The 144179-nt window shown below is 34.6% G+C and overlaps 3 protein-coding genes and 1 pseudogene across 25 annotated transcripts; 3 read left to right on the top strand and 1 right to left on the bottom strand.

The window, feature by feature from the left end:
* Window positions 1-36762: 36762 nt before the first annotated feature.
* Window positions 36763-54430, top strand: LOC18434470 (uncharacterized). 14 transcript variants are annotated; one of them, XR_016058197.1, is made up of 11 exons: window positions 36763-37014; window positions 39241-39413; window positions 40224-40382; window positions 40933-41082; window positions 42274-42431; window positions 43406-43539; window positions 47982-48138; window positions 49493-49665; window positions 51375-51430; window positions 53645-53747; window positions 53872-54430. XR_016058197.1 is itself a non-coding variant. In XM_088870397.1 (11 exons), the coding sequence occupies exons 5-11, from the start codon at window positions 42393-42395 to the stop codon at window positions 53959-53961; spliced, it is 762 nt and encodes a 253-aa protein (XP_088726523.1). In that variant the 5' UTR covers window positions 36763-37014; window positions 40224-40382; window positions 40933-41082; window positions 41760-41907; window positions 42274-42392; the 3' UTR covers window positions 53962-54430. The 14 variants fall into 14 exon arrangements, 9 of the variants coding, with proteins under 9 accessions (XP_088726523.1, XP_088726522.1, XP_088726524.1 ...); XR_016058199.1 differs by lacking the exon at window positions 42274-42431 and adding an exon at window positions 41760-41863; XR_016058196.1 differs by having other exon boundaries at window positions 43396-43539; window positions 47982-49158; window positions 53872-54090.
* Window positions 54431-82171: 27741 nt separating this feature from the next.
* On the top strand, window positions 82172-84419 carry LOC18434471 (uncharacterized). Its single transcript, XM_006844541.4, has one exon. It carries the CDS (start codon window positions 82647-82649, stop codon window positions 84075-84077), a length of 1431 nt encoding a protein of 476 aa, XP_006844604.1. The 5' UTR covers window positions 82172-82646; the 3' UTR covers window positions 84078-84419.
* A 17947-nt stretch (window positions 84420-102366) lies between these two features.
* On the bottom strand, window positions 102367-134394 carry ARP2 (actin related protein 2). Of its 9 annotated transcripts, none has more exons than XR_016058193.1 (16): window positions 134107-134394; window positions 133199-133309; window positions 132601-132735; window positions 132070-132141; window positions 131861-131939; window positions 131614-131663; window positions 130637-130740; window positions 130477-130545; window positions 130322-130385; window positions 129598-129666; window positions 126775-126858; window positions 104585-104643; window positions 104003-104069; window positions 103821-103904; window positions 103448-103514; window positions 102367-102757 (listed from the first exon to the last, which is right to left on the bottom strand). XR_016058193.1 is itself a non-coding variant. In XM_088870389.1 (16 exons), exons 7-16 carry the CDS (start codon window positions 130693-130695, stop codon window positions 102677-102679), a joined length of 666 nt encoding a protein of 221 aa, XP_088726515.1. In that variant the 5' UTR covers window positions 130696-130740; window positions 131614-131663; window positions 131826-131939; window positions 132070-132141; window positions 132601-132735; window positions 133199-133309; window positions 134107-134394; the 3' UTR covers window positions 102367-102676. The 9 variants fall into 9 exon arrangements, 7 of the variants coding, with proteins under 7 accessions (XP_088726515.1, XP_020523039.1, XP_088726516.1 ...); XM_088870389.1 differs by having other exon boundaries at window positions 103448-103477; window positions 131826-131939; XM_020667380.2 differs by having other exon boundaries at window positions 103448-103477.
* Window positions 134395-141566: 7172 nt separating this feature from the next.
* On the top strand, window positions 141567-143650 carry LOC105420683 (pentatricopeptide repeat-containing protein At3g62890 pseudogene; annotated as a pseudogene). The gene has a single exon (XR_016058192.1). The product of XR_016058192.1 is annotated as a pentatricopeptide repeat-containing protein At3g62890 pseudogene (transcript).
* Window positions 143651-144179: the final 529 nt, after the last annotated feature.

Raw genomic sequence — 144179 nt, 5'->3', positions numbered from 1 at the left:
AAGGAAGAGAAGAAAATAGGATTTGGCTCCCATTAGAGAAGAAAGGAGAAGCTTCACAAACCCTGCCATTAGGGTTTACAGATAGAAGAGGAAGAAGCTTTACAAACCTTGCCATTAGGGTTTATAGAGAGAGAAGGAATAAAAAGGAAGAAGCTTCGCAAACCCTGCTTTTAAGGTTTACAGAGAGAAGAACGAAGAAGCTTCCCAAACCCTGCAATTAGGGTTTATAGAGAGAAGAAGGAAGCAGCTTCACAAACCCTAATGGAAGACGCCTTAACTAATTTTTAGAGAGTCAAAAGGAAAATGGTATACTGATTGGGATAGTTTGAAGAGGGTTTTTCTCTTTGATTTTGGATGTTATTTGAGAAAAAGCCCCAAATTTGTGAAGAGTTTGTGAAGAGGCCCTAACTGATTTTTAGAGCGAGAAAAGGAAGAGGGTTTTTCATTTTCTTAGGGAAACAAAAAGAAGAGCTGACGGATTAGGTTTGGGGAACTAATCATGTATGTACATTTGCTTGCTCCTGTAAGTTTACAGTTCAAAATATTGATTACTTGGTCTTTAGTCACACTCTCTGCTTCTCGTTCATCAGTAAAAGACTATCTTTTGAGCTCTAATTTCTGTCATCAGTAAAAGACTACGTTTTGAGCTCTAATTTCTGTCATCAGTAAAGACTATGTTTTGAGCTCTAATTTCTGTCATCAGTAAAAGACTATGTTTTGAGCTCTAATTTGTGCCATAAATAGTGTTTTCATAAAAACAATTGTCACACATAATCACATAAATCTGCATGTAAATGATTTTCTTTACACAATGATTTACTTTAAAAAATGATTTGCTATAAACAGTATTTCATTTACACAATGATTTTCCATAATAACAACTGAAATCTACATCTAGTTTTTTAAGTTTTTTTAAAAAAAGGAAAAAAAAAATCATACTTTCAATCTACAACTGGCTTTTAAGAACAAGGGATAAAAATTTATATTTTAGGTTTTTTTTTTAAATAATATTTTTTTTCAAAAGCATGACAGTAGCAATGGTTGTAATACAGAAAATAGGAAACATATATATATATATATATATATATATATATATATATATATATATTTAAAAAAAAATTTATTGGTAAGGTAAAAAACGATACGATTTTTTCATCTGATATAAATCGTATTATGAAAAAACGTGTTTTAAACGTTTTTATGAAAACTACAAGATTTTTTCCTGACTTTTTCAAAAAATCACCGTTTAAAACGTTTTACATAAAAATGCCAATTCTTTGAAAAAATCGCCGAATAACCGGCGATTTGCTAACTATGATTTGGACGTCCTCATATTTTGGGATAAGGATAAGACTCCTTTAAAGCAGACTAGAAATGAAGGAGGTTCCCAATGGGTACAACTCTATTCGCGGGTGTTTGTTAAGGAATTAAATATTGTTTATAAGCAAATTCTAGCAATAGTGGGGTTTTTAGGCGGTTAAGATGTCGGACCATGACGTCTTGAGTTTGGATCCTACTACAGTTGAAGGACCCATACCCTACTTAACTACTTTAAATAATTTATTTTGTTAATACAATATAAAGGACCCATACCCTGCTTAACTACCTTAAATAATTTATTTTGCTAATACAATATAAAATAAAGATATTGTCAATGACGTTTATATGAAATGTAGGGTTACACTTTTTAAGGATAACAAATGATAAAGCTTGGACGTAGTATCGGTACATACAAATAGGCCAAATGTTTAGGGGCCAGTTTGCTTACTAGAAGCACGGGAATCACTAGAACTTGGAAGTTCCAACTTTTTGGAAGTTGGAACTGTTGCCATTAGGAAGTCCTAAATTTTTTTATTTTTTTTTGTTGTTGAATTTTAACTTGTGACCTTTGGAATATTTGTAAATAAAACTATTTTGAAGTTCTAAAATACAAGGATCTCACTTCATATGATCTAACAAAGCTTCACAAATATTAATCTTCACTGCTTCACAGAGAGAGAAACAAAGAGACTGAGAGAGACACAACGGCATCGTTCAAGAGAAATAGGACATGAAGAGAGTTAGAGAGAGAATACATAGTTAGAGATGCAGGGTTGTTAGAGAAAAAAGAATAAGAGAGAGAAAAGACTTTGTTAGAGGGAGAAAGGGATTAGAGAGTTGGAAAGAGAGAAGTGACGCGTGAAGCGTAAAAGATGGCAATAAGCAAAGTTCCTGAAAAACGAGGTATGTGAACTTACATAACGGCGTTAGAAGCTGCATATTCTCATTTTTTGGAGAACCCAGAACTTCTTAAAGCTAGTTTCTTGCTACAGTTCTAGTCAATTGACTAAAAAAAAATGCTATAAGAAACCAAAACTTCCATTGTCGAAAATTTCTTGTTATCAAATGCACCCAACGGGATCTTGTTTCATTTTAAAGGGGAAAAAGAAAATAAAAGAACAAAAACAAACGACTTTGTTTTTTACTTAAAATTCCACACTTTGTTAGATGCTGCTATGGAAAATTCAAGGAGTTACTTTGGAAAGTATATTTTTTCTTTGTAGAGAAAATTTATGGGTTATTTATCCCATATTAGAGAATAGGATAAGAAAAATGATGCTTAAATATGAGTTTATTCTCCTCATTTGTGTTATGAAACTTACGGGAAAAAAAACTTATTCAGAGCACGCACATTGTACTCTGACTTTCTTCCTCTTGCATGTTGGTTGCAACATGCAAGAAATGAACTCTCTTTCAATGTTGGTTGCAACATGCAATAGATGAACTGTTTTCAACGGCAGTGATTGAAAATCAAAGGGTTACAATTCTTCACCTTACATGTACATTAAATAGTCATATTCGGTAAAGATGTTAAGACAGTCTTTCAATGTTGGTTGCAACATGCAATAGATGAACTGTTTTCAACGGCAGTGATTGAAAATCAAAGGGTTACAATTCTTCATCTTACATGTACATTAAATAGTCATATTACGTAAAGATGTTAAGACAAACGAGCCGTTTCACGGCATTGATTGAAAATCAAAGGGTTACAATCCTTCATCTTACATGTACATTAAATAGTCATATTAGGTACAGATGTTAAGACAAACGAGTCGTTTCACGGCAGTGATTGAAAATCAATGGGTTACAATTCTTCATCTTACATGTACATTAAATAGTCATATTGGGTAAAGATGTTAAGACAAAAGGGTCGTTTGAATAATATATTACTGGCGTAATACATTAACATAATACATTACTGGCGTAATACATTAGCATAATACATTACTGGATAACCTGGGACTGTTGGGTAGTATTTAGATGCAACTTGGGAAACATTTGTGATACATTACCATATATTATTGGCGTGATACATTAGCGTAATACATTACTGGATAACCTAGGACTGTTGGGTAGTATTTAGATGCAACCTGAGAAATACATTTGTTATACATTACCATATATTACTGGCGTAATACATTAGCGTAATACATTACTGGATTGTCAATATTGATATTAGCGTAATACATTACTGGATTGTCACTATTGGGTAGTATTTAGATGCAACCTGTGAAATACATTTGTTATACATTACCTGTAATACATTAGCGTTACATTAGCGTAATACATTACTGGATTGTCACTGTTGGATAGTATTTAGATGCAACCTGGGAAATACATTTGTTATACATTACCTACAAATGGATTGTCACTGTTGGGTGGTATAAGCAACATTTGTTATACATTACCTACAAATGGATTGTCACTATTGGGTAGTATATGCAACCTGGGAAATACATTTGTTACACATTACCTACAAATGGATTGTCACTATTGGGTAGTATATGCAACATTTGTTATACATTACCTACAAATGGATTGTCACTGTTGGGTAGTATATGCAACTTGGGAAATACATTTGTTATACATTACCTATAAATGGATTCCTAAGAAATACATTTGTTATACATTACCTACAAATGGATTGTCGTTGTTGGGTAGTATATGCAACCTAGGAAATACATTTGTTGTACATTACCTACAAATGGATTGTCACAACCTGGGAAATACATTTGTTATACATTACTTACAAATGGATTGTCACTATTGGGTAGTATTTAGATGCAACCTGGGAAATACATTGGTTATACATTACCTGCAAAAGGATTGTCATTGTTGGGTAGTATTTAGATGCAACCTGAGAAATATATTAGGTAGTATTTAGATGCAACCTGGGAAATACATTTGTTATGTAATACATTACTTGCAAATGGATTGTTACTGCTTGATATGTAATACATTACCTTCAAATGGATTGTCACTGTTTGAGTAGTATTTAGATGCAACCTAGGATTGTCACTCCTGCAAATGGATTGTCACTGTTTGGGTAGTATTTAGATGCAATATGGGATTGTCACTGTTTGGATAGTATTTAGATACAACCTGGGAAATACATTTGTTTGGATAGTATTTAGATGCAACCTGAAAAATACATTGTTACTGTTTGGGTATGTCTAGAAGAAATATGGGAAATGCATTGCCAACATTTTTTTTTCCTTTTTTGGCTTTATACCAAAACATGAGCATACAATCCCTATTAGTATGTAGCCTAAACTTTATAATTGCATCAGGCATAGGAATTAGCCACACCTTTTGTATGCCTTTGCATCTTGACTTGAAATATTCAAGGTGTTAACACTTTGGAATAACATACTTTTATTATGATAAGCCATCATATTTTTTATGTTTTTTTTTTTGTCCAAAAACTTCCACAGGCAAATTCAAAAGAAAAAAAATAGTTTCGAGAAATTTGGCTAGTAATCTAGAAGGTTATAAATGAGATGTATTGGAGGAGAAATTATGTTGGGGCATTGGAGGAGATTGGATAGGTAAATTAATTTTAAAAAGTTTTGAAAAAAAAAATTCAAGCATATTGATTTGACAATTCTCTATGAGTGAACCCAAGTATTTCAAATTTATCAGCAAACAATAACAACAAGAAAAGAAAAAATAAAGCCAAAAAAATAAATAGACTAATCGTAGAAGAGAACCCAAATCCATTTATTTTTTTTGAATAATATTTACAACTGTGGTTGCAGAACCCAAAAAATGAATCTTGGATATCTGTAATCTTGGATATCTGTAACTTAAAATGAATCTTGGATATCTATAAAATTTATATAAGGTTGCAACCTTCCAATGTAGAATTACAGATGCACCTCAAAAATCCATCCAAAAAGATTATTTTAATGTTCAAAAACCCTCTAATTGATCATATCGATATCAAGATATATGAATTTGAAAAAAAAAAAAAAAGATTTTGTATCTCAGAAATAGTGTATCTTGCAACATATTATCTAGACCGTCCATTTTCAAGATTTTCATATGTTTATAGATCTACGTGATTTTAACCATTTTTAGATTTGAAATTTTATAATAAGATATAAAAATAGATTTTGAGATAATTCTAATAATTTTTTACACCAAAATTACATGTTATGATAGATTAGCTGTTGTGTGATTTTTGAGGTTTGAAGATGTTATGATAGATTAGCTGCTGTGTGATTTTTGAGGTTTGAAGATGTTATGATAGATAAGCTGCTATGTGATTTTTGAGGTTTGAAGATAAGGATATTGATTATTGAGGTTTAAATCGGTTTGCAAACAAAGATAGCTTTGGTTGAAGAAGAAGGGCTATCGTGTTTTAGTGAAGAAAACCCGTTTATTTTTTTCTAGGGGTTTATTAGGAGATGAATAACGGTATTTTTTAAAAACATACCTAAAGATTTCCCCCGGAAGTGTACCCAATAGAAATACCATAGTTCCGTATAATCTATTTTCATGTAATAGATTTTCAGGTTATCAAAAGGTGCCTTTGTCTCTCTATAAATTGGGAATTATTTTCCTTTAAATTTGCCTGATAGAACTTAGATGCATACTAATTCATATCAGTAAGGAACGATTTTTCTTGTGATTGCACTCTCTGCATGTCAGGAGACAAAAAGATTTAAAGTTCCTATTTGATTTTCTACAAAAACAAAAACAAAAACAAAAAAAACAAAAAAAAAAAAAAAAACAAAAAACAAAAAAAGAAGAGAAAATTTCATACATAATCTTAATTCCTCGTTCTATTTCATGGTAGACCCTCATTCCATTTTGAATTTCTTTCAAACGGTATGAAAAAAATCCCTAAGGACTTCATTGTACCCCCTCATCTCTATCTACCTCATTTATTCACTTTTGACCATAAAAATGAGCCCCAACAAATCTTTTTATACCATTTCAATCCAAAAAAATTTCAAAAACTTTTTTAACTCAAAATTTTTTTGACCCACCCCATTATATCTTTTAACCCAAAAATGTTTTAAAAATATTTTTTTATTATATTTTTTACCTTCTCAGCCCCTCAATGCCACGTTGAGGGCTCCCTATCTCTCTCTCATATTGGGTTGAAATAGTATAAAAATGTTTCTTGGGGTTAATTATATGGTCAAAAGTGAATAAATGAGGAAGATAAAAGATGATGGGTACTGTGAAATCTTTAGAGATTTTTTTATGCTGCTTGAAAAAAAAAAGAAGGAGGGTCTACCATGAAATAAGATGAAAATTAGGGTTATGTACGAAATTTTTTCAAAAAAAATCCCCTTCATCATCTTGTTAACCTGTTCTGTTTTGTTTTTGTTTTGGTTTATTTTTTATTTTTTGTTGTTTTCACCAAGTCATCTTGTCACCCTTATTATCCCTCCATTTCCAACACACCCAAGGCTCCCAAAATGCTAACAATGCAACCAAGCACATGGTCCTCTCATCCTCCAAACCATAAAATACAGTGACTAACTTCTTCCCCACACCCTCCTCTTACTCACTCTAGTAAGGGTCGCATTGGACCAGGACCAACTCGGGACCTGAGGGGTAGACCTGATTTGGATCTGGGTATGGGATCTAAAAATTGTATCCAGCGGGTCGGGTCCGGGTTCAAATCATAGACCCAAATATTATTCGGGTCGTGATCCGGGTCTCGGTCCAATAATAGGTTTCGCATTTCGCATTTTAATATATAAAATATATTTAAATATAATTAAATACATAAATATTTTAATTTTTTAATCGGGTCTGATCAAGTCTGAGTCCCACACTATATTTTTAGTCCAGGTCCGTGAATTCGGGTCCAAGTCTTGGTCCAGCCGGACCTGGACCTGACCCGACCCGTTGCCACCAATATTCTAGGCACCAGCCAAGTTCTTATGTTTCTTACACTAGACAAATATACGCACAAACCAACTTGAAAGAACGACCATAAGTGTAAAAGCAAAGGGTTGGAGAAAGGTACCCACACGGCCGAACAAAACCGCAAAACCCGGAAGGTGTTAAAAGTTTTCAACTTTTTCATTTAGAGCATGATCATTATTCCAAAGAATGCGATCAGCTTTTCATATTGCTTCCGATGGTTATGGTTTTTTAGGAATGCAAAAGATTATATGCTCTCGCAGTGGAAAATAGCATCTAGTCACTCCCTATGGTAAAACATAGGGATGTATCTTTCTCAACTTAGTGCAACCTCCAAAAAAATTTTAGAGAAAATAAAAAATAAAACACTTTATATGTGGCTAAGTACATAACATCCTAGGATTCAATGGAACTCTTCCTGGAATTGGATTGTTAATCTAAGTGCTTAGGAACTCATATTTTATTGGCTGTGGTTTGCATAAGCTCAAGCCCTAAACAATCAAGGTACGACGCACATTAAAATAGTGTTTAAAGATGTTATTTAAGAACTAGAAATCTTTGAAATGGCTTGAAAATTGGTTTTTATCTCTAATTATAAAATTGAAAGCTTAAAAAATAGTGAAGATCGAACAGATCTATAAGCACTTTATAATCTTGAAAATTGACTTTCCAAGCAATGCATTACAACATGCATTGTGTTCAAGACTTGAAGTCTATCTTTTCTCACGGGTTGAGATGATTGATTTGAAGATTTTTAATTTAAAGACAACCTCTTCTAGTGAATTTTAGAGATACGCCTTAATTCGATTGTTTAAGGCCTCACCCTTATATAAACTTTTTCCTATTTTATTTCATTTTTTTAAAATATGCCCATTTGGTGATTATAAAGTAAACTCCAAAATTTCAATAAGCAAGAATACAGTATGCTCCCTCGAAGTAGAAGGCACGCACTCCTTAATAGCTTGTCAAGGGTTTGGTAGACCCCTTTTGTATCAAAATATAAAACTCCTAGAGGACAAATCATCACAGCAGAGTACCTAGAGAGAGAGAGAGAGAGGGAGAGATCCTAGACCCCATCCTTCGAAATTCATAGATAGAGAAAGTGGGGGTCGAGAGAGAGATCATTTGAATGAGAGAGAGAGAGAGAGATCCTTTGAAATCCATATATAGAGGGAGAGGAAAGAGAGACTAGAGAGAGATCGATCCTTTGAAATTCATTTATAGAGAGAGAGAGAGGATAGAGAGTCTAGAGAGAGAGAGAGAGAGGTGGCGGTCATGGGACGCCTTCACCACCCACATGCTCCTCCTCGACTCCCCATACATGAGAGCCCACTATAAATTCTTGTCTGAACTCTGAACCCCCCCATAACTTGTATCTGGTTTTCCCCTTATCCCGTTGAATTCTCCCCCTTATCCCACTCACTTTTGGTGACCCATGAGGTAAAAAGGGAGAAGTAGCAAGGAGAAATGGGTTTGGGTGCAAACCACTCTTCACCTTCTCATTTTCTCTTTCCCTTTGCTCTCTTCTCTCTCCTCTTTCTCCTCAATTTCCTCACTCTCTCTCTCCTCGTTTCCATCCTCCTTTCCACTGTTCTCATACCCTATGTTTGTGCAACAAGGCTCAAATCAAGGAGCAAAACATCTGCTCAAAGAGAGATTAAGGAGCTAAAGCTCTCTAGTCGAAATGAAAATCAAAGGTTAGTAGAGACAACCACTGTGAAGGAAGAGACAGCATGTGAAGATGAGGGAGAGATTTTAAGCCCTCAAAGGAGCTCTCATAGCTTATGTGAAGATGGGGTGAAGATTTTGAGCTCCCAAGAGAATCTTGAGTCCTTGACGGATCTCTCATCGGATTTGTCCGATCAAACTTCTGACAGAGTCTTCGATTCTAAGCTCGAAGACATGTCTTGGAACTACTCCATGTGCGGAGATGATGATGTTGGTGACAATGGCAATTGTAATGATGATGATATTGGCGATGGCCATGACCATAGCAATGGTCGTCATGGTCAAGGGCTCGGTGGTAGTGATGATGGTGTTAATAATGGTGCTGGTCATGATGATGATGATTATGGTTGTGTCGACGATGGTGATATGATAGAGATTTCTCTCATGAATAACGTTTGTGGCATGAAGCCTAGTGTGAATGGAGAATTTGAAACCCTAGAGGAAGAGAACTTGATTGAGATAGATATCTTTAGAGGATCAATAAAGGTTTTACCAGAGCCTCTATGCAGAGGAAGTCGAGCTCCTACTCTGAAAAAGAGAAGCATCTCATTTGAAAGCTCCATCTTCCATGAGACTCATGTTAGGAGAGGCTTCATAGGTGTTTCTAGTAACTAAGGTTCAGATGGGGCTTTGATTTTTCTTTCCTCTCTTTTGTAAATACCCTATAGAGATATCTCTTTTGCCTTTTTTTGAGAAAAAAGGAGAAGCAAATATTTCTATCTGAAAATGCAATTACTTTGGGTCAATTCAATGGAGCAGTGTGTACGTTTCAAGTTTGATTGTAATGAAATAATAAATGCATTTTGAACTTAATGCTACTCTCTCTCTCTCTCTCCCCTACAGTTTTTAAGGTTAAAAACCTCCATTATAGGTGATTTGCAGTTTTTACCTTAGGCATGAATCTGCCCCACCTATGCCTATCCAAAAGGACAGAATATTATAAGCAAAAGGTAATGGCCATGGCATTAATTTGAAAGGACTTTTTTCAGTGCGGCATTTGAGCAATAATCAAGGAAATATAGGGAACTAAGAGTACATATTTAAATGCTACCTACTTTAGCCTAGTTTTAAAAGTATTGGAAGAATGTTCTCAAAATCCTGATATGTGATTCTTAAATGCTCCTTTTAACCCGAAGGAAGGAAAAGTGTTCGGTGAGTCGGCCAAATCACACTATTTTTGTCCGGTCCCCCTACAAAATATATATCAAAGATGAATTTTCGATTCAAACCTTTAGAGTTTGATAATCTTAACTATGACAATGATCTAAATTTGAAATTTTTTTAAAAAATACATAAATATTATTTTTTGAATTCTTTTTTACATCGTCTATCGGTAAATGTAACATTTTTTGACATCCATCTTAAAAATAGGTAGACAGTGTACAGTAACACGTGAGTCAGCTGACTTACCAAAATCGTATCGTAACCTGACAATAATAAAGTGAAGCTGCATTTTGGGGAAAGCGTTTCTTTAGAGCAGTTGTATCCCTGATGAGTAGATTGGAACTCTCTCCAAGGGTACAAAAATGGGAAACATGCTTCAAGAAAACGCTAAAAATTTAAATATAACGTAACATAGCATACTAAAGATTCAAAAAACGGATACATAGTTGAAAAAGTGTTAAAAGAAAATCTGATCTAACAACCGATATTAACGGGTCAGCTCTTGGCCGCTCCAAAATACGCCCGTTATGGGACATTACGTTGTAGAGACAAAATCGCCCGTTACGGTTAGATATCTATGATTTTAGGATTTTAGACGAGGAAAATTTTTTGATAGGGCAGCCCTATTAAAATAAGAGAATCCTCACCTCTTATCTCAGCAAAAATTGCAAGTCAAGTATTGGAAAACATTTACATCGATGATCTCCACTTGAACATTGTCGTTATGAAAACAAATTAGAATCTCCACTTGAACATTATCGTTATGAAACAAATTAGACTTTCAAGCACTGAAAATTGTGTATATTATAACAATATTATCTAGACCATCTATTTTTCCTTAAGAATATTTGTTCACATATCCGTAAGATCTGTATCATTTTTTTAATTTTAAATTTTATTGCCAATGTTAGGAATTGATTTTATAGCCATCATAGAGGCTTCAGTCGTCAAAAATACTTTCTAGACATGGATTTGAGGCGAGGCTTTATTTTGTTTTCATAAAGCCTAGGCCTCATAGAATCCTCATCCTTTAACCCAAAGGTATCCATATTTTTCCCCGAAAGAATCCTCATCATTTCGAGAACATGATATTAAATATAAAATGGCACCACTACTCTATACACGTCATGAAGCCAATTATATCTGATGCCTTTTTTAATTACTGCCCAGTAAATTGTTGCAGTATATTATATAAATATTATTTTGTTTCCCTGCTAATATATTATTAGTATTTTTAATTTAAAACTTTGAAAGGTATTTCATGGTAATGGTATTTTTCTACTTATTTGGTCATTTTTCAATGTTAAGGCAAAATATGGCTAAGAGGAATTTTTTAGTTCCAGATTGCCAAGAGACAAGATCCTCCATTACTACCACGAGATTGAGATTTGAGTTTGTGTTTTTCTTCTTTTTTGCCCTTTTTGTTTTGTGCTTTTTTTGGTATGGTGTTTAGGCTACTTCTCACTGAGGTCAAAGTTTTCTCTCTCCTCCATACTGTCCAAATGCTTTGCCAAAATCTCACATATTTTAGCCATCTATTGGGATGACAATTTCAACAGCCAATGGTTTCTCACTATGATTAATCAAAACCTCTTTGAACACAGGGCTCAAAGGTGCTTGGGCCACACTAGAGAAGAAATATCTTTAATATATTTAATTTGGCTAATTCTCAATGCAATTCTAAAGATAAAGCCACAAATTGGATTCACCTGGATAATGGCCGGCTACAACTGTACTTTAATAGAAGTTCAAGGGTAGAAGAAGGGTCAGCTTGTGTGTGTGTGGACAAGTGATTTAATACAACAGTTTTAGAGTAATAAAATGAAACAATTTTCAAAAATTATGTTTGAGTCATTTGTTTGATTTTAATTTTTAAATATATACTCTTTTGATTCTTATTAGTAACAACAACAAAATAAATTTTGAAAACTCATCTTAAAAAGTGTTTTTTTAGCCCATTTAACATATGTTATCTCTTTTGGTGAGACGCTTAGACCTAGGTCTTCAAGGATTTTTTTTTCCTTTCCAAATTTTTTAGATGGTCTAATGATAGAATAGTGCTGATTTTGAGTTCGTAAATACCTAAATCTGACAATTTATCAAATGGATGGTCTAGATTTATTACTAAAGGGAACTCATTTTGACTATAGAGTGTGAAAATTGAATACTATTTTTCTGGAGATTGATTACTGCTATGAAAAGATGGTGTGTGCAAATTTTCAACTCATACAAATACAACAAACATTATTTTCTAAAAGTATGGTCTTATTATATTACAATGACTTTGTGACATGAAGTCATTTCTCTCTCTCTCTCTCGTTCTCTCTCTCTCTCTCTCTCTCTCTATATATATATATATATATATATATATATATATATATATATATATATATATATATATATATATATATATATATATATATATATATAAAAGTTTGAAAATCTGCTGGAACCTCTTTCTTAGGCCTTTTAAGTGCAAACTAAAAACTATGACTTCTCAAATAGTGACTAACTAAAAGCCTGCATTTTGTACCAAGCTCCATCAAGTTTGTTTTCTGATCCTAACCAAACCTAATCTAAGTCAGTATTTAATCGAAATCAGGTGAAGATTTTGTTCTTGACAAGTTTTCCTTAATGATGCAACTCAAAGAAGATTTTGTAGTGATTTAGTTGCATCTTTGAGCTGTACTTATCAAGACGCAAATGCATATTGTAATTTCTAAAGTTTAGAAATTTGATACCTTAAAGACAGCTAGAGCAACTCATGCCTCTTTCCCATATTATTAAAGCAAAGGGCTGATTTAGTTTTGGATAAGCTTTGGGTCTCGTCCCATTTGTAACCCTAAGTTCGCTTTCGAGATCTTGAGCTTTTAGCTCTATTTTGAACACCTGTTTACTCTTAGGGGTCGTTTGGTTCGTATGAAAACTTGCATCATGAAATAGTTTTCATATGAAACATACAATTATACACATTTGGTTCACGCATAAAGTCGATGAAAACTTGTCCCATAGGGAAAGGTTTTACTATCACAAGGAACAAATCGTGTGAAAAGAAATCTGAACTTCACTGTCTGTACTTCTTGGATCATTTTGATCGTGGTTAAGAATTGATTATTGTTTTCATCATGGCTTAACCATTTACATTTGGTGCATGGTTACAATCAACCTTAACTATCATATGTAAAATTGGGTAGCAGAGGGTGTCCTACTAGTAGGGGTGCAAAGTCTAAAAAAAGGTTTGAAGAATACAATAAAACCAATTACTTTTTGTTGTAATTTAACTATCATATGTAAAATTGGGTAGCAGAGGGTGTCCTGCTAGTAGGGGTGCAAAGTCTAAAAAAGGGTTTGAAGAATACAATAAAACCAATTACTTTTTGTTGTAATTTAACTATCATGTGTAAAATTGGGTAGCAGAGGGTGTCCTGCTAGTAGGGGTGCAAAGTCTAAAAAAAGGTTTGAAGAATACAATAAAACCAATTACTTTTTGTTGCAAAATTACAATCAATATTGACAGTTGTATGTAAAATTGGGTGGCTAAGGTGGCCCTGCTAATTGGGTTCAACGTCCAAAAAGGTTATTTTAAATTTTGTGACACATTCCAATGTTACATGTGCATGCTAGGGTATCCCTTACAAGAGATGTGTTGTACTGGCTAGAATAAATATATCCAATGGAATATAGGAGTAGCTATAATACGGAATAAGATAAAACAAAAAGTAGACTCAGGTGGATTAGCCGTGTGTGGTGTCGACCTAGATATTGCTGGTTAGAGGGGATGATTTGGTTAAAGTGAAAAGCTCAAAAGGAAGTAATGAGAAGAGATACGGTAACCTATATAGTTTTACCAAGAATGTTGGATTTGGTGTTATCCAAAATTACTCATTTAAAGATATTCTCATATTATGTAGGATTGATATATTCCCATATTATGTGAGATTGAGATATTTCCATATCATGTGGGATTGATATTGATATTTGATAAGTTTCCTATTTGAAATAGAAATCCAAAAAGATTAGGACTCTTGGATATATCTCTTGGTTTTTTACATATAAATGATATCTATAGGAAGTTTTCTATTTAATATGGAATCATAATCTTATATATATGGGATGAAAGTGCAGAGAATTTGTGAGAGAGAAAAACTGTGATGGTGCCTCTTTTAGACTCTCGAATATTGAAAGGTTTGTTTCTCATAGAGAAGCAGTTCCCATAGAGATTTTAGGTGGTTTCTCCTTTTAGTGAGATAATGTCTCATTTGCTCTCAAAGTTCTCTTCTAGACAGTGATCTAGTTATGGAATAGAGATGAGAGATCGGTGGAGATTTTGGGTGATTTCCCCTTTAATGAGATAAAGTCTTGTTTGCTCTCAAAGTTCTCTTCTAGATAATGATCGAATAGATATGAGAGATCGGCAATAGTATCGTGATCGGCAGTTGTCTCGTTTGGGATAGCAAGTTTAAAAAGGTTTGCTCGACTGTGTTTTTGTCGACTCTTATTCCAAAATCTTTTATGTAACTTTTATTGATACAATAGATTTCAGTTTGTCATACCCATGGATGTAGCCTTTATAGGGGTGAACCACGTAAAACTTGTATTCTTGTGATTATATATTTGGTGTGTGTTCTTGTGGTTATGTATTTGGTATGTGTTTATGTTTTATTTATCATACTTTATTTGCCAAAAATCAATTCATCGAGTTTAGAGCTTCCGCACACAACAAATGATATATGGAAAGTTGACAAAACAGGATTCATGTAGCCAAGCCAACCCCAAATAGCTGAGACAATGATGATGATGAAGAATAGAGACCAACTAATTCTTAAAAGTTGAGATCTAATTGTTGAAGAACAAACTAATCACCTAGTGATTCTCAAATGAATACCAAAATTTAAGATGGAAAAAATCCATAAGTATGCAATATGGTCCTGAGAGAGACACCATATAGCTCTTTCGCCCGATGGCCTAGAGAGAGAGATCAATCAGCTCATGGTTTGAGACTCCTTTGACCTCGTAGTATAGGATCATAGAGGACCATGTCTTAAACCTTGAATTTCGAGTAGAAGTCATAGGGAGGGGAGAGATAAAAGATCTTCAAACATTCTCCACAGTGGTCCCCCCATTGCTTGCGCTCGCACCCCGTGTCATTCTCAGGCCCATTTCCCATTTTAGGGGACACGAACCCTAAAACTAGGGCCCCTTCCCTCCATCGTTATTTGTTTCATCTCGCTAAACAAACCCTATTTCTAGTACGGACATATCACCCTCCAGCTTTGCCATGAAACCCTAAAAATGCTTTCAATTTTCATTCGCCAATACAAAGGGAAACCAGCCTCAAACTCTACAAAAGCATAAATCCCCAAATTTATCAATGAAATTGCAATGATGACACGTGCAACTTGGCCTGCAGGCACGTGACGGGTGTCAATCCATGAGAATGGATGGATGAGATTGGACGATGACATTTTGCTTTTGAATAATATATGCAATTTAGAGGGGCTCCAAAACACAAGAAACTAATTAATAGAGGGAAAAAGACAATGTAGAAGATTAAGGTAAAGGGACATTCAAGAAAAGAAAGAAGAGAGTTTGTTCCCTCGATGTGCTCCCTAGTAAAGAAAGCTACAAAGTGCTTCATTCTTAGGGCTGGCATCGGGTCGGGCCTTGGCATGGGCTTACCAGCCTGGCCTTAACTCGGCTCTATTCCCTTGAGGGCGGGCCCAAGCCCAGCCCTGGTAGAATTAAAAGGAAATCACAGTAAAAAAGAGAGGGAAAACCTGCCTGGGCAGAGCCTGTCTTGACCTGGCCCAGGCCCTGCCCTCAGGCCACATTTTGGGGTCTAGGGCCACCCTTATTCATTCTATCACAAGGGAAGTCGATGCACTTTCCAAATGAGATTTCATTCAAGAATTAATTTTTGAGACGGATTTTGCACTTAAAATTTTATAGGTCGATAATTTTATTCAGTATCATCACGAATTTGCAAAAATAAAAATAAAAAGATATTTTTAACTCTGAGAAAAGATTATTTTAAATTTTACTTATAGATCATTCACCACCGTTCATTTTAATTTTCCTATGATCAAATCTGTACTAGTTTGTGAAAACTGCACAATCATAATTCATAAATATAAAGTGGAAATGCATATAGAGTGACTTAGGGTATGTTTCATATATCCAGATATGTTTTTCTTTTATACACTAGCCATGACTTTGGTTTCAATTAGTTCAATAGCACCCCTACAGGTTCCTGATGCCCAATTACAGACTTTCTCAGCACAATAAGGACTTTGAGTGGAGGAGCAACACAATCCAACCATTTCTTCTTAACATGGCAGATGACGCTCTTAAAAACAAGTAATTCTTCGGAACTTTATATGAGGATTTGTGAGCTCGGTTATACCTTCATACTTGAACCAAAGGTAGGGGTGGCTACAGAGCGGGTGCAGGTCGGGTCCTGTTGGACCCGGATCCAAACCCAAATAGTATTGGGGTTCAGGTTTTGGACCCGGACCCGACCTGTCGGGTCTAAAAGTTGGACCCATACCCACATCCGTCGGGTCCTGGGTGTCTCGAGTCTCGTCAGGTCTATTGTCATGCTCAACATGAGCTTCTTTTTTTTTTTTTTTGCCCTTTTTTTTACGATCATATTTCTATATTATTGGTAACAAGATCACAATCAATCGTCATTAGATTTTTAAGTTATTTGATTTATTGTTTAATAACTAAAGATGTCTACGAGGTCTTATTGTAGACAATCTTTAATACATCCAAATGAATAGGCCTTGAAGGATTATATATCCAACAGTTTACGGGTACGGGTTGGGTCCAACCGCACCCGGACCCAGACCCGAATAGTGTTTAGGTCCGGGTCCATTGCCACCCCAAATCAAAGGTTTAAAAAAATGGCGATTCGGATTAGAACATGCTAATCTAGAAGAGGAACCGGTCAAAATAGTAAATAACTTAAATCCAATTTATTCAATTTCCAACATTATTTCAAAAAGAAAAGTAGGCAGAATACTTGAATATGAGATACAAAATGTTTTAAAAAAGGAAAAGTTTATATAAGGTGTCAGCTTATACTATAGAAGTAAGGTCAACATCAAAAACCCATTGGAATCATTTGTTCTAATCTGCCTTCAATAGATCATCTCAACCTTGAGAAGTATGAATATGAAGAAGGAAAAAGAAATTTTTTAAATCCTAAAAATAGTGTACCTTTTATGACATTACCTTGATCGTCTATTTTCAAAGTTTTCAAATGTTTATAGATCTTCTAGATCTGCACTATTTATAGAGCTTTAAATTTTATTATTGCAAATCAAAATAGATTTTCAGGCTATTACAAGGGTTCTCATTACCAAAAGTACATTTTCTGTAAAGTTTTATTAAATTTGTAAAAATAATAACAGACATTTAAGTTTCGACCCAGTTTCTATGCGGCCAACCCACATATGTAGAAATGCGGGCTTCTTAATAAATCTATTTTGAGATGGATTTTAAGACTTAATTTTTAAGAACATGTAATCTCTAACATGGAGATCATTAATATGAAAAAATAAATAAATTTTAAAAACTAAAAATATTAATTCTAACAAGAAAACATTTGGACTGTTAGTTTCCATTGTTTTTAGATGAAATACTAACTTGCATCCATCTTTAAGATAAATGCTTTATACTTTCTCTAGAGCACATGTAGAAATGCAGTCCAGCCCACATGAAACAATTCTCTTTTAAGTTTTATATAAACTACAACTTCGGTAAATTTGTAAAAATCACAATTTGACGTAACCGCACTGGCTTAGATATTTAAGTTTTTAAAATTTATAAAAAAAATATTTTGACTTGTGTAAGCACTTGCTTAGACTTTCAAAGATTTAAGGTGTACTATGCAAGTGTTTGATGCACAAATGGGTCATTGCACCAAAGGAAAATAGTTTGGTGCAGCCGTGGGTACATCGTAAAACCATGGAGGAGGGCCTCATAAACCCATTATTTTGAATGGGTGATGACCTAAAGAGTTCCAAAGCTATTCTCGTGCAACCGCACCTCAAGAATCCTCTGTTTTGAACGGATGATCACCCGAAAATATGCAAAACCATTATTGTGGCCCCACGATAAGTATTTGGGGCTGTGCACATTGTCCTTCTCTGCTGGGACCTCAAATCACATTCGAATCATCCATAAAATAAAATAAAAAATTGAATTACTTGCCATGATCGCCCGTCTAGAAAATCTGTTTGAATTGGAGAATCGGTAGTGAACTGACCAATACAAAATAAAAATATTTGAGAAGAAAATTTGAAAAAATAAAAAATTAAAAGTTGGAAGCCACAATTCTGTCACAGAACTGGCGGGTGGTTCTAGATATATTACGGAACCTGATTGGCCAAATCGACCGGTTTCAATCCAAATTGCCCGTTTTCCAAACATTGATCCATTTCAATGTAGGGAAATTTATCAAATTACATCTCACTTTTCAACTATTTAATATCTCACCATTTTATATTATTCCAACTCATAGCGTGTGTATTTTGATGGCATTTCAAAATTAAATCAAAACGTATCGATAAAATGTTAAATAGTTAATAAACTTAATATCGTAAGTACATTTTGACTAAATTCCCATGAGTATACTCGCTCGATTTTGAAGTTTTCTACATGAATAAAATTGATCTATAGACCCTTTATGTCATGTTTTAGCCCTCAATCTTGAGAGAGAAAAAAATGGAGTTTAAGGATTGGCTCACAGGTTTATGGTGCCGCCACAGTTGCACCATAAACATAAAAAGCCCTATAGATGAATTATTTTGCTCAAGTCATTCAAGGCTTATAGTCTGCAACTCGATGGACTAGATGTATTTCCACTTAATCAATATCGCTTATTACATTCATGACTTGAGGAAGGGCAATTCAGTTATTTAGCTCAAGCTACTTAATTGGGCCACATTAACAAAATTAGGGTTGTTAATGGGTCGTGTTAGCCCTTGCCCAAGCCCTGCTTGAAAAATGCTTGAAAATTAAATACCAGGACGAACCCAGTCCATACTCATGAGTATGTTGCCAGGCCCGACCCTAGCTTGAACTTAAAATTTAATATTTGGTTGAGCCCTAACTCTGATGACCACGCCTGAACCGGCCTAGGCCCAAAAACCAGGGTGACTAGGGCCTACCCTACATAAATATGGAAAAATTATTTAATAAATGAGAAATATATGCTTAAAAAGATTCTAGCCAAGCTAGTTCTTGCCCAAGCCATTCACGAAAATATTTTGGGCCGACCAGGCTCATTTTAGGGCATTGGCTCTAACCTGGCATAAAAGCCCATGGGCTGGTCCAGTCCCATTATCAGCCTTAACTGAAAAGCTCTTACATGTATAAAGTTTTCAACCGTGAACGAGAACTATTTTGTTATTTTTTAACATAGAGGTACCTAAGTGAAATAAAAATTTAAAAATAAATATAAGATGCTTTGACACATTAATAATTTTGTAACAATCTGACCATTTAATGATATTTTTCTTTACACTTTGGTTGTGCTATATGACACAAAAAAAAAAAAAAAAAAAAAAGGGAAAAGATATATCCTCCTCCCTCGATTTTTCGTCTCATATATGCCCTCCGGTCTGTGGGAAGCTTTCTTACTCCTTCCAAAGTACCAAAAAAGTAAAAAACAAGGATCCAGTTTTTATGAGTCGCCCGGCTCATACCATTTTCATGTGGGCTTCCTTGGACATCCATTATTTGTATTGATCTTCGATCCAAATTTGTAGTGATCTATGATCTACAATATGATGATCATGAAATATAAAAAATAAAAATAATAAAAAAATTTAAAACATTTTTATTAGAATTTTTTCCTATCCATTGGAGAGGAATCTTTAGTTGTGGATGTTTGTTCATCTTAAAGACGAATAATTGTGATTGTGCGGGCTAGTGAGTCCGCTGACTCGCAAAACACTTTTTCAAAAGAAATGAGCATTTTGAAAAGGGTGCGGTTTGTATAGATCCTAGGCTCTAAACAATCAAATTAGAGCCTATCTTCAAATAATGTAGAGAAATGTAGTTTCAATATTGGAAATTTTTGTGATAGCCTTAAAGTATATTTTCATATTTACTTAAAAAGTTTAAAGTTTCAAAAATAGTGTAGATCGACAGATCTATGAAAACTTGAAAAACTTAAAAATCTTGAAAATTGACAGTCTAAAAATGTGCTACAAAATACACTATTTCTAAAACTTGAAATCTATTTTTCTCTCATGTCCATGCATCTTGATGTTGAGATGGTCGATTTGAAGATACTTGGGAATCAAACAACCTCTTCTAGTGTAAGTTTATATAGAGCCACGGCTCTATATAAACTTTTTCCTTTTGAAAAAGAAAAGGCGAATTGTTATGCAAAGGATAGTTCCTTGTCTTATACTTTAGGACCCCCATGTTGAATATGAGATAAAAACATAAGGGAAAGGTGTCTATACTTCCTCGACAGCATAGAAGTTCTATCCTCCTCTTACCATCCAGCCATCTAATTTTGATCAAGAGAGCCACTTATTGTTTGATCTTAGATCTGCCGTCTCAAAGTATTTTAATTTTAATTTTTTTTATACAAATTGTATCAATATGAAATTTGGTACGTGCTATTTTCTCATTGGGTTACACCTATAAAAATATTAAAAATAATTTTTTTATAAAATATAATGATCAAAATACCCCTTAAAATTTTCAGGGGTATTTTAGTCATTTTATTTTATCTAAAATATTTTTTGTATATTTTTTTCTAGTGCAATTTAATAGAGGAATTGAGATCCAAAATTTGGTGTCCAAATATTTTATATAAAAAATATTAAAAATAAAATAGTGTAGAGACGTGACATTGTGATTGGGGCAATCTTAGCCCTCCATTTAGAATGGACGGTTGGATACAGGGGAGGATAAAACTTCTATATTGTAGGGGAAGCATAGAAAGCTTGTCCAAAATATAATACATCCTTTTCCCCAAAACTTGGTTTAGCATTGTTTGGTTTATAAATGGTAGCTCACCTGTTCTCCATATTTGAGATTCTGTGTTCTCAAAAATGAGATTTTACATAGAAAAAGTTTATATAAGGCTGACACTTTAAATTGTAGAATTAAGTTGCATCTTAAAAATCTATTGGAAACGGTTATTTTGATTTTGGAAAACCATCTACTTGATCATCTCGATAACGAGAATTATGGATATGTAAAAAAAAGGCCTCTTAAGTCCCAAAAATAGCATATCTTACGACACATTATCTTTATAGTCAATTTTTAAGATTTTCATACATTTATAGATCTGTTTGATTTAAACTATTTTTTTGAAGTTTAAAATTTTATAATTAGATATGAAAATTGATTCTCAGGCCATCCTAAAATTTGCTTGCTCCAAAATTGTATCTCATGACAAAGTTTACAAATGCACATTACTTTGATTATTTAAAGTTGCAACTTTATGCAAACTTCACCTATTTCATATTCACGCAAAAAAAAGAGATTCGCATGTTCTTTGCACTTCAAAAAATATTTCATGTTTTGACATTTGAAAACTTATCCTTTGGTTGCCGGTACCTCATTTTCCCTTCATTTGGCAAAAGACCTTATGCTCCCTGGAAAACATATCATCATATCAAGTAGTATTTTTACAAATGCACATTACTTTGATTATTTAAAGTTGCAACTTTATGCAAACTTCACCTATTTCATATTCACGCAAAAAAAAGAGATTCGCATGTTCTTTGCACTTCAAAAAATATTTCATGTTTTGACATTTGAAAACTTATCCTTTGGTTGCCGGTACCTCATTTTCCCTTCATTTGGCAAAAGACCTTATGCTCCCCTGGAAAACATATCATCATATCAAGTAGTATTTAAGATATCAAATTTTTAGGATGTAATCTTCTCAACTTAAAGTTATTTTATTAGGACTCTTTTTCGATTTTTTTTTTTTTTGGGTAATTCAATAGAGAAGACATGCCCCTACCCATTTTTTTCTAATGGATTAGGGAGTTAATTTTTTTTAATGTGCCAGTGGTGTAAGCAAAATTGGATACCACAATGTGTGCTTGTCATCCTTGTGCCGGATCATGGGAATCTCTTTTGTATAGTTCCAACTTTATTGGATGTCGAATAGCCACATTTAAGTGTTTAGAAACCAAATTTTATTTTATTTTATTTTATTTTATTTTATTTTATTTTATTTTACCAAGAGGAGTAAATATATACTGTGCTCCCAAAGGGAGCACATTTTTCTTCTTTTAAAACAATATATACTATGCTCCCGATGGAGCATGCTTTTTTTCTTTTAAAACAGATTATGTGTTTCAGGTTTTGTCTCTAATATTGTTCGCAAAATCGCCCGATCTAGCCACGAACCGCTCGGTTAGATCGGAACCAACTCGTGGTCAGTTGTTTTAGACGGTTAGGTTGATCAACCGGTATTTTTTAAAAAAAAATACAAATGTATATAAATTCTCAAAAATAAAGAATTTGATTTGTAATGAAATTTTAAATATTCTTTACATTATGGTAAAGATTAAAAATTGTTTTGGTCATTAATACTCACTTTTATATCTTCCCATTTTTTTTAGAAAATTTTAAAAATAGCCATTGGAAAATATAAAATGGGTTAAAATCCATTTTTTTTCATTAATTTTCAACTTCATTTGAATATGTTTTGTTTTAATCATTCGTTATATGCTTCTCATATTTTAGTAGTTTTTTAAAAAAAAAAATTCAACATTTTTTTGATTGTTCAGGACTTGCCTGGTTAAAGCAGTTGAATCGGCCAGTTTACCGGTTAGGCCGATTAAACCGCTTCCAAACCAATGTCAGGTTAACCGTTTCGGAATGATTTTGCAAACACTAGTCTCTAACGAGACATCCAATTTTCTTTATTTTTAGACCCTGATATTAAAACTCAATCACCTCACAGAGATTGTTAAGGCATATGTAAGTAAGGGCACGTTTGGTACCCGTCAAAGTATTTTCACCCAATAAAAAAATTCTCTCATGTGATTAGGTGTGGGATTTTTTCATACCCATTGGTCCACCTAATTTTTTCATACCAATTGACAACTAATTGAGGTGAAAAACTCTCACACTTAATTATATGAGGGATTTTTTTCATATGAAGATACTTTTTCATAAATATTTTCACGTGTACCATAAAATTTAAATTGAGAATGGAGTTGGGTCGTGATGGTAGTACCGCCTAAACCTCAGTTAAAGGTCATGACCTCCATTCTCATTAACAATTTCAAAAAATTGGCTCTTTTCAAAAATGGGCAGGGGCTGTAATTCCCATTAATCTACCACAAAATAACAAAAATTAAACAATAATGTTGAATTAAATCATAGATCAATTCAATAATATTATGGACAAATAATCACAATGATTTACATAAGCACTTTCCATGCCTCTCTCAAAAAGGCCACCAGAAGATCTAAGGAGTGCTCTTTTGGCCTCGTGATAACCCATTGTTTGGATCGGTCTCGCACTACTCGGCTTTGGTGCAACCGTGGTTGTGAGGTTTCGGTGGCTTCCCATGCCTGCAATTCCCCTATGCATCTGCCTCTTATCACTGGGACCCGATCGCCAAGTATGGGGTGGTAATGGAGGCATATGTCCAATTCGATTACACCGACGTCCACATGAGTGTTGCGGTCCGTGGCTTCCTCGACGAGAAGGCCATGGCCACCACGATGTGAGCGAGACAGACAAGCCTCATGTGAGTGAGTCTTGGTAGTGGATGCCATCTTCGAACTCTGGGAAGTTTCTCTTGGGTTAGCAGTGTTTTCTTTGTTTCCCCTTCACTTGCGAGTCGGGATGCTTCAGAAGAGAATTGAGCTTATAAACAGTTTCATGGCAGTTAGTTAACAGTAGGGAAAGGAAGTTGCCGTCAGCAGTTTAGCAATATAATCAGTTTCCCTCTATTTATGGGTGACTATCCCCAGGGAGTATTTTTTTATTTATCTATTTCTTCCTCTTTTATATTACATTTTTGGGTGTGGTTTGCAAACCGTTGCAACCTTGAACAATCCGATTTCACCTTTAAAGTTTATCATAAACGTAAGTTTGACATAAAAAATTACTAGGATGGCTTGGAAACCTATTCTCATCTTTAATTATAAATTTTAAATTTTAAAACTAGTTCAAATCAAATAGATCTATAACCGCATGAAAATCTTGAAAATTGACGGTCTAGATAATGTGTTTAAAATGGACGGTCTTGATGTCGAGATGATCTATTTGAGGGCTTTAGAACATCCAAACAACATTCTATGATTGATTTTTGAGGTGCACAATTAACTCTACATGTTAAGGTTGCAACCTTATATAAATTTTTCCTTATAAAACTTTTATACCTCCCGTATCCAACCGTCTATTCTAAATGGACGGCTTAGATAGCCCCAATCATGTCACGAATTTAAACTATTTTATTTTAAATTTTTTGTATACAAAACATTTTGACACTAAAATGTGGGCAACCAATCCACTCTTGAACTCGAACCTATAAAAAATATAAAAAAATGTTCCTAATAAAATAAAATGACTAAAATACCCTTGAAATTTTCAGGGGTATTTTGATCATTTTATTTTATAAAAAATATATATTTTTTATTTAGGTGAGCCCCATTGAGCTAATGGCACGTATCAAATTTCATATTGATATAACTAGTAGAACAAAATTAAAAATAAAATACTCCAAAACGAATCTAGATTAAATAGTTAGTAATCTAAAATGGACAGCTGGATACATCTTTTATGTTCTAGGGAAGCATAGAAACATTTCCCTCAATACGCCCTCCTCACTCACATTCAAAATAAAATTTCTCGAATTTCATGATACACCTCAAGCCATCCAATTCGATATCTAATAGGTAGGAGTAATTATGACCTCCTTGTAACAAAGATAAACAGTCTCATAATATACAATCCTTTTAAAATGCTCATCAAAAGGCAATACACTTTTGAACACCAATATCTCCATAACAAGTTCACCATGGTATTTGTATTTCCAAGCATAAATATCGTACTGGACTACTAGATCTCATCGGTGTTAGGAATTGGGGCTTGGGCTTGAGTGGTTAGTGGTTGATATCAAGTAATGCTACATTTCAAGTTTGGTTCCAATCACTGAACTACCAAAAAAAAAAAAACAAAATTTATATGTGAAGCTATCACAAGATAAAAGTATTATTAAAGGAAAATTATTAAAAATGACATAGGGTGAAATTGCGGTTTCCCATGTTTTCATATGCAAATTGCACCGAACATGCGGTCGATTTATCCATGCCGTCTATAAAAAATTTTCACCCATAAACGGGCTTCCATTATTAAATATCAATGCTTTAGCTTGGTTCGGTTGTTGCAGGTTGAAACCCTTCTATGTTCCTTTACATTGAAGTTTGTCTCCATGAGCAAAAAAATGCCCCAATCGATATGAATTGTAAATTGGAAGGTTAACCACGATCCAATTTTTATAGAAAATAATATTAAAAGCTCAATCACTTCATATAGAAATGGTTAAAGTACATATATTAAGGATCAAATTACGTGGAATTGAATCATTGAATAAATGAAATATTTTTTTTGGACAAATAATCAACTGTCTACGCCTCTCTCAAGCAGACCACTTTTTGTCTGGTGATAAACCGTCGCGTGGGTCGGTCCCGCAATGCTTGGCTTTGGTGCAACCACGGTTGTAATGATTCGACCGCTTCGACCGCCTGCAGTTCACGCCGTTTGCATGCTTCTTGTCACAGGGGATCGGATCACCACCGATTATAGGGTCGTAATGGATGGATGTGACTGCTCTGCTAGCACCAAAGGCCATGCCAATGTCTCGGGCAGCAGCTTCCTCGACCAAGACGGCGATAGACACCATGAACAGAGCAAGGGAGAGAAGCCTCAAGTGAGTCTTGGTGGTCGATGCTATCTTTTGGAACTCAAAAGTTAAAGGGATTTTTCCTTGAATTAGTAGAGTTGCTTTGTATCCCTTTTCTTTTTGAGTTGAGGTGCCTGAGAGGGGGTGGATGGGCTTGTAAAGAGCTGCATTTTTTTTTTTTTGAAATGGTGCCATTATTTCATTGAGATAATAATGGGAGTTACACGGTTGTAAAGAGTAGCATTGGCGGTGAAAAATAGTTTTCTAGAGAGATTGTAGCCATAGCTTTTTAGAAGTAGAACCTCTCTTAACCTCTTTGATAGTAATTTGTTGGAGAGATAGCCAGCTGAGAAATATAGCCTCTCCCTCTCTCTCTATCTCTCAATTGTGATATCCAATTTAAAAATATAATTACCCCTATCTCTCTCTCTCTAAACTATAATTAGCAAGAGATTTTTTGAAATCTGTTAAGAACTCTAAGTTTTTCAAAAGATCTTCAAAGACTCACTTTTTTTTAATAGAACCGATATAGATATGTATTTTATCTTTTTTCAAAAATGAAACTTCTCCCTATAACTTTATTTCTTCATTAACTTAATATCATTGAATTGTGATTTAAAGATGAGTACATTAACATTGGAGTAAATTAAGAATCTTGATTTAACAAAAAAAAAATGTCAAATTTTTCACCAATGAGTTCCCCTTAAAAAAATTTGTATGAAAAAATACAAGCAATATATTCCCCAAAAAAAGTAATCAAAACAATCATATATCTCAAAATAATAGGTAGAACTAGACGAAGAGTAACCCAATGAATAAAAAACAATGTTCTTTAAACCCTAGCATCCTTATAAAGAGCAAAAGAGGAATTCAATGATACTTTGATTTAGGTAGCTAAGAATTCAGTGCGAGATTCGAATTTGCCCAAGCATTTTGTTGCTTCTTAATGCATTGAGAACTTTGATTAATTTCACTTTGTATTTTTATTTTTTATTTCATTGGAGTATACAACGTAGCATTTTGGATGGACCACTATTTTACATCTTTGGTCTTTGCATTTTCTTTTAATTAATATCAATACTATATTGAGGGTGGATTTTGTTTTTTTTTTTGAAAGATAAGATAATCATATTCCTTAGTTCACAATTCTCACTATTTGCTAATTAGTTATTGTGTGTAATACTAATGTTGTTTCATTTTATGCTTCCAGTAAATCTAAAATATATTTTATGTTTTGACAATATACTAAGCATTGTTGATGGATTTATTGAAAATTTAAACAAAAAATTATCAAAGTATCACTCTAATGACACTAGCTGCAAATCATAATCTTATGTTGTGTCTATACAATAGCTACAAATCATAATCCTATGTTGTGTCATCTTTACATTTCTGTTTTGTTCACCACGTTTTTTTTAACCAAATCCAAAATATTCACGATTCTGTAACTTACCTTATTTTTTGGCAATCCGTATTTTTTACCCGATTTTTTTTCCAACTTTTTGAAATAAAATCGATTTATTAATGATGTTTTGGTCTTCTAATATTTTAATATTCCCCGACTTGCTAACTATGCTCTAAACTAGTATAAGGAAGAGATTGTTGCGATGGTCAGCTTAGTAGTACACACTCCTCTCCCCTCTCTCAATGTAGTTTGTGGACAAGAGCTTCTTGTGATGGCTATTGGAGAGACTGTCTTTTTTTTCTTGGGTAATCCAGCGGGGATGACGAGTCCCAACCCGGTTTTGAAATCGTTAGTTGTTTTTTAATACGTTATGTGAGAATGGAAACCTACACCTTAGCTAGGGCACAAGTGGTGCTACACTTTCTAATCGTTGCTCCAGTTTTTTAACACTGGACGTAAGTGCCAGCTTAGTACAACACCTCTCTCTCCTCTCATATTTTATGGGAGAGAATGTCCAGTAAGCTTAGAAATACAATGCTTCTATCTCCCCGTTTCTCTCACTCTGTGGGGCTCCAAAACACAAAAAAATATAGAATGGTCCATGTGGTCATGATAACATTTATGACTATATGATCTTGTCATCATGACCTTGTGACCTATCACCGTCTAAATCAAATGGATAGGATGGCATTGGAGGTAGTACAGTGGGACATGCATGTGAACTAATGACATTCAGGTTGGACCCACTCCTTCCATCACCATCTTGATGGGATAGTGATAACCTCTAGGCCATTTTGTTTTTTTTAGAAACTGCGAGCTTCATTAATATAATGAAAGTTACAAGGAGAAAGAGAACAAAAGAGAAGCAGAAGAGGGGAAGAAGAAAAGAGAAAAGAGGAGGGGGAGAAGGAAAAAAAGGAAAAAAATAAAAGAAACAGGAGAAACCCTGGTATCAATCAAGAGATGGCCTCATTACCCAAGGAGTTGGCCGCATAATTAAATCCACGAACAACATGGGAGAAGGAGACATCGATCCCAGAAAGCAATAGCAGGATTTCGTCCATGAGACCACTCAATCTCCATGGAGTGGAATCCGGGCAAGAACACCAAGATATGACATAGGTCGAATCACCCTCAATGATAAACCTATGGAGAGAGGGATCGAAAAGGGCCACATCCTTCGAACCGCCAATAGCTCAGCTTTGTTCGCCTCACATTGATGCACTCTTCCTGAGTAAGTTCAGAGAACTGAGCCCAAATGATATCAAAGGAGACCCCCAACGCCTGCAATAGGACCCTTTACACTGTCATCAAAATTTAATTTAACCCAACCCTCTGGTGGCGCTACCCGGACAAAATGTTTGGTGGGAAGACTGAGTTTAGCAGTTAGAGAATATCAAGTCCCTAGATACAGCTTTTAGGGGAAGAAAAGTATAGACCCAGAGAGTGATCGATTGCTTTATTGCTTCAATAAAATAGGGCAACTCTCTGTTGCACCATCCGAAGGTTCTCAAGTTCCACTCTCTCCTCTCTCCAAAGGTTCTAGGTAACTACAGTAATTGAGATCCTCCAAAGCTGAATTCCCAAAAAGGAGAAAGGAGGGATCCACAGTTGTTGTAGCCAAGCATGTGTCTCGACATGTTTGGGACCAATCCAATTTGCAGAGCTCAGCAACCAATCCCATAAGGTTGTGGCAAAAGGGCAGTGGATGAAGAGATGGTCAATAAACTCTTCATGGCTTTTACAGAGCAAACAAACATTAGTGAGGATGAACCCCAATCTCCTCAGTCGAACAATAGTCAGAAGCCTCTTATAACCAAGAAGCCATAAAAAGGTCTTGACTCAACGAGGGGCTTTGCAGTTCCAAAGCTTGGCAAGGATAGGCCTGACATCAATATAGCGGTCTCTAAAGATCACATGGTACAAAGAAGAAACAGAAAACTGATCATTAGGTTCCAGGGACCAGATAATCCTATCTGGTTTCTAGATATAATAACATAAAGCATACAATGATGCCAACAAGACCTGAAACTGTTCGTCAATAGAAACATCAACCCTCCGGGCACTAATCCTGATATCCCAAACCAGATGATCTTCAGAAACAGTTACCAAATCTGCAAGCATCTAATGTTTCTACGTAGATCTATTATAGCGGTCTGAATAGAGGAGTTTAAGTGGATAGTCACCCATCCATTTAGCATGCCAAAATCTACTTTGTGCTCCATCTCCTACTAATATTTTTGAATAGACCAGAAACAATTGTCTAACCTGATAAATCCCTTTCCAAATTGGTGAAAGTCTGGACAGTCTTTGATACATTTTAGCAATAAAGTAATCTGGGTCCCTCCCATATTTACCAAGGATGACTTTTGCCCATACTTAATCCCTATTATTGGCAAGTCTCCATCACCATTTAGTAAGCATGGACTCGTTAATTGCCTTTATTCTCTTAATTCTAAGACCTCCTTCCTTTTTAGGGAGACAAATTGAGGCTCAACTTACCAAATGAATCTTTTTACTTAATTCAAAGCCACTCCACAAAAAGTTTCTCATAAGTAACTCAATCTTGTGAATTAATGAAGCAAGAGCCACAAAGAGAGACAAATAATAAATAGGCAAGTTGGATAAGGTGGCTTTAATGAGAATCAATCTGCCAGCAAAGGATATGAATCAAGTTTTCCATCCATCCAGCTTAACTAAGGCTCTTTGAATGAGAGGATCCCACATGGATCTATGGGCCGACCCATTAAGAAAAGGCAGGCCAAGGTACTTGGTAGGGAATGTTTCAATCTCACATTCCATCCACAAAACCCAATCTGACAATTCAGTAGAGAAGCAATTAACACCAATGATTTTGGACTTGTCCATGTTAATCCAAGCCCCTGCATGTAGTTTAAGGAAAAGCCAAACCTTCTGAATATTCTCGTTACTACCTTTCATCAAGAGAATGGTGTCAACAGCGTACTGCAGGTGGCTTAGAACAATCTCATTTGGCTAAGCCGGTAAGCCCTAGATAAGCTCACCATCCACCGCACCCTACAACATTTTACTAAAGGCTTCAGTTACTAGGGGTGAAGATTAAGGGTGACAGGGGATCTCCTTGACGTAATCCTCTACAAGCCTGGAAGTAGCCGCTAGATTTGCCGTTAACCAGCACCTAAAATGGGCCGAAGACAAACACCCTTGAATCCATTTCCTCCAGATAACCCCAAATCCCAAAAGCTCTATGATTTTAAGGAGGAGATCCCATTCCAGCCTATCATAGGCCTTTTCAAAATCCAATTTCAAGAGAATCCCCTTGGAGCCTGAGGTTTATGTCAAGTGGATAGTCTCTTGTGCCAAGAGGATTCCATCCATGCTAAATCTATCTTTAATAAAGGTCATTTAAGGACATTCAACAACTTCGTTAAGAACCAGCCAAAGCCGGATGGCTAGTAATTTGGCCAGTATTTATATAAGGTTGAAACAAGTTGATTGGCTTATATCTCTAAAGATCTAGATTGTGGTCTTCTTGGGGATCAGGGCTATAAATGTAGAATTGATAGCACTACTGACAAAGCCATCCAATAGAACTAATACATCCAAGACATAATATCTTTTTTTATAACCTTCCAAAATTCCTTAAAGAAGGCAAGGGGAAAACCATCAGGGCATGGCGCCTTGTCCCTTGGTAACTCAAAGATAACCTTTCGAACTTCTTCACTTGTAAAAGGAACTTCAAGGTTGGCCGTCGAGGAAGAGGATAGTATCTTGAGAGGCACACTGTCAATATCAAAAGGAAGCAGCGGTTGAGATGAGAAAGCCAAACAAAAATGTTCAACTATGGCAATCTCCACAGTATCATGGTTATCCATATTAACCCCAGGGATCGACAAACCACTGATGCAGTTTGACCGATGTCCGGAGTTAGCAATGGCATGGAAATATTTTGTGCTCATATCTCTGGCTTTAACCCATCTGGATCTGGATCTTTGGAACCAAAATATCTCCTCCATTTTCAATGAGTGGTCCATGTCAAGCTTCTTTGCCCTCCTTTCTAAGATTTGGTCTGGAGAAAGTACAGCCTTTGACTGCTCCAATGCATTCAATTGCATGATCCCTTGCTCCAAAACCTGAATTTTACTTGCAAGGTCATCAAAATTCCTTCTCCCCCAATCTTTAAGCTTAAAATTAAGTCCCTTAAGCTTATTGGTGAGAACATACCTAGGCTATCTAGAGATACATATATAGTCTCAAGTACTTCTAACCAAGGGGTAAAGGGATTTATCTTCTAACCACATAAGCTCAAATCGAAAGGGTGAGGGTCCAAAAGACACCCCACGAGAGTCTATAATAATACGGACATGATCCGAAGCCATCTGGGGGGCAGCCTTAACCACAGTCTTGGGATACTGAATATCCCAACCCTCAGTTACCAAAAACCTATCCAACTTGGACATTTTAGGATCAACTGAAGAGTTATTCGATCAAGTAAAATTGGTCCCCACCATTTCATAATCAAACAAACAATGAGAGTTAATAAAAGAGTCAAACATAAGCATCTGGGGGTTGAAGGCATAATGAGTAGACACTTCCTGGGGTCCCCTAACCAGATTGAAATCCCCGGCACCGCACCAAGGGGACCTACAAGAGTTAATAATACTTGAGATGGAGGCCAGAAATTCCTCCTTTCTCCCCACAACATTGGGACCATATACATTCGATAAGCACCAAACAAAACCATCACAGTTTGTAAAGGAAAGAAAGATGTCACGAAAAGAAGAGTGAAACACAATCCCCGAAACCACAGTGGGGTCCCAAATAGTCAAAAGGCCTTTGGAGAAGCCACAAGAAGAAACAAAAATAAATTCTACTTAGTGAAAGCCCCAAAAAGTTCTAAGAAAAGAGAGATCAAAGTTCGAGAGCTTTGTCGCCTGCAAAACCACAATGTCAGGTCTACATCTACAGATGAGTTGAGGTAGAACCCTCCTTTTCTTGCTCCCAAGCCCACGAACATTCCACTAGAGGATGATCATTAAGGACGAAAGTCCTTACCTCTCCTAGTGATGCTCGAAGCACCGAAAGAGAGGGGGTTGTACTTTAGCCCCGCAGCCAGCTCTGCGGCCTCCTTTTGAAGAAGGCTTCTCCGCCTCCTTAGTCTGGGTGCCGGGATATCCACCAGGGCAATCGTCTCCTCAATTAGTCTGATCTCTCCTTTGAAAGACACCTTCATGCGCTCCAGAAGTTTCGCAACACGCTTCTTGACCAGTCCCCCCTTTGTACTTTTATTGGATTAATTTTTGTCTTCCGAGGCCAAGTCTTCTACATAGGAGTCTGATGATTCCATGACAATGAGAGGAGGGGCCATAGGGATGTCCAAGATCGTAGCTAGCAGAAGGCCCTTCTCTCTTTGCTTCTAGGTTGCCTTCATGGACGGGTTCTTGAAGGACAGACTCCCCAAGTGTCTGCTAAACTCCCATTTAGAGATGGTCATAACCATTGCATCTTCAGGAGAATTCCCTTATTCCGAGAGTATGATCTCTCTTTCCTTCACAACATTGAGAATAATCACCAAGAGTGCCATTGTCAAGGACAAAAGGAACGTAATACTCCTCCTAAACATAAATAACACCAAGTAGGCCGAGAAGAGAGCCCACAACAACAAAAGAGCTCCAAAACCAGGCAAAGGGAAGGTTAGATAAGATTTGAAAACCATTAGTTGCAGGTTTTGGTTTAAAGGAAGAGAGCAATCAAATGGTACATCCTTTCCAGAGCGCCACTTCTTTTCGAAGGGAGCAACATTCAATGTCAGATCTTCGGTCGATGGAGAGCTCCTCAACATCCAACCGTTGGATAGGATTCAGGTCTAGGTCAGTATCCCACCCCATACCTTTCTCATTATGACGTTTCGATTTGATTCTCGAATGCGAAGAGACAGTCGCCCAACCACCACTTTCATATAGTTGTTGAATCTTGTCCTCCAGAAGTAGGGTAGATCACAATCACCCGATGTCCTCTTGTCAACGCAAGGTGACGCCTTTTCAAAAACAGGACATGTGGGTACGATTATAGAGGACACATGGGATGAGGGCACCAAAGGAGGTGTTCCCAAAGGTGCCAAGACTTTCCTCTTTGATGATTCACCTATTGCAAAGGTATAACATTTTAATAGTGATCAATCATGCATGGACCCAGTTGGACCACCACTTTTAACCATTTGAGAGAATCTCGAGTTTGAATTTGAATTCTGCATTAAATACCACTGGTCTTTCTCATCGTCTATGGTCCCCGGAGCATAACCAGCTCCTTTCTTTCATCATTCTTTCCAAAAAAGCTGGGGGGGGGGGGGGGGGGGGGTCTTTAGGCTGTCCAGCCCTCTTCTTCTAGAAACCACCTTCCATTTGTTTTCTTCCATCTTGGAAACTGCCTTCCAGTCGCCGAAAGGTTGACTCCAACCCAACTTCTGATCGACATTATCAGATGAGGTTGAGACAGAAGAGTTAGAACAATGCACATGAGCAACTGGGTTGCCTTGTTCAACATGGAAAGAGACATTGAAATAATTGTTTCTAACTATTAGCAATATGCAGTCAGAGATCTTCCTACCAGGAACTAGCCCCATTTTCATCCTGAAGGATCCCAAGGAGGTGCCTGCTGAGGTGAACCAGACTATCTCCACCAGGTTGCTACAAGCTTGAGCCACCGGAGCAAAGACTTCCTTTGTCTAAGCATGAATAAGAATACCTAAAACTTTCACCCAGACTGAAGAAGGTCTGATAAGAGACAAATTTGCCTCAATGGACCATCACTTTACCATCATGAGAACTCTTTTAAATCTCTAGAAATGCTACTTCAAAACCTGTCCCATATCATATGGGTTATCAAAGATAAGTAGACCTCTATGATTAGGGATGATCCTGCAAGTTAAAGAACAATTCCAAGTACGAACCGCCCAATCTTACAGCATACTCAAATCGTCCACAGGAGGACTGAACGAACAAACTAGGGCCTTGAGAAGCTGGGAATGCTACTGGACAGTGATGCCCTTTCTAATCTCCAGCACAGGAATCCCTCCCACGGAGCTAGGAGTGGCCAAGAGAGGGGGGGGGGGAGAGAGAGAGTTTGGGTGAAGGGCCGAAGCAGACTTCTTTCCAGTTAGTGGAGGTGGAAGAAGATGAACTAGAACCGCCAAGTCCACGAGCTCTTTTAAGGACAGTTCGACCTCCATCAGGGATACGCAAGGCCTTCAAAGAGCCAGAGCTCATGGATCCATTCAACCCGTTGACCTTAGGGTGCTCAGTAGATCCTTTAGCACCACCTCCTGAGGCTCTAGATGATCTTGAGAAGTTGTTGGAGCGGTTCCAGACAAGGAGGGATCGCCAGCCCAATTTGCCCATACTGGCAAGATAAGAGAAAGGGAGCAGATAAAGAAGGTCACTAGTTACAAGGAAAACAACATGCAAAGAGACAGAAAATGAAAGGAGTTAGCAAGGGGAGAAAGAAGACAGAGAAGATGGCAGAGAGGGGGAGAAGGGAGAGCTTCATTGCTTAAAATGGACAATAGATAACCACCACACTAATTGAGTGTTTTTTATCGTGACTATATAGATCAATAAGGTGTAGAGTATAGCGAACTCTAAAACATGCAGACTCTCTTTCTTGCAACACTCTCAATCGTCATACTGATCCATTTATGGCAATTTTATAGGAAAATTATAAAATGAGACTATTTAATTTAGTATAAGATAGTCATAATTAATTATAATCATCCAATGTGAAATCTGATAGTTTAGGTGTGTTACATAGTTCAAGAAAATCTCTTTTGAAGTTTGAGCTTGGTCAATGGAATAAATGCAGCCATCTAATTTCGCATCTAATGGTCAAGATTAATTGTGATCACCTTGTACTAAAAATAAATTGTCTCATTGTTTCCTTTTCTATTATTTAAAAGGTATAGTTTGTATACGGTTGCAATAAAAATAATCAAATTAAGGGGTACCTCCTAACTTTATCATGAGATGTAATTTTGGTGTTGAAAATTCTTAAGATGGTGTATTTATAGTTTAAGGATTTAAGCAGATCAACAAATACATAAAAATCTTGAAATGGATGGTCTAGATAATATGTTGCAAGATATACTATTTTTAGGACTTAGATCTCTTTTTTTCTTCATATCTATACATTGTGATGTTGAGATTATCAGTTAAATATTTTTTAACATCAAAACAACCTTTTTGGAAAGATTTTAGAGCTGCACCTTGACTTTCTATTTACATAAATCATCTTTGAAAGGTGTAGTTCAACTACAGAGTTTTAAATTTTATGATTAGAGGATACAGTTTTTAGAGGGCCTAGGTTTTATGGAATCCAAATAAAGCCTCACCTAGATGATCAATTAAATGTTTTTTAATAACAAAACAACTTTTTTGGAAAGATTTTAGACCTGCACCTCGATTTTATATTACATAAATCATCTTCGATATGTGTAGTTCAACTGCAGAGTTTTAAATTTTATAATTATATGATGAAGTTTTTTTTAGAGGGCCTAGGTTTTATGAAAACAAAATAAAATCTCACCTCAAATCCTCATCTGGAAAGCACATTCGGCAACAATTGCAATCTCTATGATGGATATAAATCAGTTTCCAATACCGACAATAAAATTTGAAACTAAAAAAAAAGTACATATCTTGTGGATCTATGAAAACTTAATTTTAGGGTGAACCTTACACTAATTTGATTGTTTAGAGCCTCACATCTTTAAATAGTGTCGAGAAGGATGGTTTCAATATTGAAAATATCTGTGATAGCCTTAAAATACATTTTCATCACTAATTATAAAATTTAAAGCTTAAAAAATAATATAGATCGAGCGGATCTATGAAAATTTGAAAATCTTGAAAATTGACGATCCAAAAATGAATTACAAGATGCACTATTTTCAAAACTTAAAATATATTTTTTTCTCATGTCCATGCATCTTGAGGTCGAGATGATCAATCTAAGGATATTTGATCATCGTAACAACCTCATTTTGAGCTTCACACTAATTTGATTGTTTTTGTCTCACACTTATATAAACTTTTTCCTTAATGAAGATACTTTGTATAAAAAAATTTCTTTTGTATAAGCCTCACCCCTATTATTATTATTATTATTATTATTATTATTATTATTATTATTATTATTATTATTATTCAGTTTGAGTATTTTTTAGTAATTAAGCCAAAGTCACGGGTTCCTGAAATTCTCTTACACGTGAGAATCATAAATCGATGTGATTTTGCGCAGCTTACAGTTTTTCACCTGCAGAGGTACAGAGTTTACGATTTTTCCTTTCTAGCAAGAGAAAGCCTAAGGTTTCTCATTTACAGAGAGAGAAATAGGGACATTTACAGGGCTTGATAGTCGAGGAGGCGTTGGCGATGGAGAAAGTTCCGGTGATTCTGCTTCATAATGCCTTGGTGATAACCATGGATTCTGATTCGAGAGTTTATAAGAGTGGAGGATTGGTTGTTGAGGGTGACAAGATCAAGGCCATTGCTTCTTCTGCCGAAATACTCGAGCAATTTTCCTCCCTATCAGACGAGGTTATTGATCTTAATGGCCGAATTGTACTCCCAGGTTTTACTCTCTCTCTCTCTAAATCCATGCTTCTTCTCCATGTTTGTTAAATTTAGGTTTGGTTGCTCTTTATTTCAGTGTATTGCATCAAATACTTGTACATTGCCTATGGATAATCCATTTGTTTGTGGAGAATTCATGAAATGAATAAAGTTTGTGTGGAATTGGGGAAGGGTTGAAACTATTTTTATTTCTCTTATGCTAAAAAAGAATCCATTGAATAGAGGTCATTTACCGGAATCTCCATTTCAATGTTCTTAAATTTGGCTCGTGCCTCCTGCCCTCGCCCGAGCGAAGCAACTCGGCTGAGTCTGAGTCTAGTGTGAGTCCAGCGTATTGTAGAAGACAAAAAAGGTTAGAGAACAATAAAGGGTTATGTTAGGGTATTCATATATATGAGTATTTCCTTCAGTTACTTTGTTATTTTTGGACACTTGATACTCTTACCTGATGATGTAGTAAATTTTTTGTCTAGAGGTATTTTATGTAAGGGTGCGGTTTCCATAAGGTTGCAACCTTGAACAATCCAATTAAGATGCACCTTCAAATTTGATCATAACATATATTTTTGATGTAAAATATTCTTAGGATTATCTCAAAATTTATTTTCATATCTAATTATAAAATTTTAAACTCCAAAAATGGTTAAAATCAAGTAGATCTATAAACATATAAAATTTTTGAAAATGGACTGTCTAGATAATGTGTTGTAAGATACACTATTTTTGGGACTCAAAATCCTTTTTTCTTTCATAATCATGCATCTCGATGTCGAGATGCTCAATTAGAGGATTTTTCAACATCAAAACAACATTTTTCTATGAATTTTTGAGATGCATCCGTAGTTCTACATTTTAAGGTTGCAATCGTATATAAACTTTTTCCTTTATGTAATTAATCAGAGGTAAAGTATAAATTCTTTATAGAAAGACAATCATGTATTAACCATGGTAGTCATATGTGGCAATGATGGCTACTTAACCACTAATAATATGTCACTAGTTTCTTGCAAAAATATGTATCCTACCCCTCCTAATGACCAAAAACAAGCTTACTCATAAAAGTTTATACTACAAAACAAGGGGCAATGAGTGATCCATAAATGTTGAGTACTAAGGAAATACTCATCTGTATGAGTACCCTAACGTAACCCAATAAATAAAATATAAAAAATTGATTAAAAATAATTAGAAATAAGCAAAAGTGAAATAAGTAAAGAATTCATTAGAAGTCAATAAAATCCAAGAAAGTGAATAAACGATGCATTATTGAAAACTTTGATTTATACCTCAAATTAGTGTTTTAAACCAAATCAACAAGGGGAATAGGTCGTCCCGGAAACGGTCCGGATCGGCAAATCGGCAATCCGGTGGATCGGCCTTTGGGGCCGATCTGGCCTCAACGAAATTTTAAAAAATTGCTCAAATTTATTTTAAAAATGGGGGTATTGCATACTACTTTTTGATGGGGACTAGGTAATGTCCCCAAATATTAGGGTCCTAAAGATACTGCAAGGATGGGCCCTATAAATACTCCAAGCTTGGACTGTGAGAGATTAGGTCTCTTTCAACTAGCTTGTTTGGGTCCTAAAAGAGTAAGGAGCTGTCTTTTTTTGGTTTAGGTGGGTTCACAAAGTTTGATGACGTTATCTAATCCCCATTAAAAATAATAATAATGCACATGCAATATGCCCTTTTTTTTACCTAATCCCCATCGAAAAGTAATACTATTCTTACTTTTTAGAATTTACATATTTTAAATAAAATAATAGAAATCCATAATGCAATTTCCCTTTTCTGGAAACCAAAAAAACTAGATTTTTTTAAGAAATTTTAGCAAATTTTGTAAATTTTTTAAGGTGGGATCAGCCCGAACAGCTGATATGCCGATTCGTCAATCTAGATTAGTTTCTTGGATGACATTTCCCGGCTGGTCCGGCTTTCCCAACACTGTTTTAAACAAGGGCCGAGTTGGCCCTTAGAACTTGCCTTGGCCACATGCTAAGTCCGAGTTACTCAGCCGAGTCTGAATACTGCCACTGATAACGGTGAAAGTATGACAAATATGGGGAGTTCAGCATGTCCGAGTGGCCTCGGCTGAGTCCTGAAATACTTCTCCTGATAATGGTGAAAGTATGACGAATCAATGGAGTTCAGCATGAATTGTCACAGAATAATATCTAATTTGTTTTTAGAGAACTACACAAGGTTTCAAATTTTCTCTCAGGATTTATTAACACTCATGTCCACACATCTCAACAACTCGGAAGAGGGATAGCTGATGATGTCGATTTGATGACGTGGTTGCACGATCGTATATGGCCTTATGAGTCAAACATGACAGAGGAGGACTCTTATATTTCAACTTTACTCTGTGGTATCGAGCTCATACACTCTGGAGTAAGCGATGCCCACTATCTCAATATTTTGCATTTTTTTCTTTTTTATTAGTAACTAACTCAATGTTGTGCTACTTGATTTTTTCTTTGGCTGATCAAATAATCTTTCCATTTGTGCAGTTTACCTTTTTCTAGGCTAACTAGTTAACTTGGTATAATGATCTTTAGGTTTTTCTTTGAATCCATCAGTTTATTTTTCTTAAATGCATCAGCGATGTTCTTCTTCCTAAGATATATTTCGATTGTTCGATGGATTGGTTGATTTGGTGATTCTTGAGGAATGTATAGGTGCCACGGGAGCACACCATACTAAGCCTGCATATGTTATGTGGTAGGGCCAGGTCATCCAACTGTTTATTCTTAATCATGGACAATGGACATTCTTCATACCCTATGCTATGTCTTTTGTGCACTAATGAGAATGGAGGGTGGATTCCTGACTGTGAACCATTTACCATTCATCTTGTACTTTCCCATTTGCCATAGGTAATGTTTTTATTTCATAAGCCTGGTGTCTTACATAGATTCAGAAACCACCAAGCTTTAAAATGTGAATATTGGACCCACAATACATGTGTTGTAGATTTGAGGTTGGTTATACATATCATATTGACATGGGAAATTTAGTATTATCCATTCTGTCCTTTCATGGAGAGCCTGTCTGTATATACTGTTGCATGTTGTGATTAAGTCATTTGGAATACATATGAATTTTTGGTTGTCTCGAATTTGTCCATAACATAATAAATGTGTATCTTTTATACCATTTCATTTAGTTCATTTTTATTCTTTTTGTGACTTCTTGGATTAGGTAACATGCTTTGCAGAGGCAGGTGGGCAGCATGTCACAGGAATGGCGCGGGCAGTAGAATCACTGGGTATACGTGCCTGCCTAGCACAATCCACCATGGATTGTGGGCAGGGTCTACCGGCAAATTGGGCTAACCATACTACAGAGTACTGTCTCCAGGTGAAGTATTTTGAGCACTATGAGCATCTAATGTTGGTTCGTCAATGAATCATCACTGCCATTTTTTCGTCATGGATATCAAACCTGCTATTTATCATGCCATGCCTATTAGCAATATTAGTTATTTTGGACTCCTTGTAGGCTGCTGCAGTTTGCTTCGTTGTTGTCTTTTCTTGAGTTCTTTTTTGTTTGCTCGTGTCAGTTGGTTCTGGAGACTTATGTTCTTCTCGACTTTGATTCATTTGAATTATTTTGTTGCTTGTCATTCTTTTCTTTTTTTTTTTTTAATTTATGTTTTATTTATTACTATTATTATTGTTGTTGTCATTGTTTTTCTGCTGTTGCTGTTACTATTTTTGTTGTTGTTGTTGTTGTTATTATTGTTACTAATTATTATTATTATTGTTATTGTTATCTCTATTGTTACTACACCCACCACCACCAGCACGACTACATCATCATCATCATCATTATTATGGTTATTCATTGGTATTTTAAGGATCGTTTGCGTCCTTTTGATGATTTTGCGCTCTTCTTCTCAAGGATACAGTCTCAAAAGGAGCTTTACAATAAGCACCAAGATACAGCAGAAGGACGCATAAGGATATGGTTTGGTTTGAGACAGATTATGAATGCAAGTGACAACTTACTACTTGGAACAAGGGACATTGCAAAAGAATTAGGAACTGGCATTCATATGGTGAGTGTGTATTTCGTAGTATTACATCACAAATGCTACGTATATTGCAAAGCTATCTTGCTGATAGGGAGTTTGAATGAAGCTGAATTTCACATAATTGAACAGCTCATTGTAAGTTTTGCTGATAGAAATTTAACAGTGGCTTACATATGTTGAATATGAATTCTTTTTAAAATGATTAGAATAGGGTGGACTGTGTGAGTATTTTATGAAGTAAGCATCATCACTATTATCATCCGAGCCTTGTCCCAACTCTTTGGGGTTGGTTACATGAATCATGTTCAGCCATTTTTCTCTATCAAGGGCCATGCCATCTCTTAAAGAAGTAACCACACATGCTGCTATTTTATATATATATATATATATATATATTGTTAGTTTTTTGCTTAAATGGTGTTTCAAAACAACTCTTTTCGCAACAATGTTGATGGACCATTTTTACAGGATGGACCGTTGGTCCACCATCTTTTGCAAAAGTTTTACTTTAAAGGTGATTTGTTACCACCTTGCGTGACTATTTTGTACCCACCCTTTATGAAATCTTAACACCTAATTTTGAGGTGTTGGGTATTGCCTCTCTCACTCGCGTTTAAGAAGACTCTCTCTCTAGGGGTTAAAAAAATAGAGGGCTTCCTGTTAACAGGAAGCCTCACAGTGATCTTTCTCTTGGTTCGTAGGCTCTTTCTCTCACTAATTTTGACAGAAGCGTGGACGGTTTTATTTCAATGAACTGGATGACTATCTCGTGGCATCAAGAAGTGAACGATGGATTTTGCTTAATGTACGGTTTTCTCGCTCTCTGATGCATGAATTTCTTATCATCCGGTAAGTTTGTAAACTTAATATATTTTTATAAAATATTTTTCCATGTGTTCTGTACCCAATCGATGTTTGTATTTTATCGATTGGAAGACTAATTTTTAGTGAGAGAGAAGATGTTCCCAATCAATTTTATTGTAGTATAGCGATTGGATGATATATTTTGTAGTGAGAGAGAAGTTTGCCATCCTAATCAATGTTTTTATTGTACCGATTGTATGATGATTTTTATAGTATATTTCCAATTAATGTTTGTAGAACCATGCCAATTGGAAAGACATATAGTATTTTTGTGATTGTGGTTTTGTACGGGTCTCATGAGTATGCAACTTAAGGACTCAGGAATAATTTTCTGATCTGGTTGTATCGTAGGAGTGTACTCGCCGGGACCCGTTTGCACATCGGATTTTACCGAGACGGGGGCGTTTGACACTTAAAAGAAAGCGAGCTGCTCTCGTGCCTCCAGATCCCATGTTTTTAGTCCCTATAAAATGGGAGTTTATGTCTACCATGATGTTTTGTCAGCCATGGTGAGACCCCATACAAACCAACATCTATATATATATATATGGAAGATGCTAGGGTGATCCCACTAGCTCACATAATAGTATAAGTCCAATGGCCCAGATTGAATTTGGACCGATCTGACGGCTGAGAGTATTTGAATTTTTATTTATTTTTCTACAAATCCAAATCACTTGAAATTTTAGGTGAATATTCTCCTCATCAAGCCGTACCTAATAAAAATATAAAAAAAATAATCCGCAAAATTGAAAATGACCAAAATACCACCAAAAATTTACGGAGATACTTTGGTCATTGTTTTTCATGTAAAATATTTTTTGAATATTCACTTATTTTTTATCAACACACGTCTAAAATTTCAAGTGATTTGGATTTGTAGAAAAAAAATTAAAATTCAAACACTATTGGGCATCTGTGATAGTTAGATCGGCCCAAATTCAATCTGGGCCATTGGGCCCATTTTTTCTTGTGAGCCAAAAATGAGCCCAATGGCTCACAGAAGCCTTTTCCTATATATATATTGACAAGGTTGCATAGGAATGGATCTTGAGACGTATTGCTACGAAAACCCAACTGCTACCATTTACCAAAACAATTTCATTAATGAAATTTATTGTTCTATTTTTTAAGCTAACATTACTTGGAAATGCTGCTTGGTTTTATCTTAACCTTATGGGAAGTATCAATAGCAACATATTTTGGGCTTGACATATCAATTTTTGAGTCATTATGAAATATGCATATGTGAAAAAATTTAAAATATGTGTAGCACACAATATGGAAGCTCACATTTTGTGGGCTTGACTACGTAGAAAATGGGCAATATGCATTTAATATATGTTTCCATGTATCTTGTATATGTATGAAACAATATGGAAAACCATCAAAATTCCATAATCCGTACAATTCTCATTTTTGTTAGGCTTTCTCTTTAATGCAATACTTCATAACAAATTTAGGTGTGTTTAGCATGTTGCAGAGATTCCTTATGAGAATCAGGTGGTGACGAATACAAGGGGAGTTGATCACGGAACGGTTACTTATTTAGAGAAAATAGGGCTTCTACATTCCAATTTGTTGGCAGCGCATGTTGTTTGGACAAATGATAACGAGGTATCTTCTAAACTTTCTTTCAATGTATTTCTTTGCGTTTTTGTACAGAGAAAATTTCACTGCTTGTGTATGTATTATTTGGTTGTGGAGCAATTTGTTTACTAAATGATTTTCTACTTGAGAAATACATCATGTCCCCAAGCAGCTGTTTGAAAATTAAATTCCCTTAGAAAACAAGGGCAGATTGTATAGGTTTTTTTTTTCTTACCAAGATCTCCTAACATAGGTAGAGAGCGGGATCTTCGAACACAATCCCACTCTCCTGTAGCGGTATCGCAGTCTGGCTCGACAGCCCATGTTGGGGGAACATGATCCCATGCCAATAGGAGTCATTCAACAAGTCAACACATCCATATTCTTTATATTTCCAAAGGAAAAGAAGCAATAAATGCATATCCATTAAAACAGAAAGCAATAATTGTATATCAATAAAGACAGAAAGCGGTAATTATTCGAATCCATGTTTAAAAGGAAAGGAGATTATTAAATTTTCATCAATAACAAAGAGAGTCTTAAATCATGTGCTTCCAATATTGCATCTGATGTAGGGAATAAGGGGGCCAACATTTGCCACAAATAGTTTTGGGATCATGACCTATCATCTTTTTAAAATGTGTAGAAGAGAGAGAATGATCTCTCGCACCACCTCTTTATATCTACATTTGTTTACTTGGTTTACCTCATGCTTCTTTTTTCTTTTTAAAATGAAGGGAATATATGAAGAAAATGACTTTGTGCATGTACGTGTGTATGTATATATGTATGCATATATGTATGTATCTATGTATGTATGTATGTATTTATATGTGTATGTATGTATGCATACTTGTTGACATATTACCAGGGTAGAATGGAAACCTTGACATCACATTGTGGGTCCTCCAATGGCGACTTGTATATGGTTAATGGAAATAATGTCCTTCATTATTGTGAAGTGCTTATATAGGAGAACACTCAAGTAAATATAAGCTAGTACTCTCTATTTTTATTTGCGTAAATTAATTGTAAGTGCAATTAAATATATTTCTAGAAATTATTCCATCTTAATATTTTTCAAAATAATTGCGATTAATATTCTATTTTTTCTATTTTTCTTGTTTTGTATATTTATCGTATAAGCACCCTCATGGCACTCCCAAACTAGGGAACTCCTAATAAGCAATGTCCTTGCTTCAACAACTGCAACTGCCTCAAACAACGATTTTTTTTTCATCTCTACAATGTTTGTGAACAATTGCAATATGTTCGCCAACTAGTATTGAGCTTGTACACTTTCACAATATAGAAAGGAAAGTCAAAAAAAAGTTAATTGTTTCTCTTCTTTATAATATTTAGAAATGATTGTCTCAACAAATTCCATTTAATATTGAGCATTGTGAACGTATTTAGGTTAAAGAATCATGGTATAAAAAATTGGAAAACTATACAATAAGATTGTTTACTTTAGTACAAAGAGGTCACAAATTGACAAGTACCTTAGCCATTAGATATGGAATTAGGTGGCTGGAGGTGTGCTATTGACCGAGCTCAATGTCCGAAGATGATTTTCTTGAACATTATGACACAACCCAACCTTTAAGATTCCAAATCTGACATCTAGGGATGATTGTTACCTTGTACCAAATGAAAACAGTCTTATAATATACAGTCCCATTAAAATTAGGTCTTCATGCAATGTATGGCAATACCTATTTGCTAGAATTTTGGCAACTCCTCGCACATGTATTCCTTACAAGCTCCAAGGATGAGCACCATAGTTACCGGGATTGCTGAAGAAGGTGGTCGCTCCAGCTTCAGAAGCTCGATCCTGCTCTCCAAGATAAGGAATATCAATTCCAGACATTTTCTGAAATTAGGGATCTCGATCTTCAAAAATGGGAATCTAGATCCCTAGGTAATGGGATCCAGATCCCACTCATCCAAATCATGGGTCTATGAATAAGCGAATCAAGCTTCCGCCAATATGCAATCAAGTTTCTTTTACATTGGTACCAAATATCACCAGCACATTTTGAGTCTCATGCACTGCCCAGCCCCCTCTTCCCCCACCCATCTTCTCTCTAACTCCCTAGTCCCTAATCTCTCTCCCTCCCTCTCTCTCTCTCTCTCTCTCTCTCTCTCTCTCTCTCTTTTGCAAGAACATATTTCTTTACAAATTGTGAATCTTCCTACCCTAAATCTTTCTCAATTCACTTATTGGAAGCTCTATAAGCTGTATACAATTGGTCTTTGTCTCTAATGCCTTCTCATTGACCATATCCACCATTACAGAGTCTTTTGCAGGGTGACCCTTACTTTTCCTCGGGATCATTTTTTTCATCTGAATCTAGAGAGTGTTTGACTAATTGCATACCCAATTATACTTAGGTGAAGGACCCAAACGACGGAAAACAAGGACACTGCATTTTCATTAGACACTAGAGCTTCTTTCATGCCTTGAAACTGAAATTTGAATCCTCATTTTGAGTTTCACTTCTCACTTATGAAACATGCTCAAATGATAACAAAAAAATAAACAATATTTTTAAAGCGGGATTCTTTGTATTTAATGATACTTTGGTTTCTGAATTCAGAAAGAGCATTACTCATATGGTTCAGTGGACTTTGTTCCCCAGTACCCTAGTTAAGCCTCTTGCAGAGTCTCGTTTCCAAGCTGGATGGACCTCGATCCCATATGCTTTATTATACAATCCTAGAGGACCTAGACAAATTTGGACCTTGTTCCCTTCATATTGGGATCATATCCCTTCTACTCATGGTGTACGGATCTTGATCCCTATCACACAAATCTTTGTGTATCTCTTTATCCTGCAATCCCAATCCCGATCCCCGATCATGGATCTGACCTCGCTCCCGATCCCTGTAGTTATGGTTTGAACTCAATAAAAAGTGTAAATTTTCAATGAAGTTAGTAATTGAAAGGAGTTTAACTCTTTAAGGATGAAGTTAACAAAGTTGTTTTAAAGAAATTCTTGTGTTTTTTGTTTGAGCTGGAATTTGTCCGGGCATTTTCAGCTGCTTATCTTTTTAGGTGTTTACTGGGGACACTAATGGCCCCAGTGGGAAGTTGGACACTAATGGGCCCAGTGGGAGGTTGGACACTAATGGGCCCAATAGTTGACAGTTTGGTTATTGATTTCCCATACTTGTTCACATCAAAGCTGCGTGCCATGACATAAAATGTAGTTCAAAAGGTAAACTAGTATAAATTTGTGAACAGAACGATGTGCATATACATGATGGTTTGAATGAGCAAACTGTCTCTAAGTGATTAAACTCAACTCCAAGGGTGTCAGTTGAGTCTATGTTTAAATGCGTATTTGTAGTGAATTAGATATTTGGACCTTGCTTTTGTAGTTGCAGGATTTCTTTTTGCTGTGACTTTCTTAGTTTGTGTTAGTATTGTCTGAAGTGTGATATCTCTAGCTTTCTATATGGTGCTGAGATCCTTGATCATTGCTGGGAGATAAAAAATTAATGGAGATGAAGTGCAAAACCTTGATTATTTGGATGCTAATGTAACCTCCTTTCAAAATGTTCCCAACTTGAAGTGTGTTGCTGATCACTGAAGGGGATTTATTGGAGAAATGATAAAGTTCAATTATTATCATCATCAGAGCTCTTTCCCAACTAATTGAGATTGGCTACACGAATATTGGTTTGTCATTGTGCTCAATCAACAGCCATACCCTCGATGAGGCCACAAGTCTTCATATATTTTCTCACTACTTCCAACTATGCCCTTTTGGGCCTACTCCTAGCTCTTTTTGAGCCTTCCACTTGAACTAACTCACACCTCCCAACAGGTGTTGTATTGGGTTTGCTGCTGCACATGGTCAGCTCACCTAAGTCTACTTTCTCACATTTTATCGTCAATTGGTGCCACACCTAAATTGTCATGAATGTATTCATTTGGAATTCTATCCCTTATTGTCTTGCCACTTCATCTCAACATCCTCATCTCAGCTACACTCATTCTATGGATATGTTGGTTCTTGACCACCCAATATTCTGCAAGCAAAGCTGGTCCCATAGTTGTCTTATAGAACTTCCTCATCTCAGCTACACTCCCAGCTGTCCTATATAAAGTTCGATCATTATTTGTTATAATCATCATGCGTATGCTTTTGAGAAATGACCAATAGGGGATTAATAATCAAACTCTTCAGCCCTTTGTTGTTGGTAGGGGATTTTAAGCCTACAACTGTTAAGTTTGCTTTCTGTGATATGAGATGTGGTTGTGGTTGTGGTTGTTCATACTAACATTGGCTTGTGGGCATGTAGAATAATTTATGGTTTTTCGTTACATCTGAAAATAGAGGGTTTGCAGGACTTGTTTGAGAAGATGTCTGGTTTCTATTTATCGACTTTCCATTTATATGTCAGACCCTTTATGGATTTGCATTTTAATGCCGTACTACATTCTTATATTTTGATAACAGATTGATTTTCTCTCAAAGGCTGGGGTCAAAGTATCTTATTGTCCTGCAGCTGCAATGCGGATGCTAGGTTTTGCTTCCATAAGAGAAATGTTGGATGCTGGAATTTGTGTGTCCTTGGGGACAGATGGAGCACCATCAAATAATAGAATGAGTATCAGTTACTTTTTCGATCTTGTCCCCTGTTGTCTCTCCAAGTGCTGCATTTCTGGATGCATGGTTTTTTAAGGCCTCAAGCTCTCTTGAAAATCTTTATTTTTATTTTTTTTGGGCTATAATGCTTTATGATTTTATCCTCTTTGAATCTTTTTTAGAGCTACTCCAAGGCATTGAGGGAGTTCTTCATGTACATGCTGCAGTGTGTATGCCTTGAACTTTAAATTATTACTGAACTAACTCGTGTAGAAACTTATTATCTTTGTATTATACTAGGTTTGCCCACAAGGTCCGATGAAACATGGGATATATATTACAATAAGTTAATGTCTTAACTATAGATCTAAAATATTCTTTAGCTATATGCCTTGAACTTTAAATTATTACTGAACTAACTCGTGTAGAAACTTATTATCTTCGTATTATACAAGGTTTGCCCACAAAGTCCGATGAAACATGGGATATATATTACAATAAGTTAATGTCTTAACTATAGATCTAAAATATTCTTTAGCTATATGTCGAGTTTACATTTTAAATTAATTTATTTTCCTTTCAATTCAATCAATGTTACAGGACTTGATGGAGTCCACTTGGACTCAGCCGATTTACTTGGCCAAGTTGCCCCTAGTTGTATGTACAACTCGGTATACATAAAAATAAAATCCAAAAAAAATTGTAAAAAGTACACGAATGTTTTATAAATTTTTTTTACATGATTTGGATGTTTTTGGCCAAGATTGGTGAGTGTTTTTTTCCATAATCCCTATTTTTATATTTTCTTTTTTTTGGATAACTGTCCCCAACTATAAATCAATTTTTCTAAATCCATTTTTCTATACTTTTTAAGGTGAATTTTTAGGGTTGTTTATGGTTTAATTTTACTTTTACTACCTTATTTTATTTTTCATATTTTTTCTATTAAAAATAATCTAGGGCTTTTGGCATGTACAGGAGTCGGGCGAGTCCACTTGGACTCGTCCAAGTAACTCACCTCAGCCCAAGGCCGAGTATCTGGCCCAAGGTGAGTTCCTAAAGACTGATTTCAATGCACTCATATATTGAATTTTACCCTCTCAGGGTCATCCCCACCCCCCACCCCAACAATTTTTTTTTTTTTTAAAATGGGCATATTTGTTATTTGGCATGTATTTTGTTGAGCGAATTGAGATGTTGTCAAGTTTGTGTCATTAGCACTTTTAAGTGCTGTGGAACAAAAGAAAGTTATTCAATTGTTTTGTTCCCTTTTCGTGGTAATTTGTCTTTTTTCTTTTCCTTTCTGGAACTTTCTCATGTTCCTAGAACTACATTATAATTCTTTTATTTTCCTGATAAATTTAAATGTGCTTTTGTTACAGTTGATGAGATGTATCTTGCATCTTTGATTAACAAAGGACGGGAAGCTCATGTCAAAGGCATGACTGATCCAACGGCTGTACCTGCAGAGACAGTATTAAAAATGGTGACAGTAAATGGTGCAAGAGCAGTCTTGTGGGATAATGAGATAGGCTCTCTTGAGGTTGGAAAGAAGGTAAATCAGTTTGAATTGAACAACTTGGGCCTCAGATTTTGTGATTTTTATTGATTTATGCGTTTATTAAAGAATGCAATATAAGTGTGGCATGGTTCTTTGCAAGACATTTTGCTGGCTAGAAAACACTTTGCATGGCGTTGATAGCTGTGTCCTTTTTTAATTTCATAAAATGCTGTTAGGATGCATTAGCCCTTGGCCCTGAAATTTACGTGCTAGCAGTTTCTAGTTCTTTATGCAACGCAAAGTGGTATAATGCTTTGTGTTATATCATGGTGGTTCAGTTATCACTTGATATTGAATATTAATTTATATTCTTGTAAATTTTCTTTTGCCAAGTAGTAACTAATTTATAAGAGAATTGATATGTGACTCAAAACATGAGCCATGAGCTCGTTTAGAGATGATGCAATGGAACACTTGCTCTGGCCCTATACAGGACAATAAAATTCAACAAGACCATATCCACCAACATTGGCTTCCCATTGATATCGACAGTGTTGCAGATTTGAGATACATCCATTTTCACTTGGCCGAAACATAGGCATTTCCATTTTTAAGGTAGCTTGAGTGAAGCTATGGGTTTCATTGAGTCTATACAAAGCTTTCTTTAGTCCATAAACTAAAGATGAATCTCTAAAATGCCTAGTAGTGGCTGTAATATCTTGAGGCAGACTCCCAATTAAGAAAAGAAATTGACACATCTGATACAAAGGGCACACACTAACACCTGCAATAGATGGAAGTACTTGAAGTGACATGAATTTTGCAAGAGATGCAGTAGTGTCCTGATGGTCACTCTGGTAGTCCTGTGTATAGACTGACATTGGCTATTATGTCGGTCGATGGATCTGTTTTCTAAGGCCTTTATTTTATAAATTTACTTATGTCCACTGGATGGGGCACTGGATCCCAGTACCATTCTCTGTTCAGGTCATTCAATACTCTCTTTTACTAACTTTCAATGATAAAAAGAAAGAAAATCATCTCTCATACTCAGTTTGGGAAGGAATGCATTAACTGGGATTGGTTCGATGGAGTAATGAACTAAAACCATAATAATAGTGCATTAACTGGGATTGGTTAGATGGAGTAATAAACTGAAACCATAATAATAGTGCGAGAAAAAAAAATTTAAAATCAAAAGCAGAAACCACAAATATAAACAAATCTTTAGCAGTATCTCAAGAGCTACATATGCTTAAGGATGTCTACCCCATTTCAAGATTTTCTAATGGTTCATTATACCGTTTAAGCAAATGTTATTGATGCTTTATATGAATTACAGTTGCCTCATTTTCTTTATCGTGCATAGTCCTGCAATATAAACTGATCCTCCTGGTTCTTGATGGCGGTTACTGAGGTTTCATTTTATTATCAGTGACTGGAATCCATTCAGTTGACTGTTTTCTTGTATAATTTTTATTTTATTGATCATGTAAATGCTCAGCCGTGATTCATCATTAATGCACAACAATTAATTTTTCACATTTAGTCTCGTAAATCATTATATTTTGTGACATTTATGTACCCCTAAAGAAAACTATGCATGTTTAGAGGAATGAATTGTGATTGAATTCATTTATGTACTTCTGTACAGTTGTGAATGCATTACAGCTAATTGCCTTAACCTAATGCTAGAGAAGATGTAATTTGTTCAAATCTCTGGGTTCTGTTCTTTGATAGTAAACTCTCACTTGTGTTTGTAGGCAGACGTAGTAGTAATCAATCATTCCTCATGGTCAATGGTTCCTATGCATGATTGGTAAGACCCCATCACTAAATCAATATTCCTTTTCCAAACAAGATTACTGTGGAGTTTACATGAAGAACTAACATAATGGGTGTTATAAACTCATTCCACATAAAGGGCTCAAAACTGCATATTTTAAAATTTCAATAGTCTGTAGTGCATGAATGATAGATGTTTCATTCGATGTACCAACAGTTACAGTGAGCGATTGTGAAATATTGTAGATGCATGTGGTGAGCACTGGGCACCAAAGTTGCATCATACCTGCTATGATGGTATCAGATTGACAGACGTCATTATGAATATTTCAACAGCATGTAACATGAACCTTCTTTGCTTTATTTCATGTTTTATTTTCCATTGGGTAGATGCCTTCATGTGAAAGTCCACTTTAGAAGTTTAAAACCAAGTGTAGGAGTAATCCATTACGCTATTTGCTTTCTCTTTGTTGAATAATGTTGACATATTGTATGATGTAGTAAATAACAGCTAGCAAAGTGCTGTTTTTTAACGAAATTGCATCGAGGCCTTCTGTTTACAACCAATCCTAAAGAAAAAGACGGGAGGGGTGTACAGGTATGAAGTGTCATGTCTTTACAGCAATGAGCACCATCTGCACCTCACCTTGAATGACAAATCTTGAGTGCTTTGACTTCTAAGAGGAACAAGGGGGACGGAGATAAAAGGGGTGGAAGACAGAAACCGGAGAGGGGTCAGATGAGGGGGATTGAGTTGGGAATACAACCAAAACAACCCTCAGCAATTCAAAACTTGGTGCGTTATGTGAAAATAACTTGAGCCTATGGATAACCATCTACAAGGCCTCAGCCCTCTGTTTTGTCAGTCCATATGCTATCTTGTTGGCCTGTCGCCATACATGTTTGAACAAGATAAACAGCAGACTGGTAATAGCTTGGATTTGGTTGAAAATGGGTTAGGGTGTCCATGGCACCATAGATGAGTGCTGTTGCCATACATGTTTGAACAAGATAAACAGCAGACTGGTAATAGCTTGGATTTGTTTGAAAATGGGTTAGGGTGTCCATGGCACCATAGATGAGCCCAAAGCCCACGAGACTGTATTTTCAGAATCACCTTCTATCAAAATGATAGACCCCCATACCCTGTTAGAAAGTTTCAGACTTTCTATGAGAGTACAGGCTTTTGGCCATGTTAGAATTTGTAACACCAATTGGGCCTGAGAAAGTAAGTTAACTTGTGCTCGACTGTTGTGCAAACATCCTTCCACCTCTGCCTGACAAGGGTTGCCACGAGAGCAACCGTCAAAATTGAACTTCATGACCCCTGGTCCTGGGAGAGTTCGACTTACGTTTCAATAGCAAAAATAGTCTTCCAACTGTTTACAAAATCCTCCATGCAGAACGAGCAAGCGCCCTAGTATTTCTCATCCAGAAAATAACTTTGGCCAAAACCTGTACAATTACATGGATCATGTTTTTTCTTTTATAATTTTCAAGTGATTGTTCCGTTGTGGAAAGGACATCACAAGAGAGCAACTACCTATTCCAAATTCATCTCTTTAGAACTTCTGCAGTTTGACCACGTCTGGTCTGTCCTCAAGAAGGCCTTCCAATATCTGGAATTTGGCTTTACAGTGACTAAGACATCCATCGTAGATCCTATGGTCTAGCTTAATTTAAATCCTTCATATGGAATATGAATTCCGCTACATGGATCAAGGATAGGAGTAAAAGAAAAAACACTACATATCTGCTTTTTATAAATGTGAAGAAATCTGGGAAAGGCATCAAATAAGATGAATAGAAACAAGGACCAACAGTGCTGATCAAGGATAGGAGTAAAAGAAAAAGCAGTACATATCTGCTTTTTATAAATGTGAAGAAATCTGGGAAAGGCATCAAATAAGATGAATAGAAATAAGGACCAACAGTGCTTCCAATGCTCTCTCTCAAAGTTGAGACACGAACTTTACACTGCAGGATTTCCAAAAGGAAAATAAAGTCTGACATATTTGCAAGCTGAAGATGAGAGGGAAAATAACTTAATATTCCCTCATCTAGCAAACTTCTTGATGATGTAGCAATAGTGCTCTCTATGATTGCCAGTTTATTTGTTATGTAATATGAGCACTAGAACTCCTTTTTATTGTGTATAAGGTTTTGCTTTGCAAGTGAGTCCAGTTCCTTAGTTTGTCATGTCGCTTTCTATTTTGTTAATCATGAGTTGTAACGTCTCAATTTGCAGTATTTCCAGCCTTGTTTACTCAATGCGAACAGAAAATATTGATTCTGTTATGTGCAATGGCAAGTGGGTCATGCGTGGGCAAAAGATATTGACTGTAAATGAGGTAATGCATTAATTTCTCTGTTAAAATTATTTTGTTGATATGTTTTTTTAAGCCACTTTTTTTTATAGGGATACGAGGATAAAAATTGATCTTTTTTCTTTTTGAAAATTTATCTGACTGACAGGAAGAACTGTTATCACTGGCGAAACAAGCATCCAGTAAACTTTTGAAGCGAGCAGGTATTGTAATTCCAACCAGAATGAATTTCCTGTGATTCTGAATCTTGAAAAATGAACTTCGTCCTCTTTGATCCGCTTTCTTGTTTATGTGAACTAAATATTTGAACCTTCAAATCCCTGTGATTTCTGGCTATAAATAATGAATAGACTAATTTATCTGCTCCTCTTTCACCTGCATCTTGTTTATGTAAACCAAATGTGTCTTTTTAAATTGGAAGTCCTATGTGTTACTGTGTTTAGTTGTGTAAGCTGGTTATGCAATGTACAAAGTTTGAAGGTTTAACCTACAAATCAGTTGTAATTTTAATGATCCGAAAGGGCCATTAAGTCTTCAGCGTCCACTAGTCTGAAGTTCATGTCTTTTAAAGTCCTTAACAGTAGTTTTGAAGCCAAGTTAAATGAAAACAAGTGTGAGAATCCTTGTGTGCTCTCATGTTTCAAAATAACATGTGAATGTTGCTGAGCCTACCATGTGATAAATGGAAAAGTTGGAATTTATATTTATGGGATTATGGCCATGTAGATTTACATGTGGTGTGGCGTAGATTTACATGTGGTGTGGCTTTGTGAGGTCCCCAACCCAACGTTCCCGCTCATAGCTGTGCCCCATGGAACAAAACAAAAAAAAAAAATAGGCATATAGATTTACATAGCTCATTTATGGTGGAAGTATTTTCATTTGTGGTTGGTGATTAAGAGATCAGGAGTGTATGGTGAAAGCAATGGTTTAAAAAACGGATCGGTGACCCGGATCGGGCTTCCAAAAAATCGATCCGGATCGGCGAATCGGCTATTCGGATCGGGAATCGGGTAAATCGGTCAGAATAAAGCTTAAAAAAAATTCGAAAAAATTATTAAAATTCATTATCAATATTGGTTTTTAGGAATTCAATAAAAAATGAGGGTACTCCATTAAGAATTTTCATGTTTTTGAATGAATATGCGAATATTGATATGTTTTTTCCCTGCATGAACCGCCATTCAGCATTTAATTTACAGTATTTCGTGCGCATCCCTACACTGTTGCTGTTGGGACTCGATATGTGAATAATATGGCTGGGATAGGGTGGCCTCAGAATCATCATCTCTCTCGTTTTCTCTTTGAATAATATGGATTAAAAAAAAAAAATAATAAATTTTCAAAAAAATCGATCATGGATTAAAAAAAAAATCACAAATTTTCAAAAAATTCTATCATGGATTACAAAAAAAAATTCGATCATGGATTAAATAAAAAAAATCGCAAATTTTCAAAAAATTCAATCATGGATTACATAAAATTCGATCATGGATTACATAAAATTTGATCATGGATTACAAACAAAAAAAACAAAAAATTCAATCGTGGATTACAAAAAAAGAAAAAAAATAGTTCGATCATGGATTACAAAAAATTCAATCATGGATTACAAAAAACTCTATCATGGGTTACAAAAAAAGCAAACAACAAAAAATTCAATCATGGATTAAAAAAAACAAACAAACATTTCGATCATGGATTACAAAAAAAAAACAAACATTTCAATCAAGTATTACAAAACATTCGATCATGGATTACAAAAAATTCTATCATGGGTTATAAAAAAAAAAAAAAAAACAAAAAAATTGATCATGAATTACAAGAAAAGAAAACAAACATTTCGATCATGGATTACAAAAAATTCTATTATGGGTTACAAAAAACCAAAAAATTCGATCATGGATTACAAAAAAACAAAAACAATTCGATCATGGATTACAAAAAAATCGATCAAGTATTACAAAAAAATCTATCATGGATTACCAAAAAAAAAAAAAAAAAAAAAAAAAAATGTCGTATGGAATCGCCGATTCACTGTTCGGACTCGCCGATTCTGTACAGTGAATCGGCGATTCACTGTACAGAATCGTCCGATTCTCTCTAGAACCGGACGATTTCCTATTTTTGGGCGATCCGGTTCTTTTTTCGCTATTTTCGAGTCAAACCGGGCGAGTCCGGTTCGACTCGGCGTTTTTTAAAACGCTGGGTGAAAGTATTTCCATATATATAATGAGGCCATTTATCTTCATGCACAAAAGTCCCCTTTCACCCTGAGTCGCCAGATGTGAAATTAGGGGAATCGGGAGTATACTATTGAGCATGCTCAAAATCAAGTGTTTTCTCCTTGCATGTTGTGTAGAGACATGATGTGTGTAGCTGCCCTAACTCGTATCTAAATGACTTAGGCTTTACGTGACTGTGTACAACCCAATGGTTTAAAAACCGGATAGGTGACCCCGATCGGGCTTTCCAAAACCGATCCGGATCGACGAATCGGCGATCCGGATCGGTGAATCGGCGATCCGGATCGGAATCGGGTGAATCGGTCAGAATAAAACTTTAAAAAAATCCGAAAAAATTATTAAAATTCATTATAAATATTGTTTTTTAGGAATTCAATAAAAAATGAGGGTACTCCATTAAGAATTTTCATGTTTTTGAATGAATATGCGAATATTGATATGTTCTTCCCCTGCATGAACCGCCATTCAATATTTAATTTACATCACACAAAAGGATAAACATAGAATTATCATGGAATAAGTATATCAACATACATGGACTACAATAAAGCATAAAATTAGTAACATACGATCTAAAAATAAAATGATAGACGACGTTGTTGTTCTTCTTGGTCAGTTTAAATTAACCTGACAGTTCAAAAAGAAAAATAATCACCATATGTAGTGATAATATGTTGCGGTAGTTCATGTAGTCATATTCGTTGTTATTTGTTATTGCAAAAGGACAATAATATTTTCGTACATATCAATTACAAACATTTAGAATAACACAAAATGCAAGCTCCAAACATGGCTACAACTCAATTATCAAGAACATACATTTTTTGCATTAAAAAATTAATAATAAAAACAATTCTTGAAAGAGCCGGCTAACATAAGTCATTCCAACTAAAAAATCCATGAACAACAGATAAAAAAAATACAGTTTTGTATTGAAAATATAATAACATGCATTTTTTTGCATAAATAATCCATCAACATACAATTTTTTCAACAAAAACTTTAACAATAAAAATTTAAAATATGGTCTAATACCTCATGATAATTAAAACCTTGTCACGATTTTCACATCTTTTCTGAAAATCATCATTTTTCAAAAAATTCGATCATGGAAAAAAAAAAAAAAATTTACAGCAAACTCAAACAATAAAAATTAAAAATTGGGTTTAAATGTTTAATACATCATGATAATCAAAACTTTATCACGATTTTCACATCTTTTCGAAAAATCATCATTTTTCAAAAAATTCGATCATGGATAAAGAGAAATTAAAAAAAAAAAGTACAGCAAATTTTCAAAAAATTTGATCATGGATTAAAAAAAAAAATTAACAAATTTTCAAAAAGTTCGATCATGGATTAAAAAAAAAAAATCATAAATTTTCTAAAAAATCGATCATGGATTACAAAAAATTCGATCATGGATTACAAAAAATTCGATCATGGATTACAAAAAATTCAATCATGGATTACAAAAAATTCGATCATGGATTACAAAAAATTCGATCATGGATTACATAAAATTCGATCATGGATTACAAAAAAAACATAAAAAAACAAAAAATTCGATCGTGGATTACAAGAAAAGAAAAAAACAATTCGATCATGGATTACAAAAAATTCAATCATGGGTTACAAAAAAAAAAAAAAAACAAAAAATTCGATCATGGATTACAAGTAAAAAAAACAAACATTTCGATCATGGATTACAAAAAAGTCGATCATGGATTACAAAAAATTCTATCATGGATTACAAAAAATTCGATCATCGATTACATAATAAAAAATAAAATTCGATCATGGATTACAAGAAAAAAAAACAAAAATTTCGATCATGGATTACAAAAAATTCGATCATGGATTACAAAAAATTCTATCATGGGCTACAAAAAAAAAAAAAAATTGTTCTTCACAGAGTTCGTTTTACATAAGCGATGTTAACTGTAAAATTCACCTCTAAGTGAATAAATTACATCCAATTGAGTATATTTTCTGATAAACAACAATATAAGGAATCAAAAACCTAAATTTCTAACACATTATTTCTAATATATCATGAAAACAAAATCAAAAGGCGGAAAAAAAAAAAAAAAACAGCGGAATTTGGTTCCGCAGACATCTCACTGTTCATATCAAATTTCTTGCTGTAATTGACTAGATTACGTAAAATTGAAAATTTTAAATCATACTAGACACAATAAAGATTAAAAACCCTAATTATTGAACTCATTTTGTTCAAAATATGCCTTGAAATAAATCAAATGGCGGAAAGAAAAAAAAAACCCAAAGTTCTTACCTGTTTTTGTGAACCGAAGCCTTCAATCTCCAAAAAACTCTGTTTTTCTCAACGATTATCACAAATTAGTAACAAAAGGTTTTGATTCACAGCTTTAAGATCAAAATGCCTATAAATTTTGAAAGATTCATGCCCTATTTCGCATGAAATTTCAGAAAAGGCGGAAACCTTAAACCCCGAAATTTTTGTGATCCAAAAACAACCAATTTTTCCACCATTTAATTCTTGAAAAAGCTGAATAAAGCTGTTTACAGCCTGCAAATCAGATCACATGCCAAAAAAACAAAAAAAATGATCAAAAAATGACAAATTTGAAAGAATCCGTGAAGAACACTGTGCAACCCGTGTTCTTCACGGACTCGCCGATTCCGCACAGTGAATCGGCGAGTCACTGTGCGGAATCGTCCGGTTCTCTCTAGAGCCGGACGATTCTCGATTCTTGAAACGATCCGGTCCATTTTCGTGAAATCCGATTCGAACCGAGCGAGTCCGGTTCGACTCGGCGATTTTTTAAACGCTGGTACAAACAATTACAGTTTCATTGTACGATAATCCACATTAATTACCAGGCGTGTAACATGGTCGCATATCTATGATTTTGGCTTGAGGTGGCACTCCCAGGTTATGGCACACTTTACCCTCCACCCAACTGATCTTAGCAACTCCTCCCTTAAAAAATGATGTTTTCTGGTTAATAACTTTTACACAAAACTCACTTATTTTGGACGAAAATACTATTGGCGGTCCGGCATTTTGAACAAGCGGTCCGGCGCCTTTTTTTATTTTTGTTAGATATGGCGCTCCGGCATTTTCAACAAGCGGTCCGGTGATTTTTTTTTGTTGGAATGAGCGGTCCGATATTTCATGGCGGCGGTCCGACGTTTCATGATGGCGGTCTGATGATTATTTTTTTTGCTGGAATGGGGGGTTCGGCATTTTGAAGATGTGAATATGGCAATCCGGAATTTTGTAGGGGCAGTCTAGCGTTTTGAAGTATGCTAGACTGAACAGTCGGGTGTTGTACAAATGCAGTCTGGCTTTTTTTTTATTGGGGTCCGAAAATGATATGTCATGTGAAGGGAAGGTGTTTTCATAAAAAAGATGTAACTTTTTTGAGTTGGAGGTATTAGTTATAAAAGATGGTTTTTGAAAAACATAAATGAGGAAAGTTTAGGGTGGGGGTAGGGTGTATAGAAAGTATGTTTTGGGGGGGTTTTAGCAATTTTCCCTACTTTTAACTCATGGAAAGGTTTCTATACTTCCCCCATTGTATAGAAGATCTATGCTTCCTCTTTCATCCAAGCGTCCAATTTTGATCGAGAGAGCCATTCACTATTTGATCTTAGATCCGATGTTTCAAAGTATTTTTTTTTTTTTAGTTTTTTTTGTACAAATTGTATGAATATGAAATTTGATATGTGCCATCTTCTCATTGGTGCGTACCTATAAAAAATATTAAAAGTAAATTTTTGATAAAATATAATGACCAAAATACCTTTTGAAACTTTCAGGGGTATTTTGATTATTTTATTTTATTAAAAATAGTTTTTTATCTTTTTCAATGGTGCAAGCTTAATAGAGGATTGGACTTACAAAATTTGGTGTCAAAATAGTTTATAGAAAAAAATGAAAAATAAAATAGTATCGAGACGTGACATTGTGATTGGGGCAATCTTAGCTTAAATGGTTGGATAAGGAGAATCTTATAAATTTTATGATGTAGGGAAAACATAGAAAGCTTACTCTTAACTCATATACTTGCATTTTCTTTTTCCTAAACGTCAATATGAAACTCACTTAGAATTTCACCTCTGCCCCTTTGGATGATGTATTGCCTCTTTGAGTCTGGGGACCAATTTGGGAGTCGAGCGCAATTGGGGAGTTTGTAGAATATAAATACACATTTATGTAGAAATATACGTTGGAGTTATTGAAAATCTATTCTTTGCTTGGATTGTGCTTTGCAAATGAAACCATCTTATATTAGGAATTGGGGAGTTTGTAGAACATAAACACACATTTATGTATTTGTAATTTAGGTTGGAGTCATTAAAAATCTATCGTTTGCTTGGACTGTGCTTTGCAAATGAAACCATCTTACTAGCAAAATATAATAGGGTTATGTTAGGGCATGCATATATAAGTATTTTCTTAATATACTCAATAGGTTTGGACACTCATCGCTTTTATTTTGTAATACAAATTTGTTTTAATAAGTATATTTTTGTCATTCAAAGGGGTGGGATAGAAATTTTTGGTTAAGAAGTCATCATTGTTTCATGTGGGTGATGTTACACTTTATGTGGATGATGCTATCTTCCACTATAATTAATAAAGGGTATGGTTTATATAGAGTTCAGGATCTAAACAATAAAAATAAAGCACACCTTCAAATAGTATCGAGAAAGGGTACAGTTTGCATACAGATGCATCTGTAGGTGTAAAAGTAAGGTGCACCTTTAAATTTTATCATAATATATAATTTTGATGTAAAATGTTATTAGGATTATCTCAAAATCTATTTTTATATCTAATTATAAAATTTTAAATTTCAATAATAGTTAAAATCAAGTAGATCTATAAACATATGAAAATCTTGAAAATGGATAGTGTAGATAATATGTTTTAAAATGCACTATTTTTTAGACTTAAAATATTTTTATTTTATGTAGTCATATATCCCGATGTCGAGATGACCAATCAAAGGATTAAAACTACCTTTTCCGATGGATTTTTGAGGGGCATCCGTAGTTCTACATTATAAGGTGGCATCCTTATATAAACTTTTTCCATTGAGAAATGTGGTTTCAATACTGTAAATCTTTGTGATAGCCTTGAAGTATATTTTCATCTTTAATTATAAAATTTAAAGCTTCAAAAATAATGTAGATTGAGCAGATTTATGAAAACTTTAAAATCTTGAAAATTGATAGTCTAAAAATACATTACAAGATGCAAAATTTCCAAAACTTGAAATTCATTTTTTTTCTCATATCAATGCATCTTGATGTCGAGATGATCGAGGATATTTGGGCATCAAAACCCCACCTCTTCTAGTGAAATTTTTTATGTGAGCTCTAATTTGATTGTTTAGAGCCTCGGTTCTATATAAACTTTTTTTTATTAATAAATGTTTTTATTTCTATCAAGAATTTTGACTTTACACCTGAGTAATTACATAAAATATCTTCTTCATTTTTTACAATATTACTTTTATTTATTAAAGGAAAGATTACAAGAAGTCATTACATAAAATATCTCAAGATAAAAAATTTATTACATGATGGGGTATATGTACCAAGTGTCTAAAAATATTGAGTACCCGAAGGAAATATTCGGGTACCCTAATATAATATAATAAAATAAAAATATTTGTTGCTCTTGGGGAGTACACTGTGATAGCCAGGGTTCAATAACTCGAACCAAACCTGGAAATCAGACAAAGGTGGGGTCCGAGCAACTCGAAAACAGGACGGTTCACTTGGCCTAACTGAGCATGTCTTGAATAGGGCAAAAAGAGTTAAAAAAAATTAAAAAATACAAAACAAATCTTAAAAAATATGAAAAATATATTTGAAGTATAATTAAATAAAGCACATTCAAATGAAGTTGAAAAGTAGTGAAAAATATGGGTTTAAAAGAAATCAATTTGTGCCCAGAGATATTTTAGAAAGGGTACGATTTGTTTAAAGCCGAGGCTCTAAATAATGAAAGTAAAGCGCACCTTCAATTAGTGTTGAGAAATGTGGTTTCAACACTGGAAATCTTTGTGATAGCCTTAAAATGTATTTTCAGCTTTAATTATGAAATTTAATGTTTCAAAAATAAAGTAGATCTAGCAGAACAATGAAAACTTGAAAATCTTGAAAATTGACAGTCCAAAAATGCATTATAAGATGTATTATTTTCAAAACTTGAAATCCATTTTTTTTTCTCATGTCCATGCATCTTGATGTTGAGATGATCAATTTGAAGATATTTTGGCATCAAAACAACCTCTTCTAGTGAAATTTTTGAGGTGGGCTCTCATTTGATTGTTTAGAGCCTCGACTCTTTATAAACTTTTTTATTTTAAAAATAATTAAAAGAAAAAAAAATATAAAAATAAGCATTCATCACCAAAATACATTCCAATATTTGCAAAATGATAAAAAAACATTCAAAACTACATTACAAATAAATTTCTTATTTTATACATTTTTTTGAACATTTTATAATAACCTTTAGGACGACCTAAAGCAGCCAAAACTAGCTCGGCCAGTGGCCAGTTCCAAGTTGTACCGGCCGATTTTTCAAACACCGGCAAGAGCTCCCTCAGGTAAAACTCAGGTTAGGTATATCTTATATACCCTAAATTTGGCGAATGTAGCCTCTAGGACATAATAACAAATCTCAAAATAAAGAAAATTTGAATTGGACTCTATATGTCTCAAAAATTTTCCAGAATGAACAAGAACCATCCAGTTTTAAGACGGCCAGATCTAGGTGGTGGTCAAGAGCTTAAAATCTAATTTCTAATAACAAACGTATCCCAAGTTGTTCTTTTGCCTGAGGGAGTTGATCTACAGTGTTGTTCCCACGCCAGGCTATATAATAAACACAATTAGAGGCGAAGTTAGAACCTGATCTAGATCCGAATAGTATTCGAGTCCAAAATATAGATTCATACTTGGATCCATAGGGTCCCAGGTCTACCCGTCTGGTCGGATCCATTGCCACTCTATGATTATGAGTTTTTTTTTTTTTTGCCCTTCTTTTTCCGTCATATACCTATTATTAATATAGTAGAATGGCATATCAAGATTTGTGTAGCCGACCCCAATTAATTAGAAAAAAGTTATGATGATAATGATACTTATGACTATAAGTTTCTTTTTTCTTTTTTTTTTTGTGAATAATATTATAAATGTTGTCGATATTGTAACAATATAAACACCTAACGCGTACGTAAAGGCACATAATTGCCATCATATATCCTATGACTATTAGTACTGGTTAGATAAGGGACTGGCTGGCTTGAACCCAAATAATATTGGGATCTAAAATTTAGACCCATACCCATACTACTCATCAGGTCCTGGATCTAATCGGATCCATTGCCAACCCTAAACACAATCCTCCTAGGTGCCCTAATTAATCTCCCGATCTGACAGTGTGGAGCCTACAAGTAACACACACTGTCGGTCTCTCTCTCTCTCTAAAACAAACTACTAGAAAGGGAAATTCCTATCATTACCCTCTCGAGCTGAAAGTGCTCTCTCTCTCTCTCTAACAAACTGCTAGAAAGATAAATTCCCATATCAAGCTGTGGGGTAGTTCGTTTCCATAAGTTTATGGGGCTGTTTGTATGGCCCTAGTACATACGCGTGTGTATAAGTGGTGGTCGCAAGCGCTGGTAACAACAATTTAGGGAGTGGAAACCGTTTGGGAAAACGTGCCAATAGCTCTCTACGCCTCCTCGTGAAAGAAGTATTTTATGGCTACTGCATGGAACTTCCATTTTATTCCATTGGATTACGACAATAGAAAAAGAGATAATTTTAAGGAATGCGTATTATGGGCAACATTTTCATCTTTTTTTTTAAGTTATTATGGGCTACTAAATGTTACTCTGGGTAAACGTGGCCTCCATCAATAGAAAAAAAAAATCTGTTTTGAGATAATTAGATTAGTTTGTAGTTTTTTTTTGTTTGTTTGTTTATCGGTATGTGTTGATATGTGTTTACGATTTCTGACTGATGAGACTAGAAGCGGTAAGACCATCCATGCTTTTACGGATCAAAATATTGGGCGGTCAAAAAATAATATATTCGTAGAGTGAATGTAGCTGAGATGAAGATATTCTAACGAATGGGTAGCAAGATAAGGAATGATAGAACAAGGAATGTAAACATTCAAGAAAACTTAGGTGCAGCTCCAATAGGTGATAAAATAAGAGAAAATACACTTAGATGGTCTAGTCATGTACAGACCTAACATGGCACTGGTTAGTAGGGATGATTTGGGTCAAGTTGGGGGTTTGGGTGCTTTACAAGGCAAGGGAAAGACCCCAAAAGACATGGATACAAGTAACGAGAAAAAGTATAATGCTTTAGGGCTAGATTGAGGGTATAGCCTTTGATAGAGCGGAATGGTAGACTTAGATTTGCATAGTCAACCTAACAAATATTGATGATTATGATTCACACTCTTGATATATCATATTTTGGCTCATAGTTCACTCTTTTATGACGGAATTTAAATAAACTAGTTAGGTTACAAGCGTCCAACGATGAAATATAATGCAAGCTAATAAAACAATGCCTTAGCTGATTCTTTAGTCAAAAGTGGGCTCTCCCAGCCTTCTCTTTTGTTTTCTTCCGATGTAATTTCTTTTTAGTAGGTTCTCATTAATAAAGTTTAGAACCTTTGTCAAAAAAAAAAAAAAAATGTTAGCCTTGATACCAAAAAAAAAAATTTATGAAAATACACCTAATTTTTAAAGATTTGCATGTTACATCAAACACTTTTCTATCTAACAAAGAAAACGAACTTCAAATACCTAACATGCATATTTTCTGAAATGCTAAAGCAATCATGCGCCCATATATAGTTTTCCATTTCTACTGAATAATTCCACGAAAATATGAATGGGAAATTAATAACCATACTACAATAAAAACAATATGAAGGTTCATATAATTATAATAGAAAAATAAGCTACTATATATATATATATATATATATATATATATATATATATATATATATATATATATATATATAAATCCAGAGATTTCATTTTTATGTCCATACCCATGAAAATACAATAAAATAAAAAGAAAATTTAATAAATATTTCAAATCATATTAATGGCTACTCCCAAAGTTTAAATAAATCGTTGCAATTAAATAATGAGTTTCACCGAAAGTAATAATAACTTAGATGAAACATTCACTTTCATGAATTTTGTATGGGTCTGGCCATACACTGAACTGTTAAGAGAGTGAGAGAGATACCTAAGGTTGAAAGATCTAATTCGCAAGTATGAGGGTTAGATATATAGAGCTTGAGAGGGAGAGAGTGGAAATGGATAGAGGGAAAAGGAGAGGTGCGTGGATATAAGATATCGATGAATAAATTTTAAGATACTAGAAGAGATATTTTAGAAGATGATTAGGTTTTCGGATAAAGAAACAGTAAGATATGGGTAGAAATAAGATAAGCAAGAGGTGGTAGAGAGAGAGGTGCGTAGTCTCTCTCATTCTAAGAACAGCAACGTATCAGGATCTTATCTCATTCCTCTTTTGAAAAACCGAGGGTAAACTTATTTTTTTTAAAAAAATTTCGTTATGCAATAAAAAAAATGGATGAATACGCAATAACAAAACCTATTTGGTAGTTTCGTAATAACACAAACTATTACGGATATGTACATCATTTTTCTTAATATTATGCTTATAAAATTGGTATGCTTTTATCATTTTGAAAATCTTTTGTGATCCCTTAATGGGTTGTAAAGAGCCTTTATTTTTTTTATCTCAAATTGATACACGTATATTTTTTGAAAATCTTTTGATATTATCCTAATTTTAGGAAGAGAGATTACAAGAGGGGTAGAGAGAGAGAGAGGTGTAGTCTCCTTCCTCTTTTCGTAGAGTTTGTTTGCATGAGTGTCTAAATTCCCAAAAAAAATAAAAAATAAAATAAGGAATCTATAGGATGGATATTTCTCCAAGATTAAAAAAAAAAAGAAAGAGTATATCTGTAACAATCCTAAAATTAAAAAAAAAAAAAAAAAAAAGGAGAAAAGATGCTTTTAAATAGGTGATGGTCTGTTTGAGTATGATGGTCTTTAGGGACCATCACTATTTTCAAAAACTTTTACTTCGTTTAACTTTTGCTTGCCTGTTTTGCTTGCTTGCTTTTGCCTCCTGCTGCTTGCAGCTGGCAACGTCCTTTAGCGAACGTGGTTTTCGTACGATAAAAGTCTGCTTTTAACGTGACACCTCAGGTATGAGGTAGAGCGTAATAAAACAATATAATAATACGTTATAAGAATTTAAATCGGGGATGTGAGCACTCCCACCCTAAAACAAAATTTTGAGATCTCTCTCTCTAGTCGAAACATAGTGAACTTCTCTCTCGAACCGAATTTTTTTATCGGAAGCTCCCTCTCAAATAATTGTGGGTAAGTGACATCGTCTTTCTGAAAAATAGTCTATTTTTAATAAATAGTGATATTTCCGTCTAGGATCTTTATTTTGTCAGTTTTGTGTGTAAGTGACCTCATTGTCTCGAAAAATAATCCATTCTTTTTAAAAATAAAATGAAATAATTATTTCTGCTTATTATCATAAATTTTAGGCGCGATAAATTTTATGCACACGTGACCTCATTATCTTGAAAAATAATCTTTTTAATAAAAATTGTGATATTTTATCTATGTTAGAAATTTTGAATGCTGTAAATTAGAAAAATAAATTTATTTATTTTTCTTGTTTATTGTTAGAAATAAATGTGATATTTCTGCTTTTAGTAAAATTGTGATATTTCTTTCTACTGTTTTGCATATTTAGACATTGTAAAATTCGTGTGCAAATAACTGCCGTATTATTTAAAAATTGACATTTTTGCAATTGATTATAGTATTGTTGTGAAATGTTTATTTGCAAATTAACATCCCATAAATTGTGATAATTCTGTATTCTTGAATTTTTATAAGAGTTTTTCTATACATATTAAATTGGCAATTATGCTAGAATGCCTTTACAAACTGCTACCTTTCTAAATTTGAGCCCAAGATATTTGATTGGTTATTTTTGAAATGTTATATAGAGTGATTGTTATTAATGGTTTAAGTGAAATTCATATTAATGATTTTAGTGATATGTTGAGTACATGATATTGCTGCTTTCGAATGTTTAAAGAGATTTAGAAATAATTTAAGTATGCAAGTGGACTCATCCGGTTCGCCGGTGAGGTATAAGTGGACCTATCTGAGACGCCGGTAGGAATTAAGTGGACTCATCCGATACGCCGGTGAGGTATCAGTGGACCTGCAGGGATTAAGTGGACCTATCTGGGACGCCGATAGGGATTAAGTAGACCCATCAGGACGCTGATGGGGTATATAGGTGACCTACTTGGGACGCCAGTAGCGTATTTTGTGAAATCCTTTGAATTATGTACTGCCGTTAAAAGTGTTATAAGCATTTCAATTACACGGATTTTACTTAATTATGCATTTATTGAAAGTGAAACTAATGATGCATTTCTGTTAATAGATCTTCTTTTTGAAAATATTGATATCTTTCAACCATGATTATTTTTAGGATTATGATGATCACTTACTGAGTAGCCAAACTCATCAAACTATGGTAAACATTTTTCGGGATAACTGCGGTTTCATTTGTGTCTTCGTCAAGATCAACTTTGGGAAGATATTGTAGTTTTATTTAAACTTTCTTTTGTTACTTTGTAAGACCTCGCCACTGTAAATTTGTTCTATCAATAGATATATATATATGTCTTGTCTGTCACATCTCGGGGTGTGACAATTATGGTATCAGAGCAATAGGTTTAAGAGTTTTAGGAAATTTAAAAATATTTTGCAATAATCAAGTACACAAATTTAGAGGACTAAATTTCTTTAAGGGGGGAAGAATGTAACAATCCTAAAATTAAAAAAAAAAAAGGAGAAAAGATGCTTTTAAATAGGCGATGGTCTGTTTGAGTATGATGGTCCTTGGGGACCATCACTATTTTCAAAAAATTTTACTTCGTTTAACTTTTGCTTGCCTGTTTTGCTTGCTTGCTTTTGCCTCCTGCTGCTTGCAGCTGGCAACGTCCTTTAGCGGACGTGGTTTTCGTACGATAAAAGTCTGCTTTTAACGCGACACCTCAGGTATGAGGTAGAGCGTAATAAAACAATATAATAATACGTTATAAGAATTTAAATAGGGGATGTGAGCACTCCCACCCTAAAACAAAATTTTGAGATCTCTCTCTGGTCGAAACACAGTAAACTTCTCTCTCGAACCAAATTTTTTTATCGGAAGCTCCCTCTCAAATAATTGTGGGTAAGTGACATCGTCTTTCTGAAAAATAGTCTATTTTTAATAAATAGTGATATTTCCGTCTAGGATCTTTATTTTATCAGTTTTGTGTGTAAGTGACCTCATTGTCTCGAAAAATAATCCATTCTTTTTAAAAATAAAATGAAATAATTATTTCGGCTTATTATCATAAATTTTAAGCGCGATAAATTTTATGCGCACGTGACCTCATTATCTTGAAAAATAATCTTTTTAATAAAAATTGTGATATTTTATCTATGTTAGAAATTTTGAATGCTGTAAATTAGAAAAATAAATTTATTTATTTTTCTTGTTTATTGTTAGAAATAAATGTGATATTTCTGCTTTTAGTAAAATTGTGATATTTCTTTCTACTGTTTTGAATATTTAGACATTGTAAAATTCGTGTGCAAATAACTGCCGTATTATTTAAAAATTGACATTTTTGCAATTGATTATAGTATTGTTGTGAAATGTTTATTTGCAAATTAACATCCCATAAATTGTGATAATTCTGTATTCTTGAATTTTTATAAGAGTTTTTCTATACATATTAAATTGGCAATTATGCTAGAATGCCTTTACAAACTGCTACCTTTCTAAATTTGAGCCCAAGATATTTGATTGGTTATTTTTGAAATGTTATATAGAGTGATTGTTATTAATGGTTTAAGTGAAATTCATATTAATGATTTTAGTGATATGTTGAGTACATGATATTGCTGCTTTCGAATGTTTAAAGAGATTTAGAAATAATTTAAGTATGCAAGTGGACTCATCCGGTTCGCCGGTGAGGTATAAGTAGACCTATCTGGGACTCCGGTAGGGATTAAGTGGACTCATCCGGTACGCCGGTGAGGTATAAGTGGACCTGCAGGGATTAAGAGGACATATCTGGGACGTCGATAGGGATTAAGTAGACCCATCAGGACGCTAATGGGGTATATAGGTGACCTACTTGGGACACCAGTAGGGTATTTTGTGAAATCTTTTGAATTATGTACTGCCGTTAAAAGTGTTATAAGCATTTCAATTACACGGATTTTACTTAATTATGCATTTATTGAAAGTGAAACTAATGATGCATTTCTGTTAATAGATCTTCTTTTTGAAAATATTGATATCTTTCAACCATGATTATTTTTAGGATTATGATGATCACTTACTGAGTAGCCAAACTCATCAAACTATGGTAAACATTTTTCGGGATAACTGCGGTTTCATTTGTCTTCGTCAAGATCAACTTTGGGAAGATATTGTAGTTTTATTTAAACTTTCTTTTGTTACTTTGTAAGACCTCGCCACTGTAAATTTGTTCTATCAATAGATATATATATATATATGTCTTGTCTGTCACATCTCGGGGTGTGACAATTATGTTATCAGAGCAATAGGTTTAAGATTTTTAGGAAATTTAAAAATATTTTGCAATAATCAAGTACACAAATTTAGAGGACTAAATTTCTTTAAAGGGGGAAGAATGTAACAATCCTAAAATTAAAAAAAAAAAAAAAAGAGAAAAGATGCTTTTAAATAGGTGATGGTCTGTTTGAGTATGATGGTCCTTGGGGACCATCACTATTTTCAAAAACTTTTACTTCGTTTAACTTTTGCTTGCTTGTTTTGCTTGCTTGCTGTTGCCTCCTGTTGCTTGCAGTTGGCAACGTCCTTTAGCGGACATGGTTTTCGTACGATAAAAGTCTGCTTTTAACGCAACACCTCAGGTATGAGGTAGAGCGTAATAAAACAATATAATAATACGTTATAAGAATTTAAATAGGGGATGTGAGCACTCCCACCCTAAAACAAAATTTTGAGATCTCTCTCTCTCTGGTCGAAACACAGTGAACTTCTCTCTCGAACCGAATTGTTTTATCGGAAGCTCCCTCTCAAATAATTGTGGGTAAGTGACATCGTCTTTCTGAAAAATAGTCTATTTTTAATAAATAGTGATATTTCCGTCTAGGATCTTTATTTTATCAGTTTTGTGTGTAAGTGACCTCATTGTCTCGAAAAATAATCCATTCTTTTTAAAAATAAAATAAAATAATTATTTCTGCTTATTATCATAAATTTTAGGCGCGATAAATTTTATGCGCACGTGACCTCATTATCTTGAAAAATAATCTTTTTAATAAAAATTGTGATATTTCATCTATGTTAGAAATTTTGAATGCTGTAAATTAGAAAAATAAATTTATTTATTTTTCTTGTTTATTGTTAGAAATAAATGTGATATTTCTGCTTTTAGTAAAATTGTGATATTTCTTTCTACTGTTTTGAATATTTAGACATTGTAAAATTCGTGTGCAAATAACTGTCGTATTATTTAAAAATTGACATTTTTGCAATTGATTATAGTATTGTTGTGAAATGTTTATTTGCAAATTAACATCCCATAAATTGTGATAATTCTGTATTCTTGAATTTTTATAAGAGTTTTTCTATACATATTAAATTGGCAATTATGCTAGAATGCCTTTACAAACTGCTACCTTTCTAAATTTGAGCCCAAGATATTTGATTGGTTATTTTTGAAATGTTATATAGAGTGATTGTTATTAATGGTTTAAGTGAAACTCATATTAATGATTTTAGTATTATGTTGAGTACATGATATTGCTGCTTTCGAATGTTTAAAGAGATTTAGAAATAATTTAAGTATGCAAGTGGACTCATCCGGTTCGCCGGTGAGGTATAAGTAGACCTATCTGGGACGCCGGTAGGGATTAAGTGGACTCATCCGGTACGCCGGTGAGGTATAAGTGGACCTGCAGGGATTAAGTAGACCTATCTAGGACGCCGATAGGGATTAAGTGGACCCATCAGGATGCTGATGGGGTATATAGGTGACCTACTTGGGACGCCAGTAGGGTATTTTGTGAAATCCTTTGAATTATATACTGCCGTTAAAAGTGTTATAAGCATTTCAATTACACGGATTTTACTTAATTATGCATTTATTGAAAGTGAAACTATTGATGCATTTCTGTTAATAGATCTTCTTTTTGAAAATATTGATATCTTTCAACCATGATTATTTTTAGGATTATGATGATCACTTACTGAGTAGCCAAACTCATCAAACTATAGTAAACATTTTTCGGGATAACTGCGGTTTCATTTGTGTCTTCGTCAAGATCAATTTTGGGAAGATATTGTGGTTTTATTTAAACTTTCTTTTGTTACTTTGTAAGACCTCGCCACTGTAAATTTGTTCGATCAATAGATATATATATATGTCTTGTCTGTCACATCTCGAGGTGTGACAATATCATAAGGAAATATACATTCTATAGACTAATATCTCTCCAAGTTTTAAGGAAGTAGAGTAATATCTCTCCAAGATTTAAGAAAGGGTGCAGTTTGTATGGAGCCGAGGATCTAATAAAGTGCACCTTCAAGTAGTGTGGAGAAATGTGGTTTCACTACTGGAAATATATGATAGCTTTTTTCATTTTTAATTATAAAATTTAAAGCTTTAAAAAAACTTTAAAAATAGTGTAGGTCTAGCAAATGTATGAAAACTTGAAAATCTTGAAAATTGACACCCACAGGCCAAAAAATACATAACAAGATGTACTATTTTCAAAACTTGAAATCCATTTTTTTTTCATGTCCATGCATGTGGAGATGATGAATTTAAAGATATTTGAGCATCAAAACAACCTCTCCTCGTGAAATTTTTGAGGTGGGCTCTAATTTGATGGTCTAACCTCTTTCTAAATCTTACCTAAATCAATATAAATTTGTTGACATATATGATATTGATTTTACTAAAAGTGCCTAAAAAATAAAAGAAAAGAGATATATTTGATGAGAGTAATGATCCTATAGGACCCTCACTCACCCATGTGTGTAAGACCTCAAATGATCACCATTCAATTTGATACGAATCTCCAGAAAAGTTATCATATGGATGTGAGACTTGATTTTTCTAAAGATCCGTACTAAATTTAATGGTGATCTTTTAGTGTCCTATAGACATGGGTGTAGAAGGGTCTCATAAGATCATTTTCCATTTGATAAATACAAAAAGATAAGAGCGCCCTCTCTCTCTTCCCCTAAATATGGTTCGCCTAAAATGTGTGCGTATTTTCTCTCTCTTCTACTAAACACATCTCTCTCTAAATAGGATACACACCTTCTCCCTCTACCTAATAATGGAAAATGTATCCTCCAATCTCTATTGCATTAGGGTCTTTATTTTTTTTTAAGATGTGTCATAAATATAGATAAAAAAAAGTGATTTGCTGAATACTTTAATTTTCTATGTTTTTTATAAATATCTCGAATTCTTAATAGCTTCATTTATTTGATTTCCAAAACGATCATATGGCCACCCCTAGTGAATGACTACTAGGTTGCAAAAGTGTGAAAATTTTATGATACTAACCTCCATAATTCTATGAAATATGTTATTTTGTAAAATAAAAAAAATATTTTTAATTTTAGGCATATAACAAAACCTTTATATAAAGAAAAGTTTTCTATAAGGTTTCAAACACTTTAGAAACCTACTCAAAATGTCTATTTTGGCATGGAAACTGCTCTAATCGATCTTCTTGACTTCATAATGTGTGAAATTAAAAAAAAAATGGATTTTGAAGCTTTAAAAATAGTGTATCTGGTAACGTATTTAACTAGACTGCTCATTTTCAAAATTTTCAAGTGTTTATAGATTTATTCAATTTGTATAATTCATTTACCTTTAAATTTCATAATTAATAATGAAAATAGATTTTGCTGATCACTACGAGGTTTTTGAAACCTAAATCACAAGCTTTGTAGGCATACTTTGGACTACCTTAGCAGGTAGCCCAATACACTTGAATTACACTCTACACACAACAACCCTACCTACGTTAGACACCAGTTGGTTTAGAGAGACTGCAGCTGTGATTGATTGGGGGGAGCTAAGTTTCAATTCTAGTATTTAGGTCTCAAAAGAGATAATCCAAACTTGCATTTAAAAAAGGGAATTTGTTAAAATATAAAAAAAAAAACATGATTTATTTAATATTTTATTCATTTGCAACTATTTCAGCTCACCTCATTAATCTTTTGAGTACTTTAAAATTAGAAAACTTTTAGGAAAAATTTCGTATAGAATCCTAATTCATCATATTATTTCATGGTAGAGTTGAAGCTCTTAACAATCAAATCGGAGCCTGCCACGAAATTTTCACTAGAAGAGGTTGTTTTGACTGTCACATTTTTTACTGTTACATTTTCAATAGAAGAGGTTGTTTTGATGTCGACATCATTTTTGTCACGCCCCAAGAATTTACAATACTGATATTCCTGAGATGTGACAGTCAAAACATATATACATCACTTGATAGGACAAATTTACAGTAGCGAATTCTTACAAAGTAACAAAAGAAAGTTTAAACACAACTACAATATCTTTCAGAGTTGATCCTGACGAGCACTCAAAATGAAACCGCAGTTATCCTGAAAAAAATGTTTACCATAATTTGATGAGTTTGGCTACTCAGTAAGTAATCATCACAATCCTAAAAATAATTATGGTTAAAAGATATCAATATTTTCAAAAAGGAGATCTATTAACTGAAATGCATCAACAGTTTCACTTTCAGAAATGCATAATTAAGTATAATTCGAATAATTGAAATGCGTATAACATTTTAACTGCAGTGCATAATTCAAAAGATTTCACAAAATACCCTACTGGCGTCCCAAGTAGGTCACCTATATACCCCATCAGCGTCATGATGGGTCCACTTAATCCCTATCGGCGTCTCAAATAGGTCCACTTAATCCCTGCAGGTCCACTTATACCTCACCAACGTACCGAATGAGTCCACTTAATCCCTACCGGCGTACCGGATGGGTCCACTTATACCTCACCGGCGAACCGGATGAGTCCACTTGCATACTTAAAGTATTTCTAAATCTATTTAAACATTCGAAAGCAACAATATCATGTACTCACCATATCACTAAAATTATTAATATGAATTTCACTGAAACCATTAACAACAGTCACTTTCAATAACATCTCAAAAATAACCAGTCAAATATTTTGGGCTCAAATTTAGAAAGGTAGCAGTTCGTAAAGACATTTTAGCATAATTGCCAATCTAATATGTATAAAAAAACTCTTATAGAAATTCAAGAATACGGAATTATCACAATTTATGAGATGTCAATTTGCAAATAAACATTTCACAGACAATGTTATAATCAAACGCAAAAGTATAAAGGCAGTCATTTGCACATGAAATTTAAGATGTCTAAATATTCAAAAACAGTAGAAAGAAATCTCACAATTTTACTAAAAGCAGAAATATCACATTTATTTCTAATAATTTTACAGTAGCTAAAATTCTCTAACACTAGACAAGAAAATAAATTTATTTTTAAGAATTTACAGCATTTAAAATTTCTAACATAGATAAAATATCACATTTTTATTAAAAGATTATTTTTCAAAATAATGAGGTCGCTTGCGCATAAAATTTATCGCGCCTAAAATTCATGATAATAAGCAGACGTAACTATTTCATTTTATTTTTAAAAAGAACGGATTATTTTTCAAGATAATGAAGTCACTTTCCTAAAATATTTGAGAAGGAGCTTCGATAAAAATTCCGCTAGAGGGAGGAGCTCACTGTGTTTCGACTAGAGAGAGAAAGATCTCAAAAATTTTCTAGGATGGGAGTCCTCGCCTCTCCTATTTAAATTCTTAAGACACCTTATTATTTTATTTTATTAAGTTACACCTCATACATGAGGTGTAACAATTATATTACACCTAAACGTTTAAAGCCCACGTCCACTAAAGGACGTGGCAAGGCAGCCAAAAACTTAAACCAAAAGCTTTTGAAAGTAGTGATGATCCCTAAGGACCATCATGCACATATGGACCATCACTTATTAAAAGTTTCTTTGTTTTTTTTTTTTTTGAAATTTTAGGATCATTATATTCTCTCCCCTTGAAGAAATTTAGTCCTCTAAATTTGTGTACTTGATAATTGAAAAAGGTAGAGATATTTTTCTCCGATTTCGTCTTTTCATTCTCAAGTCGACTCCTCTCTTGAATGGTACTGCCATCATATACGGACCAAAGAAATCCCCTTATTGCGCAACACTTGTACTATTCAGTATCAAAATTAGCTGCTCAATGAAAGATAGGTCTTTCCTGATCGATAACGGTTCATATTTCAAAATATGGGATGGATCGGGCTGATATTTTCGAGGTGATGATACGTGAAAGATATTGTGGACATTTGCCAATTCGGGTGGTAAGGCAAGTCTATAAGCGACACCTCTTATTCTTTCCAAGATTTCAAATGGTCCGAAGTAATGTGGGTTCAGCTTTCCTTTCTTGCCGAATCTCATAATGCCTTTTATTTGTGAGATTTTTAGGAAAACTCGATCACCTTCCTCAAATTCAAGATCTCTCCTTCGGTTATCAGCATAACTCTTTTACCGACTCTGAGCTGTCCTGAGCCTTTCTCGAATTAATGCTATCTTATCTGTGGTTACCTGAACAATTTCTTGCCCCAAAAGCTTTCTTTCACCAACTTCGTCCCAACAGATGAGTGACCTGCATTTCCTTCCATACAAGGCTTCATATGGTGCCATCTGAATACTGGCTTTGAAGTTTTTATTATAAGCAAACTCAATCAGGGATAAATGGTAATCTTAGCTTCCTGTGAAGTCAATGACACAGGCCCTCAGCATATCTTCCAAGGTTTGGATGGTTCTCTCCGATTGTCCATCAGTTTGGGGGTGAAAGGCAGTGCTAAAGGTAAGTCTCGTCCCCATGGCTGACTGTAGCCTAGCCCAAAATTTAGAAGTAAACCGAGTATCCATGTCTGATACAATACTGATTGGAACTCCATGCAACCGCACTATTTCCTTAATATACAACTGGGCAGGTCGATCCAAAGTGTACGTCTTGAGAATTGATACAAAGTGGGTAGCTTTGGTCAGCCGGTCCACAAATACCCTAATGCTATCATGTCCTGAATTTGTTCTAGGCAAGCCAGAGATAAAATCCATAGAGATGTGCTCTCACTTCCACTCTGGCACGGGTAAAGGCTGCAACAACCCAGCGGGCCTTTGATGCTCAGCTTTTACTTGTTGGCATGTTAGGTACTTAGACACAAATAGTGCTACCTCTTTTTTCATATTATTCCATCAAAAGGTTTTCTTTAGGTCCTGATACATTTTAATACTATCGTATAACAATAGTGATGTGCTTCTTCTAAGATAGCTTTCTTCACACTCTCATCATTCGGGACACAAACCCGACCTTTGAATCTTAGCAAATCCTCACTACATATAGAGAATTCTTCTCTCTTTCTCAGCTTCACCTCTTCCACAATTGTTATAAGCTGAAGGTCTTTTTTTTGTGTCGATCGAATCTGTTGGATTAATTGTGGTTCTACTTAGAGCGTCGGCCACAACGTTAGCTTTTCCTGAACGATAATAGATTGTACAATCATAATCTTTTAAGAAATCCATCCATTTTATCTGCCGCATATTTAAATCCTTCTGAGAGAAGAGGTATTTCAAGCTCTTATGATCTGTGTATATTTCGAATTGCTCACCACATAGATAATGCCTCCACATTTTCAAAACGAATACTATTGCAGCCAACTCCAAGTCATGAATTGGATATTTTTTCTCATATTCTTTCAACTGTCTGGATGCATATGCCACTACTTTCCCATATTGCATTAATACACAGCCCAAGCTTTTATGTAAAGCATCACTATAAATCACAAATCCCCCACTCCCCTCAGAAGTAGTTAAAATAGGTGCTGAAGTTAATCAAACTTTTAGTTCTTGAAAAATCTCCTTACATTCACTTGTCCACTCAAATTTGACATTTTTCTGTGTCAATCGAGTCAATGGGGTTGGGATTCGAGAAAATCCTTCTACAAATTTTCTGTAATATCCTTTTAATCCTAAAAAGCTTCGAACTTCAGTTACATTACTTGGTTGTTTCCAATTAACAACGGTTTCAACCTTTGAAGGATCAACTGATAGACCTTCCTTTGATATGACATGTCCTAAAAATGTCACTTGTTCAAGCCAAAATTCACATTTACTAAGTTTGGCATACAATTTCTTTTCTCTTAATATTTACAATACCATTCTAACATGTTGCTCATGTTCCTTCTAATTCTTGGAATAAATTAAAATATCATCGATGAATACCACAATAAATTTATCCAAAAAGGGTTTAAAGACCCGATTCATCAAATCCATAAATGCAGCCGGTACATTGGTTAATCCAAAAGGCATGACTAAAAATTCATAATGGTCATACCTTATTCTAAAAGCTGTCTTGAGAACATCTTCACTTTTAATCTTAAGCTGATGGTATCCAGATCTACGATCAATTTTTTAAAACACTTGTGATCCTTGTAATTGATCAAATAAATTATCAATTCTAGGTAATGGATACTTATTTTTCACTGTCACTTGGTTCAACTGTCTATAATCGATACACAATCTCATGGTCCCATCTTTCTTTTTAACAAACAATACCGGAGTACCTCAAGGTGACACACTGAGCCTGATAAAACCTTTATCTAATAATTCTTCCAATTATTGTTTAAGTTCCTTAAGTTCTGCAGGTGTCATTCTGTAAGGTGTCTTAGAAATTGGGGCTACCCCTGGCAATAATTCAATAGAGAATTCAATTTCCCTGTCAGGCGGTAATCTTGGCAATTTTTCAGGGAAAACATCAAGAAATTCTCGAATAACCGAAGTGATATCCAAATTTATCTCTTCCTTCCTATCTTCTTTGATATAGGCAAGAAAGCCTTGACACCCTTTTCGAAAGAGGCGATTAGCTCGAATACAGGAGATTAAATATGATTGGGAGTCTTCTTTGATACCATTGAAGTAAAATACTTGTTGATTCGGAATATTAAAGGTAACCATTTTCTTGCAACAATCAATACTTGCATGGTATGTAGAAAGTCATTTCATGCCTAAGATTACATCAAAATCTTGAATTTCTAAGAGTACAGTTCCTTTTCTTCTATCTTTATTTTCTTTTCGTCTATCTTTATTACACATGATTTGTACACTATATTGATGTCACTTGAATTTTCCATCGGTATGGCTACCTCTAGAATGTATTCTAATTGTTATAGTTCTATCTTTAAGTGGCATGCAAAGTGTGGTGACATAAATGAATGAGTAGATCCAGGATCAATCAAAACATGAGCTACTTTTTGGAAGATAATAAGAGTACTTTGGATCACTGATTTTGAGGCTTGAGCATCTTGCTGGGTGATCGCAAATACTCTTCCCTTCATCTAAGGCTTTTGAGTTATCTCTCCCTGCTTTAGAAGCTGTTGCATCTGTAAGCTAGGACATTCTCTAATCTGGTGCCCCAATTTTTCACATTTAAAACAAGCTCCAGTATTCCAATAACAAGGGTTCGATCCATGGTTTTTCTCACATTTTTTACATGGTTTTATTGAGCTTTGAAGTGGCAAGAGCCTTGGCTTCTTGTTTGCCCTTTCAAGCTGTTGTCGATTAGATGGTGTGGGTCTAACCTAACTTTTCTGATTTTTCATCTTTTGGTAATCTTCGAAATCTTTTTCGACAATTTGGGCTCAATCTACTATTTCAGCATAAGTTATCAATTTTAAGACTGATATTATGCTTCTAATAGCTGGTCTGAGACCCCTTTCAAATTTTTTCACCTTTCTTGCCTCATTGTTAATCATATGTAGTACAAACCTGGCCAATTCAGTAAACTTGGACTCGTACTGTGCTACTGTCCGGTTTCCTTGGATTAATTCCATAAATTCTATTTCTTTTTTGTCTCAAATAAAATCTGGGAAATACTTTTCATTAAATGCCTCTATAAATATTTCCCAAGTCAAGGGTTTATTTTCTTTGACCAATACTCCTTTTATCATTCGCCACCAATGTTGTGCTTCACCTTCTAACATAAAAACTGCCAAGGCTACCTTCCTATCATCAGGACATTCCATTACCTCGAATATTTTCTCCAATTGCATAATCCATCCCTTGGCGTCCAGTGGGTTTACAGCACCCTTAAAAGAAGGTGGGTTCAATTTCTTAAATTGTTCGATATTACTCCCACCATTTCCCGTAACTGACTGCATGGGTGAATTGTTGTTTTCCATCTGATGTTGCATTAGAGCAACCATAATTTTCCAAGGCTTTGTGAATTCCTTCTATATTAACTTCAGCTACTCTGGATCTTGACTTCGTCCCTATCTATACACGCAATAAATGTGATTTTAAGTACATTCTTTTTAAATTTCCTAAGAATCTTAAACCTATTGCTCTGATACCATAATTGTCATGCCCCAAGAGTTTACAATACTCATATTCCTGAGATGTGACAGTCAAAACATAAATACATCTCTTGATAGGACAAATTTACAGTGGCTAATTCTTACAAAATAATAAAATGAAGTTTAAGTACAACTACAATATCTTCCAGAGTTGATCCTGATGAGCACTCAAAATGAAACCGCAGTTATTTTGAAAAAAATGTTTACCATAATTTGATAAGTTTGGCTACTCAGTAAGTGATCATCATAATCCTAAAAATAATTACAGTTGAAAGATATCAATATTTTCAAAAAGGAGATCTATTAACCGAAATGCATCAACAGTTTCACTTTCAGAAATGCATAATTAAGTATAATTCGAATAATTAAAATGCGTATAACATTTTAACTGCAGTGCATAATTCAAAAGATTTCACAAAATACCCTACTGGCGTCCCAAGTAGGTCACCTATATACCCCATCAACGTTCTGATGGCTCCACTTAATCCCTATCGGCGTCTCAAATAGGTTCACTTAATCCCTGTAGGTCCACTTATACCTCACCAACGGACCACTTAATCCCTACCGGCGTACCGCATAGGTCCACTTATACCTCACCGGCGAACCGGATAAGCCCACTTGCATACTTAAAGTATTTCTAAATCTCTTTAAACATTCGAAAACAACAATATCATGTACTCACCATATCACTGAAATTATTAATATGAATTTCACTGAAACCATTAATAACAATCACTTTCAATAACATCTCAAAAATAACCAGTCAAATATTTTGGGCTCAAATTTAGAAAGGTAGCAGTTCGTAAAGACATTTTAGCACAATTGCCAATCTAATATGTATAAAAAAACTCTTATAGAAATTCAAGAATACGGAATTATCACAATTTATGAGATGTCAATTTGCAAATAAACATTTCACAGACAATGTTATAATCAAATGCAAAAGTATAAATTTTCAAATAATAAGGCAGTCATTTGCACATGAAATTTAAGACGTCTAAATATTCAAAAACAGTCGAAAGAAATCTCACAATTTTACTAAAAGCAAAAATATCATATTTATTTCTAATAATTTTACAGTAGCTAAAATTCTCTAAAACTAGACAAGAAAATAAATTTATTTCTAAGAATTTACAGCATTTAAAATTTCTAACATGGATAAAATATCACACTTTTATTAAAAGATTATTTTTCAAAATAATGAGGTTGCTTGCGCATAAAATTTATCGCGCATAAAATTTATCGTCCCTAAAATTCATGATAATAAGCAGAAATAACTATTTCATTTTATTTTTAAAAAGAACGGATTATTTTTCAAGATAATGAAGTTACTTACCTAAAATATTTGAAAAGGAGCTTCCGATAAAAATTCGGCTAGAAGGAGGAGCTCATTGTGTTTCAACTAGAGAGAGAAAGATCTCAAAAATTTTCTAAGGTGAGAATCCTCGCCTCTCTTATTTAAATTATTAAGACACCTTATTATTTTATTTTATTAAGTTACACCTCATACATGAGGTGTAGCAATTATATTACACCTAAATGTTTAAAGCCCACGTCCACTAAATGACGTGGCAAGGCAGCCAAAAACTTAAACCAAAAGCTTTTGAAAATAGTGATGGTCCCTAAGGACCATCATGCACATATGGACCATCAGTTATTAAGAGTTTTTTTTTTGAAATTTTAGGATCATTACAATTTTTTTCACTAAAAAAAATGGACTTCAAGTTTTGGAAATAGTGTATATTATAATGTATTTTTTGGATTGTCAATTTTCAAGATTTTCAAGTTTTTATAGATCTGCTCGATCTACACTATTTTTTAAGCTTTAAATTTTATAATTAAAAATGAAAATATATTTTAAAGCTATCACAAAAATTTCCAGTATTGAAACCACATTTCTCGATACTATTTGAAGGTGTGGTTTGTTTTGATTGTATAAAACTATACAAACCGCACACCCTTTAAAATTACATCAAAAGACAGTAAAACATTATATAATTCATCTTTTAAAACATTATATAATTCATCTTTTGTAGATGGGAAAAATTTATATAGAACCAAGGCTTTAAACAATCAAATTAGAGCCCACGTCAAAAATTTTACTAGAAAAAGTTGTTTTGATGCTCAAATATCCTCGAATTGATTATCTCAACATCAATATACATGGACATAGAAAAAATTGGATTTCAAGTTTAGAAATAGTGTATCTTGCAATGAATATTTGGCCGATCAATTTTCAAGTTTTCATAGATATACTAGATCGACGCTCTTTTAAAAGTTTTAAATTTTATAATTAGATTTAAAAACATATTTTAAGGCTATCACAAATATTTTCAATATTGAAACCGCATTTTTAGGTGCGCTCTATTTTAATCGTTTAGGGCCTCAACTGTATACGAACCGGACCCAATGTTATATAATTCATCTTTTAAAGATATTTTTGGTAAATTTCCTTAAAAAATGGTCGAAGATCTTTTGAAGAAAAAAAAATGCCCGGTGTCGCCCTCTAGAGAACCGGTCCTTGTTTTGCATTTTCGGAGAATCCCGAAACTTTCGTCGAATTTCACCCGCAAGCAAATAACGCACGCTTGGCGCCGAACTTTCTCCCGCCGCTCTCGCTCTCGCTCTCTCTGTAACTTTCTGGAAAACTCTCTACTCTCTCTCTCTCTCTCTCTCTCTCTCTTCTCTCCTCTTCTCTTCTAGAAAACCCTGGAATCGATAAACTTCCTCTCTTCCTATAAACAGCCCCGTCTTTCATTTTCATCACCAACCTATTAAAGCGAAGTCTAGGGCTTTTAATCTCGTCTATAAGCTCTTTTCCGTCCACGTGAGACTTTTCCCGATCGGTTTCTCGTCTATACCTGTGTTTTCCGACCGATTTTCCGATCAGTTCCGGCCATACATACGAGTTTCCGATACCTGCAAGTTCTACGATTTTTCAATCAGTCTTCCGGCCGGCCAAACATTCGAGTTTACGATACCTGCAAGTTCTAGCCATGGAGAGGGCCTTCTTCGATAGGCATTGGGGCAATGCCAGCCGTAACTACCTTGCGCGAAAAAGCCGAGCAGTTCCAGGTCAAACTAAACCACAGACCTCGCCTCGCCAACAACCCAAGCCGGAGCGTCCTCGTAAGGTAGTTTCGATCCCTGTACAGTTTGTGAGTTCAGAGTGTGCCCAGTCTGATTCTGCTCTCAAAATTCAGAGAGTGTTTAGGGGGTTTAGAGTGAGAAAGTGTGTGAAATTGATCAGAAAGGTGAAAGCAGAGGCTGTTCTGCTTGGACGCCTGGTTCTTGAACCTGAAACTCAGGCCTTAATTAGAAGTCATGAGAGAGAGAGATTGAGGATGTATGAGACTCTCATGTCTCTGCTTTTTCGACTGGATTCGATCCCTAGTGTGAATTTGGCTGTTCGAGAGTGTCGCAAAGGTGTGATTCGAGAGGTTGTCAAGCTTCAGGAGATGGTTGATGAGATTTCTTCTCAGAAACCAAGTCTTGATCAAGCTCCTGAGGCACCTGTTACAGAGGAGCAAGCTATGAATTGCAATATGAAGAATGAACCTCTGAAGGTTGAGGAAGTTTCAGAAGAATGTCATGGTCAGGTTGTAGGGGACTGTGTTTGTGGTGATTCTGATGAAGAAACCGTAGCAACCATGAAAGTAAACAAAGAAACCCTAGAAACAATGGAGCCGACCAAAAAAACCCTAGAAACTATGGAGCCGACCAAAAGAACCCGAGAAACTATGGAGCCAGCCAAAGAAACCCTAGAAAGCGTGACCAAAGAAATAATAGAGACCATGGAGCCAGCCAAATTACCCCAAGAAGTTGAAGAACTTGAAAGAGAGGAACAGGAAGAGGGTTATTCTGGTGAGCGTAATGAAGAAAAGTTAGAGACCATGGAGGTAGCAGAGGATCCTGGAACTGAAGCCAAAGAAGAATGCCTCAACCAGACAGGATGGGAATGTACGGATTACCATGGAGATTGGGAACAAGAGGATCAAGATTGGGAGCATGTTGATCAAGAAGAAGATGTTTGTCATGATTCTATAGATAGAACCCTAGAAAAAGAAGGCCAGAGAGAGATCAACATGGAAATTGAGACAAGAAAGGAAGAAGGCCATGACTCTGAAGCTTTTGAAGAAACCCCAGAAAAAGATCAATCTCCAAGTCATTCCAAAAACACCATGGAATTGCATAGGGGTGAAGAAGAAGCAGGGAAATTTGGGTTTGTACTGAGGAAGATGGTCGATGATAATGAGAAGCTTAAGCAAATGATTTATGACCTTTGCGAGAAGAGTGCTATTCAAAGTAGGTTGATAACCAGGCTTTCACTGAAGGTTGATGATCTAGAGAGAATGGTGAGGAGTGAGAGGAGAAAGAGAAAGAAGCAGAAGCAACAGGATATGCCGGTGAAGGAAGGCTGGTTCTGAAGAGTGATACAATAAATTCTTCCTGATTTGATTTCTAGTAAACTCTCACTCTAGACCTCTGATTTGTCCATGGAGATTGATATAATTTTGATTCTTAGGGAACCCACTCTAATTTCCCTGTTAATACTCTCTCTTACATTTTGATTTCTGCCAATCCCTGTTAATACTCTCTCTTACATTTTGATTTCTGCCAATTTTGGGTCCTGCTAACTTATGGAGTTGTATCGGAAATCACTGGATATATATTCTTCTGCGCTTCCTCATGTGTTAAATCTAATGCATTCTCTTTTTAATTGAATGTCTCTCTTTTCTTATTCCTAATAAAGTCTTTTTGTTTGTCTACTTTTGAACTCATTGAATGATTGAATTTTTTATTTTCTTATTTTTTTGGAACTTTGTTACTTGTGCTCCATAAGTTAGTCCTTGGTCTTGCATAAGGATGTTACCCTCCATTGAGAGATGGATCTTTAATGCCAACGCTGTTTTTGCTCACTAGATATAATCTCTTATTGATATTTCTTTGATGAACTTGGAAATAGTCTTGATATACTTAGTTCTCCCATTTCTTGAGAGAGAGTTTATATAATGTGTCAACCCTATAATGTACGATTATAATGTACGAGTAAGGTGCACCTAAAAGCCCGAGAAGGTTGTTCCTATGCTGGAAATCTCTCAATCAATCATCTGCACCTCGAAATTCATAGACCAAAAGAAAAAAAAGAAAGAATTTTTAATCATAAATATAGTCAATCTTCTAACTCATCATCATCATCTGATCTGTCCATTTTTAAGGTTTTCTAGCGTTTATAGATAAGCATATACTTGATCTTCACCATTTTTGGAAACTGCATTTTTGGTATGGTTTTGAGGCGCACCTTACTTCAAACCTCACCTTTTCTTGAGTTATCCCAACATAATTGCAGCTAAACCCTTTCTTGAGTTATCCCAGCATAATTGCAGCTAAATTTAGAATTTGTTTTGCTGGTTTAAAAAAAACAAAAAAAAAAATTGGAGGGTAGGGATTTAGAGGATCAGCCAAAGCATCCCAAAGTATATTTTAGATATGAATTTTGGGTCTAGACTTCACAGGTCGATAAACTAAGACCACTATAATCCGGAATTTGAAAAACATGAATTTTAAACTCTAAAACATGAATTTTAAACTCTATATTGGACTGTACATTTGATTTCTTCTCAGATTATCGGATATGTACTGTTTTTTATCCAAGACGAAAATGCATTTGCATGAATGTGTTTTAGATCCTAAATGCATCAGATCCAGAGGGGACTAATGCATTCACAATAAACTTCCCAACAATTAGGTTCATTCGAAAAGCCAAATAAGATTTCACAAAAAACTTCCTATAGTTTCTGTTGTACCTTGAACTAGCCCAAACCAGCGACATAAAGATTGATGCACGAACAAATGACACTATCGTGACAATAACAAGTTTCATCCAAGTTACTGTTGAGTACAAAACCCGAATTTCATAGGAAGTTGAGCCATTTGTATTTAACCAACAAATACCATGATCTCAATCATTATTTCTCCATTCTTTCCAATGTCTTCATCATTATTCCATCATCTTCTTCATTACTAGGCAACACAAGCGAAATTATTCCATCATCTTCTTCATTACTAGGCAACACAAGCGAAACCCGAAAGGCAAACAACAGAGGGAAAACCTTAGCCCTTCCTCAAATGAAATGCAAGGAGAGAGGAAAGTCTCAATTGATTTCAAGACTTGGTCTTGGGACTAACATCAGTTGCTGATCCTTTAATTTAAACCATTCGAGGAGTTAGTTGTTTCTGGAGTAGTTTATTGGCTCACCACAATCAAATCAACTGCGATTCGAAAAAATCTCAATTTCCTGTCATCATCTACACCTTATAAGACTAAAATCAAACCTCAATCGCTCCTCATTACTCGACCAATTTTCAAGCAATTTTGAAGCCCAAGATTTACTGCAACATCACTTGTGCTCTTCCACAAAGATGGCTTTCGTGAGTCGGAGGGACTTAAGAGCCCATGGTCCATCTTTTAAGATGGATCTTGTCTAAAAGTGAACCGGACATTATTATATGAAGGAAAAAGTTTATATAAGGTCGCAACCATATATTGTGTAGGTAAGGTGCACGTAAAACGTTGTTCTTATGCCGAAAAACCCTTAAATTCATCATTTCAAAGTCAAGATTTCATAAGCATGATTAAAAAAAAAAAAAGGATTTCTAGCCTTAAAATAACGTTGTTTATGCCAAAAAACCCTTAAATCCAACATTTTAACGCCGAGATTTCATAAACATGAAAAAAAGAAAGATTTATAGCCTTAAAAATAGTTCCATCTTTTAATATAATATTATCTGGACCGTTTGTTTTAAAGATTTTCAAGTATTTATAGATCTGCTTGATGGTCACCATTTTTTAAACTTTAAATGTCATAATTGGAGGCCACAACAGACTTTCATATCATCGCAAGGCTTTACACTATCAAAACTACATTTTCGGCATAGTTTTGATGTGCATCTTACTTAAATAGTATAAAGTTGACACCTTATACAAATTTCACCCTTATATGAAACGTGTATAATATTATAATAAGACCATTTATTATGAACCGGTGGATGTAAAATCAAGAGGTTAATTATGCGCCATTAATTGGGCACAAAGTTCAAAATAAAAAAAAATTAAATGTTACGACACATTTCAATCTATGAAAATTTTTTAATGTTGCGACACACTTCAATCTATTGGATATCACATCCAATGATTAAAAACAATTGTGACCGCATTGTATAAAAAATAAATTGGTCTCATGGTATACAATCTCTTATTATATATAGACGATGAATGAAAATTTTCCAATATAATAGATTTTAAATTTTAAGATTTTGATTAGTTTTTCTATTTATTTATGATCACCTCGGCCTAAAATGAATCCCCAAAAAAAAAAAACAAAAAGATAGATGAAAGTTGTAAGGTCCCCAAATGGGCATTGAGCCTGAAAACAAGCTCTAGGCAGGGGTGGTCACTGGTGGGGGTGGGGGTGGCCGCTGCAACTTGACATCTAAAGTTCAATTCTCACCATTTAAAACTATCCTTCAAAAGAGAAGTCCAAAACATCTTATATGGACATATCTCAGCTTGAATGTATTGGAAACAAGCTTTCTATGATATTTTTCAAATGTGTGCTATATCTATACTACATTATTGAGGGATAAACACTTCGTCGTAAGAACAAAGGGGACCTTATCTCTAACGAAGAAGTAGGCAAATGTGACTTTCAAATGGGTATTCTTCTATGTTTTAGAAAAACTAGATAGAGATATATTTTAGGATACAATAGGGAAAACATATATATATGAGAGAGTTTAGGAGAGTTTTAGAAATGGCTCAAAGAGGGAGACTTGAAAACAAAATTCTTCCACTCTATTACGAGTGCTAGAAGAAGGCAGAATGATACCTCAGGTTTAGCTATCCCAGGTATTGATTCGGATAATAATGCCGCTTGGGAAGAGGCTATCATTGATTATTTTCGGGTTGTTTTTTCTAAAGAGGTAAATTTACCTCTATTTTGACCTAATTGCCTTTTAAAAAACTTTCGGATGTGTCAAGTTCCATTTTGGAACGAGTTGTTTCACTTGATGAGCTTAAGTCAGCTGTGTTCGCCTTATCAAGCCCCGGGTCCTAACGGTTTCCCTATTTCAGTAATGATTATTACAAATAATAATAATAGTAATAATAAATGGGAAAAGTTTATATAGAACCGAGGCTCTAAACAATCAAATTTGAGCCTACCTCAAAATTTTCACTCGAAGAGGTTGTTTTGACGCTCAAATATCTTCTAATCGATCATCTCGACATCAAGATTTCAAGTTTTGAAAAAAATGTATTTTGTAACACGTTTTAGGACCGTCAATTTTTAAGGTTTTCAAGTTTTCAGAGGTCTGTCGATCTATACTATTTTTGAAGCTTTAAACTTTATTATTAAATATAAAAATATATTTTAAGGATATTACAAATATTTTCAATATTAAAACCACATTTCTCGACACTATTTGAAGGTAGGCTCTAATTTGATTGTTTAGAGCTTAGAGCCTAGGCTCTATACAAACCACACCTATAATAAATAGCAATAAGACTACATATAAATATAATATAATACAATAATCATCATCAATCTATTTGGGTCTAGCTGGTATAGGGGGGCATTTTTAGGTGACCACAACAATGTCACTCTCTCATCCTACACCTCCCCCATTGGTCTTGCGAACTCCACCATGGCCAAAGCCCGAGCACTTTTGGAAGGTCTTAGATCTTTTGAATCCTTCTTGGAGCACACTCTTGGTTGTTGAGAGTCGCTCTAAAAATGTCATCTCCTAAGGCTTTATATGAGCCCACCCTTGAGGCTTTTACCAATTTTTTTACGAGATCTTTGACATTTACAGGCATATTCAGGTTTTATGGAGTCATATCTGGCTGATTGGCCTCCAGCCATATCATAGAAGACTTTGTTTTGGATCCTATTCTGATTTTTTTAGGTTGTATAGCATTTTTTGGACTTGGCCCAAGGCTTTTCATGTCCCTCAAAAACAATATTGTTCTGTATATTGTACTCCTCTTTCACTTGATACAGTTAACATATTAAAAAAAAACACCATCATCCTTATCAAAACCTTTTCTCAATTATTCAGGATAATAAAATATTTACTATATATATTAAACGAAAGTTCTTTTTATGACACGTATCTCTCAGATTTTGAAAAGGTAAATTCTTCCTTAAAACTCCCCCATCTCACACATCTCTCCCATCTCTTTTCTTAAAAAAAAAAAAATTAAATGACTAAGTTTTTGTTTTCTCTCACAATTTGAAAAGCTGCGTCTCTTTTTAAAGTTCTCCTATCTCTCATTTCACGCACCTCGCCTATCTTTTAAATTTGAAAAGGTGTATCCGATCTTAAAACTCTCTTTTCTCACACAGCTATCTCTTCTTTTTCTTTAGACTTTTCTTTTTAAAACACAAAGTTTTTTCTCTCTCAAGATTTGAAAATGTGCATCTCTCCTTACAACGGTCGCATCTCTCATCTCACGCTCCTCTTTCATCTTTTTCCTTAAATTTTTTTTTTTAAATTTAAGTTTTTTCTCTCAAATTTGAAAAGACATCTTATACACTTCTAACTCTTTCTTTAAATTTTTCTTTTGAATTTCTAAGTTTGTTTTCTCTCTCATAATTTGAATAGGTACATATCTCCTTAAAACGTCCCTATCGCTTATCTCAAGCATTTCTTCCATCTCTTTTCTTAAATTTTTGTTTTTAAATTTCAAATTATTTGTCTTTCAAAATTTGAAAAGGTGTATCTCTCATTAAAGCCCTCCCATCTCTCAATTCTCACGCTCCTCTCCTATCTCATTACTTTTTTTTCTTTATTTTGCTCCTAAAAAATCTCATTGTCCTTCTCCTTAAATCTCTTTCATCTCTGAACTCTCTTTCCAGGTTTCCAAAACCCCTACTCGAACGATTCTCAATCCCTCTTTTCTCACTCTTTTTCCATCCTCTCTCTACTCACTCTCATCCTCTTAATCTAGTCTCTACTCACTTTGATAATTCTTGGTAGCTGAGCTTTAATTTTTTTTCTACGGATTTTTTTTGTGCTATTATCTTTTAAATTATTTCACTTAGGTTCAATTTTTCCTTTGTTTTTCCAAATTTTTAAAAGGGATTTTCTGTATATTATTAGTTTTTTGAAATGAATTGCATCTCATTTTTCAATAAAAATCAATCTTTAGTTGACTTAATTAATACTTATGATAATAATTTTTAGTTTGAATTTTTAAGTATGCGATAAACACTAATGTTTATTTTTGGATTTACTAGTGTTATTTTGTAGTTAGCTATTGGGTATTACAATAAATATATAGATCTCATGAAGTTGGTGGAAATGTAATGTACGCTTTGATTTTATTTTGTAGATTCCTATCAATTTATTTTATATGTGGACTGTGAAACATGCTATCTTTGCATTTTCGAGTGTTAGTGTTTTCTCTAAAACTTTATTATTAATTTTTTTATTGTGTTTTTTATAAGACTGTTTGGTTTTTTAGGTTATTTATTTTAAAATAATTTATTATCTTTGAAATTAAAGCTAATTTTATTTATTTTTGAAGATGTGTAGTGTTGATCAAAGTGGACAGCGATGCATGCTGGCTTCGCGTTTTCTCTAATACTTTGCTATTAATTTCTTATTATTAATCATTTTAAATTTTTAAATTGATTTTAACAGGACTTTTAAATGAGAAAAAGTTTTATATAAAATTATAACATTAAAATGTAGAATTACATATGCACCTCAAAATCAATCGGAAAAAGTTGCTTTAATGTTAAAAAGCCTTCTAATTGATCGTCGCGATATCGATATATAAAAATATGAAAAAAAATCAGATTTTGAGTGTAAAAAATAGTGCATCTTGCAACACATTATCTAGACCATCCATTTTCAAGGTTTTTATATATTCATAGATCTACTTGATTTTAATAATTTTAAAATTTTATAATTAAATATGAAAATGGATTTTGAGATAATCTTAAAAAAAATTTACACCAAAATTACATATTATGATAAAATTTAAAGGTGCGCCTTAATTGGATTGTTTAAAGTTGTGTATTACAATATCATGACATCAACATTATATAATATTAATAAATATCATAATAACATAGTTTTATATACCATTTTTTTCCTTTTTTTCTTTTCCCCTTCTTTATATAATTAAAATATTTTATTATAATTATAACTATAAATTAAAATTACATATATATCCGTTATAGTTTCCGTTATTACGGCTCTAACGAATAGTTTCGGTTATTACCACCGTGTCCTTTTTTTCATGTCAAAGCGGAAATTAAAAAAAGAGAAGACTTTACCTTTTTTTCGGTTGTTGAATAATCGAATTCAAAGTATGTTTGGTTGTTTAACGACTGAAAATAGGGCTAATTTCGATTTTTGAATAATCGAATATTTAAAATTTCCGGTTCTTCAATTATCGAAATTGTTTTTCTCTTCTCTACCGCTCTCTCTACATGGGTAATAATGGTTTTAAAAAAATGGTTTTTTTTTAAACTCTCTCTTTTCCCTTCACCCAGCATCTTGTTTTGTTTTCGGTAAGTTCATAATCCCTAAGATTTCTCCTAAATTTAAAAACGCAAACTAGTTGTTCCTATGATTTTATTGGATAACCATGACTTCAAAGATATAGAGAGATAATACACTACAAGATTTTTCATAATCTTCTAATCTCACAATCCCTAATATTTCTCCTAACTTTAGGGGCTCAAACTAGTGGTTTCCCTTAGATTTTATCAAATAACTATGACTTCATATAGGTAGAGAAAATACGCAACAAGAGACCAAACATTTTTCCGTTCTTGAAGATTCTAGTCGTCTTTTTTTAAAATTTTTGTTTTGACATGAAAAAACGAATACGGTGATCAAACTAGTGGTTTCCCTTAGATTTTATCAAATAACTATGACTTCGTATAGGTAGAGAAAATACGCAACAAGAGACCAAACATTTTTCCGTTCTTGAAGATTCTAGTCGTCTTTTTTTAAAATTTTTGTTTTGACATAAAAAACGAATACGGTGATCATAACAGAAACTATCGGTAGAGACATAATAACGGAAACAACAACGATTATGTATATAATTTTCCCTTATAATTATAATAGTTTACTATGAATTATGTAGTAATATAATTAGAAAAAGTATTCATTGAGTCGCTGACTAATTTATTTATGTATTAAGCCCCATTCTGACACCCGTCTTAAAGATGGATTCTACAAAATTTTAGGATTTACAAAAGAGTCCATCGTAGAACTAGAATTTTTCCTTTTCCAAAATCTAAAAATGGTTTGTTTTTATTTTCTCCACCATCCATGTCACCTTTATGTGGAGGCACCATTTTTTGCCGTCCATCTCTACTATATGTGTTTGATACATGAGACTTAACAAAAACATGTGAGCCGATTAACTCGCCATAACTAGGTCATATGATTGTTGCATAATTGTCAAAAAATATTATTATACAACAATGATTTTGTATAATTATATATTACAAATTACATAATAATATAATGTTTGTATACGAAAAAACTAATACTTAAAAGGACTGGGACTTACAACTTTTTTAAAAAAAAAATACTTTTGAATATTCAACTCTAATAGTGTCCTTCTCTAATTCTCTCTAAATCTTTCTTCAAAATTTATAAATATGCTTTCTGCCACCTTATTCAAATTGATCTACTCTGTACAATGCACGTAATCCTTATTACTATTATTATTATGTTATATATTATTACGTCAGGATTAAGGGGTAGGTGCATATAGCAAGCATACAGAAAACCCCTATTCTTAGAGTGATTATATGGTACATGACCTTGAACTATTCTAGGGTAATGTTTTTGGATCAATGGGGCAAATTGTTTGCCCATAGATGCATGACAGATTAGTGGAATTGTGATACGGATCACGTCGGTGGTGTAGAAAAATTAAAAATAAATAAAGTAAAATAAAAATAGGGAATTATGAGGTGTGGGGTATAGAGGTGATTTAGAAAAACATTAGATGAGCTTTATCTATAGTATACTACGTTATTAAGACAGAGTTAAGGGGTGAACACATATCACGAAAATAAGAATGGCCTTGTTTCTATAGGGATTGTAAGTCAAGAAGAGAGCGCGTGCTATATATAGAGAAGTGATCTGATGCGACGGTTGCACTATAATATGGTGCAACAATGTTTTGCCATAATTTAAGTCATTAGATCAACTACAATCCAATGGCTGAGATTAAAGTCAAATTTACAATTTTTTAAGAAACTTTTTGCGTTCCAGCCTTTCCCAATTCAAAGTTATAATATTTTAATATCCCGTGCGACAGTACTAATAATATCCTGACACATTGTCGGGCCTATCTCTCTCTATTTAGAGGTTTATCTCTCTCTCTCTCTGCAAATATGCCCCTCTCTATCTATTTTGTATTTATTTCTGCCTCTACAAAGTGCTTTTTCTCTGCTAAAAACACTAGGAAGCTCTCTCTAATACTTCATAATACCAAGAAGGTTGCCTCATCAAAGAAGGTTGCTCAAGGGGGAAACACTACGAAGCTTTATATATACTGCCCAATACTAAGAAGCTCGCTTGAAGAAGAAGCGAAGGTCGCTCAAGGAAGAAGCTCGCACAAGCCCTTCTTGCTCTGTCTTCGATTTTGGTATCTCTCTCTTTGATTTTGGTCTCTTTTTTTTATTTGATTTTGGGTCTTTTTTTGTAAAACTCTCTCTTTTTCTTTTCGATTTTGGGTTTTTCTCGATAAAAACGTCTCTCTCTTTTCGATTTTGGGTTTTTTTTCTCTTTTTGCGGAACTGCCTCTCCCTCTCTTTCTTTTCGATTCTAGGTTTCTTTCTTTATCTGCATAACTGTCTTTTTCTCTCTGTTGGAACTCCCCACTATAGAAGCTTGATGATCTTGTGCGTATTACAATGGTTATAGTTTGATTCTATTTTGTCAATGTAATAAAAATGTGAATCTCTGTCTCTCTCTCATGGTTTCCAAATCGAAGTTTGGGTCACTTGGATCATCTAAGATCAGCACAATCACAGCCTGATGATCTCTTTTACATTAGAATAGATGAAATTTGTTTCTACTTTGCAATATAATGTAACAAAAATGTGAATCTCTCCCTTTCTCTCTCTCTTGGTTTTTCATTTTGGTGAACTCCAAGTGGGTATTTGGTTCACTTTGATCACTGAAATCATCACAATCAAAACTCAATGATCTTGTTTTCAATACTTTATTTGTTCTAAAATTATGTGAGACGTATAGATAAATTTTGGAGCAAGATCAAGACTCAAATTGATACAAAATCAAATCAATTGGTGTTGATTTTCTCTAGATTTTTTTTTTGCTGAAATTTTTAGCAGAAAAATAACGTCAACAGATGAGATCATGTTTGTGGTAAAATTCAATGATGATAAATTATTTTTTATCGTCTTGTCATCAAGGAAACTCATAGTAATGTTTTTTGAGAGTTTTATTATCATCAAGTAAGCTTTATTTGATCTAAAATTATCTTGTAAAAATATTTTGCAACAAGATCAAGGCTCAAGACTCAAATTGATACAAAATCAAATCAATTGGTATTGATTTTCTACAGCGTTTTTGTGTTGAATTTTTTTATGAGATCCATGCTCCAGTTTGTGAGAAAATTCAATGATGATAAATTCTTTTTAATCATCTTGTTATATGCTAACTCACAAAAATTGAGCAGCAGACTTTAATGGGTTTTATTCATTTTTGTTAACCAAGAGCAATCAAATTTGACCACAAAAGTATTTATCTGAACTGCCCGCTAGGTTTTTTTGGTTAATTGATTTTTGTTTGCATAAAACCGTGGCAGCAAAGAAGATCTATTGACCTAAACAATGACTGAAGAATAATCTCGATAAAGATCTAAATTTTGAAGCATCAAGTGCCAATATTGCAAAAGAGCAACCCCTACTACCAAAATAAAAATCTAGGTTTCTAAAATACATGCTCTTATCTTAATCCATGGTCCCCAAAGAGAATCTAAAACACTGGGTTTCTAAAATACATGTTCTTAATCCATGGTGCCCAAAGGGAATCTAAAATACTGGGTTTTTAAAATACTGGGCTTCTAAAATACATGTTCTTAATCCATGGTACCCAGAGAGAATCTAAAATACTGGGTTTCTAAACTCGTAGAATACATGCTCTTAATACATACTGGGTTTCTAACATACATGCTCTTAAAATACTTATTTTGGGGTTATTTTTATTTTGGTAGTACAATATTCGGGGTTGCCCTTGTGCAATATTTGCACTTGATGCTTCAAAATTTAGATCTTTATCGAGATTATTCTTTAATCATTTTTTAGGTCAATAGATCTTTTTTGCTGCCACTTTTTTATGCAAACAAAAATCAATTAACCAAAAAACCTATCGAGCAGTTCAGATAAATACTTTTGTGATCAAATTTGATTGCTTTTGATTAAAATATGCTGCTCAATTTTTATGAGTTAGCAGATAACAATATGATTAAAAAGAATTTACCATCATTGAATTTTCTCACAAACTGGGGCATGGAACCCACAAAAAAATTCAGCACAAAAATGTTGTAGAAAATCAACATCAATTGATTTGATTTTGTATCAATTTGAGTCTTGAGCCTTGATCTTGTTGCAAAATATTTTTACAAGTCTCAAATAATTTTAGATCAAATCAAGCTTGCTTGATGACAATAAAACTTATCAAAAAACATTAATATGAGTTTGCTTGATGACAAGACGATAAAAAATAATTTCTAATCATTGAATTTTATCACAAACATGATCTCATCTGTTGACACTATTTTTCTGCTAAAAATTTCAGCAAAAAAAATCTAGAGAAAATCAACACCAATTGATTTGATTTTGTATCAATTTGAGTCTTGATCTTGCTGCAAAAATTATCTACAAGTCTCACATAATTTTAGAACAAATAAAGTATTGAAAATGAGATCATCGGGTTTTGATTGTGATGATTTCAATAATCAAAGTAAACCAAATACCCATTTGGAGTTCACCAAAATGAAAAACCAAGAGAGAGAGAAAGGGAGAGATTCACATTTTTGTTACATTATAATACAAAGTAGAAACAAATTTCATCCATTCTAATGTAAAAGAGATCATCAGGCTGTGATTGCGATGATTTCAGATGATCCAAGTGAACCAAAATCCGATTTGAAAACCATGAGAGAGAGCTATTCACATTTTTATTACATTGACAAAATAGAAACAAACTATAACCATTGTAATACGAACGAGATCATCAGGCTTCTACAATGGGGAGTTCCACCAGAGAGAGAAAGGCACATCTGCAGAGAGAGAAAGAAACCTAGAATCGAAAAGAGAGAGAGGGAGAGGCAGTTCCACAAAAAGAGAGAGAAAGAAATCCAAATCGAAGAGAGAGACATTGTTGCCGAGAGAGACCCAAAATCGAAAAGAAAGAAAGAGAGGTAGTTTCACAAAAAAATACCCAAAATCAAATCAAAGAAAGAGACCAAATCGAAGAGAGGGAGACCCCAAAATCGACGACAGAGAGAGGACTTGTGTGAGCTTCTTCCTTGAGCGACCTTCGCTTCTTCCTCAAACGAGCATCCTAGTATTGGGCAATATAGAGAAAGCTTCCTAATGTTTCCCCAGAGAGAGAGAGAGAGGGAGCATTTTGGCAAAGAGAGATATAAACTCCAAAATAGAAGAGAGAGGAGAGATGGGCTTCCTCTTGAGCGACCTTCTTTGATGATGGCGCTCCCTCATCAAGCAATCTTCCTGGTATTAGGGAGTATTAGAGAGAGCTTCCTAGTGTTTCCACAGAGAGAAAGAGCACTTACCAGGGAGTAGATAGAGAGGGGCATGCTCGTAGAGAGATAAACCTCAAAATAGAGAGAGATAGGCATGACAATGTATCGAGATATCATTAATACTGTCACGCGGGATATTGAAATATTATAAATTTGAATTGGGAAAGACTAGAATGGGGAAAGTTTCTTAAACAATTGTAAAATTGATTTCAACCTCAGCAATTCGATTGTAGTTGATCTAATGGCTTAAATTATGCCAACACATAGTTGCATCATATTATAGTGCAACAATTGCATCAAATCACTTCATATATATATATATATATATATATATATATATATATATATATATATTGAGTAATAATCATGTGAGACCCTCCTACATCCACGTGTGTAAGACCCCAAAGGATCACTATTAAATTTGGCAAATATCTCTAAAAAAAATCAAGTCTTACACCTATGTGATAACTTTTTTAGAGATCTATGTCAAATTTAGTGGTAATCCTTTGGGATCCTACACGCATGGGTGTGGAAGGGTCTCATAGGATCATTACTTATATATATATATATATATATATATATATATATATATATATATATATATATATATATATATATATATATATATATATGAAAATTCTTAGGTGAGCCCACTAGCTCACAAGAAAAAATAAGCCCAACAGCCTAGATTGAATCTGGGCCGATCTGATGATTACGGATGTTTGGTAGTATTTGAATTTTAATTGTTTTTCTACAAATCCCAATCACTTGAAAGTTTAGACACGTGTTCGTCTCATTAAGCCGTACCTAATAAAAATATATATAAAAAAAAAACAAAAAAAAATTGACTAAAATAACTCCAAAGCTTTTCAGGGGTATTTTGATTAATTTATTTCATATAAAATATTTTTTTGATACTTTTCAAAGATTCACCGATTTTTTATGTACACACACTCCAAATTTCAAATGGTTTGAATTTATAGAAAAAAAATTTAAAATTCAAACACTACCGGACATCCGTGATCGTCAGATCGGCCCGGATTCAATCTGAGCCGTTGGGCTCATTTTTCCCTGTGAGCTAGTGGGCTCACCCTAGCATCTTCCATCTATATATATATATATATATATATATATATATATATATATATATATATATATATATATATATATATATATATATATATATATATATATATATAGTTGGGATTAGCCCACTAGCTCATATGAAAATATGAGCTCAACAGCCCAGATTGAATCTAGGCTGATCTGACTATCACAGATGTCCAGTTTGAATTTTATTATTTTTTTTTTAAATTCAAATCATTTGAAATTTTAGGTGTGTTTTTATAAAAAATAGGTGAATCTTCGAAAAATATCAAAAAGTTATTGTACATGAAATAAATTGACCAAAATACCCCCGAAAAGTTTAGATGGGTATTTTGGTCCCTTTTTTTTTGAATAATTTTTTTTGTATTTTTACTAGGTGAGCCTTGATGAGAAAAGCACACATCTAAAATTTCAATGATTTAGATTTGTAGAAAAATAAATAAAATTCAAATGCTACTAGACATCAGTGATCGTTAGATAGGCCCAGATTTAATCTGGGCCATCGCGCTCTTACGTTCATATGAGCTAGTGGGCTAATACCAGATTTTTCCATATATATATATATATATATATATATAACAAAACCCGGGTTTTGTTATGCTACACCACTTATGATGTATCCCTTTAAAGTCCTCACATCTTTTGACACTTAGATACCCATAAATTGTAATAAAAAAAAGTTTCAAGCAAAGGCATTTTTTATCATTTAAAGGGGTAGAATGGATGTTTCTATAAGTAAATAGTAGTCTTCTATTAATAGTTAAAAAACAATTAATGCATTATGTGGGGCACACACCATGTCGGTGATGTCAATGTCTACTATTGTTAATAAATGATTTTGTCTCTATTAGGAATTTTTACTTTGCTCTTGACTAATTACTTAAAATACCCCTAAACAAAAACTTACTACATTATAAAATAAGGGTATCTAAGTGTCAAAAAATGTTGAGGATTTTAAGAGCATACACCACAAGTGGTGTTGCTACACGATATTATTAAGCAAAAGTTATGGGGGTGGACACGTGTCATGAAAATATGAAAAGACCCTAATTTTATAGAGAATCTCTTTTTTTTTAACATTTTCACAAACTAAACAAGAGAGAGATATCAATATTGTTTCAATATCTCCACATTATTTCTAGAAAAAATTGCATAAAAACCCCAAAAGTAGACTTTCTAGGCACTTTATGCCCCCTAACTTTCTTAACATATTTTCCTCAAAAATTAAGTTTTATAGCAAATATCCCCCAATACAAAAATATTACTGTTTTTTTATGAAAATACCCTTTTCGTATATAACAAATCATTTTCGGATTCCAATAAAAAGAAACGGCGGACTGCAGTTGTATATTGTCAGACCCATCCATTCCGTCGGACCGAAACTATACACTGTCAGGCCTCCTATTCAAGACACAATTTTGCCAGATAGTAGCTCACAAACGCCAAACTACTCATTAAACCAGAAACAAATGTTGGACCGCACTTATAAAATGCCGGAACGACCGTTACTCCAGTGACATAATTGTCGGACCGCCTCTTCCAAACACCAGACCGCACACTCCAGTAACATAAGCGCCGGACCGCCTCTTCCAAATGCCGGGCCGCCATGGTGAAGTGCCAGACCATTATGGCAAAGTTCCGAACCATCATGATAAAGTGCCGAATCGTTCCAAATCTAGTGACTTTAAGTGCCGAAATGCCTCTTCCAAACGCTGGACCACTATGGTGAAGTGCCACACCGCCATAATCAACGTGGACGTAACGGATGGGAATTTTAGTCTCGTTTTTTTTTTACGTTGGGGAGGTATTTGCTATAGGAAAAATTAGGTTGGGTAAATTGCTTAGAAAATCTATTTTTTGGGGTTTTATGTAATTTTTTCTTATTTCTATATCTTAGTTAGAGGGAGTGGGAGAGAGAATATGAATGCACACAAGAATGAGATCTCATCATTGTGATAAAATTTGAGGAGAGAGAGAGCATGCACAAGAGATAGAGAATGAGATATTTTAGGAGAGGTGGGATTTTCATGGAAGCTTTTGAAGAGTAGAGAAAGAAAAAATCGCTTAAAATACGATTTTAGGAAGGCAAAAGTTTATAAGGTTGCAACCTTAAAATGTAAAACTAGGTAGGCACCTCAAAAATCCATCAAAAGAGGTTGTTTTAATGTTGAAAAACCCTCTATAACTATGAAAAAAAAAAAAAAGGATTTTGAGTCCCAAAATAGTACAACTAACAACACATTATCTAGATCCTCTATTTTCAAGATATTCATAGGTTTATAGATCGACTTGATTTTAACCCTTTTTGGAGTTTAAAATTTTATTATTAGATATGAGAATAGATTTTGAGATAATCCTAAGATTATTTTACATCAAAATTATGTGATATGATAAAATTTGAAGCTGCGCCTTAATTGGATTGTTTAAGGTTACAACCTTACGAAAACCATACCTTTTAACGAAACTAAGGTTTTTCTAGAATTTATTTTTATAAAAATAATAACTAGTTAAAAACTTCTCATTATCTAAGAGATGATTTGTGATTTATCAAATTTATTAGCTACAAGCAATTGCATGCGTGCGTTCACGTAGTTCAACTACTATATATTCCTCATTTCAATTATTTATTTATTTATTTTCTTTGACATTATAGTCTTTGGGAAGTTGATTGCCCACGTTTATTTTTCATTTCTAATTTTAAAGTTCAAGATATGTGTATACTGATCAAAAAAAATGGGAAATTCCATTTTTAAATTTGGATAAATTCAAATACTCATGATTTTAACAAGATTTCTATCGTGGGTAGTTTAGTACAGCTCAACGTGAGAAAAACCCGCTAAATTCATGACATCCCCAAGTTTCGTGGTGATCCCTCTTCTATTCTTTTTGTCAGGTATATTTTTGCTACTCAAAAAAACTACTAAAAAGGCACCCAAAGCAGTTTTTATAATAAGGCACCCAAAGCATGCTTTATTCCCCTGTATATATATTAATCACAATAGTTCTCTTAATATTAATGTGTTCCATTTAGAAGCAGTATTCTTTTCAGTTTTTTTATCAATTTCCTATCAGTTTTAGAACAAATTCCTGCCATAGCTGGCCTAGTTTCCAAAGCCAAAACAAGGGTCTCAGTTCCTATACAATGGGGCAGTTCAGAGAGTGTATGGATCCCTATGTACAGGATGTTTTCGGAGAGGGATCGATATGATGCAGCCCTCAAGATCCAGAGAGCTTTTAGAGCTTCTAGAGTGAGAAGGTTTGTGAAATTGATCACAAAGGTGAAGTCAGTGGCCAATAAGTCCGGTTCGGAGAGAAACCAATATGATGCAGCACTCAAGATCCAGAGAGCTTTTAGAGCTTCTAGAGTGAGAAGATTTGTGAAATTGGTCGCAAAGATGAAGTAAGAAGCTGATAAGCTCGGTCCCCAGATAATCAAACGAGAAATCCAGGGCTTGATTTTAAGCGATGAGAAAGAGAGGTTGACCACCAATGTGGCTCTAACATCTGTGCTCATTCGGTTAGGTTCTATCCCCCGTTTGATTTTTGTTGCAAGAGACTGTAAAAAGAGAGTGATTCAAAAGGTCTTCAAGCTTGAAGAGCTGAGTAATGAACTAGCCTTTCAGAAACCAGGGCTTGATAAGGTTTTCGAGCTAACTGAAATTACAAAATCAGTTTCCAGTAACCATTGCTTGAAACCTGTTTCCAAAGCCAAAACAGGGGCCACAGATAATGTGGTCTCAGTGCCTATACAATGGTGCAGTTTAGAGTGTTTCGATGCCTGTGTACAGGATCTTTTCGGAGAGAGACCAATATGATGCAGCCCTCAAGATCCAGAGAGCTTTTAGAGTGAGAAAGTTTTTGAAATTGATCGCAAAGGTGGTTCCCGGATAGTCAAACAAGAAATGCAGGGCTCGATTCAAAGCGACGAGAAAGAGAGGTTGACGATGAATGAGGTTCTAATATCTGTGCTTATTCGGTTAGATTCTATCCCGAGTGTCATTTTTGTTGCAAGAGACTGTAAAAAGGGAGCGATTCAAAAGGTCTTCAAGCTCGAAGAGCTGATTAATGAATTAGACTTTCAGAAACCAGGGCTCAAAAAGGTTTTTGAGCCAACTGAGAGCGGGAAAGTTGCAAAACTAGAGAATCCGTTAAACGGAGATCAGAATGCCACAACTGAAATCCCTGGAAATTGAGAAATACTCAGAAGAAAGAGCAGATCTGGAAAATGAAGAGGGCACTCGTGATGCTTGTATTGAAACCCAGGAAGTTGGAAAAGTCGAGGGCAAGAATCAGGCCACAGGGAATGGCAGTTGTGGTGATGTTTCTTATGAAGCCCTAGAAGACACGAAGCTGCATGGAAGTCTAGCCCAAAAGAAGGCCATTCTGTGGAGGAAAGCACTGAAGAGAATGCTGCCATAGAAGGTGAAAAAACCTTGGGGGGAATGGAAAGGGTAGAAGGTGAACTGCAAGAGTTGATTAAAGATACTGCAGGACATGGTCTCCAAGCTTTTCAAAAGGAATGTGGCTCAGGAAAGGCTCATAAACAAATTGGCACAAAGGGTGAACAAGCATGAGGAGGAGGGTGAGGAGCACGAGGAGGCGACAAAGGAGCACCACAAGGGAAGTAAGAAACAGCAGTCCAACATTGTGAGAGACAATAAGACACTGAGTGGATGGTGGCTGCGGGTTCCTTTATTACTATACATCTTATACGTCTTTCCCTCTGCTATATTCAAATTGGTCTCTACTAAGTTGTCTTTACCCTTTCCTTGTTTCTTTAAAGTAAGAGTCTTTATTCAATTTGGTCTCTACTAAGCAGTCTCTACCATTTCTTTTTTCTTTAGAAGTATCGAGTCTTTATCAATTTCAGACTTCGATAGCAATACAGGAGTCGTTTCAGTTGGAGCCCAAATTCATTAGACCTGAAATAATTGAATTTAGAATCAAAGTGAAGAATCGCTCTCAAACCCAGTTATTGTATCAGGGATCATTTGGAATTTCATTTCATAAGGGGGATCATAGCACTGAGTTGGCATGAGCCACACACGGACACATCTTCCTTGTGACTGCAAATCCAAACATTTAAGATTGTCCACACTTTCTTAAGCACCCAACTCCCTCTTCTAAGTAATCTTGCCTGCTAATCCAGAGCTCCGGAGCATCCTGCATGTGTATGCAGCCATGATGAAGCCTCTCAATCAGTTGCCACCAATGTGCATGCAAAAGTACACCGTACATAATCTATCTTTGTGTATGGTACACAGCCAATGCATCCACCATCCATTCTCAAGGATGGCGATGGATGCCCTGACTATGGACCACGCGTGAAATGATATGCTTTCCCTTAGTCAATTCCATGGGTGGAAGATGCGACTGAAATAGGAAATCAATATGTCAACCAGATTTAGACCTGGTTGCCAGTAAAGATATAAGAGTGTTATTTAAAAACAACGCTATTTTGATGTCTGCATTTTGCTAATATAATCATCTTCTTCTGTAAATGAATATAATCTCAACTCTGATATTGAAAAGGTGTTTTGGTATAGAACCACAGTAACTATCCTCTCTCTCTCTCTCTCTCTCTCTCTCTCTCTCTCTCTCTCTCTCTCTCTCTCTCTCTCTCTCTCTCATCATGCATGTGCATGCAACCATGATAAAGACTCTCAATCAGTTGCCCACTAATGCGCATGCAAAAGTACACCATACATAATCTATCTTTGCCTTTGTATATCTTTGTATATGGTACACAACCTATGCATCCACCATCCATTCTCAACAACTGATGGCGGTGGATGCCCTGACTATGGACCACACGTGATATAATATAAGTATGTGATATCTGATATGCTTTACCTTAGTCAATTGCATGGGTGGAAGATGTGACTGAAATAGCAAATCAATATGTCAGCCAGATTTAGACCTGGTTGCCAATAAAGATATAAAGAGTGATATTTAAAAAATTTGTTATTTTGATGTCTGCATTATCAGAAGATATGATCATCTTCTTCTGAAAATGAATATGATGTCAACTCTAATATGGAAAAGGTGTTTTGGTATAAGAATCACAGTAACTATCCTATACCAATCCCAGAATTTCAGTAACATTTTAGTAAGATTTTCATAGTAATTGTAGTTATTTTTGAGATTCTTATTGTTGCCAAAAAATATGTAAATGAAAGCTGTTTTCTTGAAAGCAAGTAAACAGATGATATCCAGGGAAGAATACCTTCATTATACCAGCAAGAACTGCACCTCCCAAGTATACCATATGCTTTCTCCGAGGAGGGTCTTCAATTCTTAACCTCAGCTTCTGTGAGAGAAACCAAGTTACAGTTAGAGATAATTTATTTAACTCAAGCCAGTTATTTGGTACAAGGAAAGAAGAAAAAGGAAACATGTAAGCTTAACCTTAAGGCCGTCTCTGTTTCCCCTTAGTACAACTTCAAGATAACGGTCAAGTATTTCTTTCTCCAAACTGCACAGTTGTTAGGAAGAAAACTTTTATTATCTCACACAGGTCTAGAGAAACCATATTCACAACTACCATGATTGCCAGATTAAAATATGATCATGAACGTCCGGTCAGATTGACTTGGTAGCTATCCATTTCATGCATCCAAATTCATTTCTCATTTTGCCTATTTTCTCTCTTTTTATTTTTTGGGTATGTCCCCATGGGATTGATCCTGGCACATTGTGGTGCAAGTAACCATCAAGTCAGGTGCCCTATTTCCGTTGCCTCAGTTAAGTTGAACAATGCAATGATAAAGCGTATCAAGGAAAAACAAAATAAAGAGATCAACAAATTCAGGATAAATAATATACGTTCATCCCAAAACCTCACCCAACTGACTTCTGCCAATTAATGAAATAAACTATGTAAGACTATCCATGATGAGGAAAGACAATCATGTGCACTGTGCAGATGCATGATTATGATCAACGAGACAAAATTATCCACATCTGCATCTGAGAAAGATGGAGTTTTACCGACTCGATAAACCCGGATACATTGTGCTTCCTCCACTCAGAACGATGTGCTGGTAAAGCTGCATTAATTTCGAATAACAGCCACATGAGAACCACACAACCAAATTCAAAGTCAAAGGAAGTACAGAAATACTCTCTGTAAAATATCAAAAATATGATAAATAAAGACACCTTTTACCATCAAATGAGGAGGCTAAGATACAGAAATCTCTCTCTCTCTCTCTCTCTCTCTCTCTCTCTCTCTCTATATATATATATATATATATATGCTATGACCATGGCGGTTTTGCCTTAAAGACCGCCACAGATCTATGGGAGTCATGACGGTTGCCCATGTTTTTTTGCGTGGAAAAATACCGCCATGGACATCCTATGTCCATTGCAGTACTGCAACGGACATGTTATGTCCGTGGCGGTCTTTTAATCCATACCGTCCTAAAAAATCGGACAACGCCAAGCCTATGGGCAAAAATACTGTTCATTTTCGCCCATAGGCATTGCGTAGTCTCTTCTTCCTCTATATATATATATATATATATATAAAAGAAAATGCTTTTTTGATTGGTAAAGAGATACTCTTAAACAACATAATATCCCAATTCCTGAATTTGAACTGAATACGGTAGAAACCCAATATACTACATTCAATACAACAGAGGGAAAAACTATTAAATCCATACACCCTCCTGACCAAAGTTTGAAAATACAAGGAAGGGCAACCACAGTACCAAAATCTTCAGATCAAACTGAAGGTTTTGTGATGATGGTTGGCTTTCATTATGAATAGCCCAGGTTTGGGGTAGAACAATATCTGACCATGATATTGTCTTTGGTATGATTGTATTTGATTTTTCTATATTGGTTTGAAAAAATATCGTCTGTCCCCTAGTATCTATTTGGAGTATATTTGGACATAGTGTAGTCATTACCTTATAGTATATTCTATAAACAATGGCTATGTTTTGGGAACCTGCCATCATATCGAAACCTTTGTTTTGAGGTTTAAGGACAAAACATTTAAAATATTTGGATCTGTTAATGATACAGAATAATTCGGAAAGCAATTGAAATATATTGGTCCACTACATAAACTAGTTTCAACCATTCCTAATAACGAATCTGAAAATTTGTTATGTCTAGTATCCCGTAAACAAGCTAGAATAGAGTTATTTAATCCTAACCTTGTCAGGGGTTTAACTGCTACTTGTATTAAACCTATATGTAAATATTTATAATTCTTATTTTGGTGAACTTGTAGTATTTTTTTGGATAATAATTGAAAATCTTCTTGATTGTTAGTAACAGAGAGAGTTTCTTCTACTGTTTTTATGGCATATCCGATTTTAAGGTCGAATGTACCTTTTTTGTAAATATCCGATATAGGAACTTTGGGTATGTTCCAGTTCTGGATTTGATTTTCAATATAATCTTGACCATTGGAAAGAAAAATTTGTAGCAGGATTACCCTACCTATTTGCTGAAAAAGTTAAGGAACGCCTCAAAAATAAAAATAGTGGTGTCATAAATTATTCCCAATATACATTAGGAGAGTTATCTTCAGAAATATGTGCTGAGGGCCTAGCCCTGTGCACAGATCTAAAACTCAAGCGGCAACTTGATGAACAGAATCTAAGCGGCAAAAAGGAATTAGGAGATTTTTGTCAACAATTTGGTTATCATATGGACCAAGGTCATATAGATATAATGTGACAATGTGGGGCATCTTAGATTGGATAAAAGATCAGCTGTTCTAGCTGCAAGTATTGAAGTATTTCCTATGAAGTGAAGAGCAATCGTATATATCAAAGAATTGACAGCATCACTCTCAGAATATACCATATCTTGGTTATGTTCATTTTTTGCTGTCCATTGCCGAGTATTTGTTAATATCTGTTGTTTTGTTTGTTCATTCAGGTATGAGTCCCACCATCCTCTCAGCCATCCAGTGAATCCTGAAACTATGGCTTTGGCTATTTCTTGGTCATGGCTTCCAGCCATTTTACAAGCAGATGCATACATAGTCATATGTTTCATTGTATCTAGGATTCTATGATCAGAGATACCGTCTATATTCCAGTCTATAATAGTTCGTCCTGAATATGTAGAAGTATGACTTGTTAGATCTTCTTCTAATTGTATATCCACGGGAGTTGGTCTTTTATAATATGGTCGAGCATTTATTGGTTGCCAATTCTTACTATAATTGATTCGATTAATACTTTCTGGAGTTAGTTGTATTTCTGAGAATGCCTTTTGCATATTTTGTATTGTATTGGTAATGGATGGTCCTATAGATGGTTCTATGGTTTCATTAGTTTGAAAAAGCACTTCTTCTTGTAGAGCCATATTATCATGTTCAGGGATTTTTGTTTTCCCTTTATCATTATCTGGAATAATAGGAGTAGGAGTAGATATCACTATTGTTGGTTTGCGTTCTTTTATTTCAAGGAAAATGCTTTTTTGATTGGTTAAGAGATACTCTTAAACAACATAATATCCCAATTCCTGAATTTGAACTGAATACGGTAGAAACCAATTATACTACATTCAATACAACAGAGGGAAAAACTATTAAATCCATACACCCTCCTGAACAAAGTTTGAAAATACAAGGAATGGCAACCACAGTACCAAAATCTTCAGATCAAACTGAAGGATTACCATCTACTCAAATAGTTGTATATGAAACAGTAGCTACACCATATAAACTTAATAATGCGAATATACCTCGTATAGAATTACTCCCGCACATAATTGAACAAAATAATTATACCAATCTTTGTCTTCATACACTTGGAAAACAATCTAATAGAATAGAAAATTTACTACAACCTCCTATTCACAAAGAGAAAAAGCAATTATTTTTCAAACCACCTCCTGATTTGAATAAAGAAAAATTTCTTATAAGGGAAAATAATACAACCCTTATGGGACAACTAATTTCTAAATTATCTAAATTAGAAATAAAAGAACCCAAACCAACAATAGTGATATCTACTCCTACTCCTATTATTCCAGATAATGATAAAGGGAAAACAAAAATCCCTGAACATGATAATATGGCTCTACAAGAAGAAGTGCTTTTTCAAACTAATGAAACCATAGAACCATCTATAGGACCATCCATTACCAATACAATACAAAATATGCAAAAGGCATTCTCAGAAATACAACTAACTCCAGAAAGTATTAATCGAATCAATTATAGTAAGAATTGGCAACCAATAAATGCTCGACCATATTATAAAAGACCAACTCCCGTGGATATACAATTAGAAGAAGATCTAACAAGTCATACTTCTACATATTCAGGACGAACTATTATAGACTGGAATATAGACGGTATCTCTGATCATAGAATCCTAGATACAATGAAACATATGACTATGTATGCATCTGCTTGTAAAATGGCTGGAAGCCATGACCAAGAAATAGCCAAAGCCATAGTTTCAGGATTCACTGGATGGCTGAGAGGATGGTGGGACTCATACCTGAATGAACAAACAAAACAACAAATATTAACAAATACTCGGCAATGGACAGCAAAAAATGAACATAACCAAGATATGGTATATTCTGAGAGTGATGCTGTCAATTCTTTGATATATACGATTGCTCTTCACTTCATAGGAAATACTTCAATACTTGCAGCTAGAACAGCTGATCTTTTATCCAATCTAAGATGCCCCACATTGTCACATTATAAATGGTATAAAGATGTCTTTTTCTCTCGATTACTTATACGAGAAGATAGTAATCTTGACCATTGGAAAGAAAAATTTGTAGCAGGATTACCCTACCTATTTGCTGAAAAAGTTAAGGAACGCCTCAAAAATAAAAATAGTGGTGTCATAAATTATTCCCAATATACATTAGGAGAGTTATCTTCAGAAATATGTGCTGAGGGCCTAGCCCTGTGCACAGATTTAAAACTCAAGCGGCAACTTGATAAACAGAATCTAAGCGGCAAAAAGGAATTAGGAGATTTTTGTCAACAATTTGGTTATCATATGGACCAAGGTCATATAGATAAAACCAAACCACATAAAATTCATAAAGTTTATAAAAAGAAGAAACATCGAGATAAACCAGATAAGACATATAAATCCTTTCCAACCAAACAGAAAAAATATAAGAAATTTACAAAACGCTTTGCTTCTAAATCTTCTCAAAATAAGAAAAAATTACCTGTTTGTTATAAATGTGGCAAAGTAGGCCATTACAAAAGCCAATGCAAAGTAAAACAAAAATTAGATTCTATTACTTTAGATGAATCCATCAGAAATAAGATTTATGATATTATTCAATTATATGATTCTTCAGATAGTTCAGATTCAGATACTACTTCCTCCAGTAGTGATACTTCTTTTATAGGCACAATTCATAATGATGACTTTTATTGGTCAGATACTAGTTCGGATATCGAAAATAATGAAATATGTACATGTCCTATTACATCCTCTGATATTCATACATTAACAAAAGAGGACAATCTTATTCTAGACTTAATAGAGAAAATATCCGACCCAAATGAAAAAAGAGAAATAATTACTCAGTTTATCAATTTAACCAAATCAAAAACAAAACATACACCATTGGTCAAGCCTCCTGATAATTATAATTTTTCTGACATCATGAAAAGGATCAGTCAACATGAAGCTACCCAAAAAGAGCCTACTATTACTGACCTCAAAGCCGAAGTCAATAATATAAAAATAGAATTATCTCAATTAAAAACAAGAATTCAAATCCTTGAACTTCATGACAATAGCTCTGAACTACATACTGAAGAAGATATAGTAGAATTCAATCATTTACTCAAATCATATCATCCCAATGATTATTTAGACCAAATGACTTATGGAGAAACATCAAATAAACATTCAGTAAATATGATTAATAGAGTAATAACCCAAAAATGGTTTGTATTAATAAATATTGTAATAAATGATGAGTACGAGTTTCAATCATTAGCATTAATAGACTCAGGTGCTGATTTGAATTGTCTCAATGAGGGATTAGTCCCTACCAAATATTTCGACAAAACTATTCAAATTCTTAATACTGCTGACGGCAGTAGACTATTTATTAAATATAAACTTTCAAATGCAAAAATCTGTACGGAAGGACATTGCTTCCCTACTCCATTTATCATGGTCAAAGGACTCAGCCAAGCTGTAATCCTTGGTGTCCCTTTCCTTACTTTATTATACCCAGTTACAGTTTCCCATACAGGTCTTGAGACAAATACACATGGTACACCTATTAAATTTGAATTTCTTGATAAACCAAAAATTAAAGAAATCAATACTGTCAAAAAAAATATCAAATATAAAGAAAATTTCTTAGGATCTTTACAACTGGAAATCAAACATAAGCTCACCGGCGAAAAGCTCCAATCTCCTGAGATAATACAAAAAATACAACATCTCAAAAGCTTTATTGAAAAGGAAATATGTAATGAATTACCAAATGCTTTTTGGCATAGAAAACAACATATAGTTGAATTACCATATGAATCAAGTTTTAATGAAACAAAAATACCAACAAAAGCTAGACCAATTCAAATGAATACCGAATTATTACAAACATGCCAAATAGAAATAAATGATCTACTCCAAAAGAAGTTAATACGTCCCAGTTCATCTCCATGGAGTTGCTCTGCCTTTTACGTCAATAAAAATGCTGAACAGGAACGAGGAGTCCCTCGTTTAGTCATCAATTACAAACCCCTTAATAAAGTTTTAAAATGGATTAGATATCCCATTCCAAATAAAAAGGATTTACTTGATCGATTATTACATGCTGTAATCTTCTCCAAATTCGATTTAAAATCTGGTTTTTGGCAAATACAAATAGAAGAAAAAGATAAATACAAAACAGCCTTCAACGTCCCTTTTGGACAATATGAGTGGAATATTATGCCCTTCGGTCTTAAAAATGCTCCATCCGAATTTCAAAAAATAATGAATGATATCTTTAATCCCTTTTATAAATTTATGATTGTTTATATCGATGATGGTTTAGTCTTTTCTGAATCAATTGATCAACATTTCAAACACCTTCATACTTTTATTCACACAGTAAAAACAGCTGGTTTAGTTGTTTCTGCTAAAAAGATAAATTTATTTCAAACTAAAATAAGATTCCTAGGACACAATATCAATCAAGGTACAATTATTCCTATAGACAGATCAATACTCTTTGCTGATAAATTTCCTGATAAAATCTTAGATAAAACAGAATTACAACGTTTTTTGGGATGTCTCAATTATATCAGTGATTTTTACCAAAATCTAGCCTTAGACGCAAAACCTTTATATGATCGTTTGAAAAAGAATCCTCCCCCATGGACTAATATTCATACTTTAGCCGTACAAAAACTTAAACTTCGAGCTAAAGAACTTCCATGTTTAACCTTATCTGATCCAACTGCTTTTAAAATTATTGAATGTGATGCTTCTGATATAGGACTAGGAGGAATACTCAAACAATCTGTTAATTCTAAAGAACAATTAATCCGTTTTACTTCTAAAGCTTGGAATCCAACCCAAAAGAATTATTCCACTGTTAAAAAAGAATTACTTGCTATTATTCATTGTGTTTGCAAATTTCAAACCGATATTCTTAATCAACGATTTTTAATTCGTACTGACTGCAAGGCTGCCAAAGACATTCTGCAAAAGGATGTTCAAAACCTTGTCTCCAAACAAATTTTTGCTCGATGGCAAGCTATTTTATCTGCTTTCGATTTTTCCATTGAACATCTTCACGGTTCTGCTAACTCTCTGCCTGACTTTTTAACCCGTGAATTTTTGCAGGGGGGACCATATACCACAACCTAACAACAACGAGACCATCTCCTCCTACGATTTTCACTCCTACGGTTTGCAACTCTTCTTCTCAAATAAGAATACTAATACCAATATGAATCCTCATTCCAAAGGAAAACAGCCAATGGATCTCATCCCAAGCAATAGGTATGGGCCTCTTATGTCCAACCATTCTTCTCTCGACCTAACACCAATGTCACCTCTGAGATCCACAAACGTACCAGAATATATAATACAGACCCCTCCTCAAAGTCCATTAGCCACTCCAAGTCCAGCATTTTCTCCAGCATCATACCCACATAAACAGACCTCAAACTCCCCCAGATCCATTTATACTGATACCGCCTTTTTACCAGAAGCTATTATTTCAGATAATCATGCTGAACTAGACCCATATAAAATAGCTCCCCTTTACTTGTCCAATCACATGAATTCATCCTATGGTATTAAGACTCGCGAATGGTATGAGGCTATACTCATGGAAACTGGTTCAGCTTCCATAGTTCACTTCTACCAAGGGAATACTAAATTATATGCATATTCTAAATTGCAAATCAAAAAATTACTTTCATACGAAGATTGGGGCTGTAATCCCATCCAGGGAAAAAGGCTGCTCAATCCAGAGTTTCAATACAAATCTTATAAATATAGTGAATACATTGAGGCCTGGCATAAAGTCTTTGCCTACCAAAATCCAAATAATATACACTCCTGGTATGTCCAATTCAAATTTCCCATCCTTGAAAGATTCCCCAGTTGGTTCCGCCACTGGTTTTTAATATGGGGATCTTTAACCCAAATAATGCCAGATACCTTTCAAGCCTTCCAGACCAAATTTGCTGAATATAATACTTGCACCGAATTAGATGACTACCATCTCTATTTCATGGCAATTTACCAAATTCCTTGGATTCTCAAATGGGAATACTCTATCTCTGAAAATAATACCAATGATTACACATATATTCCCCAACTTGGCAAAACTGTGAAAGTCAAATGGTGGGATATTTTTAGCACCAATCCAACCATACTACCATTAAAAAGAATACCCCCTCAACCTGAGCCTCTCAAACCTGTGTCAAATAATACTGTAAGCCTCCCTACTTTTTCAGCCTATCTCAAAAAACTGAAACAGTCACACCCCAATGCCACCATTGAAGAAATAGAGCAAACACTGTTACATGTTTTTGCTCCTGACACCACCAGGCCAGCAACCTCGGAAGAAACAGTCCAGTCTGGAAATCCCCTACTGGAGGACTTTAGCCAAAGACCCACAGAATAGCCCGACCCGACGACTCATCTTCGACTCGATACAATCCTTCTACAAATCCGACCCAACAGTGCATCCTCGACCTAATACAGATTAATCCTTCTGCAAAAGATTCCCCTTTATCTCTTTACATAAAACGACAGAATCCCTTTGCATAAAAAGATAAGAAAAGATTCCCTTCATCCGACTGACGTGACAGCACAATAGTATAAAGATTCCTTTTCCAACAGTATCAAAGACACGACAAATGCATAGTAAAGATTCCCTCTTCACTGTTCACTGATTTGACGAATTTGGGGTCACATCATCAACTGACGTGTTCCTTCCTGCTTCGTTGAACACTCATACGGGCCACTCACACAAACCAAAATATTCCCTATACCTCTCATCAATCACCATCAGTCGCTCAGAGCCTCTCTACTGCAACCACGTGTATACATTCAGCACCGACATATCACCGACAACAATATTCTTATGCAACAAAGGAGAGCCACAAGAAGTTCCTTCGGCAGGAAGCAACCATTCTCAGCCACATCCTCTACCTCAGCAATCTTCTATAAATACCCATGATCAACAGAAGGCAAGCAGAGCATCAAGGATAGCATTCAAGCAACGAACCGAGTTCCTTCAGCAACAGCAGCATAGTCTCTCAGTTTCTCAATACTTTCTCTTAATCTCTTTTTCTTACCTTCTTCTTCTTGTTCATTCTTCTTCACTTTGTAACTAGACCGTAGTCATCGACATTTGTACTCCACTAAAGTCGGTAACTTCTATGACTTCTGTAGTATAGAATGTGTGATTGTAATCTATCTTCTTTATCTTCTTTTTATCCTTCTGAGTGGAAGAAATTTGCAAGTCTCTGTATATGTAACCAGTGAGTTATGCAATTTAAATTCGTCTTTACATTTAAAATTTGTGATTATACTCATACTTCATGGATCATATTTGACATTTCTATACTGCCAATAATTATCGTTTTATTCGTATTTCTTTATTATATCTCTGTTCTTCAACAACTAATAGTTTATAATTCCGCAATCTTTTCGTATTTATTATAATAAATTAGGTATAAGTAATTAGGGTAGATTTTGGGCTAAAATGGTCAGGAGGGTGTATGGATTTAATAGTTTTTCCCTCTGTTGTATTGAATGTAGTATATTGGGTATTCAGTTCAAATTCAGGAATTGGGATATTATGTTGTTTAAGAGTATCTCTTAACCAATCAAAAAAGCATTTTCCTTTATTACCTTTTTGTCTCCATTTATTGAATTGAGAATGAAATAATTCAACTAATCTAGGTTTAAATTCTTTAACATACCATTCTCTAATATTTTTATTTTCTGGGGATAGAAAATCATTTATAATATCTTCTCGCGTGAATGTTTCTTCAAGCTGTAGTACTTGGATAAATTCTGCTTCAGAAGGTTCTTTTTCAGCTTGTTTATATTGAGGTATAATAATATTATCAGATGTTCGTAGAAATCCATCCATCTGGGGTTTTGGTATTGATGGAGTAGTTATTATAGGAGAGTTCCGAGTATAGGTCGTAATGGATTTTCGTGGGGGTTCTAGATCTCTGAAAGAATGGTTGCTCAGGGTTTCCGATATGGATGCATTATCTAGAATTCTATTATTTGTAGTAAATTGGATTTCAATATTTCCGTCCGTATATTCTGTAATCCTGTCTGGAATATTTTGAATAGGATTTTGTGATGATGGTTGGCTTTCATTATGAATAGCCCAGGTTTGGGGTAGAACAATATCTGACCATGATATTGTCTTTGGTATGATTGTATTTGATTTTTCTATATTGGTTTGAAAAAATATCGTCTGTCCCCTAGTATCTATTTGGAGTATATTTGGACATAGTGTAGTCATTACCTTATAGTATATTCTATAAACAATGGCTATGTTTTGGGAACCTGCCATCATATCGAAACCTTGTGTTTTGAGGTTTAAGGACAAAACATTTAAAATATTTGGATCTGTTAATGATACAGAATAATTCAGAAAGCAATTGAAATATATTGGTCCACTACATAAACTAGTTTCAACCATTCCTAATAACGAATCTGAAAATTTGTTATGTCTAGTATCCCGTAAACAAACTAGAATAGAGTTATTTAATCCTAACCTTGTCAGGGGTTTAACTGCTACTTGTATTAAACCTATATGTAAATATTTATAATTCTTATTTTGGTGAACTTGTAGTATTTTTTTGGATAATAATTGAAAATCTTCTTGATTGTTAGTAACAGAGAGAGTTTCTTCTACTGTTTTTATGGCATATCCGATTTTAAGGTCGAATGTACCTTTTTTGTAAATATCCGATATAGGAACTTTGGGTATGTTCCAGTTCTGGATTTGATTTTCAATATCATTAATAATAAGTTCTTCTTTGTTTTTGATCCTTAGAGTTCTATTAGTTTTACTTGTTGTGGTATCTGTTAGATTCTTAATAAATTTTTCCATTACTAGGTTGCGGATAATGACAACTCAGGACGACCAAAAGTCCAGCGTTTTCCCTAAGCAGCTCTTCCTGGCCTTGGCGGTACTTTGCATAAGACTTTTTCGTCTCGTGTCTTAACACTCGGACCAACTTTCTCTAATGGATAAATTTCTTAAGTTTCTTAAGATAGCAAAACTAGTAATACTATGAGATCTCTAAAACAGGGTTGGCTCTAATACCATTTTAGCCCAAAATCTACCCTAATTACTTATACCTAATTTATTATAATAAATACGAAAAGATTGCGGAATTATAAACTATTAGTTGTTGAAGAACAGAGATATAATAAAGAAATACGAATAAAACGATAATTATTGGCAGTATAGAAATGTCAAATATGATCCATGAAGTATGAGTATAATCACAAATTTTAAATGTAAAGACGAATTTAAATTGCATAACTCACTGGTTACATATACAGAGACTTGCGAATTTCTTCCACTCAGCAGGATAAAAAGAAGGTAAAGAAGATAGATTACAATCACACATTCTATACTAGAGAAGTCATAGAAGTTACCGACTTTAGTGGAGTACAAATGTCGATGACTACGGTCTAGTTACAGAGTGAAGAAGAATGAACAAGAAGAAGAAGGTAAGAAAAAGAGATTAAGAGAAAGTATTGAGAAACTGAGAGACTATGCTGCTGTTGCTGAAGGAACTCGGTTCGTTGCTTGAATGCTATCCTTGATGCTCTGCTTGCCTTCTGTTGATCATGGGTATTTATAGAAGATTGCTGAGGTAGAGGATGTGGCTGAGAATGGTTGCTTCCTGCCGAAGGAACTTCTTGTGGCTCTCCTTTGTTGCATAAGAATATTGTTGTCGGTGATATGTCGGTGCTGAATGTATACACGTGGTTGCAGTAGAGAGGCTCTGAGCGACTGATGGTGATTGATGAGAGGTATAGGGAATATTTTGGTTTGTGTGAGTGGCCCGTATGAGTGTTCAACGAAGCAGGAAGGAACACGTCAGTTGATGATGTGACCCCAAATTCGTCAAATCAGTGAACAGTGAAGAGGGAATCTTTACTATGCATTTGTCGTGTCTTTGATACTGTTGGAAAAAGAATCTTTATACTATTGTGCTGTCACGTCAGTCGGATGAAGGGAATCTTTTCTTATCTTTTTATGCAAAGGGATTCTGTCGTTTTATGTAAAGAGATAAAGGGGAATCTTTTGCAGAAGGATTAATCTGTATTAGGTCGAGGATGCACTGTTGGGTCGGATTTGTAGAAGGATTGTATCGAGCCGAAGATGAGTCGTCGGGTCGGGCTATTCTGTGGGTCTTTGGCTAAAGTCCTCCAGTAGGGGATTTCCAGACTGGACTGTTTCTTCCGAGGTTGCTGGCCTGGTGGTGTCAGGAGCAAAAACATGTAACAGTGTTTGCTCTATTTCTTCAATGGTGGCATTGGGGTGTGACTGTTTCAGTTTTTTGAGATAAGCTGAAAAAGTAGGGAGGCTTACAGTATTATTTGACACAGGTTTGAGAGGCTCAGGTTGAGGGGGTATTCTTTTTAATGGTAGTATGGTTGGATTGGTGCTAAAAATATCCCACCATTTGACTTTCACAGTTTTGCCAAGTTGGGGAATATATGTGTAATCATTGGTATTATTTTCAGAGAGAGAGTATTCCCATTTGAGAATCCAAGGAATTTGGTAAATTGCCATGAAATAGAGATGGTAGTCATCTAATTCGGTGCAAGTATTATATTCAGCAAATTTGGTCTGGAAGGCTTGAAAGGTATATGGCATTATTTGGGTTAAAGATCCCCATATTAAAAACCAGTGGCGGAACCAACTGGGGAATCTTTCAAGGATGGGAAATTTGAATTGGACATACCAGGAGTGTATATTATTTGGATTTTGGTAGGCAAAGACTTTATGCCAGGCCTCAATGTATTCACTATATTTATAAGATTTGTATTGAAACTCTGGATTGAGCAGCCTTTTTCCCTGGATGGGATTACAGCCCCAATCTTCGTATGAAAGTAATTTTTTGATTTGCAATTTAGAATATGCATATAATTTAGTATTCCCTTGGTAGAAGTGAACTATGGAAGCTGAACCAGTTTCCATGAGTATAGCCTCATACCATTCGCGAGTCTTAATACCATAGGATGAATTCATGTGATTGGACAAGTAAAGGGGAGCTATTTTATATGGGTCTAGTTCAGCATGATTATCTGAAATAATAGCTTCTGGTAAAAAGGCGGTATCAGTATAAATGGATCTGGGGGAGTTTGAGGTCTGTTTATGTGGGTATGATGCTGGAGAAAATGCTGGACTTGGAGTGGCTAATGGACTTTGAGGAGGGGTCTGTATTATATATTCTGGTACGTTTGTGGATCTCAGAGGTGACATTGGTGTTAGGTCGAGAGAAGAATGGTTGGACATAAGAGGCCCATACCTATTGCTTGGGATGAGATCCATTGGTTGTTTTCCTTTGGAATGAGGATTCATATTGGTATTAGTATTCTTATTTGAGAAGAAGAGTTGCAAACCGTAGGAGTGAAAACCGTAGGAGGAGATGGTCTCGTTGTTGTTAGGTTGTGGTATATGTTCCCCCCTGCAAAAATTCACGGGTTAAAAAGTCAGGCAGAGAGTTAGCAGAACCGTGAAGATGTTCAATGGAAAAATCGAAAGCAGATAAAATAGCTTGCCATCGAGCAAAAATTTGTTTGGAGACAAGGTTTTGAACATCCTTTTGCAGAATGTCTTTGGCAGCCTTGCAGTCAGTACGAATTAAAAATCGTTGATTAAGAATATCGGTTTGAAATTTGCAAACACAATGAATAATAGCAAGTAATTCTTTTTTAACAGTGGAATAATTCTTTTGGGTTGGATTCCAAGCTTTAGAAGTAAAACGGATTAATTGTTCTTTAGAATTAACAGATTGTTTGAGTATTCCTCCTAGTCCTATATCAGAAGCATCACATTCAATAATTTTAAAAGCAGTTGGATCAGATAAGGTTAAACATGGAAGTTCTTTAGCTCGAAGTTTAAGTTTTTGTACGGCTAAAGTATGAATATTAGTCCATGGGGGAGGATTCTTTTTCAAACGATCATATAAAGGTTTTGCGTCTAAGGCTAGATTTTGGTAAAAATCACTGATATAATTGAGACATCCCAAAAAACGTTGTAATTCTGTTTTATCTAAGATTTTATCAGGAAATTTATCAGCAAAGAGTATTGATCTGTCTATAGGAATAATTGTACCTTGATTGATATTGTGTCCTAGGAATCTTATTTTAGTTTGAAATAAATTTATCTTTTTAGCAGAAACAACTAAACCAGCTGTTTTTACTGTGTGAATAAAAGTATGAAGGTGTTTGAAATGTTGATCAATTGATTCAGAAAAGACTAAACCATCATCGATATAAACAATCATAAATTTATAAAAGGGATTAAAGATATCATTCATTATTTTTTGAAATTCGGATGGAGCATTTTTAAGACCGAAGGGCATAACATTCCACTCATATTGTCCAAAAGGGACGTTGAAGGCTGTTTTGTATTTATCTTTTTCTTCCATTTGTATTTGCCAAAAACCAGATTTTAAATCGAATTTGGAGAAGATTACAGCATGTAATAATCGATCAAGTAAATCCTTTTTATTTGGAATGGGATATCTAATCCATTTTAAAACTTTATTAAGGGGTTTGTAATTGATGACTAAACGAGGGACTCCTCGTTCCTGTTCAGCATTTTTATTGACGTAAAAGGCAGAGCAACTCCATGGAGATGAACTGGGACGTATTAACTTCTTTTGGAGTAGATCATTTATTTCTATTTGGCATGTTTGTAATAATTCGGTATTCATTTGAATTGGTCTAGCTTTTGTTGGTATTTTTGTTTCATTAAAACTTGATTCATATGGTAATTCAACTATATGTTGTTTTCTATGCCAAAAAGCATTTGGTAATTCATTACATATTTCCTTTTCAATAAAGCTTTTGAGATGTTGTATTTTTTGTATTATCTCAGGAGATTGGAGCTTTTCGCCGGTGAGCTTATGTTTGATTTCCAGTTGTAAAGATCCTAAGAAATTTTCTTTATATTTGATATTTTGTTTGACAGTATTGATTTCTTTAATTTTTGGTTTATCAAGAAATTCAAATTTAATAGGTGTACCATGTGTATTTGTCTCAAGACCTGTATGGGAAACTGTAACTGGGTATAATAAAGTAAGGAAAGGGACACCAAGGATTACAGCTTGGCTGAGTCCTTTGACCATGATAAATGGAGTAGGGAAGCAATGTCCTTCCATACAGATTTTTGCATTTGAAAGTTTATATTTAATAAATAGTCTACTGCCGTCAGCAGTATTAAGAATTTGAATAGTTTTGTCGAAATATTTGGTAGGGACTAATCCCTCATTGAGACAATTCAAATCAGCACCTGAGTCTATTAATGCTAATGATTGAAACTCGTACTCATCATTTATTACAATATTTATTAATACAAACCATTTTTGGGTTATTACTCTATTAATCATATTTACTGAATGTTTATTTGATGTTTCTCCATAAGTCATTTGGTCTAAATAATCATTGGGATGATATGATTTGAGTAAATGATTGAATTCTACTATATCTTCTTCAGTATGTAGTTCAGAGCTATTGTCATGAAGTTCAAGGATTTGAATTCTTGTTTTTAATTGAGATAATTCTATTTTTATATTATTGACTTCGGCTTTGAGGTCAGTAATAGTAGGCTCTTTTTGGGTAGCTTCATGTTGACTGATCCTTTTCATGATGTCAGAAAAATTATAATTATCAGGAGGCTTGACCAATGGTGTATGTTTTGTTTTTGATTTGGTTAAATTGATAAACTGAGTAATTATTTCTCTTTTTTCATTTGGGTCGGATATTTTCTCTATTAAGTCTAGAATAAGATTGTCCTCTTTTGTTAATGTATGAATATCAGAGGATGTAATAGGACATGTACATATTTCATTATTTTCGATATCCGAACTAGTATCTGACCAATAAAAGTCATCATTATGAATTGTGCCTATAAAAGAAGTATCACTACTGGAGGAAGTAGTATCTGAATCTGAACTATCTGAAGAATCATATAATTGAATAATATCATAAATCTTATTTCTGATGGATTCATCTAAAGTAATAGAATCTAATTTTTGTTTTACTTTGCATTGGCTTTTGTAATGGCCTACTTTGCCACATTTATAACAAACAGGTAATTTTTTCTTATTTTGAGAAGATTTAGAAGCAAAGCGTTTTGTAAATTTCTTATATTTTTTCTGTTTGGTTGGAAAGGATTTATATGTCTTATCTGGTTTATCTCGATGTTTCTTCTTTTTATAAACTTTATGAATTTTATGTGGTTTGGTTTTATCTATATGACCTTGGTCCATATGATAACCAAATTGTTGACAAAAATCTCCTAATTCCTTTTTGCCGCTTAGATTCTGTTTATCAAGTTGCCGCTTGAGTTTTAAATCTGTGCACAGGGCTAGGCCCTCAGCACATATTTCTGAAGATAACTCTCCTAATGTATATTGGGAATAATTTATGACACCACTATTTTTATTTTTGAGGCGTTCCTTAACTTTTTCAGCAAATAGGTAGGGTAATCCTGCTACAAATTTTTCTTTCCAATGGTCAAGATTACTATCTTCTCGTATAAGTAATCGAGAGAAAAAGACATCTTTATACCATTTATAATGTGACAATGTGGGGCATCTTAGATTGGATAAAAGATCAGCTGTTCTAGCTGCAAGTATTGAAGTATTTCCTATGAAGTGAAGAGCAATCGTATATATCAAAGAATTGACAGCATCACTCTCAGAATATACCATATCTTGGTTATGTTCATTTTTTGTTGTCCATTGCCGAGTATTTATTAATATTTGTTGTTTTGTTTGTTCATTCAGGTATGAGTCCCACCATCCTCTCAGCCATCCAATGAATCCTGAAACTATGGCTTTGGCTATTTCTTGGTCATGGCTTCCAGCCATTTTACAAGCAGATGCATACATAGTCATATGTTTCATTGTATCTAGGATTCTATGATCAGAGATACCGTCTATATTCCAGTCTATAATAGTTCGTCCTGAATATGTAGAAGTATGACTTGTTAGATCTTCTTCTAATTGTATATCCACGGGAGTTGGTCTTTTATAATATGGTCGAGCATTTATTGGTTGCCAATTCTTACTATAATTGATTCGATTAATACTTTCTGGAGTTAGTTGTATTTCTGAGAATGCCTTTTGCATATTTTGTATTGTATTGGTAATGGATGGTCCTATAGATGGTTCTATGGTTTCATTAGTTTGAAAAAGCACTTCTTCTTGTAGAGCCATATTATCATGTTCAGGGATTTTTGTTTTCCCTTTATCATTATCTGGAATAATAGGAGTAGGAGTAGATATCACTATTGTTGGTTTGGGTTCTTTTATTTCTAATTTAGATAATTTAGAAATTAGTTGTCCCATAAGGGTTGTATTATCTTCCCCTATAAGAAATTTTTCTTTATTCAAATCAGGAGGTGGTTTGAAAAATAATTGCTTTTTCTCTTTGTGAATAGGAGGTTGTAGTAAATTTTCTATTCTATTAGATTGTTTTCCAAGTGTATGAAGACAAAGATTGGTATAATTATTTTGTTCAATTATGTGCGGGAGTAATTCTATACGAGGTATATTCGCATTATTAAGTTTATATGGTGTAGCTACTGTTTCATATACAACTATTTGAGTAGATGGTAATCCTTCAGTTTGATCTGAAGATTTTGGTACTGTGGTTGCCATTCCTTGTATTTTCAAACTTTGTTCAGGAGGGTGTATGGATTTAATAATATATATATATATATATATATATATATATGGGAAATACTGGAGTAGGCCTACTAGCCTACAGCTACATATAGGCCCAACGGTCGAGATTCAATCTGGGTTGATCCAATAATCATGATTTCATTTCGTATTTTAATTTTAATTTTTTTATATAAATCCAAATCACTTTAAATTTTGGGCGTGTATTCTTTAAAAATATTATAATCCAATAAAAATATCAAAAAAATATTTCGTGAAAAATAAATTGACCAAAATACCCCAAAAACATTTCAGGGGTATTTTGGGCAATTTATATTTTACGAATTCTTTTTTTTAATATTTTTATTAGGTGCTCGTTGATGAAAAGAATATATGCCTAAAATTTCACATGATTTGGATTTGAAGAAAAAAAATTAAAATTCAAATACAAAATGAGGTTGTCCGTCAGATCGGCCTAGATTGAATCTATTTGGGCCGTTGGGCCTATATGTAGCTATAGGCTAGTGGGCCTACACCAGCATTTCCCTATATAATATAATATATATATATATATATATATATATATATATATATATATATATATATATATAGGTGCGGTTTCAATAAGGTTGCAACCTTAAACAATCCAATTAAGGCGCACCTCCAAATTTTATTATAACATGTAATTTTAGTGTAAAAATTTATTAGGATTATCTAAAAATGTATTTTCATATCTAATTATAAAATTTTAAACTCCAAAAATAGTTAAAATCGTGTAGATCTATAAACATGTGAAAATCTTGAAAATGGACAGTCTAGATAATGTGTTGCAAGATGCACTATTTTTAAGACTCAAAATCTTTTTTTTTTACACATTCATACATCTCGATGTCGAGATGATCAATTAGAGGGTCTTTCAACAATAAAACAACCTTTTCCAATGGATTTTTGAAGTGCATATGTAATTCTACATTTTAAGGTTGCAACCTTATATAAACTTTTCCTTATATATATATGTATATATGAGTAATGATCCTATAGGACCCTCCCGTACCCATGTGTGTAGGACCCCAAAGGATCACCATTAAATTTGGCACGGATTTATAGAAAAGTCAAGTCCCACACCCATGTGATAACTTTTCTAGAGATCCGTGCCAACTTTAATGGTGATCTTTTGGAGTCCTACACATATAGGTGGGAGAGGGCCCTATAGGATCATTACTCTATATATATATATATATATATATATATATATATATATATAATTTAGGCAATTGTAGTTTCCATTTTCTGATGCTCTCAACAATATGACTAATTGGGCCGATTGTAAAAAAAGAAATATTGTTCCTAATTCAGGTTACACTTAATGAAGGAAGAACTAAAATTTAGACACAAATTATTTCAGTTTCTCCCAAGGCCCCCTCCCTAATTAAATCCCAAAGAATAACCCTGTCACACTTCTATTAAAACCATGTATCTATGTCATCACGCCAAACAGCAAAATGTAGGCCATCTGATCTTCTTGAAAGTTCTACCATAAAATATGCATCAGGCTGGGTTACAGCCGATTCCAGAAAAGCCCAATCCCCAGCCAGCATCCGGCTATTCCAAAATTTCATCCAAAACATGGGTGGAATGGCCTCCAAGAAATTAAAATAAAAGTCACCAATTGTGATCTTAGTAACCCACCCAAAACATGGGTGAATCATTAACAATCATGTGACTTAGATAAAATTACATACGTAAATTACATAAATTATGTTATGTAAACTACAAAATATTTGCAAATTACATTATGTAACTTGCACAAATAACTTATATATGTATTGGAACCCCTTTGGATTCGTAAGGCAAGAAGTATCGCACAGACAAAGGCGGTGAGTAAATTATTTAGTGAAAATCTGAAAGGAAAAAAGGGGTCATTCAAATAATAGATCAATTATCGATGTCAGAGGTCAGAAAAGCAGAACTTCTATATTATGTTATGTAATTTATATTGCATATTGCGCATATACATATGTAACTCACATATAACAAGGGCCCATCAGGCCTTGATACTAAGGCCCTGGCCAAGCCTGTTAATCTCCCAAGTTGGAAATTCAGGCAGGGCCCGGACCAGTGCACTCTGACCCATCGGGCCGGCCTGGCCTGCTTGCATATCTGCATGTACTTTGAGGTTAGAAAGGCTAGGATTTGTAAATGTTTCTTTAATAAGCTAGGGATTTTTTTACAGTCTATGGGATTCTGGTCACTCAAAATATGCGGCAGCATATACATATAGGACACAATATGAAATAAAATAAGTACACATTGCAATTGATACTCAGTTCTTAAATTAGAATCTTAGGAAAATAATAGCACAATATGCAAAACTAGTTGGGATTTACATCATTCTCTAAAGTATCATAAACCAGAATTCTAGGGTTTCGGGATCTCTTTTATCGTCAAATTGTCAATAGAACAGTTGCATATATTTATCCATATCATAAACCAGAAATTCAGGGTTTCAGGATCTCTGCTATTTAAACAGTTCCATATATGTACCCCTATCCTAAACAAAAATTTAAGGATTTTAGGATCTATGTTATTGTCAAAAACAGTAGTATATATAGAACGGTGTACGTTTATATAAGGTGGCTACCTTATGAAAACAGTAGACAAGCACCTCCAAACACCACAAGAAAGTGTTGTTCCAGCGACAGAAATTCCCTTAACTTAATTTAGCCAGGAAAATTCAAACTTGGATACAAGATGTCACAAACAAAAAACAAACAAGATCTGAAGCATTGATTGAAATTCAAAGCATCAAGCTTACAAGCCAAGCTTCTAGCTTTCTGGTGAAAATGAGGAATCACTTTGGAAACAATTATCAAAACTCTGATCTGAATCAGGAATGGGGTTGAGATCAAGGTGGTAGCACCACCAGTGACTCAACTACCAGTCTCGGTTTCCATTCCTACCAACGCTAACACCTTTCGAAAACTATAACGGTTTCAAAAATTGCTAACCCACTACTAACCATTAACGTTCAAAAAAAAAGCTCTCAGCTAAATCTCTATTTATGATAAAAAAAAGCTTTACTTAGAACCTAAGAGATCCCAATTCTAATTGGAATAGAACTCCTTAGTATGATAAAATTCGTAAATTCGTGATGACACTTTTACCCCTGATAAAATAGATAATTCTGCCTTCAACAAAATATCATAACAACCTTAATTCTTTTCAAAAGTGATTCTAAAATCTAAAAAAACTTAAAAAGCTATGCAACCTAAAAGTAAATCCTAGAAAATCCCAAAAGTAAATCCCTGAAATTTAATAGAAAAAGTTTTAAAATATGAGGCAGCCTATTCCACATCACCATGGCTTGAAATTCTATTCTCATCCCATATTATGAAATCTAAAGCTCCTAGGCATAGATTTGGAGGATCCATAAACACTTAAAAATGGATTGTCCATAGAATGTGTTACAAGATGCATTGTTTTTAGTCCTAGTAATCCTTCTTTTTTAAGACCCACAATTGTCGAGGTCGAGATGATCGATTTGAGGGTTTTCTAGCACCAGAACAATCTTTTTACGGCTGGTTTGGAAGGTGTGGCCCTGCTTTCTAGCATCTGCCTTGTATAAAATTTCTCCCAAAAGTAATAGTTTATATATTTTATAAAGAAAGGTTGAAAATAAAGGAAAAGCATTTCTAAGTCTGTATTGTATGCAGCTGCACCTCAAATACCCCTGGAAAAAGTATATCTGATGCAGGCAAGTCTGCAAATCCATCAACTCCACCTCGACAGCCTGGGAAAAGAATGGGCTTCAGGCCCTAAAATTGGTCCATCTTTCATCACTTTTTCTATGATCTGCACATTTTTGGGATTCCAAATTCCACAGTCAGCGACGGATATCAATTTGCAGGTCATCACAAGGTTTTCATCACCTTATTTGAGTACTTTGGCGACGATTTGAGGTGCTGCTGTTTGTTGCTGCAGCCTCATCAAAACCTCACCCAAAAAACCAAATAAATGGCGCCCGATAAATACTTGAAGTGACACCCGTTTATGAACTATATGACCTAGTGTCAAATTTAACAAAACAATGTACAAAACAAAGTAGGGGGACATTCTAGTTGGTTGAAACCTCTGATGGAAATTTTGGAAACTGGTATGCCTAGTATCTGAGAAGCATACCCAAAAAGAGTTTATGTAAGTATGGTTTAGTCAATGGGTTGAAGTCAGTTATTGCTTGCAGATTTCTCACTGCAACTCATCTAACTCATCTTTTACCCCGTTTTGATATTACTTCAAAAGATACCAGCTTGGTAGGTTTATTGATGCTTGTCCTTGAAGCTACATAGTACACGACTAAAATAATCATAAAGAATTTTGCTTAGTCTAGAGCTAGTAGATCAGAGTATTGGATGGTACATAACACTTTACTCAACATGTAAAGATGAAATGAAAAGCAATACACTCCATTCACACTTCAAACAAATGGCATCCATAAAGAGCAATTTCGAACATAGAAATGTAGCATTTGATATTCCCTACAATAAATCAGGAAAAAGAATCAAGGGCTTCATATCCCATGTAGAACAAAGCACCAATATTTTTGCAGACCTGGTTAGATAAAGCCAACAAATGACGAAATCATCATATAATGATCAGAGAGAGTCTGCCAAAAGTCCTTTAGTAGGCAAAAGGTTCTTTCTAAAATAGTGATCTACATTCTGGATTGCAACCCAACCTAAAGGTGTAACATGTTAGCACCGATTACATTTATCTAGAAGCAAAAATTAAAAGGTTACAATAAACATACCATCATGCGGTTGTCAATATCCATTTCCTGTATGCAACGGAATACCATGTCAGCCATTCCATCACCTTCAACATCAATGAGTTCCTATAGGCACAACAAACGTAGGGTAAGATATGAGTCATACATAAAAGGGAAAGTAAACCATCGTCCAAGGGACTGTATATGGCCCTGCATGCTATGTCCACCATCTTCTCTCATTGACTGGTTAACCTCCAACAATCAGGATGGAAGGTGGATGTTGTCTAGGAGTGCTATCATCAGAGGCCCCTGCATAATGGTGTACACTACCTCCAATAAAAGAAACTGCACCTCAGACGAGGAACTCGGACCCTTGGAAGTCCAAGTCCATTTGACCAAGTTTTCACTAAGCCACCGAAAAAGCCAAAAAATACAAAATAAAATTGGGAACAATCCTGAAAATTTAATAAAAGTAGAAAAAAAAATTAATAAACAACATAACAAGTATATAAAGCATGAGAAAAAAGTTTTTAATAAATATTAAACTGGTTAAACATCATTTTCTCATAAAACTCTCAGAAAAATAAGAAATATAGAAAATATTAAAAACAAAAAACACAAAAAGTATATCATCATCATCAAAGCCTTTTCCCAACTCATCATCATCATCATCATCATCATCATCATCATTACATCCTTTTCCCAATTAATTGGGGTCGGCTACATGAATCCTGGTTCTCCATTCTGCTCTATTAAAGGCCATATCCTCAGTGAAGCCATAAGTCCCCATATCTTTTCGGACTACTTCCAACCACGTCTTTTTGAGCCTATCCCTCGCCCTTTTTGTCCTTCCACTTGAACTAATTCGCACCTCCTAACAGGTGATGTAGTTGGTCAGCACCACACATGGCTAGCCCACCTAAGTCTAATCTCTCTCATTTTATCACCTATTGGTGCCACGTCTAAATTCTCTTGAATAGATTCATTTCGAATTTTATCCCTTCTTGTCTTGCCAGTCATCTATCTCATCATCCTCATCTCCACTACACTCATTCTATGGGTATATTGTTTTTTGTCTGTCTAACGTTCCATCCCATAGAGCAAAGCTGGTCTCACCGTCGTCCTATAAAACTTACCTTTCAGCCTCATTGGTATGTGGCGATTACATAAAATTCCAATTACTCATGAAGCCTTATCCCAACTATTTGAGAAATTATAAAATTAATTACAAATAAAAAGTATATACAAAATTAATTATAAGCCAATTACAATTGATTTAGTTAAAGATTGAATCAATTATATATTAATTAGGTATCAATATACTTCTAAATACGCTGAATTTGGGGGTGCTCTAGACTCGGCAACCTACAGGTCCGAGTGACTTGGGCAAGTCCAAATCGACAAGGAAAAGTATACAAAGAGACCATTTACTTTTTGCACAAGGAGGTCACAATCACTCTTGTCATTTGGATTTCAAATTGGGTGATTGTAATAGTGTCATTGAAAAGACTCAAAGTTTAAAAAAAACTTTCTCGAACTTCATGACTATAGCCCATCATCATCATCATTTTAGCCTTTTCCCCATTAAGGGATCCGTTACATGAATCATGGTTCTCCATTCTACTCTATTAAAGATCATATCCTCAGTGAGACCATAAAGTCCCATATCTTTTCGGACTACTTCCAACCATGTCCTTCTTTTGGGCCTAACTATTGCTCTTTTCAATCATTCCACTTGAACTAACTCGCACCTCCTAATAGGTGATGTACTTGGTTAGTGCCACACATGGCCAGCCCAACTAAGCTACTCTCTCTCATTTTTTCGCCTATTGGTGCCACTTCGTGATTAGCCCAAGCCATCCAATTTGACATCTAATGAGTAGGAGTGGTTGTGACCTCCTTGTAATAAAGATAAATGGTATCATTGTATACAATCCCAATTGACAACTCACCCGAATTTTCTTACAATGCCCTACATAAAACAAAGGATGAGAGGTACGGATGTTCAATCAGTATGTCAGTTGCATGGAGCATCTCTCATTTCCTATTTTTCATTTAATATTGGACCATTTCAGCGTGGAGGCTTTTCAAGAGTGAAGGATAGCCATATTTCTGGGTTCCACCCAAGACAGATTACATCAAGTACTTAGTACCTGCAAGATCCAATTAATAACATGCCTATTCCCGCCACAAAAAATACCATATAAGAAGTTGGTTGCACGTGGAAACCTTTAAGCTCACTAATGATAATTTATCACTTTGGTTTTCTTAGGGTTTCAAGATAATATTCATATCTAATAAAAGAAAACTCATCAGTGCAGCAAAACGCCAACCTCTACCATTTGATTTTATCAGTTTCTTGCCACAATTTCTTTCAGATATCCCTCAGTGAACTGAAGAGGGATAGAGAGTTCGTCTATTCTCCTCCTTCAATCTTATCCTATTATTATGATGTGATATCTGTACTATGTGTTGAAACAGCAAGAGTTGCCAAAACAAAAGAAAAATGTAGAGAGAGCGTTGAGAGGTCTATTTAGATGGTGAGAGGTGCAAAGTTTAGTCCCTTCTTCATTTATGCATCAAAAAGGAGGGCGGAAAGTGCAACAGGCTCAAGTCCTCTCTCAACCAAGTTTCATTAATTCAACAAAATAAATGTCCAACAACATTAGGGTTGAAAAAGTGACAGATCCAACAAAAACCCCTCTTAATTTTCTTTTAGAGCATACGGGAAATATCCAGCAAATTTATCTCAGAATCAGAATGTGAAACCCTTAATAAGTCATGCAAAACCAAAATATGTTTGATCAGAACCAAGTGATGCAACCATTACAGAGAATCTCAAAAAAAAAAAAGATGTAGACTTACTGGAGTGAAGAGAGCCTCAGGTGCCTGAAACCGCTCAGTGCCAACTTTAATAACCCTTCCATCTGGCAGCTGTTTTCAGAATATTTTAGTAGCACAAAATATTTCCAAAGAGGTAGCATCTTGCACATGCTAATTCAAGAAAACTTGGGCTTTTCTCCAGGAAGGATCACCATTGCACAGGATTAAAGCTAAAAATATATTCCTACATCGGGAGGTGTGGTAGATAGGAGAGGCAATAACAACATGGTACTGGTGTATTGCACCAAAAGGGTATTTTACAGATAAAAGAAAAGAAAGAAAGAAGGAAAACAATTCATTGTCTCTGAATTGGCCATGAGTATGTGCACGCAGAAACCAGATGGAAGACAAGTGAATGTACCACTCGGCCAGTGGTCAAAGAGTATGCAAGTTTATCTAATACAAATGATCAACATACGATGACTACAGAAATTATGAAATAGGGCAAGAAACAAACTGATGAATCACAGCTTAACCTCCAAAAGATAACCATAGAAATCACCAGCTACTACATATTTTAAAAGCATTTTTAAAAGCGTTCAAAATGTTAGACATTCAAACTCCTCAAAAAGCATACAAAAGGCCTCAAACAAAATACACATTCCTTACCAATTAAACACTGTATAGAAGTGAAGAAATTAGGTTGCACCAACAATAAAATTTCTCAATAACAAACTTCACAAGCACATTAAAATAATAAACTTACTGTGTAATTTTTAACCAGTATAGTTGTTTCCAATCCCAACTGGTACTCACGTTTGTAATCATAACTACATGAAAGAGTAGCAACGATTTTAGATGATGAAGAGTGACAAAACTATAAAACATTCGGTGAATAATGAGGAAGGAATCACAACCCACCTGATGTAACAGAGCTTTTCCTTAATTTCTCTAACCGTCTCAAAGTCTGCTGTTCTATTCATTGCATACCTAAAAAGACAAAGATTAACATCCGATGAGCAATAAGCATTAAAAGAGCCATTCTCTTGGTTGATAAAATAATTTTGAAAGGATAACTCACCCTCTTCGGAGAAGCAGATCTACAAGATAAGATGTTATGTGCCGACCAGCAACATTCATCCGCTTTGTAAGATGAGGAAACGAGTACCCATCAACAACAGGCACCTGATGAAAATTAAAGACCTCCATGTCAAAGACTGATGGATAAAATGAATACTCGTTGCTTCACTTCAAACAGTGATGATGGCATAAAGTAGAGAACAGTCATAAAAGCTTGCATTTATCATTGTAGACATATCTCATCAAGAATCAAATCACAAAACTAGTAAAGAGAAGTGTCACTATTCTAGTTGACATCCAAGCAAGGGATACTTTAAGGCTTAAGATAGGCAACAAAAATAGCAGAAAACCAAAATAAATGTCTGCAGAAACCATGGCCTTTTTTTCATATCTGCTTTTTTCGTTATTGTTACCATTGACATTTTCTAAAGGCACAAACTATCAAGGCAGGGCAAGGCAAGTCATAAGCTTAGCATGGTCAGATGAGCTAGAACAAAGGAGACTACTAACAATGATTCACACAGATTCACACCCACATGTAAACACACAAAGAATCCTCAAAATGATGGAAGTTGCCAAGAGCATGGCATGCTCACCAGTAGCAAGTAACCAGTTCTTATAAAAGTCAAGCTAATCCAAAAAGATGAACAGAAAACAGTCTTTGAAAAGGCACAAACTATCAAGGCAGGGCAAGTCATAAGCTTGGCATAGTGACATAGTCAGATGAGCTAGAACAAAGGAAGCTACTAACAATGATTCACACAGATTCACGCCCACATGTAAACACACAAGAATCCTTAAAATGATGGAAGTTGCAAAGAGCATGGCATGCTCACCAGTGGCAAGTAACCAATTCTTATAAAAGTCAAGCTAGTCCAGAAAGATGAACAGAAAACAGTCCTTGAAAAACAAAATGCAGGCTAAAGACCACAAAGAAGAAAATAAAAGAAGACCTCACATAATTTACAAGCCTCTTACCACATGAGTCACACCATCACCAGAATCGATCACAAGACCAGTCAGCAAGCCTGTAAATAAAAGAATGCTTAAAAGGTTGAAAACGATGGTTAAAGCATCATTTCAACAGTACAGCAGTTACAGTGATCACATCAAAGTTTGCAAAGATCACAAGAAATAAGCTCACACAGCCATACAATATCAAGGATATGCAGTAGTGATTGATGACATACTAAAGTCTTAAACCTTCACTAATCATAGGAAGCACCTTGAGCATACAATGTCAAAACAGCCTGGATTTGGATAAAGACACCTGTGAAGCTGTACTTCTCAAACATGGTTTCAATCTGTAAGAGTTTCAAATCCACAGTTCAGAAACGAACTACCAAAGCTTTGGCAGGAAAATGTATATATGCTATGCTTCAAAACTTTGGATGAAATTTTCAGCGAGATTTAAGATTCATACGATAGACTTACCATTTTCTCTCGATTTCTTGAAGGATTAAGAGGTGGATCTGTCAGCAAAATCTTACATTCCGTTGGGTCTATCTGTTGCAGGTCAAAATGTCAGTCTCACTCATTCTATCCTAAAAAATACTAAATGGGGAATATAAGCTGATAAAAGAATAGTATGTTACTAGTTCATGAAAGAAATAACCTATTGACAACAATAGACAGCGTTAGCAAAACCTTAACCAAAACAGAGACCAGCCACAAATGAAAGCACAGCTACAAGCAGTAATTTAACTATCAAAAACACTATAATTATTGAAACAGTCAATGGCATGAGAAACCCATTGTCCCTTTCCCTCACTGATAAAGGAATAAACTAAATGCAGAATATCACATGTCTTTGATTGATAAAGGGAAGAAGGCTCCATAAGGTTAATTGGGCAAATAAGAACCACATATAGCAAGCACGTCGATAGTTTTGTAGACCTCTTTGGACTGGGAAGGTGCACATAACAAGCCTAAAAATTGAGGAGTTTTGCCAATAAAGAACGTTACCTTCAACTCGTTGAAAAATGCATGATCCCAGACATAGCCCATATCATCCCAATTCTGAACAATGCCATTGTTCACAGGATAAGATATATCAAGCTGGTGTCTTAGTTCTGCAGAAGCTTCCCCAACAACAATATCCTGAATGTAGCCGAAAATAAACATTAAGGTTTATGCACCAGACATGTATAGGGGCATAAAAACAAAGTAAAACACTCTACGAAGTAAGGAACCCAAATATCCTGAATTTGATTTGGTTTGGATGTGAAAACAGCAAAAATAGTACAAAACCCATGCCAATAATGAAATATTCTTCGTTACATTAATAAATTCCACAAATTTGACATTGACATAACAAATCTACATGACAATGATTTCAGGAAAGTTCATAACATAAATTAAAATATAAAAATTAAAAATCAAAAAATTAAAAAAAAAACAAAAAAACAATTTTACGTACCCAAAAAATTGCTTTGCAAATTGAGTGAGTTCATAAGTACATCTAGCTTCTAAAATGGGGCTCAAGAAAATAAAATAAAATGTAGAAAGAGGAGTAGTTGTCAAGACTCAGTAGTAAAATAAAATAGTGCAAGTGGAATATCACCTTCAATTCCTGTTCTGTTAATGATTCTTCATATCGTAACATGGGCCTGCCCACTACACATGGGAACACAGAAGTGGGAAAATTCTCTCCAGCGAAGCCACATTTCACATACTGCGAGGTTTAAAAGAAGCAGTTTTAATGCATTGTAAAAAGCAACAGTTTTAAGTCATTGTGAGGTTTTGATATGGCTTAAAAAATGGCTAGCAATAGTTTAAGCAATTTGAGCCTTAAAACAAATCATTGCCCATCAAAATGAGCAAATAAAATGACAAAGAAAAAAGAAAAATAAAAAAAGAGTGAATTCCCTTTGAAAAAAATCAAAAAAAAATCATTGATAGTAGAACTACACATGACCTTAGAATAATAATGCCTTAATTAAAAGAACACAAAATAAGATAGAAATGGTACGATAAGGTGCAAATTCTCCTATTTAAATCTTTTTTTACTCTTGTACTAATTTTTCCATTAAAAGACAACTGGAGAGCCAAATATGATTTTCTGGCGACTGGAAAACAGAAAATTTGTGATTATTGCTCCTGATTCAAATATAGAATTACAAATCCAACTAATTCCAAAATTAAAAAACAAAATCAAGACTTTATACTAGACTTCAGTCTAAAAAAATGAACTGAAACAATATACAGTACCAAAATTTCCGCTACCTTGAACTTATTCTAGAATTTTCAGAATATAACTGTGTTCTAAGAAACTCCAAATTCATAGAATTCCCATTAAGACTCCATTTCAATAGAAACATAACCATTTTTTCGGTCAATTATATAAACATAACCTTAAAATGATCATAATTCAGTTTCTTCCAATTGAAAAAAAAGCTCTAATGAATTTGGGAGCGTAATGAGAAAAATGCATGCGTAAATATCAAGACAAAGATAAATGGAGAAACTCACCCCTGTGCCGTTATCACATACGACCACGTTTCTGTTATCCATGAGCAGAAGCCACTTCAGAGATCGAGATCTGACTAATTAAATGGAGTCTAATACATTTCTATACAGCTCTCTCTCTCTCTCTCTCTCTCTCTCTATCTCTCTCTCTCAATACGTCATTGCTCAATCACTCTAGAACTAGTGCTCTCTGGTTTCCTGTTCTTTCCCTCTCTTTTTGGGCCCCGTTGTTTCCTGCTCTCTCTCTCTCTATACCTTTGAACTCCACCTGAAAAGCCACAAGGCTACACTGGCTTTACACAGAATCGTACGTGTTTAAGAAATGGAAAATGGTTTGATACGGCTGCAGCTTTATTAAAATAAGTAAAGCCCCACCTCATGACAAAATTTGTATTTTTTTTGTTACAAATTTTATTGTGAGTATTGAAAATTAATTTTAGAGCCATTGTGAAGATTTTCATACTGAAAATGATTTTTGGATGAAGATTTGATATGAGGCTTTATTTTATTTTCATAAAGCCTAAGCCCTATACAAACTTTAAAAATTTTCGCTCGATCGGATACATTGAATTGTAAAAATCTGAAAACATTACATGACCTCGTAATAATAAATCTTGCTTTTATCTTGGAGAAGCTCCATGGAAGGGTTTATAAGCACGAAGGGAGTGTATGTCCTTTTTTCTATAAGCACGAAGGGAGTGTATGTCCTTTTTTCTTTGGAAAAGTATACTGTTTATGAACAGGAAGGGGGTGTATGTCCCTTTTTTTTCTTGGAAAAGTATCAATGTAAAGTGGCCACAATTACTTACAACCATTCGATATGAAGTTTGATAGTTTGGATATGTTACAAAGTTCGAGAAATCTTTTTTTAAAGTTTGAGCTTGATCAATGGAATAATTGTAGCCACCCAATTTCACATCCAATGGTCAAGATTAATGTCTCACCTTATACAAAGGATAAATAGTCTCATAGTGTACTTGCTTTTTATTTTGGTACAAAGGATCACAATTAATTTTGAAAAAAAATTTATACAGAACCTTAATTCCCCATCTTATTTCATAATAGACCTCCCTTTTTTTTTTTTCTTTCAATCAGTACAAAGACACCTCTAAAGATTTGACCACACCCCCTCATCTCTTATCTCCTTTGTTTATTCACTTTTGACCATAGAAGTTAGCCTCAACAAATCATTTTATACCATCTCAATCTAGAAATCTTCTTAACTATGTTTTCTCCTTTCAACCCCATTATATCTCCTACTCTCAATTTACCACGTTCCAAAAATCTTTTTTTATTATATTTTTTCCCTTCTTAGCCCCTCAAAGCATCATATCTCCCACTCTCTCAATTGAGCACGTTGAGGGCTCTCTCCCTTTCTCATATTCGACTCTCTCCTCTTCTTACATGTTAATCTATTTCTAAATTCTATAGATGGTTCATTTCTCTCTCAAAATCTCTTTTTATCTAATGACCATGTACCATATGATTTTGTTTAATGACTATGTACTATGCAATTTCCTTCTAATGCTCATGCGATTTCTCTTTCTAACCATTTATCTCTCAACCCTATCAATCTTTCTCCAATTTGATTTTGTTATTTCGTCTTATAAATATATTATGTATATATTAGATACTTCAAGATCTATTCATATGGGTATATTAAGGATCGTATACAATAAAAATTCATAATCATCTTTAGTTATTAAATAACGAATGAGGAGGCTTGAAATCTAATGGCCGGCTGTGACCTTATTGCCAATAATTTGGGTGAAGGGCCAAAAAAAAAAAAGGAAGCTCATAGTGAGGGTGGCAATGGACCCGACCAGACCTACGACCCAACAGGATAGACCCGAGATCTCGACAGGTACAGTTATGGGTCCAACTTTTGGACCCGAATACATTTAGGTCTGGGTTTGGGTTTGGGTTCCGCCGGATCCAACCCGTTGCCACCCCTACTCTTTGTACTAGAGGTAAATGGTCTCATTAAATACATTCCTTAATTTTGAGTAGAAGCCTCATTAAATAGTACTCTTTGAAAACCACATTGGCCTTCTACATCACTAACCTAGATATGGGCCGCAAGTGTCTCTTCATGCACGCACTGTTCTCATCACCATCTATGGTTTTAAGTAGTGTTTGCAAAATCAAATCAAAACAATTAACTAGACGTGGGCCCATAAGAGGTTTAACCAACCTAACCGATAAACTGGCTGAGTCAACCGCTCTAATTGAGCAAGTCCCGGGCAGTTAAACAAAAGTGTTAAAAAAATAAAAAGATACAAAAAAAAAATCTACTAAAATATGAAAAACATATAAAGAATAATTAAAACAAAACATAGTTAATTGAAATTTAAAAATTAATGCAAAAAACATATTTTAACAAATCAATTAGTGCTTAAGGGTATTTTTTAATTTTTTGAAAAAGATGGAAAAATATAAAAGTGAGTATTAATGACCAAAACAATTTTTAATATTTACCGTAAGGTAAAGAATATTAAAAAAATACATTACAAATCAAATTCCCAATTTTTAAGAATTTTTATATATTGTTTTGATTTCTTTTTTTTAAATATCGATTAATCACCAAAACTAGAACCAACCAGTTCTAATCTAACTGAGCTGTCATTGATTAGATCGCCCGAACACTGGAAATTACACCTTGAAATGCAATTTACCCAAATAATGGCACACCGTCATAGATAGCGATTGTTTTAAAAAAAAAGTTATCAAACAAACATCCTGTATGAATACTTCCCACAAATCTAGGACATTTTTTTTAATGTCAAATTGTGATCGTTGGTAAAAAACTAAAAATAAAACTTTTAAGACATCATATTGACATTCTACCATCCAAATTACCCAGGTAGGTCATTCTTCTCACTGGTCATTGAAGTTCGGGAAGTATAATCCCCCTTAATTGCGATAAATGATGGTGTGAACCCGGTGGAGCACCCAAATGTCCATTTTGGAAGAGTGCCAAGGACCCCCAAACTCCATATAGCCATGAATCCTATTCCTCTAGTAACCTTTGGTTTTGGAGCTTCATAAGAGCTCCAAACCTAGATCCATCATCAATTGAAATGGATGGTTCTGATCTTATTTCGGAACGAACATAGATTTGGGATGATAATGTTTTTTGCACAAGCTTTCTATGTATTCTCTACAGCATAGAAGTTCTATCCTCCCCCTTATCCAACCGTCCATTCTGAATTGAGGGCTAAAATTGTCCCAATCGCAATGTCACGTCTCTACACTATTTTATTTTTAATTTTTTTTTCTATAAATTATTTTTATACCAAATTTTAGAAGTCCATTCCTCTATTAAACTCGCATTAGTGAAAAATATATAAAAAAAAATTCAATAAAATAAAATGACCAAAATACCCCTAAAAAATTCAAGGGGTATTTTGATCATTATATTTAATCAAAAAATTATTTTTAATATTTTTTATAGGTACGCCCCAATGAGAAGATGGCACGTACCAAATTTCATATTCATACAATTTGAATAAAAAAAATAAAAATAAAATACTTTGAGACATCAGATCTAAGATCAAACGGTGAGTGGCTCTCTTGATCAAAATTGGACAGCTGGATGGTAAAGGGTAGATAGAACTTATATATTGTAAGGGAAGCATAGAAACCTTTCCCATGTTTTTCAAGTGCATGAATTATTTTAGAACTTTGATGGCACGATTCAAAAAATGATTATGGAGATGGAGTCATGGTGCTGCTACCATTATCATTACTCCTTAATGGTTAAGCAGTACAGGAAAGTATCATTATAATGGAACTTTATATGCCTTCGAGGGAGCCTGCATGTTGGTTTCCCGGCGAAAGTCCAAACTAGGAGCGTAATTAGGATATTAAGTTTTAGGATATTAATATGGGGCACATTATTTGTTTATATTCTGGCTCTTGCGGTGTCACTGCAATTAATGAAGATGAAGTTAGAATGCATTAATCTCTTGTCAAGAATTGAGGGAGGGAAGATCATAACGGAGGATTCAACAAACATTATAGCTTAGAGTAAATGCGAAACTAATATACAATAGAGGTTAGACTACGCTTTTTCATGAGATATAGGATATTCTTAAAACTATAACTACGGAAATATGTCATTGTTATAGGGAGTCTAATATTGAGGCTGGTTGTCTTGCTAAAGGAGTACACCCATCTTTTTTGGTGGTTACTTCCTCCTATGGACTTTGTCCCTATATTGTAATTTGTTTTTTTTTTTAATGAAAATTCTTTGGTAATGTTCAAAAACAACTTTTGGGATGTGACTTACGCAATCAACTAAAAGAAACCTTCAAAATTCCCACCGTTTCTCTAGAAGGTTCAAGTGTGTAGGTGCTTAAAATCTTTTCATTTTTCATGCATTCTTCTACTCTAAAGAGGATCCCAAATATTTAGATAAAAAATATCCTCCCAAATAGGTCACTTGCCTGAGAAACTAAATGAAACTGCGCTCCAACGAGAGCATATAATTGGATCTCTCAAATTTTGGATCTTCTTAATTCATATAAGTGACCATTACTAGAAAAAATGCTTTCGTGACTTAAAGCTCATCCATATGAATGTGCACAATGACCAGTAAATGTAGGCCATCCATTTAATATGATATTTTTCTTAAGAGATGAAAATATTTCATTTTATTTATTACATTGTTCATATTGTATTAAAAAAAACGTTGAAGCAACAATTGAAAATTCAAAATTGGGACCATGAATCACTAAGGATCCGATGCCAATGTGGTCTCATTCAGGCAATTCCCAAGGTAGACCGGGATAAAGTAAACAAAGAAACCATAAATAATAATAATAAATAGAGAATCAGAGTAAACAAGGTTTGTCGTACCAAAATTATCCACCTTCCCATTAGGGTTGGCAACAGGTCAAGTCAGCTCCAAGTCTGGTTGGATCCAGACTCGAAAATATAGTGTGAGAACCGGACCCGACCTAAAAATTAAAATATCAATATATTTAACTATATTTAAATATATTTTATATATTGGGACTCAAAAATATTACTGGACCCGTACTTCGGATCCGGACAAGAGTAATATTTAGGTACATGATTTGGATCTTGACCCAAACGTTACCCGCCGGGTCCAATTTTCGGATCAACACTCAAACCCCGATCAGGTCTATACCTCAGGTCCCAAGTTGGGTCCGGGTCCATTGCGACCCCTACTCCCCATCCTATTCTAACTGAATTATTCTAAGTTGGAGCAGGATTCTTAAATCAATGCTCTTAAGTAAGTGTTTGAGTAAATGTGCATTTTACCCCATGACAGTTCACCATATGCCCCAATCATATGATCAGTTTAACATTGCTGTGATAAAAGCTGTCACCTCCCCTCACTCGGTTGGAAGGTGATGGAAAGAGGATGACTCGTACCCAACATGTCATGAAATCATCAAGTCCTTTGTGCATCCCACTCTTCCAAGTTCATGTTTGATTTGGATGGGTAAAATATGGGGATTAAGATACGGGTGCAGTTTGCATAAGCTGCAACTTTAAACAATCAAATTAAGGTGCACCTCCTGATTTTATCATAACATGTAATTTTAATGTCAAAAACTTTGGGATGGCTTGAAAAATTATTTTCATATCTAATTAAAAAATTTTAAACTCTAAAAATGATTCAAATCAAGTAGATCTATAAACATATGAAAATCTATGAAAATCTTGAAAATTGACGGTCTAGATAATGTGTTGCACGATGTTGCATTTTTTTTCATATTCATACATCCCGATGTTGAGATGATCAATTATAGGCTTTTTCAACATTAAAGCAACATTTTTCGATGGATTTTCTAGATGCACATTGAATCTACATTTTAAAGTTGCAACCTTACATAAACTTTTTCCTTAAGTTAATAGGTTGTCAAACACTTTGAAGAACTCACGATCTTTCTATCTTTTGGCACAAGTTCTCTTTATCAATATGATATTTTGCTCCTTATTGATAATAATTAATGTGCATCCGACTTCTCCAGACAATCAAAAGATCAAACTCATATTAGTTGTATTAATGCACAAGTACAACAAGATCCAAAGCACTAGATTAGCCTTTCTTTTTTCAGAGACAAAAGTATGCGAAAGCAGATTTTGTTACCTAAAAGTTTTGTGCCAATAAATTAATTAAAAAGTGAGAACCATAAGTAATTTTCAAATAAAAAAAGTACCTTTTTAGTTTGGGTAGTTAAACACCACGATCATCATCATCCTCAAAACTTTTTACCAACTATTTGGGATCTGTTACATGAATCCTAGTCTGTCATTATGCGTTATCAAAAATAGAACACGCCACCACACGACTATCTTAAAGTCGCGACTCTAACTTTAGCCATTATGACTAGCAACCTAGCCCTGAGTGACCATCATCCGCTCAAAATGTAGGGAGGTAGGTAGTTTATCATTCAATATTTTGTGAAGCTGCATATTGTAAGGGCCTGTTTGGATTACAATTTATTTTATTTGGCATTGATATTCTAAAAAAGTTTGTTTGTTTGATAGGTATCTTGTGTTGTGTATAATATTATTTAATTATTTAAGCTTCTTGGCAATATTTAGTTATTTTTTGGCAAAGGTGTGTGTTTTCAGCAAAATACTTTGAATAAGATAAATACAACTTTTTTAAAATACAATCTTTTATGTAAACTACCTTTAAGTTTATCTTAGATAATTTTATGATGGCCAGAGCCAAACAACATATAACTTGTTATCAAGTATAATTTATTGAAACAATGAATTATCAGTGATAACAAGTACATCTAAATAGCCCCAAAAGCCCCTCGTCGAATCTTAATAGAAAATGTATATTCAATGTCAGGAAACTTACAAATCAATATTCCAGCCTCGACAATCATGGATCTAAAAAATAGAAATTCAATCCATTATAATGGGCATTAAGATAACAGGTGATAATTGGTAAGCAATAAGCTGCACATTAACAATTAACGGTTATGAATAATCATAATCCTTTGTTGGTTAAACCAGTGATTTAAAAACCTGTGTCGACAAGGAATTGCCTAGTCCCGAGAATCGTTTGCCCCATTTCAGTTTTACGTATACAGAGGAAAATGACGAGTCTAGAAGGGAACCAACGGTTTAGTATATTAAAACTGCGATCCAGACTGCCGATTCACCGATCCGAACTGATTTTTGGCTGGTTCACTGTCTTTTCATGTGTTTTTTCGCTAGTTCACTTCTTTTTCGACACAATAAAATGATGATCCGGACCGTTAATTCACCGATCTAATCCGATTTTTGGACTGCCTGATCCAAGTTACCGATCCTTTTGATATAAACCATTGGTTTGAGCCAAAATGGAAAACTATTGAAGCTCAAATGTGCACATTCGCTTAAAAACCTCTGGATAATGAACTAACCAGACATGTTCGAAAAAAGTAACCAGACATGTTAGAAAATAGTAACCAGACATGTTAGAAATTGCTGGTCTTCATGCAAACCCATCAGCGTCCTTCCCTCCATCTAACCACCATTTCCAAACCCTAAGAACACAACACCATATCATACACTTGCTTCAATCATGCACAACCCACAACCAACTCAAACAAATCCATGCCCAAACCCTGAAATCCCAACTCCAAGCCCACAATCCCATCGCCAGGAAACTCATCGAATTATACACCACATTCGAGAACCCCCACTATGCATATACAACCCTAACCCAAGTCCAAAATCCTAATGCCTCTGTCTACAACGCTCTCATCAAAGCACACACAAGCCATGGCGCACATCTCCTGGCCCTCATACTATACACACATATGCTCTCTCATGGTACACAACCTGACCCTTTCTCATTTCCCATAGTCCTCAAGGCCTGTGCAAACCTTGAAGCACGAGAATTGGGCCAACAAATACACGCTCAAACCCTAAAATTTTGTGTAATTGTAGACCCATTTGTGTCCAACTCTTTGATTCTCATGTATTCAAAATTTGGTCTCCGGGACTGCGCACGCAAAGTGTTCGATGAAGTGCCCACAAGAAACGTGGTCATGTGGACTACGATGATCGATGTGTACACCAGAGCTGGTCTCATGGATGAGGCAGCCGAGTTTTTCGAGAAAATGCCGGAGAGAAATGTCTTTACGTGGACGGCCATGATTTCGGGTCATTTACGAAATGGATCCCCAATGCTTGCCTTGGGGATTTTTAGGGCAATGCAAGCTTGTGGGGTCCACCCTGATGAGGTGGCAGTCTTGGGTGCGATCTCCGCTTGTGCGAGGCTTGGTGGTCTTGGGATCGGAAAATGGGCCCATGTGTATGTGAAGGCCCATGGACTTGACATAAACAAGGTCTCTTTGGCTAATGGGCTCATGGATATGTATGTAAAATGTGGGTCTTTAGCAGATGCTCTTGAAGTTTTCAATGAGATGCCAAAGAGAAGTGTGGTCTCTTATAACACTATGGTATGTGGTCTGGCCATGCATGGAAAGGGAAAGGAGGCCATAGAGTTATTTGAGAACATGCAAAAGGATGGTTTTAAACCAAATGAAGTGACTTTAGCTGGGGTTTTAAGTGCTTGTGCTCATAGTGGATTAGTAGATGAAGGTCTCAATATTTTCAGATCAATTGAGGAGAAGTATGGTTTTTGCCCTAATATTAGACACTATGGTTGCATGGTGGACTTGTTGGGGAGAGCTGGTCAGCTCAAAGAGTCCCATAACCTTATAAAGAGCATGCCCTTTGAGCCTAATGAAGTTATATGGGGGGCTTTACTGTCAGCTTCTAAAATGCATGGGAACCTTGAGCTCGCAGAGTATGCATTAGTAAGGGTTATTGAATTGGGACCGGAGGGTGCGGGATATTATGCGTTGTTGTCGAATGCTTATGCGGGTCTAGGGAGGTGGCATGATTCCGGTAGGGTGAGAGCCATTATGAAGGCTAATGGTGTCAGTAAAACTCCTGGAAGGAGTTGGATTGAGGCGAATAATAACGTTCATGAGTTTGTTTCGGGGGATAAATCGCATCCACAGAGTAAGGAGATCCATGAAATGTTGGATTTGTTAGATGACTCTTTGAGGTTGGAGGGATATGTGCCTGGGTTCTTTGGCACTGGCGATTATGGGTAGCAATTAAACATGTATGGAATGCAAATGGGTTTAGGCCTACTGGATCAGTTACATGGCTAATGTTTGAAGCCTAGCGTACTCACACGACATTCCAAGTTCTTTGCTGGTGAGAAAACTAATTATTTTGGATTAATTCAAAAGTGTGCACTTGGGCTTCGACGCACTAGGATCCCGACACTCGAGCTTAGATGCACTGGGGTCCCAATCCCGAGTTAATAAAGACTAGTGGCCATCTGTCGATTTTATGATTGAACAACACCTCCATCACCCTAGGCACAGGAGAATAAACCGATTTTCTGAAGACTGCTACAAGCTTCCTCATGGTCCCAATCCGGGTCAACCCCAGAGATTCCTGGGTCAACCCAATTAGTTGTTAACGGTTGTGCTAGAACGTGTAAGAATAGAAATTAGAAAGGTATATTCGAGTTCTGAGAGTCCAATGCTAGTTTTTTTTGCTCCCCTTCTCCCTTCTCCTTGCTTTTTATCTTGGTTTGACAATGATAGAAGTTGCGCATGTCTCATCATTCTCGGTGTTAAATAATTGAAAAAACAAAGGAAAGTGGAAAAAATGGAATTACTGTTGGGAAATATTGTGGGGTCAAATGGGGGCTGTAGTAATTGTTGAGGAAATGATTTAAAACTGCAGAAGGAATGGAAGGAACCTTGTTGTTTTCAGCAGGGCTAGAGTGCTCTCTCAGAACTGTACTTTTCTTCCTTGCTAATAATAGTGTGCAAAAAGGTTCCGCCAGGCAAAACAGGCCTCGGGTTATCTGAAATCAGAATACTTGCCTATAATTTATAGAGAGAAGGTAGCTATTCGATATGGTCCTTCAAGTGAAGGGGTAGTGACTGTTCACTCTACCATGTAACTGAACCCAAGGACCCCATGCACACGAGCTAAAAAAAATTTAGCGAGCCACAAACCCAACTTGCACACATACTCGGGTGAGGGTGGTCGATGCGAAGTGC

The sequence above is a fragment of the Amborella trichopoda genome, chromosome 6 (genome assembly GCF_054954075.1).
Source record: "Amborella trichopoda isolate Santa Cruz 75 chromosome 6, AtrichopodaSantaCruz75HAP2 v2.0, whole genome shotgun sequence".
Taxonomy (NCBI): domain Eukaryota; kingdom Viridiplantae; phylum Streptophyta; class Magnoliopsida; order Amborellales; family Amborellaceae; genus Amborella; species Amborella trichopoda.
Note: the sequence above shows the minus strand (reverse complement) of the source record. Positions and strands in the feature narration are given on the sequence as shown.

Bases quoted from the DNA above. Each gene is read 5' to 3' on its own strand.
- LOC18434470 (XM_006844540.4), top strand. From the start codon at position 36,816: ATGGAGAAAGTTCCGGTGATTCTGCTTCATAATGCCTTGGTGATAACC. The intron at 43,540-47,981 runs GTATCTTCTAAA...TTTTGATAACAG, and splicing joins TTTGGACAAATGATAACGAG to ATTGATTTTCTCTCAAAGGC. The intron at 49,666-51,374 runs GTAAATCAGTTT...TTGTGTTTGTAG, and splicing joins CTCTTGAGGTTGGAAAGAAG to GCAGACGTAGTAGTAATCAA.
- LOC18434471 (XM_006844541.4), top strand. From the start codon at position 82,647: ATGGAGAGGGCCTTCTTCGATAGGCATTGGGGCAATGCCAGCCGTAAC.
- ARP2 (XM_020667380.2), bottom strand. From the start codon at position 134,148: ATGGATAACAGAAACGTGGTCGTATGTGATAACGGCACAGGG. The intron at 133,310-134,106 runs GTGAGTTTCTCC...TAAACCTCGCAG, and splicing joins TATGTGATAACGGCACAGGG to TATGTGAAATGTGGCTTCGC. The intron at 129,667-130,321 runs GTAAGTTTATTA...TTCTGAAAACAG, and splicing joins TACTGGTTAAAAATTACACA to CTGCCAGATGGAAGGGTTAT.